Source organism: Cyprinodon tularosa, unplaced genomic scaffold (assembly GCF_016077235.1).
Source record: "Cyprinodon tularosa strain WSP-4 unplaced genomic scaffold, ASM1607723v1 ctg393, whole genome shotgun sequence".
Classification (NCBI taxonomy): Eukaryota; Metazoa; Chordata; class Actinopteri; order Cyprinodontiformes; family Cyprinodontidae; genus Cyprinodon; species Cyprinodon tularosa.
In genome coordinates, this window is record NW_024039111.1 from 189,917 (window position 1) to 331,356 (window position 141,440).

Below are 141,440 nucleotides of genomic sequence, written 5' to 3' on the forward strand. Positions count from 1 at the left end.
ACTAGTGGTTCCTAGAATTTCTAAAAGTAGAATGGGAGGCAGATCTTTTAGTTATCAGGCTCCTCTCCTGTGGAACCAACTACCAGTTTTAGTCCGTGAGGCAGACACCCTGTCTACTTTTAAGGCTAGGCTTAAAACTTTCATTTTTGATAAAGCTTATAATAGGGTGGCTCAGGTTATCCTGAGCTATCTCTATAGTTATGCTGCTATAGGCTTAGACTTTTGGAGGACATAGGGACCCCCATTTCATCATTCTGCTTCATTCTCTCTCTGTTCTCCTATTCTGCAGAATCTGTTAGTTCAATCTCTAACCTTCTGCTCTCTCTGCTTTTCCTCAGAGTAGCTTTGCCTCGTCTGTTCCTGTTTGGCTGTGACGTCATCCTGGAAAAAAACATCAGCTGTGCTGCTTCTATCAACACCCTTGTTAATAGATGTTGGAGATCGGCCTGTTTTCCAGTGTGGTCCTGTTTCTCTGACCGTGACTGAGTGGATGTGCTCTCTTCGTCCTCTGGCATGGGAGCTGCCTTGGAGCTCGTCTGCCTGGCTGTGTGTTTCCTGGACGGGGCCGCCTTTTACAGCTGCTTTTTGTATCTCTGCTTCTGTCTCCTTGAACCCCAGTCGGCCTCGGCAGATGGCCGCTCACACTGAGCCTGGTTCTGCTGGAGGTTTCTTCCTGTTAAAAGGGAGTTTTTCCTCTCCACTGTCGCTACAAGCATGCTTAGTGTGAGAGATTGTATTTGAGTCAATGAGTCAATGCAATCAACTGGTTTTCCTTAGATAGAAAACTTTGTATCAATTTGACTGTATGATCTGGTTGAACTGTAAAGTGCCTTGAGATGACATGTGTTGTGAATTTGGCGCTATATAAATAAACTGAATTGAATTGAATATTTTTGGACCCTGAAGTGACATGTAGATTTAATCCATATCTGTTTCTTGTGAACTAACATTTACCATATTAGATTATCAAACTCTGTTCTTGCCAGGTTCGGTTTTGCTTCTCTGTTGCATTTAATTAATTTCAAATTATGCGAAAACAGTAATAATCTGAACCAATTATTTGCGGACATATTAAAGATTAGATAAAATGAGAATGATCTATATTTAAAAGAAAGCGCCACCCCTCTTAAATCAATTAATAATTATTACTATATTTTTTTGTCTATTATTGCAACACATTCTCATTCCAAAAGCTTTGTTTGAAATCTAAATATATTTAACATGACTGCATGTCCAATATTAACGCATTAAATTGTGTGATGCTTTCCGGATTATTCAGGTCTGTTATGCTTCTAATCAATGGAGGTGCTGCTGCAGCAATCAGAGATAAACCTCAAAATGCGCACTGTTCTTAGAGCCTAAATGCCATGCGACGCGTTTAATTTACGATGGAAAATAATAATGATAAAATAATATATATTTTCATGTTTTGGCCCATCATTATGTACGTACAGGATCTGTTTGTGAGAGAGGGAAACTGGTAACTTTATAATACAAACTATATCTAAACTTACCAGATCACGGAATTTAGATATTTGATTATCTGTCCAGAAATCCACAAATTCAACCAAATTCAAAATTACTGCAGGATGCATCAGATTAAAAACTAAATTCATTTGCAGACCACAAGTTCTCCCTGCACTAGTGGGACATAATAAAATGACCGCATAGGTTACAAACAATGTGCCTAACTGATGCCAATCTGGAAATACATTTTCTACAGAAAATTCCCTTTTTGTTATTTTAAAGCGGCAAATATAATTATATTTGTATTTATATTTCGTCTCATTTAGTTTTTGTTTATCAGGCCATTATTATTACATTCTGCATCTGGTTGGTTAAAAATAAATATTTGAATAATTTGGAGAGTAATTATAAAGTAATCTTTTTTTTTTTTGAACAAAGATTACTTTCATTATCACAGTTTTTTAATAATAGAATGTATACATTTTATATAATTGAAAGAGAAGCGAAAACACTCAAATTCTTTAAAAACATGTTAATTTAAAAATGTAGGCCTATATATTTTTAAATAATCAACCATCGGATTTTCTTCTAGGATTGTGTGGAAAAACAGATATTTACAAAGAAAATCGCACAACTCTCTGAAATAAAGGCAGCAGCACATTGATGTTAAATGAAACCAATGAAACAGACAGCAGGACCTGTTTTATTTGATGCTGAATTAGAAGAAGATGCGTCCAAAGGCGACAGATCATACCATCTAGTGGCCACTAAATATAGGCTACCTCACCTTTTTTTCCATCTTGAGTTTTTCTCCCTGTAGCCTGTAGTTTTTCTCCCACTAAGACAATATCCAATATATATATTTTTGTATATTTCATTCCAGAGGGTGGGTCATTCCAAAGCAACCAGCGGATTTATTCTAAATAATCCTAATTATTATAATTGATTAAACATGTGGAATTGTGAGACATTGTCTCCAAGACAGCAGGATCCTTGGAGATAAAAGAAAAAAAAAATCTGTAACCACAAGATATGAAAACAGGACTAAAAGTGGTGGGAAACACAAATCCTGATCCATCTGGATATTTTCTCAAACCCTTGTTCCATCAGAAAGCTCTCATTCCGTCCAAGGCCAACATCACACCCATTTGGCCACAACCGGAGGTGTTTTTGTTTTTTTTTTTTTTTTTTTGTAGTTGTTTCTTTGTCCTTCTGCTTTTTTTTTCTAATCCAATATATATATTTTTTTCTTTTCTTAAAGCTTAATTCCCTGACCTGTGGGATTCGGCGTTAAACAAGAGGAGGAATAGTGAATAGTGAGCTGTGAGGCCATCCTGGTGATGCGCAGCAGAGCCGCTGCTGCTGAGAAGAAGAGCAGCAGGAAGAGGCAGGAAATGTAAGCAGCAGCTTTGGTTTCTTCTTCTTTCTTTTTTTTTCATCATAAAAGGTTTAAAACATTTGGTTTAGACTAATAGACTTTGACCAATCAAGGACTCCATGCTGCTCCCTCACACCTTTATTCCCATCACTCCTTTCCTTCAGCCTTTTTTGTCCAAAATATCAAATTAAGCCTAGACAAAATTATTAAAATATATATATGTATATATTAAAAAGCTGCTGTCATTTCAACTGCATTGGCAATGTTTTATTCGCAATGGATAATTTATGAATTATTTTCAAAAAGAAATGGTCCCATGTCACCCGTTTTTTTTAAACACTGCTAATTGATTTAATCCTCCACAGTAATTCTTTGTTATTGTTTTTTTAATATAACATATCTTTCCATGTTGAACACTAGTATAATTGATGAAAATAAATAAATAAGAGGAGCAGTTCTATATAGTTTAAGACACAAACCTTTTTTTTTTTCAAATAAATATGTTGAGTTGTACAGCTGTTCAGACAAATGTTATATTTTTCTTTAAATGCCTACAAAGAATATGAAATTCTCTTTTCCAAAAATGAAATTATATTGATATAATTTATGTATTGTGATGGAAATCTCCTGACACCAACTATAAGGACTGTACAACCCCCCCCCCCCCCCCCCCCCCCCCAAAAAAAAAAAAAAGAATACAAGAAAACGCATCACCACTATTAACTATTCCTCCTCTTGTTTAACACCGAATCCCACAGGTAAGGGAATTTAGCTTTAAGAAAAGAACTATATATATATATTGGATTAGAAAAAAAGCAGAAGGACAAAGAAACAACTACAAAAAAAAAAAAAATATATATATATATATATATATATATATATATATATATATATATATATATATATATATATATATATATATATATATATATATATATATTCTATAACTTAACTCCTGTATAATCTGTATCTCTTATAATTACTTTCTGTTTATATACAGCCTACCATTTATAGGCCAAGCATACATAGCCTCTCAGTGCAAATGTAAATAAATATCCTGTATTGTAGCCTACTTCAAAATAGACATGAACTACATTTCATTGCTTTGTACTTATGACAGCGTAACGACAATAAAGTTGAACTATATTATATTCTGTTCTAAAATTGACTCATCTAGAACATTTTTGGTGTTTAAACAATCAGGTTAAAACCTGCTTGCGTATCAAAATGTTTTTATTTATCCATGTAATTTACCTAATTTGATTATTTACTTGTTTCATTTGAATTCTGCAATGCACCTTTTAAAATCTTTAACAATCAAACCTTTTCAGAAATGCTTGTTGTCTGTTCCTCAGAGTTCTGACATTTCTGATGATGATGGTTGAATGATCGGTGTCTGCTGGCGCCCTCTGCTGGTAGGAAAAACATATAGGCTGTAAGGGGGGGGGGGGATTACTGGAAACACTAGACACTTATTTCATAAAGGCAAAGCTCTCCCTGCATCACGATATGTTTGATATTTTCAAATGTTTGGCTACTCACCTCCAAGTTACAGGCTGAGGTGAGATTCCCTTCCAGTTTCCAGTAAAGAAATAGACACTAATGGCAAATTAGGCCATTAGTTTTCCCTCTGCCACCCTGACTCCTGTTTTCTTGTCACTTCCGTTAACCTTAATCCCCTGAATTTAAAACAAAAAAAAGTCTCACCCCATGCTGCTGCACATCATTTACTCTGTAATGTCTCTGTTTCCTCTGCACGCTCTGTTTATGACAGGTTTTGATTTCCTCCCCCCGCCCCCTACTCCTATTAAAAAAAGAGACATGCCTTAAATGATACCCAAGCCTCTCTCTCTTCTTTTTGATGCCAAATTGTGATCAGATGGAGCAATATTAGAGAGGGCAGTGCCAGGAGTCATTTGCAGTAAATGCTCCCAAATGCCCTCTAGATTTTTCATCACATGTCTGATCGCTAACTTGATCAACTTCAGCACTGGAAACTAGGGGATTTCTGCCAACTTTAAGTGGAGTTTTAGTGACTAAAGCTAAAACCAAAGCCTGTTTTTTTTTTTTTTTTTTTTTTTATAATGATCCTCGCATGCAACATAGCTTTAAAAATGGCAAAGCACTTGAGACAGAACACTTAGCAGCAAATGGAACCAAGGCTCAAGCAGAGACTGATCCTCTGTCTCCTGGAGGCTTTTTAAAGCAGCCAAACAATGGCTACGGTGCTGCAGACACAAGAGCAGAAGTTCCTCACTGTTACAGTCCAATTAATGTGTGTAGATAGCACAGACATGATTTATAGATTATATTCAGCTCCACCCGTGCTGACAAATGATCTCCCATCAGCCTCTGGCATGTAACAGATCATGCATGAAGCTCAAGCAAATCATGAAAGGTTTCTGGGCTCTGAAGGGCCTTTGGCTGGCTTCTTAGGGCTCTTTCTCTTCTGCTCATGCTTAAGTAAAGATGTCCTTCAAATCCTTTTTACTGGGTTCAAATAACATGCAAAAAAATATCACTTTTGGGCACAGGAGTGGATGTGGATTAATGGATACTTCTGGGGTCATTTAGAAATTCTTGAGACATTATGACTTCTCTTCTTGAAGTGGGAGCTAGAGACTGCAGCTGCAGTTTTTGTTTCATGAATGCAAACACTGCATTTATCTTTCGCAGAAGCGTCCGGTGGACTTCATTCTCTACTCTGCTAGTTGAGGGACTGTGTTTGTGAAACTGATTGATCACCATCTCTGTGAAATGTATGAAAATAGTTGAAACACGTTCCGGCTGACCAACTGTCCAAAATAGAACCAAGATGGCTGAACTTTTTTTTATAATCATTTATCATTTATTGCAGCAGCTAATCGACTCTTTTTGTTTTCTGTCACTGCAGGGGTAAAAAAAATGACGAAGACAAAATCCTTCATTTCTGACAAACACTGCAGAGCCTGCCGAAGGATTTCTTTAGCTCTTTAACTTTAGTCAAGTTGCAACCATATACGATATAGTCTACCAAGAGAGTTTTACAACAGACTCTTACCTGGATTTAGGTTCTGACTTTGACTAGGACAGGTGGGGAGGTCCTAAGATGGCGGAGTGAGAGGTTGTGTTTTTGCAGGCTCTAAAATACAGTTATTATTTAGCCTTGATTTAACCCAAATTTTGTGCTCTAGCCCTTGCTTTTAAACGTTTTAGGTTTTTTATTCTTAGTTCAACCACTTTTTGAAGCCCTTTCAGCCTTCTTACTCCTTTTTTCCTTTTTTGCAATTCATCGATGGAAGTTAGCATGTCAGACCACGACTACAATCTATCGGCTCTTCAAGAGGCTTGTGACGAAGATATTATAGAAGAAATTGAATCGGTCGGGGCAACGTCTGATCCTTCTGTTAAAGAACAAAAGGTGAATTGGGATCACACACCTATAAAAAACAAAAACAAGAAAAAAATGAAGCTACAAGAGGCTGACGGTAAGGAGGACACAGCGAACGCCATTCTTCGTGCGATAGGAGAACTTAACACAAAGATGGACAATCAGACTGAAATTTTAAAAAGCATTGACAAACGCATAGTAGCTAATACTGTCGCCATTGAGGTTAATAAGAAAGCCATATCAGAGCTCCAAGCTACAGTTAACCTTCTCAAAAAAGAAAATGCAGTGCTGAGGATTTCCTGTGAAGACCAGGCTCGTTACAAGAGACGCTGGAACCTGAGGGTGACCGGACTGCCCGAGAAAGACGACGAGGATGTACGGGAAACCATCATTGGGATTCTCACTAGGATCATTCCTGTCTCCGTGGATCGGCTGCGTGATACAGTCGACACCGTTCACAGATTGGGGAAAAAAGCTGGCGCTGGTTCGCCCAACAACCGTCCCAGAGCCGTCATCATTCAGTTCAGGATGCGAACCATGCGGGATGAGGTCTGGAGGAAGTCCAAAGATGCTAAAGTTTGTAAAGAAATGCACATTAGTTTCAAGGAGGACTTTTCTAAGGAGGACAGAATTGCCCGGGCTAAACTGTGGCCCCTGGTTCAGGAAGCCAGGAGCCGAGGCAAACGTGCATACCTGAGGGAGGGTTTTGCCCTGATCGATAATCGAAGAGTGGACCCGGACTAATTACACCGCCATGTTTCTTTACTTTCACCGGTATGGTATCTTATGTTTGTATTTGTTTAAAGGGCTATTGCACTTTTCCATTTAGCTGTTATTGGCTATGTTATCTCTTTCCTGCTCATCGTTCCTGTGAGTAGTTTTTGCACAACTACTGTGTTTTTTGCATGTTATCCTTACTTTCACTTAATACTAGGGGTTTAAAAAATGTTGTCAAACGTAAGGCTATTTATCTTTATTGCAAAGAGCAAAAGGCAAACTGTTTTTTTCTGCAAGAAACTCATTCATCAAGTGAGGAAGCTAAATTCTGGAAACTTCAATGGGGGGATCAAATTTATTTTAGTCATGGTACGTCGCATTCAGCTGGGGTTGTGATTATGTTTTATAAATTCCCAGGTTCTTTGTTGGAACATATCAGTGATACAAATGGCCACTGGGTAATTGCAATAGTGGAGATTGATGGAAATAAGATCATTTTGGTGTGTGTATATGGATACAACAATAAAGCAATGAATAGTATATTTTTTACCGACCTCGGAGTGAAGATAAAACAATGGAAAATAAAATATTCCACTGATCAGGTTATCTTGGGAGGAGATTTTAATGTAGCTCCAGATGGATCCATTGATCGTCTGCCCTCTCGGGGACAACACCATATTTATGATGATATTTTTGTAAATTTAATCTCTAATACAAATTTGACAGACTGCTGGAGAATTAGAAATCCTAATATCAGACAATACTCCTGGTTCAACCCTTCGGGAAATGGCCAATGCTCCAGGCTAGATTACTGGTTAATCCCTCATAATCTGGTAAATAATATTTCAAGTTGTGAAATTTCAGCAGCTCCTTTAACAGATCATTGTTCAGTTACCTTGTTTCTCTCTCTGAATAAATCCAAACTACCTTCAAACGTAACTTGGAAGTTTAATAGTAATCTACTGAATAATAAAACCTTCTGTTCAGAAGTCCTGAAACTTATTGAAGATATTTCAGTAATGGATCTGTCGCCCTTAAATAAGTGGGAATGGTTTAAATTTAGTGTTAGGACAGCAGCAATAAAGGCAGGCAAAATTGCTTCTAAGCTGAGGAGACAGAAACATTCCCAACTTATAAGCAATATAAATTCTCTATGTTCAAAATCAGTTTTATCATCCGAAGAGCTGAGTCAGCTTGATAGTTTCAAATCTCAACTTGATGATGTTTTTTTAGATAAAGCAAAGGGGGCTTTCATTCGCTCTAGGGCTCGATGGATTGAAGACGGTGAAAAGAACTCATCATATTTTTTTAATCTTGAGAAGCAGAGACAGTCCAAAAAGAAGATTCAGAAACTAATTATTAATGGTAGCATCACTGAAGACCTGGATTTAATAAATGTAGCAATTAGAAATTTTTATAGTAATCTTTATTGCTCTAAGTATTCAGAATCCAATTGCCAATCTTTTTTTGATGAAATCCAGGAATCTGATGAAAAAATTAACCTTGAATTTAAAAACCTTATGGAAGATGACTTAGGAATCGAAGAGCTTGACGTAGCAATACAACAAATGGCAAAAGGGAAATCTCCAGGCCTTGATGGGTTAACCACTGAATTTTATACTTTCTTTTGGAAAGATTTACGAAAACTTTTATTTGAGGCCCTGCTGGAATGTATTTCAAACAATAATCTCTCTCCCACCATGAAACGAGGTCTGATTACTCTGATCCCCAAAGCTAAAAAAGACCCTTTATCTTTAAACAATTGGAGACCCATCACTCTTTTATGTACAGATTATAAACTTTTAGCTCTTGTTTATGCCAATCGCTTGAACAGTGGATTAGGAACAATTATTAATGAATGCCAATCAGCTTTTTTAAAAGGAAGAAATATCCATCATCACACTAGACTGATCTTTGATATGATTGATTATCGTAGCTTTATTGATGATGAGAGTTTTATTTTATTCCTGGATTTCTTCAAGGCTTTTGACTCACTGGAACACTGCTTTATAATAAAAACCTTAAAATATTTTGGCTTTGGGGAAAAATTTTGTAGTATAATTAGATTATTTTATACTGATATAAGTAGCTCTGTTTCCCTGGGAACGAGTTTGACCCCTAGTTTCTCTATGTCAAGGGGAATCAGGCAGGGCTGCCCAATTTCACCTAAATTATTTATATTAACAACTCAAATGCTAACCTTACTAATTATGAAAAATTCTAATTTACATGGGATCAAAATTTTTGATAAGGAGTTCAAGATTAGTCAATTTGCTGACGATACAACAATTTTCCTAAGAGATAAAACTATGGTAGATGTTGCACTAAAATCTATTTCAATGTTTTCTAGCGCATCTGGTTTGTCTCTCAATATTGATAAATGTGAACTTTTGCCGATCCATTCTAGCTCTGAGACGTCTGTTGCCTCCATTACAGTTAAGTCTGAGGTTAAATATCTGGGAATGCTGATTTCAAAGGACATTATTAGAAGAGAGGAGGAAAACATTTGTAGTTGCTTGGATGGTATGAAGAGATCCTTGAGTCATTGGTTAACTAGAGATCTGACTATTTTTGGACGAGTACTTTTGTCCAAAGCTGAAGGAGTGTCCAAATTAATTTACCCGTGCCATTCTGCTTTTATCTCTGGCAAGAATATTAAGAAAGCCAATTCAATAATCTTTCAATTTATCTGGAGAAACAAAACTCACTATTTAAGACGATCTGATCTTATTAAAGATTATGATAAAGGAGGAATTAGAGCATTAGATTTTGAGGCTTTGATTGGCTCATTTAGAATAAACTGGCTGAAGACCTATTTGTCTCATTCCAATTCAATGTGGTTTCATATTCCTAAATCTATATTTAATAAGCTTGTTGGCTTGGATTTTCTGCTTAAATGTGATTTTGAATTAACCAAGATTAATATTACACTGTCTAATTTTCACAGGCAAGTTTTACATTTTTGGAAAATGATATTTACCCACAACTTTACCCCACATGGATCTGTAGTGTGGAATAACAGGTCAATATTGATAAATAGAAAATCTATTTTTAAAACTGACTGGTATGAAAAAGGTATTTTATTTGTAACTGACTTAATGGATAGTAATGGTATGTTGTTAAATCATAGTGATTTCACTAACAAATTTGAACTGAACTGTTCTTGTAATGAATATTTAAAAGTATGTAGAGCTATCCCTGTAGCTCTGATCCATCTCATCCAAAACACCCTACGATACTCAAATGTCACTTCATCTTTACCCAAATTAAAAATTGGTGAATATAGTGTGACCGATTCAAAGTGCAACAATGTTCTGCTTGTGACTGCCTTCAAATCTAAATTATTTAATGATTACAATAATAATATCTTAATAAAAACAACCAATTTGTCTATAATTGAGAATGCGTTCTCCAAGTACGTAAAATGGCCAATTTCACCAAAAGTTAAAGAAACTCATTTCAAAATTTCTCACAATTTTTACCCAGTGGCTGAATTTTTGCACAAAAGATTTAAATTTGATTCAGCATGTTGTGCCTTTTGTGATGGTCCAGAAGAATCCCTTAATCATCTTTTTTTTTCCTGTCCCTTTTCTTTTAAACTTTGGAGCGACGTTAAAAATTGGTTATCCCTTAAAATTGATGACATTCCTGAGATAACCATCACCCACATTTTATATTATATTGATGGCCTTGATAGTAAAATATCTGACATGGTTAATATTATCTTTTTACTTGTGAAATATCACATACACTGCTGTAAATGGAGAGGTTCTACTCCTTGTTTTGATTTTTTTCTTAACCAATTTAAACTTTATTTCACCTCACTGAAACTTTTGAAATCTGTTTCTGCAAGAAAAGTAACTGCCAGTATCTCAAGTTTTCTTTTGTTTTAAATCCCTGCTCTATTATTATTCAATTGCCTTACTGTTTTATGTGCTTGTTTTTAGTCTTAGCCCCTTGTTTTTTTTGTTTTACTTTTTCTACCTATGTTGGATTGTTCTTGCACCTCATCGAGATTTTGTATACATTTTGTTCAATAAAAAAAAAAAAAAAAACTTTGACTAGGACATTCTTATACCAAAATATACTTTGATCTAAACAGCTATGGCTGTATCAGGTGTCTGCAACCTGTGGCTCCAGAACCAAAGGGGCTCTTATAACTCAAATACCCTGCAGTGTTAATAACTCCAAAAGCAGTTAAAGACATTCTTACTTTGATTTATTTTTGTTTCCATGCAATGTCTCAATCGAAATTCCATATAATATATGCAAATAATCCTCCTTTTGTCATTCTTTTTTCTAATACCTAGATCTACAGTTATAGAAACACAAAAAATAGACAATCCACGATTTGCTAAGCCAGCCTTTTCTTTTAATGAGAAGGTAGTCGCTGTATGTTTAACACCACGGTCCTGATGGAAGGTGAGCCTCAAATCCTTTGCAGCTTCTGACAGACAATAACCCTCCATGGTCCTGATTTTAGCTTCCTTCATCCTGCAGATTCCCACAGCTTGATGCTGCCACTACCATGTTTCACTGGATTGATGAGCAGAGTTCATTCTCTACAACCCCTTTGCTTGAATGGCTTCCAGTGGAATAACATTTTTCGTCTCTACAAAAGATTTAGCTCTTTTAAACATTTCAGAGATGTTCACCTTTGAAAGAAAGACCATTATGAGATTTTCCTTTTAAAGCCATGAATGAAAATAAAAAGGCGAATCTCCCAAAAGCTCTAAATGAAGTGCCTATGTGGCATGCTTTCTGTAAAATATAAAGCGAAGTAGTAAAACTTATTTTCACTACAGCTTAAAAAGAACAGATACTTTAAAAAGAACATTGCACCACAAGAGGAAAGAAAGAAAATAAGATATATTATTGAATTCTGCTGTGTGTTTATTGCAGCTTCAGATACAGAAATCCTAAAAATGGAAAACCGTATGAAACTCAATGTCCCTGTTCCTCCCTGCTGCCTGTCGCCGGCCATTTCTCAGGCTGCTGTATTAAACCTTTTTGACGTTAAACACCTGTTAACTTTTATGGTCTGTAAGAGGAGTGGTCTCATGTTAAAGCAAGGCATTTAGTGCCAGCCGGCTCAGCCAAATCCCCTGTGGAGGAAAGACCACTCCCAGAGCAGAGAAGCAGCGGCAGGAGGGAGCCCCCCGTTCCCCCTTCAGTCGCCTTCGGGGATCCCCCTACGCTTAAACCAGAAGTTAGCTCTATTTCAGTTGACAGCCGTGCGAAACCGCCAACTTTCCACAGCTCTGCTGCATAAACTATATGGTTACCACCTGCAGACCTCTGCAGGAGTAGCAGGAGCTTGGAGGCAGTTTTTCTTTCCCTTTTTGACATTTTATTCTATCCTTGCTTCCCTTTCTGAAGTTGATGTAAAAATGGAAAGAGCAACACTACCTGATAAAATGAAAGACAGAAAGAATATTGATAAGAGAAGCAGCTAAGAGGTCTATTGTGACTCTTCTACTGAGATCTCGGGTGAGATGACCTGCTGACAGGACCACTATTTATCACACTCTTTCCAGTAGAAGACTGTAGAGAAGGACATATAGTAGAAGAACAGTGAGAACATAGATATTGGTCATGAGACCAAAATCGAATATTTTGGAATATAGAAGCATAAAATGTCATAGAAGGCTGCATCAACTCTGAGTACATGGTCCCTATGGGGAAGCACGGAGGTGGAAGCATCATACTTTTCTTGGGAAGATGAAAAGATGGATGGAGAAAGATGCAGAACAGTTCTGGAGGGGAAAAAAGCACTTAAAGCTGCAAAAGAAGCAAAACTGGGATAGAGGCTGACCTTTCACCAGTTCAGCCTGCAGCCAGACATACAATTAATCTTCTTTATAAATATAATTGTGTGTAAATTACATCAGTTATAATGGTCAAAACCAGAATTCAGCAGAACATCTTTAATAAGAGAAAATTGATGTTCACAAAAAGAAGAGTAGAACATGTTAGTCTGTAGATGAACAAAGCTTTTAGACACATATATACCATTTAGTTGTACCTGCTGCAAAATGTGCTTCTAGAAATATTGACTCTGAGAGCCCAAGTACATTTGAATGCCACACATTTCAGATTTCACCATCCAAATGTAAAGAACTTTTTTTCCGATACGCAATAGATCAGTCTACTGCATAAAACCAGTAAAATATATTTTTATTCTTCATAATGTTTTATGAAGAATGTTTCTGCAAGGCACCAAATCTGTTTCACTAAACCAAATGAGTAGAAAATGATAAATTTGACGATTGCAAAGTAGTTCTAGTCAAAGAAAATGATTTGAATCCATGGATTTATGTCTTGGTCCTGGTTTGCTGGTTTTTATTTTCTCTTTTAAATCTTGTTCTAGCTGTGAGGTCCTTTTATAATCCACTTATAAAGATGGTGGCCTATAAATCTGTCTGTGCTGCCTAAATATAGGTGTAGAAAACTTTCTTTTGGCTACAACGACAAAGAAAAAAGAAAATCAATTAGGGACTACAATGTAAATAATGAGCACTAATGAAATGAGTGAGTGAAAGGTGCAGTGTTTGCATGCCAGGCCTTCTGGCTGACTAAAAGCTAATCCAAACCTTTTAATACTGTTTTCGTTCTGATATTTTAGAGCTTGGATTGCAGAATCAGGAAATACCTGGAAGAGGTAAACCTTTACGGACTAAAAAAGAAAAAGAAAAAAACTTAGCAGCCCACAGGAATGATTGGAAAAACCCTGACCAGCAAACTCTTTCAGTCTCCTCCTTCCTGGAGCCTGAAGGTTCAGGTGCAGCGATTAAAGGCTCCAAATGTGTTAATGATGGTTAAATATTTCAGTTTTCTCCTCCATTTGCAGGCAGGAATGTCCTCTCTCCTCCTCAGCTCTGAGGCGATTGGTTAAGGTCTTTGCTTATTTACACTCTGCACACAGCGCATCCATTTAGGGATATAGAAGACAGCATTTTTGACATGATGAGGGTAAATCAAAAAAAGATAAATCATCTACAGTTAGATCTTTTCACTGGGATAGTGATCAATAAAGTATTTATGAATTAAATAGGAAAGCCATCCAGAGGAATGGTTTGTTTTTGCTATGTATATATACAGGTGCTGGTCATAAAATTAGAATATCATGAAAAAGTAGATTGATTTCAGTAATTCCATTTAAAAAGTGAAACTTGTATATTATATTCATACATTACATACAAACTCATATATTTCAGATGTTTATTTTGTTTAATTTTGATGATTACAAATGACAACAAATGAAAATCTCAAATTCATCATATCAGAAAATTAGAATATTGTGAAAAGGTTCAAAATTGATGGCCCCTGGTGCCACACTCTAATCAGCTAATTAACTCAAACCACCTGCAAAAGCCTTTAAATGGTCTTTCAGTCTAGTTCTATAGGCTACACAATCATGGGGAAGACTGCTGACTTGACAGTTGTCCAAAAGACGACCATCGACACCTTGCACAAGGAGGGCAAGACACAAAAGGTCATCGCTAAAGAGGCTGGCTGTTCACAGAGCTCAGTGTCCAAGCACATTAATAGAGAGGCGAAGGGAAGGAAAAGATGTGGTCGAAAAAAGTGTACAAGCAAGAGAGATAACCGCACCCTGGAGAGGATTGTGAAACAAAACCCATTCAAAAATGTGGGGGAGATTCACAAAGAGTGGACTGCAGCTGGAGTGAGTGCTTCAAGAACCACCACACACAGACGTATGAAAGACATGGGTTTCTGCTGTCGCATTCCTTGTGTCAAGCCACTCTTGAACCACAGACAGCGTCAGAAGCGTCTTGCCTGGGCTAAAGAGAAACAGGACTGGACTGCTGGTGAGTGGTCCAAAGTCATGTTCTCTGATGAAAGTAAATTTTGCATTTCCTTTGGAAATCAAGGTCCCAGAGTCTGGAGGAAAAGAAGAGAGGCACTTCATCCACGTTGCTTGAAGTCCAGTGTAAAGTTTCCACAGTCAGTGATGGTTTGGGGTGCCATGTCATCTGCTGGTGTTGGTCCATTGTGTTTTCTGAGGTCCAGGGTCAACGCAGCCACATACCAGGAAGTTTTAGAGCACTTCATGCTTCCTGCAGCTGACCAACTTTTTGGAGATGCAGATTTCATTTTCCAACAGGACTTGGCACCTGCACACAGTGCCAAAGCTACCAGTACCTGGTTGAAGGACCATGGTATCCCTGTTCTTAATTGGCCAGCAAACTCTCCTGACCTTAACCCCATAGAAAATCTATGGGGTATTGTGAAGAAGAAGATGCAATACACCAGACCCAACAATTCAGAAGAGCTAAAAGCCACTATTAGAGCAACCTGGGCTATCATAACACCTGAGCAGTGCCACAGACTGATCGACTCCATGCCACGCCGCATTGCTGCAGTAATACAGGCCAAAGGAGGCCCAACTAAATACTGAGTGCTGTACATGCTCATACTTTTCATGTTCATACTTTTCAGTTGGCCAACATTTCTATAAATCCTTTGTTTTTATTGGCCTTCAGTAATATTCTAATTTTCAGATATGATGAATTTGAGATTTTCATTTGTTGTCATTTGTAATCATCAAAATTAAACAAAATAAACATCTGAAATATATGAGTTTGTATGTAATGTATGAATATGATATACAAGTTTCACTTTTTAAATGGAATTACTGAAATCAATCTACTTTTTCATGATATTCTAATTTTATGACCAGCACCTGTATATATATATATATGTATGTATGTATGTAAAGAAACAAGATGTGTAGAATGAATAATTCAATGCTTTATAAATGAGATTTCAAGTAAATGCCAGTGTTTCCCTAATTAATAAACTTCAGTATAAATCCACCTGTATTAGAAAAGCTTCAGGAGTTTGTTTCAGAAGCTCAGCGAGCAAAAAGCATCATAGAGGTAAAAGAAAATGCACAGCTCAGCAAAGAGCATACAAAACATCTCTTTAAAAATCTGACTTCTGTGAAAAAGCGTGCAGAGAAAAACTCTGTTTGTAGTTTTCCAGAAGTCATGCAGAAGATAAAGCAGATAATCTGGTCAAATGAGACTAGCTTGAACATGTTGGGTTACATAGAAAATGCTGCATATGTACAAAAGCTGACACTTCATATCATCACCTTGAACACTACACAGTTGCAATGAAATATCTTCGGCATCTTCAGCAGAGACACAGCAGCAGGTCATACTGGAAATATGTGGCAATCGTTGCTTTATTTTCAAAGAATCTTGAAGGACAAAGCTAGTAGAAAAACCTGCTGCCATGTTCAACCTCAATAAGGCTGAACAGAAACCTGCAGCACAGCTCCTGGTTTAGGAAGAATCTTAAAAACATTTGATCATTTTCCTCACAATATGCACAACTAACTGATGGTTTTTTCATTTATTTTTTCATTTATTAGAAAAACAAAACAAATTGTTTTTATTGGAGAAAAAAAAATACTGATGCAGAAAAAAGAACAGATCGATTACTGACTAATTTACATTTATGAAATGAATCCGTTTAGCAGGACTAACAAAATAAAAACAACCTAATGGCTTCCACTGAGAAATCAACCGATGTTAGAAATGCCCACAGGAAAACAGAGTTAAAACTCCTCTTTCATTAAAACTAGATTACAGTGGATATAAAGACAAAAAGGTGAAGCAAAATGGTAAAGTTTCATTCACAGAATGAATATTAGGAAATCAAAAGAACAACAAAGATTAACAGCCTTTACGAGTGTGTACTTAAGTAACAGAAGTCTGAGGCTGAGATGTGGCCCCTCTGCTGACTGACAGTGATTTCTGATTCTGCCTCTTTATCTCAAAGCTTGGCCTGGCTGCACATTAGGCCTCTGATTGGTCTGAAAAGCTCCGGTTCACTGGGAATTACTGGATAAAGCGCGGAATGATGAGTGTGATCCGAACCATATGGGCGCGGAGCAGCAGAGGGGATTCTGAGGGGTTCTTTACAGATCCCCTGGTTTACACTCAGCCATCAGAGCAGAGTGAATAATAATATCCAGAGCCGTTCAATACTGACGGTCAATGAAGCACCAACAGTTTCAAAATGCCAACTGACTGCTAACTCTGAATAAGTAGAGTAAAAACAACATTGGGGGGAGAGCGCCGTTCCACCGCTGTCAGAGGTCTCAGCGTTTGGCTCTCTTCGAAGGGGGCTCCTCTGATTTCTGTCCTCCCCGTGTTCGCACAGCAGGGGGGCTGGCCTCGCGTTTACGGCCCCCCTTGGCTGAAGCCTGGGCCCTCGTCCCGCTGCAGGAGGGAAACAAGGACCGAGTGTGGGTACATTTGGTAATTCAAGGCCTATTTGTGAGGTAGTTCCTCAGTAACTACTGCATACACACAAACTGAAGATACATTTTCCAAGATATCAATTTGTGAAACCGGGGTTTCAGATTGTAAGATTTCTGATAGAATAAAAAAAGAAATCTGCAAAAAAGGCATAAAATCACATGGTTAGGACGTATTTTACAACAAAAAAGCCGCTTTCACCAAGCATAACCACCAGAATTAAGATTTTTTGGTAACAAATAAAAATATAATTACTTTATCTAGTGCTGGGGTCTGAAAAAATAAGCTTTATTTTAGTTCCAATGACTTTTAAAAGAGGATAAAAAGTAAAAAAAATATATATAAACCAGAAGATAAAAAACAAAAAGACATTAAACCTGAACTTTAGAAATTATGTTTCTAAGCAGAACTGCAGTGACTTATAATCCAAAGAATATGTGACATAATGATTAGGATTAACCATTTTTAACATTTGGAAAACTCAAGGGGAACTATTTTGATTATTTTATGAAAATGGGCACTAATATATGAATAGTTTCTTACTTGAAAGCTTCAAAAAAAGAGGAAAAAAAGTATTAGTAACCAAGCAAAAATGAGGGTAATTTTAAAGCGATTAAAGCCGTTTTCCTTTAATTCAGGGGACAGATTTATCCTTTTCATTCTGGGAACTAATAACGTGACATTCCAGGAAAGCTTTTGAATAAAATGTTCTCTTTTACAGTGAAACGGCCTCCGGTTGCAGTCACTTTTGGTTGCCTTCTGCTGAAAGCTGCTTCAAGCTGCTGAACCTCAAAGAGACGGACTCACCGTGTGCCAGCTGTGGTCTCCTCTTTACCGCTCTGTCGACTTGCCCGGGTGGAGGGTTTACTTGGCTTGTTTCTGAGGAGCAGTAAAACTAAATTATTGCTTTAGTGCTAAATCTTCCCTGCTCTCATTAAATGTGATGAAACGGCGTCAATGGGTTCTTCAGTCTAAAGATGTTAAGACAGCGATCAGATGTTTATCACCACAGATGAACAGCTTTACTCTACTTCTTTTTAGCAGCTTTAAAAGAACTGACCTCGTGGATCCACAGTGGAGGCTGATGTTTAATCTGAAACTATCAGAAAGAATCTTAAAAACTACCTTTGAGCTTCGAGACGCGCTGCAGACCGAGTCGTTGCTCTGGTTGCAGCTTCCTTTCCCTCCTCTTCTTCACTGTTGCTTTCCTCTTCGTCTTCATCATTTTGCCCACTTTCCCTCTCATCTGGTTTACTCTCCTTTTTTACTGTTGAAGAATAATTGACAAAAAAAAAAACCCAGAAAGGTTCAAGACATACTTTTGCCAAAATACAACAGTATGGGACAAACGTGAGTCAAACATGTCAAACATTTTTTCACAAGTTCATTTTAAAGCATCTTCCAGATTATTTACCAACATAAAAGCTCAACTTCTAAAGGGCTAATCCGGCTTAGCAATTGTATTTTACATACTCAAAAAAAAAATGAAGAAGAGATTAATGCAACGTTCACACCGCACACACTTTGGGCAGCAAAAAAGCGCCTGCTGCTTCATTGTTGATGCTTGTCTACATTAAGGTCAGATAGACCGCAGGATCATCTTTGACGCTCATGAAGCTTTCAGTAAAGTGTGTCCAGATGCATCTGATGCTTCTGCTGCTTCTATGTTCAATGGCAGAGAGCGGCTTTGGTATATTTGCTGTGATAAGCTGGTAAAAAGAAGTTTTAATGTACTTTTAAGCGACAAAATTCACCTGAAAACATATTCTGTGCGGTCAGTTCATCAAGATTATGATCCTGCCTTAAAATATTATTTGCAGAGCCGCGCAGACCCCCACATACCGGTGGTGCGCTGTCGCTGGGAATCCCCAGCAGCAGCTGGGGGGTTTCCGCTACAGTTTGTGGCGGCTGGAAGTAGAGGTTAGCGTTTTTCAGGTACGTGGTACAAACTGCAGGCACCATGATAATAAAAGCAAACATATTTTGCCAACAGGATTCCACATTTGAAGTTAATTTAGGTGTTAATAAACAGTTTCAGAGGAGTGATCATCGCTTTCTGCATCAGTAGTGCTGTGTCTGTCTCCCTGCCAGCTCCCAGATCAGCTTCTCTGATTGGTTGATACGGCGCATCTCTAGCAGCTGCTGCTTGTGAAGCACGCAACGCACAGCAGATGCTCAGAAGCTCATGAGGCGCTGCTCAGATGCGCTGCAGGACATTTTGATGCGTGTCAATCATAGACTGCATGTAAACCATCTGCTTTTGCTGCTTCAGTCGTGTGTGGTCTGAACGTAGCATAAGACTTATTAATACTAACAACGTATAAAAGGATTTTTTTTTATTGGTTCAGTTAATAATACTGGATGATATTTGCTTTTACCTGAGTCGTCAGCTGCAGCAGCAGCAGCAGCAGCCGCAGCTGCAGTTGCAGCCTTCGGTGGTCGTCCCCTCCGAGCCGGTTTCTTAGGAGTTGCCTCTTGGTCCTGCTGCTCCTCAGACTAATAGGAGTTAAACCAACCAAAGCAAGAAGTCAAAACATTTAAAGAAAGTCCAAAACGCAGAATAGAAACAATGACAGAAGAATAATGAACATTGCAGATAGGAGGTTATTGATTAACAGGACGTTATTTCATTGGCAACATACGTTGTCTGGCTTTGTCTCACTGCCACTCTTTTCTTTCACTTCTTCTGAAGGGTTTGAAGAAGAGGTGCATCCTGAAAAAAATAGACCAACCAATTTATGTTGTTTTATAAGGCAACATCTGCACTTCACAAAGTAATGGAGATTATTTTATGCAGCAACATCTGTGATAATCTCCCATTTGCATCATGTCATTCCTATGAGGTGTGTTTCCTGACCACTGATTTTGTCTTCTTGTTCCTCACTTTGTTCTTGCTCATTCTCTGCCCCCCCCTGCTCAGCCCCGACTTCCTGCAGAGTTGAAAATGGGTGAAATTAAAAACACTACAGTAACAGTTTGGTCCAAAAAAAAGGGACTAAATTAGAAATCCTTCCACCTCTCCAGACTCCTCTGCTTCTTCTGATCTCTTCCTCTTCATCCCCGTCTGACCTGGAGTTTAAACATGAGCTGTTGTTAGAGATACATCCACATGAACACAGCTCCTCTCTTATAGACAGATTTCACTGCTGAAGATCGAATAAGCTTTGCAGAGATCGGATGATGACTTTTATGTTAATTCTTATATTGCAGAATCATAAAGTCTATTATTTCTTGATTTATTCATTTGTTTTTCATCAGGGACAAAACAATTAGCTGAACTTGCACTCAGAGTATTTGGAAAAATACTGAATGAAAATAATATTGAATGATAGAGTCTCTGACAGCGAGTCCATCATGCTCCACTGGGGGTCAATAGCTAGAACAGTTCCTAACAGCAACAAACTTTACATTTGAGTGAAATGAAGGTAAAATAGTCTTGGTAAATTAATGTAAAAACAAGCTATTGAAATAATAATTGCTTTGTATAGTTTTGCTTTTTCTAGTTTGAACTGAATCTAATAAATAATAATAATTAGAGATGTAATATATGTAATTGTCCATTGACATCAATCGTTTTATTCAAAGTAGAAGTTTTGTCTATTATGTTCTTAATCATCATTACATGGTAAACATTATGAACTGTTTGGCTCAGTTTCGCCTCAAAAGCTGAATGCCAAACCGCCCCCTAAGCACTAACCCTTAACTATTGAGTGTCACTTCCAATGAAGTCACTCTCAGCTGTGGAAGGCGCCTTGATTGAAGGTGTGGGAGTATAAATGAGAATGGTACGGCTTCTTCCCTCCAACGGAAAAGGAAAGCAGTTGTTGCTATGGTTACATAGTGACGCCCCATATGGGTGGCTTTAGTATAAATAACATTAAACATTTGCCCCTTTCTTAGAACAAATGTAAATGGTCAGATAAAACTATTTCAAAGAGGAACTTCCATTTTGGAATGAATTACCTTTTTTTTCTGTCAGTGCGATGAAGATGCAGCAAACCAGTGGAATTTACATTTAGGTTGCTGTAACACGTGCTGAAAAATTCCAGCGAGTCTGCACTGATGCAGATTCACTATTAAGGATTGAGCGGTCCACTCACCCTACCCACTAGGTGGCTTGGGATGGCACTTAATGTGGCAGACCCTCACTGGGAACGCGCAAACGGAGGGTTAGTGCTCAGGGGCCGGTTTGGAATTGGGCCATATATTTCATTAATCTTTCTCTTAAAGACTAAAGTGGTGTAAAATAAATAGAACCACAATAACAGGGGCAGCTTGTGTTAGTCAGCTGAGGAGACGACGCTCAGGGGTTAATGATGAGTATCTGAGGAACACGTCTGCTCTCGGCTTCCCTATATCTGGCACTGGATACTCATGAAAATATAGTATTTTATAAATCACGTAAATCCATACAATATTAAGGAATATTTTCCATAGTAAACTTTAGATCCATACTTTTGAGGACTCTTTGCCAGATAAACTGAGCCTAGTCCTTGTGTGATAGTACAACAAACTCACGTGTGTCTCTGCTCTCCTGGAAATCTGACTTCTCAGTGTCTTTATGTTCCTCTGCAGCAGGAGAAACCAGCTGAACTTCACTTTTACTCTGTTTGTTTTCCTGTGCTCCACTTTGCTGCTCAGGGCCCTGAAAAGACAAGTTGCAAATAAAAGCAATTTTTGAGGTTCAATATTCAGCAGATTTTGCACTATTATGCACTATAAAAGTATAAGCAGAGATGAATGCTTTTTAAAATATGTTGCAGCTATACACATAATATCCTGAACCAACCTCTTTGCCGTCTTCTTCTTCAAGTGTCTCAGTTTGACCAGAGCTGTCCTCGGCCACTGCCTCATGTTTCTTCTGAATATCTAAAGTTAGAATACAAAATCAGAGGAATCCATAGAAAGTAAAGCATTCACTCCTCTGCAACAACCTGCTAACAGCGTCTGTTTTATAGATTTAATATAAAGATAGAAAACCAATTTAATTTCAAAAGACAGAAAAGAAATCCCACTTTGTCTGTTTAAACATAGTAATGTCCTGCAGTATGTCACAACAAGCTATATTTAAAAAAACTTCATAACTGAATCATTGCATCCTCTCTCTTAATGGGGGGGGAAAATAAAGAATAATGCTGATAAGAGTGAGTGAGTTATTTCAAAAAATCTAATCTATTGGCGTTTCAGACCAAATCAATTCTGACTAAAATCATGTTTATTATCATTTTAATATTTCATCACTTTTTTTGGATGATCAAACATTAGGCACCCACCATCTTTTGCCCCTTTAGCTGCGCCTCCTGGGCGCCTTCCTCTACGGCCCGGAGTCTTCTCCGATCTCTCAGGTTCTTTCTGAGGATCCTGCTCTGTGCTTTTATGTGGCCGTCCCCTGCGAGGTGCTTTTAACTCTACCACCATCTGCTTCTCACTTTCCTGATGATTTTAGACAGCATGTAAACTTTAACCCCATCATGTCTAATTTAAAAGCTAGAACCTTATCAAGGTTAGCCTCACCTCTACAGACAGCAGCTCGCTCTTTTCATCCTTAGTATCATCTGATGTGCAAAAAAAAAAACACTTTATTAGGGCTCAGAAGGAGTGGTTCTGTTAGTTGGATGGATTCTATCTTCTTATTTGCAAACAATAAAACTGCCTTGATTATTTTATCACCTCTCAGATATCTTACAGTTTTTTTGCCACTTAAAGGTTTAAGATTATTAAAAACATTGTATGTAACCTGTAAATATAATAAGCAGTCTTACAATGACAGTTTACCTTACCACAGGGAGAGAAAACATAAAAATCAATATGCTTCTATGTCAAATATAATCAAATAAGAAAACATGGATGAAATGGAATGAACCAAATATTTAGGGAAGGCCTGATCAGGACTCATCACCTCTACATAAAAAAAACATTAACTTAGAACCTGTTAAACAACATGAAGTACATACAGTAAAATGGTAAAAGATCCGGTTGTTGTTTAAAAAAAACTGATGAACAGATACGCAAGTAACATCTGTGGCATCTTCGTTCTGTCATTTCTAAAGAGCCACAAATGGTGAAAGCTAGAATCTACTCCAGGCCTAAACCTCAGTGGCACCTCTGTTTCCAATCAACAACGAAAGATTCTACAAAGAGGAATGGGCCAAAATGTTTCCAAGGCAGAGCAGTTGTTGCTGCAACTAACGATTATTTTGCAAATGGATTAGTCTGTTGATTATTTTTTCGATTAATAATTGAACAGCAAAAGGTTCCTTAAAGAAGACTTTTTGCTAAACTGAACAAAGAGAAAATAAAGCTTTTCTAATTAAGGATTGCTGGATAGAGCATATTGACAGATGAAAAAGATTTTTATCTTAGAAGCACAATATCTACCCCCCTTTTTTTTTTTTTTTTTTTTACAATTTTGGTATAATTACTGCTCTGAGTGGGTTACTCTGTCAGCTAAAGGCCCATTTTAGAGTCTCTATACTCCAGTTAACCATAAATTGATTACTAAATTAGTTGACAATTATTTCAATAATCGATTAATCCGACTAATTGTTTAATAGTTGATGAATAACTGAACAACCAGACGACTTTCTAATATTTGGCCAGATTTGTCTTGGTATTTCCTTTACTACCCCAAATCATCATTTATAACCTGCATCTGGTATTTACTTATCTTTTTTGGACATTAAGTTACTTTGATCATATAAAACCTTTAAACAAGACAAAAAAAAAAAAAAAATCAGTGTACGTATAATAAGAAAGCCTACAATAATTTGGTTTCGATAAAAAATTATTTTCACTCCGACAATGTTTCAAATGCAGCCAAATAAAAAAATAAAGAAACTTAGATTCTTATCAATTAAACATGAAACTAAACGTACCGCTTTTTATTGAGAGCTTTCTTTTACGTCCTCTTCTCTTAACCACTTTCTCTTCCTGTGAAACAAATAGGGTTCAAGATGGAAGCTGAACTGAACTTTATAATATACCAAAATATAAAAACCAACCAACCTTTTCTGATACGTCTGAGCTCTTCTCATCATCCTGACTGTCTGTGCTCGAGACGTTAGCTGAAAGATTCAGACATGTAGCATTGAAGATCAGGAGCAAAACGATGGATATAAACATCAGAGAAATAAACGTACCGGTTTGTTTGGTTACTGTGATCTCTGGGCCGGCGTCTCCAGCCTGGGTTTGGTCGGACATGTTGGCTTCCATCTAAAACAAGATCAACCACAGGTCAACGGAGGAGAAACATGCTAGACTGATTGAAGCAAAGTTTGAAGGTTAACATCTTACCTTCTCTGGATCACCTTCCTCTGCTGTCTTACTCTGAGTTTCACCTGCGTATAACATGTTTTGATCAAATAAAGAGCAAAATATAGAAAACTGGAGTGATTCTTTCATGCGAAAAAATTTGCTTTTTAACATAATTAATTGATAAAACCTTACATTTCTCATCCTCTGTCTGGTTTTCACCACCTTCTCCTTTTACTGCCTAATATTTATAAGCAGACACATAGAGTTCAAATTTAAAAGAGATTTTAGACAGAATAAGCAGTTCACATTCGTCTCAGTGTAACATCATTCATTCCTGACCTCTGGGTTGCTCTCTCTGACTGCAGCGTTTGGCCCTGCAGAAATCAGTAAGGTTAAGATACCAGAAGAAGAGCTGGAGGCTGCATGTTAGCATCGATCTATTGGCTCTCACCAGATTCACTGAGAATTTCTGAAACGTGCTCAGAGGCTCCAGAAGCAGCTTCAGCTGTTCTCTCTCCTGTGCCGCTGGTGGTCTCCTCTGTTTCTGGTACAAAAAGTAACAAATCTGGTGAAAAAAAAAAAGGTTGAAACGGATGAGAATTACAGTCCATCTAAACAATAGGAACAGAATTTAAAATATATGTTTAAGAATTAACCATTGTCTTTGTCTGCTGGTGCTGATAAAGTTTCAGTAGTTTTAGATTCGTCCTTGGAAGAATCTGGACATTCAAAGATGGCTTCACCCTCCTGTAGAGAAACAAACAGATTTTAACTGATACCATTCAGCCAATGAATACAAAAGAGGACAAAAGCATTCATATCCTTCATAAGGGTTAGATGAGAAACTGTTTGACTCTTTGATTACCTCCAGAGGAGCCTTGTCTGCATTGTTTGTCTCACAAGCATCCATCTTGGATTCAGAGCTTTCCGGTTCATCCTGGAGCTGTGATGCAGATGAGCAGGTTTCCATGGGACTGATTTCAGCGTCTGGTGCTGCTTGGACGTGAGAGGCGGGCTGGTTTCCCTCAGCAGCAGCCAGCGGAGCCTCAGTTACAGGAAGCTGACTCTGGTCCTCAGCTAAAGCAGCAGTTTGCTGCGATGGTTTGCTTTCAGTGGCTGTAAGCTCACCTGAAGCTGCTGCTTGCATGAAGCAAAGCTGGTTTTCCTCTTCGGATGCAGCGGTTTGTTGAGGTAAAGCTGATGAAACCTCAGTCAGTTCAGTTTGAGGAGCGTCCTCCATTAAAGAGGGAGGCTCTACCTCTTCAGCTGCAGGTTGTAAAGATAAAACACCTGAGGCTTCAGGTGCTTCAACCAGAGCCAGCTGCTCCTGGTCCTCAGCTGCAGCAGTGGTTTGCAGAGATGCAGCTGGTTTGGTTTCTGGGGCTGTAAGCTCACCTGAAGCTGCTTGCATGAAGGAAAGCTGACTTTCCTCTTCGGATGCAGCGGTTCGTTGAGGTGAAGCTGATGAAACCTCAGTTGCAATCTGTTCAGTTTGAGGTTCTTCCTCCTTTAAAGAGGGAGGCTGTACCTCTTCAGTTGCAGGTTGTAAAGATAAAACACCTGGGGCCTCAGTTGCATCAACCTGTGCCGGTTGCTCCTGGTCCTTCGCTTCAGCAGCATTTTCCTGAGTTGGTTCGGTTTCACTGGCTGTAGGCTCACCTGAAGCTGCTGCTTGCATGAAGGAAATCTGATTTTCCTCTTCAGATGCAGTGGTTTGTGGAGGTGAACCTGCGGAAGCCTCGGCTGTGACGGGTTCAACCTGAGGTCCCGCCTTCCCTGGAGAGGGATGCTTTACCTCTTCAGCTGCAGTTTGTGGAGATGCAGGAGTTATAGCTTCAGTGTCGGTGAGCTCGATTCCAGGTGCTGCATCCACTGGGGGGAGCACTTTCTCCTCCTTCTCTGCAGCTGTTTGTGGAGATGCAGAACCTTCAGCTGCTGCCTCCACCAGATGAAGAGGCCTTTCCTCCTGAGCTCCAGATGTTTGCTGGAATGTTTCCAGACTAGTTTCAGGGACGGTAAGCTCGATTTGAAGGGAGGCTTCCACTGTAGTGGAGTGTTCCGAAGCAGCCGGTGAAGCTTCAGTGACCATTGGCCCTGATAGAGATGCTGTCTCTGTGGTATCCATGGACTGTGGGTCTTCCCTCAGGCCGTGGGTGCATACGCTGGAGGAAACTGTACTATCGGGATCCATGGAGAGCAAGGTCAGGGCGGCTTCCTTCATCTTCATGTCGGCGTCCTGAAGCTCCATCTCCGGAGTCACTTCCTCTTTAGGACTCTCAGATGAGAGTCTGGCCTCGGCCGACGCGCAGACGTCCATCAGCGTCATCAGGGCGTTGGCCTCGGTGCGTACTCCTGGGTTTTCTGGAGGCTGTGACTCCGCCTCTCCCTCAGATGGCTCGGGGGTGATGTCGCTTAAAGCATCGCAGGTGTCGTCTGAGAAAGACGTGGTGGCGGTAGGGGGATCAGACTCTGTGTTTGCCTCTTGGAGAGGAGCTTGTTTCTTTGGAGGCTCGTCTGACCTGGAGGGTTTGACCAAAGTTTCCGCTCTGTCATCTTTCTGGGGTTTATCTTCTTGTCTCTCAATCTTCTTTTCAGGGACTTTATCTTTCTTCTCCAGCTTTTTCTTTGACATTTTAAGCTCTGACTTTTCAAGTGCAGCATCTTCAGACGCTTTCTTCTGTTCTTTTTGGCTTCCATCTTTTTTCTTCCCTTTCACTGCTTCAGGTTTACAGATCAAAGCGCTTCGGACATCAGGACTCTGAGGTTTCTTTTCCATCTTCACCGATGATGCAGCCTTTGCCTCCTCTTTGGGTTTTGCGTTTGGTTTTTCGGCACTCTTGTCTTTATCTGCAGGCTTTACCTTTTTGGAATCTTTTTCAGTTTCAGGGTTAGACTTGTGCGTCCTCTGGCCATCGGTTCTTCTCCGCTCTTTCTCACCATCCGTTTTAGATTTGGGTTTATCTCCGGGTCTGTCCTCAGAGTGACTCTTTGACCTTTTCAACACGTCCTTACTGTGTTTCTCTTTCTTCTTGGTGCTTTCAGAGTTGGGCTCCTTATCGGAGCGATCCTCTGAGGATCCCGCAGAATCTGGGCGATTCAGCTGCTTTAGATCGCTTTTCATTAAAGATTTATCTCCTTTAGCCTTTTCCTTTTCTTTGCTCTTATCTTTTTCCTTTATTTTGTCCTTCTCCATAGATCCTCCTTTTATTTTCTTCGGATCTTTAGACCCTCCTTCATCAGTGCTGTCCTCTGTAACCTTTCCTTCTTTAGCAATCCCAGATATTTTCTTCTCACTTTTAACCTTAACCTTCTTCTCAGTCTTTTCTTCAGAGGGAACTTTTGCACCACCGTCCCTCTGCAGAGGTTCTTCCACAAGATGTTCAGGTTTCTTCTCGTGCTTTTGTTTGAGCTTGGAGCGTTCGTCAGACTGGCTGCGCTCCTTCTCCTTGCGTTCTTTTCGGGGCAGACGGTCAAACTTCCCAAAGGAGCGCTGTTTGAGAGCCTCCTGGGAGCCTTGTTCCAGATCGAGGATGAACGAGTGTGTCCGGCTTTTCTCAGACAGCTTCTTAGTTTCACTGGACACCTCAGACACGCTGCCGCTTGTGCGCCCAGGCCTGTCGTCTGCGGAGGCAGATTCAGACAGATTTCTCACTAGTTTAGCTTGCAGGGCTTTTGAAGTCGATTGTTTCACCTCCTGTTGAAAAAGAAATGGAACAAAATAAAGGTTGGTTCCGTAAAAGTCAACCCACTCCATGCTAAATGTTTTCTTTCTCTCACCGATTTCTTGGATATCTCTCCTGTCTCTCCTTTCTTCTTAATAAACACATCTCCCTCTTTTCTGGAAGAGAGTTGAAACATTTAAAGCTTACATCTCCTGAAACATCTAAAGCTGTCTCTTTGTTAGAAGTAGCAGTTAAATGGTGCAGCTGCTGATGTCACACCTTGAGTCTAGTTTCCGCTTCCTGTTGAGCGCCATTTTCTTCTCCAGAACTTTCCTTTCTTTCCGGGCTTCTTTGGCTTTGGGGCTCTCCAGCCCGGCAGCGTCAGAACCTTTCGTTTTTCTTTTGTCTGGTAAAGAAAATGAGGCATAGCAAATGATGCGGTCCATTTAAAGTGCAGCAAAAATAAAAATCACAGGGGTGTGGTAAGCCCTCAAATTTGCCCCAATGAGTAAAGCTCAGTGGGACTGGAAGGGGAACTTCTGTAAACAGCCCTGCCTCCATAGGATTCAGATCTGGACTTTGACTAGGCCATTTAAACACTTTGATTTAGCTGTGTTTGCCTTTTCCACTTATAGTGTTGCTTTAATTGTTGTATAATTTCTTTCACAGGAAGAAAACACCAAACAGGACTGCTTCTGCTGCGCTGCCAGGGTTACCTCAGACATATTGGGTATTTTTCTAATGAACAGTCAGAGTAGGTAGATAACTAGATCTTGGAGTATTTGCAGTTTATTTATCCATCCATCCATCAATTTCCCGTCAAGCTTATCCCAAGAGGGGTTGCGAGAGGTGCTGGTGCCTATCTCCAGCTGTCTATGGGCCAGAGGCAGGGTACACCCTGGACAGGTCGCCAGTCCATCGCAGGGCAACACAGAGACAAACAGGATAAACAACCATTCGCACACAAACTAACACCTAAGGACACTTTAGAGAAGCCAATTAACCTAACAATCATGTTTTTGGACTGTGGGAGGAAGCCGGAGTACCCGGAGAGAACAATTGACAGTTTATGCTGACTAAAAAAACTTCTTCTTAAAACCATCTGTCTTCATAACTATAGATTACTTTATGTTTGGCTATCAGATAGGGTGTCATTAAAACAATGTGGCTGTTTAACAACTGTAAATATAACTAGATTATTCCAGAATAAAACAGAGTGGGATGAGTTTAATGTGATGATGTTTAATGTTCAATAGGGATTCAGTTTTGGTCACCCCTTTTATGCAGCATGTCACCACAAAGAGAAGTAATCCCACCTTGCTCTTCCGCCTGCGCTGCTTTCTGTTTGCGCTTCTCCTCCAGCCGCTCTCTGTTCTGCTGTCTCTTTAGCAGCCGGTCCTCTTTGTCTTTAGCCTGATAAATCAGATTCAGGTTTATATTCTGTACATCCAGCAGTTATTTTTCATCATCTTTAAAACTTTAACCATCGACATAAAAAGAAGTTCTATTCATTGAAAATAGATTTTAGTCTTTGCTGAATGTGAACATCGTTTCACTCACAGCAGATCTACGACGCTCCTCCACAGTGACCTCGTCATCTGAGTCGCTATAGTAACGGGAGTAGAGGAATGGTTTGTGGACATACGCCTTACGCCGAGGTTTTCGCTCCTTGTCTTCACCGTCTGTCTCATCTGCGGTTGGTTTCCACTCAGCTTTCTCACCTTGATCTGCAGACGAGTAAACATGGTGGATATCAGCTCCAAACCATTCCAGCAGGAGAAACAAAGCAGCAGCAGCAACAAAAACTGAAGGTAGAGACCGTCTGCTGGAAGCTCGCCCTCCTCAGAAGAATCCGAGGGCTCCTCATCCTCGTCACTTTCCTCTTCGAAAGACGACAGGTCGCTGGTGTGGACGGAGCTCACTGTGATGTCACTCAGGCCTTCCAGGTCCGAGTCCTCCAGAGAATATTCTGTAAAATACATAAACACAAAAGTTTAAAATCATTCTAATCTATAAAACACTGCAACCCTGCTTCTAGCTGTCTATATGTCCAAGAGTGAAATACTGGTGCCTGGGAATAAATGCTCCATCTAAGGCTTTCCCCACACTAAAAGGACATATAGTTCCTCCATTGAGTCATGGGTTTACCTTAGAGTTTCCTCCTAGTGTGTCCCACTAACAAAACCTCTAAAGAAACTAAAGCAATTCAACTGACTCTTGTTGATAAGAAGGAGCAGTGGTTGATTTTTGGCTCAAATCTTATTTTACCACAACAGACCAGGTCAGCTTTAGTGTATTTGAATGAAGACCCAAATGTCAACACCTGCTAATCCAACCATTACCTAAGAACAAGACACCAAGATACTCGAGGCAGAAATTGTTTTAACATTTTAAACAGCTTCAAAAACCTATGAATAAATTATATGAAGCGGCAAAAAAAGGTAGGAAGTTAACTAGATAGGTAGATAAAGGAAACCAATATAACTAACCAATAAATAAATAAACAGAAATATAAGAGATGAACTTTTCATCTGATTCAGAAAGAATGCTTTAAATAGAGAGATGCGAGTTAGGAACAAGAATTAAGTTTAGCCATAGACTAGATTTCTTTTATGACTTTATTATATTTTAGATTAACCTGTAGTAAAAGTTCTGCCATCATGTAAAGGTGAATTTTCTGACTATAAAAGCGAAGAACAGCTCACCCTCCTTTATCCTCTCTCTGGCCTTCTGCTTGGCCGGGCTTGTAGATTTTACCGCCTCATCTTCTGATTTGTCCTCAGACGCCTTTCCGCCCAGTTTGCTTGCAGGTTTTTCCTTCTTTTCCTCCGTTTTTTCCAGAGCTCCTGATTCCTCCTCCTCAACTTTTACCTCCTCTTTTAGTGGCTCCTTCTCCACCTCCATCTGCTCCTCCAGGTTTTCTGTCTTTACTTCTGCTGCTTGGACTTCAGCTGCATTTGAATCTTCCAGACGCGTTCCTTCTAGGTTACTGTCACCATCCTGGATGATCTCCATGTCGCTCTCACTCTCCTCCACCAGCTCCATGGGCTCATCCCCAGCCTGAGTTTTGCCGGCCTTTTCAGAAGCTGAACTGGTCCGGACACTTGCCTCCATATTGAGAGAACTGATGGTCTCCAGAATGGACATGGCATTGCTGCCAGTGGCAGGAGTTGGAGCTGATGATGAAGCTGTGGAGATAGCAACAGGTGAGGAAGATGATTTGTGAACTTTGGCGTGGGGAATTATTATTTAACCTAGGCAGATTAGTACTACAGCGTGACCACCTCATGATTGGGAGGAAAAAGAGCAGAAATATAGATAAGAAAACACGGAAAAGGTTGAGCACCTTGTTCAGGAATGTTGCTCTCTGTCTTGATCTCCGCTGGTGTCAGAGGAGCCATCGGCTCTTCAGAGCAGCTGCCTGGTGACAGAAATTCACGGACCACCCTCTCCACCTGCGGCCTGAAGATGTGATTGACTTTGGGGTCCACCACCTGGGCTACAATCCTATCCACCCCCTGCTCCAGCATACCGGATCTGGGAGAGAAACAAAAAGGAAAAATACAACAATAAATAAAGAACTACAAACAAAAGCAGATGGAACCAGATATTTATGTTTTTTTTTTACTTTTACTCTCTAGGATTTAATCTGAAATAAACTTTTCTTATATGCTTCTTGTTGGATTTATTGGCGGTTGGCAACAAACATTTAGTAGCATTACTGCCACTTACGGCTATGGAGTGTGGTTCGTGATGGACTACTAATAAACATATATATCATATCTAAGAGGAAAAAAAAACACGACATACTTCTACATAACTTTGTATTCTACCCGTCTATATCATAAACACATTCATCCTCTCTACAATCAAATTCTATAAAATAAGTTTTCTTTAAAAATCTAATAATTATTTGCATATGTTTACCCTCCAACTTCTTCCTCAAAATATCTAATAAATGAATCTTTTCCTTAAAACATTCAAACTCTCTCCTCATATATATTGTCTCGTTTTCATATTTATGACATTCCAGTATAACATGATCTATAGTTTCATATTTTCCACAGTAATCACATTTGCCAGTAGTATGCTTTTGAATTTTTAAAAGTGTATAATTAAGTCCTGTATGCCCAAATCCTCACCTTGTTATCACTCTCTCCTCCTTTATTTCATCTTCCATTTCTTCTTTTTCCTATCTTTTGAATTTTATAAAACCATCTTTCTGTTTTTTCTTCATCCCACCTTTTTTCCCATTTTTCCATCAAGTTTTTTTAATAATACTCTTTCCCTCCGATTTACTTGTCTTAACTGTAAAACTAATAGGATTTTGAATGCCCTCTTTGCCATTTTATCTGCCCTCTCGTTTCATTCTACTCCAATATGTGGTGGAACCCACACAAATACAACAATCAAACCCATATTTTTTTATTCTGAATAATGTATAAAATATTTCTAATAGAATGTCCATCCTACTATCTGACTTTTAAACTTAATAATAACTTTTTTTCCGTTTTTTCCTTATATTAGATCAAGAAACACAGACCTTCTTGTCCTTAAGGTGCATGTGTCCAATGTAAATATATTGCCAGTGTAGAACTCAATTTATACTGAGACTAGCTTAAATACCTTCACATAATATCCATTTTTACTTCATTATTCTGCATATTAGCCTTTTGTTCTATGGTTGGTTTGTTTGATTTAATACTCACAGCTTTTATCTTTACTTAATGGTAAAGTGTACCATGTAACATGCAGTTTATTTTGCAGATAAACAGCATGACATTTGGATGTTTATTGGTGAATTTCTGATATCTTGGCTGATTTTTTAACAATGAAAGAAGCACAGACTGAAAAAAATAAGCTTAAAACAAGAAACCTTCAGACTGATTTAGTCAGAGAGCCAGGGGGAAAAGAAACAACACATGAAGTAGAAAAATCAAATAAAGACTCACTGCAGGACGAGCTGTCGGATGTTGTTTCTCAGCTGGTTTTTGTTCAGATGAGGGCTCCATGTGTGATTAGAGAGGTGGTTGGACACAAAGTTGTCCACTCTTTGTTTCAGATTCAAGTAAGCAGGCTGCAAGACATCAACAGAGTGTTTAACAAATATCTGCAGAAAATCAAACTCTCCTACATGTGATGTGACATTTGCAGCTGCCCTGTTGTAACAGGTGAGCTGATAACGTATAGGGGTTGCTAGGTAACAGAGAGATGCTTATTTCTACAAGCAAAGATGTTTAAAGACATTTTTGTTTTGTTTTTTTAAACAAGCAATGTGAAAGGTGAGTTTTGTGTAGATTTTTGAGCTTGCGTTTCTTCTCTACAACAAATTTAATCAAATTAAACGGTGGCCTTTTGAAACCAACCTTATGAAAAATAAAATACTCGCCAATATAAACTAGCAGCACATCCAGAAAACAAATTAGGGTTAGAAAACACAGATCAGAAGTGCTATTTGAACTACAGACTTTGCATGATTTGGATCGTTACCTTTGTATCAACATCTGCCAGACAGTCCCTCCTGAACTGGTCGAAGAGCCCCTGTGTTTTTAAATGACTGACGATCATTGAGACCAGCTGTGGGTCCCCCGGAGGCAAACCAGCCATGTTTCACTCGCACTTCGCTTTTTTTAATTACTTAAAGAGGAAATAAACTAATAACTCATCAGGAGTTGTCCTACTTTAAAAGCACAAGCTATCTGTTTGGGGATATGACGTTCGTCAAAGCAAAAGCGCTTTGAAGGTAACCCGGAAGTACTTTGACCCGTTAGTTGGTCCCGTCAAAATAAGAGTAACAGGTTACGTTAATGTATGTTAATATTAAATAGGTATAATAAACATATACATTCAAAATTATGTCGCTGTTGAGGAAAATCACGCGTTTGATATTAAGAATAATTATTAATGTTGATAGCAATAGCCTTCTCCAGTGACGGTGGCAGGATTCTTGTCTTTATTCATTTAATTTCAACAACGCCCTAAAGGAGCGGAAACTTCTGAACAAAGTATGTATGCAGTCGTTTCAGAAGAATTTCAAAATCCATTCAGAGTACTACGCAACCGAGATGACGCTAAACTGATGCAAAACTCTGAGCACACGTTTTAAAAAGGTTTGATGTTTCGCTTCCCGAGTAGAGTTAACATTACTTGTCAAAGCTGCAAACGACCAAATAAATAATGTTGAGTACAGAACAAACTTTCGCCTCAGTTCCAAAGAATGATACAAATGTCAGACAAAAGTTATGGCAGCGGTGGGATTCGAACCCACGCCCCCGAAGAGACTGGAGCCTTAATCCAGCGCCTTAGACCGCTCGGCCACGCTACCGTGTATGCGCTTGAAGGAACGAAAAAAGGATCTTATAGGTGGTGTATATCTATACATATATATATATGGGACGTATACAGGAAGGAGGAACTCTATTGTGCTTTTTAATGCTCTTAGAAATAATTTTAATGCCACCAGTACTTATTACTCTTTTATATATATATATATTTATATATATATAAATAAAAGTAAACACGGCCAAATCCTTTGTAATCATCATGTTTACCATCGACAGGCTGTAGCCATGTCCCGAATTTCTCGTTTTCCAGCCACTTATGTTAAAATTTGCATTTTCCCATTCTCTAGCTTTTTCTGTACCTGGAGCTTCTGTTCTGAACATACCGCTTTACGATCAAGGAGCAGTTCCATGCAAACACGTGGAGCCAGCTAAATCAGATATATTTGACACTTTTTTTTAATAAAGCATTTTAAATGCCATGATAATCACATTTAATGAGCTTTATTTTCAAATAAGGCCTTAAGTAAAAAAATTATTGAATGATATTTAATGACCTGCAGAAACCCTGATATCTATATCTATCAATATATATATACCCATTTACAAACACACATGCATCGGTGTGAAATCGTACAGCTGTTTCTGAATTCAAAGTTCAAAACACTACAAAAAATTTATTTTTTTGCCTTTATTTTGATTTGAATCAAAAAATCCCAACAGTATATATAAAACAATACAAACTCTCAGTATTTATTAGGAATAAAATGTAAAAATGCCTTTCATACCAAACTACAAAACATCAACTAAACAGGACAGTCACAAGGCAGTCGGTTCAGGGACAGGTGGGAGGAAGGAGTCTGTGAGAGTTGGCCCGCACCCACGGGTGGTCAATAACTTTCTGAAGAGACAGCCGGTCGGTGGGGTTGTGGCGGAGGAGCTTTGAGATCAGGTCCCGTGCACCTTCAGAGACCACTTTGGGAAAGCTCAGATCCACCTGAGAAAAAATAAATAAATCCATTTAGTGTATAATACCAAGGAGGACACTTAAATCTTAATAAATATTCCCTTCAACTGTATCATCTCCACAAAAATATATTTTAGTAGGTGCAAGTTATATAAACAACTTGTTTCACATTTTAATCGATCCATTCACATACATGTCAGGCCTGCAGCTAATTTTATTGAGTTTTTTGATCAAAGAAACCACATCATATTTAAAATGGTTTTAAATCCTTATGTAACACCATCATTTTAAAGACTGAAATGAAGACATAACATCTCATAAAATGTAACATGCTTTCCCCAAGTGAGTGAGGTTTTTTTCACAATAAAACTTAGATAATCAGATAAATGTTCTCAAATCGTTCAGCGCAGAACTGCTCTATCCAGCTCAGAGTATGCATTACACATCCACAGACAGACACAAACCTTCATAATCCTTTTGTAGGTTTCTGTGTGACTGGCTGTTTCAAACGGTGGGTTACCAACTAAGCACTCATAGCACAGGACTCCGATGCACCACAAGTCCACTTTCTCGCTGTGGGTATTTCCCTCAATCATCTCAGGAGGAAGGTAGTCCAATGTCCCGCACATGGTGCGACGTCTGGAAGGATTAAAAAGAGGTGACTTACGTTAAGAAGCTGCATAACCCAACACAGGAGTTCTGAAAAACCTGGGTTTCTTACCTCAGAGAAGGGGCATGGACCGACCATCCAAAGTCCGCTATTTTAAGCTCTCCGCGAAAGCCGAGAAGTAGATTCTCTGGCTTGATGTCCCGGTGAATCACTTTCTTCTCATGGCAATACATAAGAGCATCGGCTATTTCTTCCATGTACTAGACGGTTACAAAAATAATAAAGGCATTTGTTAGCAACACTGAAAGTATAGAAGCAATTCAAGATGATCTCTCCTGGTTTTCTAAGCTTAGTTTAAATGAAATCTTACTGTTGCTGTCCGCTCATCGTCAAAGCGTCCATACTTCTGCAGCTCTTTGTACATTTCTCCACGGGGAGCATATTCAAGCACCAGGAAAACTCTGGTGCGATCATGGAAATAGTTGTAGAAACGCAGGATGTTTGGGTGTCTAAAAGGTGAAAGAAATAATTGACAAAATATAAAGATTGAAAATGTGTCAAAATGATGAGAATTGTTGCAGTTTTTTCCATCTATAATGATATAATCACACAGTCCAAATATCAAAACAAAATCCAGTAACTGTAGTAGAGATGATGGCTAAAAAGTTTAACTAACTTGAGATGTGCTTGAATTTCGATTTCTCTTCGTAGTTGATGCTCCACACCTTCCTTTTCCATCTGGGACTTAAACAACACTTTCAGCGCCACAATAGCTTGCAGTTTCTTCACCCGTGCGAGGTAGACATTGCCAAACTTGCCCTTCCCGAGGGGCCGACCAATGTCAAAGTCTTGAATGGTGATTTTCCTGATGTAAACAAAACAAACACTTTTAACATCATGGAAACTATGAAGAGGTAGAGGAGAGAGCAGTTTTTAAATGCCCTTACTTTGGCAGAGAAGCAGAAGATGAGCTTACACACTCTCTTCCAGGACCTTAAAACAATAAAAAAAAAGAAAAATCATAATAGTAATTGATGGACATTTTTTAAAACTCTGTTTTGTGCAAACAAGGTGAGATTTACCTGAAACCAAAGTTTTCATTGCATCTGATCTCGGCTTTACCACAAGACGCTGCGCTCCACCGTGCATACTTGGGGTTTCAAACTGATAATCAGAGCAGAGATATAAAAAATAAAAAAATCTGAAAATACAAGAAATGTTGACAGTTCTAGTTATGTACCTATATCTACACACTGATTCGCTTTTGGATACATTTGTTTCTACTGATGGTTAACAGCAACTAAATTAGATTTTTCAAGTAAAGGGTGAGCATTTATAAAGGTTAACTACAGTAAATGTTGAGCTTTACTTTTTAATGTAGAAATACCACTCACCTGTCTTTGGGGAGCCCTGGGCTCATAATTTTCCTTATTCTGTAAGAACAAAACAACACCAAATAAGATTCTATGGACACAAATCCTTGAAAAATAACCTTGAAAGAATATTTGACTCCTGAATAAAAGCCTACACAGCTGACGTTAGTTATTTTAGGCTTTTTCTCTCCAAAAAAGGGCTAAACCTAAACCTGGCATCACATTCACCGTGTAGCCTTGTAAAGAAATAGCATTTTTAAACAGTTAGCAACGTTCACTTGAGCCTAAAAAATATCTTTAACTAAGGAGTTAGTCTTACGGGTCTTATGGTTGACGTTAATGTTATTTATAAAGACCGCTCTGCAATTATTCGCTGCTGTGACCGAAAACAGATCAAATAAAATGTCACTAACGTCGTAATAACATTGTTTGTTTGTTTGTTTGTTTGAACACAGGAAGCTAACGTTAGCTAAGACTAACATCAAAAATATATTTTGAAACGCTGTTCCAAACCAGAAAACGTGACTATTTGGATTACATTTTCGACATAAAATAAACATTACCTGCATTTTTGCTAGATATACAGCTTTTAGCTCCACAGCGCAGGGAATCCAGTCTTTCTTTAAAGCTTCCCTCGCCGCCAACGTTTTCAAATCGCCAGTTTCCGCGAACGGGATTGGTCTTCTTCTTCTTCTTCTTCGGTTTATCGGCATTCAGAAAACAGCTATGTGTTGCATTACTGCCGCCAGCTGGTGGTGAATTTTTGAACCACCGGTTAATAATATGAAATATCTAAAATATAAAAATTAGTTAAAAACAAACATAAGATGTTTTTCTATTTTAATTTGGGCAGTTAGCCATTACGAAATGAAAGCAGTCGCGCTGCCGCATATAAAGTCATTTTTGGAACAGCTTAGAACCGCTGATTAATTAGTAGAATATAACAGATGAATGCATATAAAACAATGGCTAACCTCAAACTGAAATGTATTTGGATTTTAATGATAAATGGACAGAGGAGAGGACAGACATTTTTTATCTTTTCTCTTTTTCGTTTTATTTTTATGTCAAATTATTTTTTCCAATAAAATGTCAGGGGAGTACAGAATGATCTAAAAATAATAATAATAATAAATATATATTTTTACTTTAGTCAAGGGAAATATGCATATTTTCTTTTTGTGCAGGAAACACATGCTGGAAAAATACTGTTAAACTAAATCTTTCTGCAGTAATACATCAGCAGGGGTCGCTGTTCTCAAGGGAAATATCAGAAGACAGACCACAAATGATAATGGTCAATGGCTTTTTTATTGTTGACTAATAATCTGGAGGTCATTTTTCTAAAATTTATACAACAAATGAAAAAAAAAAATCTTATTACAAACTATAGAATGCAAAGTATATATGTAATTATCAAGTTCACCCCAGCCATAGTTATATATGGAGAAGAGATTTTAATACTGAAATGAATGACAGGTATGATGGGTATCCTCAAAAGGATGAAATTAATGGAATCACACAGGATGTAAGTGATTGATATTTGGACATATAATCACCCAAATACCAAGATCTACCCATGGAGCAATAGGGACTTTCTTTACAATTGATTTTTCTTTTATCACTACAAACATGTTTCAAATAGGTGAAAACAGAAATTATGCAAACAGTATTTACTGAGCTCTAGCTATTAAAATAAACTTTGTTACCAAAAGGTCAAGAGATAAACATGTATAAATGAAAATGTACTTAATGATGTCAACTTTTAAAACAAACTCAACCAATATAGAGAGACCTGGGAATTAATAACATTTTAAATCTGAAAATTTGTAACTAGATTGAGAAAGCAACTCTCTTTTCAAACAATGTCAATTACTGAATATGTTTATTTAAAAAAGGACAAACAAGAACACCTCGAAATAATACAGAACTTAGTAGATTAAATGTATGAAGAAAGGGAAAAGATGCTTTTATAAGATGAAGAAGAAAATGACTTGAGCACAGTGAAAAAATTGTTTGTCTTTCATTTAGAAAAAAAAGAAGACTATGAAATAAAATTTCACAGGTAGACAAACTTTAAATAAATAATGTATCTAAAAATAAAATCAATGAAGAATATGTAGCCAGTTTCTACGGGAAATAATATTCCAGGGATAATCTTGATAAAACAAATAAATTAAAAACATTTTCCTTAATATAAAATCAAATTCAAAAACAATTGATGTAAGATTTAAAAATCAATGTGACCAAACATTCTGATTTAATGATATCTATCTATTCATTTAAGACAATAAACCCCAATGGCAATGATGGTCTATGAATGAATTGGATAAACACTTTGAAGAGCCAGCTCTATAAAAAGGCTCTCTGCCATCTGCTTTTAAACAAAAACTCATCAAACAATTTCTAAAACTAAAAAAAGATAAATTAAATATTGAATAGTGATGCTGAAATATTTGCCTACATCTTATGAAAAGGTAAGAGAGAAGAAGAGAGTCAGAAACTACTAATGAACAGTCAAGACTGTATTATAAATAATGTAAGATTGAATCTGGATAAGCTGGATTATAATGTTTATATTATTGAGGGCAGTTTTGTCTTATTTGTTAATTTTTGCAAAGCATTAGATACAGTTAGTCTCCAATTCACGACCAAAACAAAGCAAACATTTGGATATGGAAAACGGTTCATCGGTATATTTATTTATAACAGCTGTAGCCGTTCTATAAAACTGCCATATGGAATGTTGCTCATATTTTTTTTAGAGGAAAAAACAAAGCTGCAGAATCAGTCCATATGTTTCTTTTCTGCTTGCAGTACAAATGATGGCCACTGAAATTAAAATGACACATTTTTAAGGTACTGAAACTTTGAACAAAGAATCTAAAAGATCACAGTTAGCTGATGATATGGTGATTTTCCTCATTTATCAGACTGGTATAAATTAATTAGACTTTTCAGACAAGTTTGGTTTAAGAATGAATTTAAGCAAGTCCATTCTGCCGGCAATTAAAAATCCCCCAAAAATTCCAAAATACTTGGTATCTGAGAAAAAAAAAAACTGCTGGGAGTGAATGAGAATCAAACTGATACCTTTCTAATCTAACCCTACAATATTCTGTGGGTGGCTTATGTGCCTTCTCTCAATTCATGCTCCAGTTTTATTAGCCAAGGCTATTTGAAGTCCAACCTATATTTTGTTATCAATAAACATTCTGAAAAAGATCTGTAAAAAAAACACAAAAGCTGGACCACGTTCATACATTTCATCAAGAACAACATAGTGCATTTAAAAGAACGTGTGACAATTAATATTTATAAAAATTAACTAGATATCCTAAAAAGGAAAATATTTGCCAAACCAAAATATTAAATCAACAAAAAAGGGGGACTGGAATTTTTGCTAAAATTTAACTAAATATTAGAGAAAAAAAACATGAACTTATAAGACTTCAATAAACAAGCAGACACGGCTTCCCACCAACCATGGAACAATAAATAGATCAAATATTAAAATAAAAAACTACTTTTTAAAAAGTTGCGTCATTTTTGATACAGACTAATCAAGTTATCTGTCAGCATTACAAATATATACTTATAAGACTGTATTGCTTTTTAAAAGCTTTAAATGCATCAATTTGAGGTCAAGTTTGTGAAGCAACCAGGAGGTATTTTTTACACTCAAATAAGTCGACATCAAAATAAGTTCATTTTTTCTTAAAATAGGTGTTTGTTCTTGAACTGAGGGGGTAAGTGAGAAGCTTTGTCAATGGAGCAAGAGGATTTACATTTAAAATAAGAAAAAGGAATTGCATTGTCTTATTTCAAGTGCATTCTATTTAATTATCTTATTTAAGATTAAAAAAACTTATTATAAAAAGGTTATTTGCAAATGGAATGAAAACATTCCATTTGCAAATAACCTTATTTACCTGCTCAAATTAAGGGTAAATACACCTAATTTAAGAAAAGTTGCCTTATTTCTAGATAATTTTTTGCAGTTTAATAACCAAATGCAGCAGACTATACATATGGCATGGAATAAAAAAACATGTGGAAACAAATATATCAGTAATTTAATTCCATCCAGAAAATGAGGAATAGCAGCCTCACACTGGAATGCCTTATAGAAGTGAAAATGGGGAGCGTATGGGTGTAAAAACCAGTTTGTGTAAAAACACAATGTTGCCAAGATTCACAAATCAGCCTGTAAATATTGATTTATTTAAAAAATTGCTGATATAATTTTGTATGAATCTGTGCTCCCAGATTTGTTTTTTTATGTTTCTCTCTTGTATTCATTTCATTTGGGCTTTAAAAACAATTAAAGTTTGATTTGTGGCTAATTTTTACAATTTATGTACATATACAAACTTTATTTTTAGAAAGTAAATATAAAAAAAAAGATCTGACTATTCTTTAGCTAATTTCATCAACATGATCCCAATGACTAAGTTCTTAGTAGTGGCTGAAAATTCCTTTATATACAGAACAGCCTAGTTTAGATGTTTTAATGTTTGGATTGATGCATTAGATTTTTGTGACACTTCATAGTTTCAGGTAATCTGACAAAAAAGTCAGAGTAATAACATCCCTGATATAACCTTTTCTTTTGTAAAATAAAAACACCCTTCTTCTTCTTAAGTCACAAATGAACCCCGATTAACACATTAGGACACAGACACACACACAGGACTCAACTGTAGATTTATTGTCAGGCTTTGGAATTCCTGTCAACAAAAGTGAGAAAACATGAAAACAGATGTTAACATCAGGATTAGATGTACTCCTGAAGGTGAAATATGAACAGAGAACAACATTCAATACATCTCCAGCAGTATGAGGTCCCAAAAGCACTGATTTCAAAAGTCAAAACCAAAAACGCATAAGAAGGAGCCCTTCAAACAAACATAGTGGTGGCAATATGATGGCCTGGGCCCTTAGTGCATCGGAAAATTGATTGATGTAAAAAGGATTTCTGCTTTCCACCATAATATTCATTCATGATCCCTCACAAAGTATTTGTTTCATGATCTGAAATGTTTCAGAGAGACAAAACAATAGAATAAATCTGCAAACAGACTAATACTGGTTCTTGGCGCGGTACATAAAGTTAAAATTTAACCTTTGAAAGGAGTCTCCATCAAAGTAAAGCTTTGCAACACCTAATCGAACACTTTTAAATAGACAGAAAGATGCATGATTCTGAATTTAATAAAGACTACGTCACCATTACATGATTTATGCTAAACCCCAACGTCATTTAGATTCATAAGACATATGGTCTGTGATTCTAGTTGGTAATAAAACAGACATTGTTGTCTTTTTTCTTTTCATGAGCTTTAAAACTCATATCAGTTAAGGTTCAGAGAAAAAATACATACATGTGAAAATGCTATGCTTTGCATTTTTAACACAACAGCCATGAGAAAATATATGACTGTGTTGGAAAGCAGTTAGGCAACAGGAAACAGGTGGACTGTTTCTTCAAGCTTCTTCAGAATTTAAACACCTGCATGTCTGTTGAAAGCCAACCAGTCAATGCTCTGCTTTCTCTCTTGCATAAACATCTCCTTTATTTTTATTTTTATTCCCTCATGAGAAAAACCATATTTCTTCATGCATGTTAATCTTGAACTGACTGGGTGGGGATCTGCTAAGATTAAAAATATACAATATTTATTCTTTTAGGTTTTTCTTACTGGAGGAGCTAACATGCAACGCACCGCTCTGTAGAGTTTTAGCAAAGGGATCAAGTAAGCATTGGAAACTTGCAGATCCTTTAAAATGTCTAACTATAAAAAAAAATCTAATCTAAATTTTCTTTTTAAATCATTTCATTTTTTTCCCATTTTTCTCTATAGAGTTGTGTGCAAATGTTAGAAAAGTGTTTGCAGTATCTGAGGAAAGTTGCTCATATGACAAAATGAATAACTGCTAGGATATTATACTAATTAAACTAAAGAAACATATAAAGGACATACTTAATAATCAAAATAAATGCTCTAGTTTTTTTTCTTTGTATCATATTGAGGAATTAAAAGAAGTGTTTTGTCTTGTAAGACAAAACTTTCTGGTGAGAAGCTGTGGGAATGAATGCTAAGCAGAATCAGTCTGCATTCATCTGAACAGAGCAGTTGGTAAAAACCAGCGAGCAGGACGGCAACAAGACGGCCAGTGAGCGGCGTAGACCTGGGAAGGGATCGGCCCCGTCAAGCGTCCTGTTCTCATCATTACTCTCTCCACCAGGACCTTCCTCCTCATTCTGCTGCTCCTCCCCCCCTTCCTGCCCCTGTCCTTCTTCTGCAGGGGGACTCTGCCGAGGTTGAAAGATGACATCTAAAAACTCCAGCTGGCGGAGGCCGCGGAGCATCCTGCAGCTCCGTACGATCTGCAGCTCGCTGAGCGTGCAGGCCCACAGGTGCAGACATTTCAGGTCCTTCAGACGGCTGGCACACAGCAACCCCGTTGCCACCTCCTTCCCACCGAGACTCAGCTCCTCCAGACCGAGCCACCCAGCCCCCAGTCCCAGGGAAGCCATCTGTAACTGATAGCCCTGCCTTGCTGTAATCCCTATTTCGAGATATTTTAGTCTTGAAAGTCCTTCTGGGCCTGAGAGCCCTTCTTTTGCTGCACAGCTCCTGAGTCCGTTTGCTGTGACGCGAAAGGTGTCACGTAACTCCAGACGACTGAGCCTCTCCCATGATGCTAGATTCTGCAGATGCTGATCTGTAAAGGAAGGGACGTTGTTGAGGACCAACCGCTCGACCCCGATCCCTAAAGGTGAAGCTAGTCCTTTTCCTTTCTGAGCGCCTCCCTGCTGTTTAGCCCCAACACTAGATGTGGCTTTGGCTTGTTCGTGGGGCCTGGGAGGTGAAGCAGGCAGAGTCTGGTTAAAAAAGCTACGAGGCAGCTCACAGCCACGCAGCTCCAGCACCCGCAAAGTTCGGGGCAGGACCTGGCAGCCTGGTAAGCTCCTAAGGTCAGCATGCAAAAGACAGAGTTTACTGAGGCGGGGACATTTGGTGGACAAAGCTTTAAGCCAAGACTCGGAGAGAAAAGTGCCTCCTCGAGCAGAGAGCAGCAAACCACGCAGGCGGAGACACCTCAGTCCGCAGCCAAAGTACTGACGCAGAAGAACCCAAAGGATCCGGGACGTCACCTAGAACACGTTGGACGGCCAATGAAGAGACGTGTGAGATGTGGAATAAAAAATGAAAAAAAGTTTCTATTAACAATTCAGGTGCTAAGAATGAAGGAAAGCACAGAAGGATGATAATACTTTTAAAAAGCAGAGAATCATGCAAAAATATTTTTAAAATGTTTTACACACGGAGTTGGAATAAAAAATATGTATGCTATGCTAAAGATTCCCGGTGTTTGGTCAGGTTAAGTTTAAATGGTGTTGAAAAAGTAAATGAGATCAAGTTTGTGGGAGAGACTATAAATCACAAACTTTGTTTAAAGCGTGTGAAGCGTAATTATCCAGATCAATTACTGTGCTTTATACAGTAAAGTGTTTTTCATATAGGAATAGTTTGCATATATTGTATTGTGTTTTACCTTACCTGTCATACTGAGCTGAAATTTGGGTAGATACTGAAAAAAACTAACATTGACCAAATAATCAAGCTTCAGAAAAGATATATTAGAATAATACATAATGTTGGATATTATGAAACAGCTAATGAATTATTTGTAGATTTGCTTTTTTGAATAGTGAAAATAGTCTTATATCCTCATCAAGCATGTTTTAATTTATCTATATCAGAGAAAAAAAAAGCATAGTACAAAACTCAGACTACACCTTTAAGATGTTTATTTGGGAAAAGTTTTCAAATCCTTTTAACCATTTCCTTTAACATTTATGCACTTCTTTTGTGTTTCTGAAGCTTTTTTATATAAAATCCCAAAGTAAAATATAATGAAGCTTGTGGCTGTATGTGAAAACACTATAGGGGTTTAAAAACTTTTGCAAGAGAGAAAAATGTCAGTCTTACTCCTTTCCATCCAGTCAAATCAACTGTTCTCCACAGTCTTTGGTCTTTAATCAGGCGTTTCCATCTTTTGCAAACTCTAGAAACACAGTAAGAAAAGGTGAATGACTGAATGTAGAGTAAAGGGCTTTGGTCAAGTCTCCTGACTTAAATAAAAGCAACATAAGTACAGATCATTTACCATAAGAAAACATTTGCAATATAAACAACTCTCATCTGAGGGAGTTACAACAAAGAAAATTGTTTCAAAAGCAAAACACCTCCTTACCTTCCAGCTCTGACGAGCTCTCTGACACTCAAGTATGAGAGTACGTCTATTAAAATGTTCTCTGGGAAGTAATCCAGATTACAACTTTCATATTCATCCATTTTGTAAATAAAAGTCCAAACACGGAATTATATGTTGACGCACACGACGTTGCGCCTAAATCAACGATCCCCGGGAAACAGCTGCCCGTCCACACTGAAGGACCTAACCAGGCGGAACAAACGCGACTAGGAAATTATTTTTCACTAGAAGTGTCGCGACTGAGTGTATTCAGTCTTTCCCTTTATGACACTGGAACATTTATAGTAACAATGGAGCTTTAAACCATGTTTAGAGACGCTGGCAGAGGAAGTGTTGCCACCTATCGTTCATTTAGCGAAACGCTTCTTGCGCATGCGCGCTTCACCGGTGTTGTGCCAAAAAAGGTACTCCGACTGTAATCATGTGCACCGGCGTCTCTGTGGATGTTACATGTAAATAAAATATAAGAAATACTCTTTCACATTTCTATCAGCACGAAAAACACAATTGTATAAACATTTACTAATTGTTACATATTTAAAGTGACGCTGGTACTATTGCTGGGATAGGCAACAGTCGGAAAGTACCTAAACATGTTTCTTAATATCATAAGCTTTATTTAAGTATAAAGAATGTAGAAATGAGTTAAATGACGTAATTATTAGGCACATAGTAGGACTAAAAAATACGAGCCACTTTGCCCTGAGGTAAACCAAGCTAAAACACAGAAAAACAGGAAACAGAACGCATTGAAATTATCTTCCAATGACAGCGTTGCATTTTTCGACACAACACCGGACAAGATGGCGACCAGCAATGGTGGAGGAATGGAAGTGGATGGAACAGGCAAGTAATAATAATATATCCGAGCACCTAAGCCTCTCACCTACATGAATGAAAATGTGTACGGCATCATGTGTTGTAGATTTTGATTGTAAATAATCTTACTGGAGATATTAATGTGTTTTAAGGCTGCCCACATTATAACCGGGTTAACGTTCATATCTTAGCCTCCTGTTATTTGGTTGCAGTCGCTTCTATGTTCTGTTCTAATTATGAGCCTCGGTTAAGCCTTACGTCATTTAATACATTTATGTAAATCAGCAAATACGTAACAATATAAGTTTTATATATATCACTACCATATCTCCGCATTTATTGAGTGTATAGTTCTTGTCCTTAGCAAACCTTTTTGTTTTAACTTCCACCATTTACTCTGAATATTTCACTTTCCTAGTTGCTAGTATCTAACCCCTGGGATATTTAGCTTGATATATTGTTTTTAAAAGGCAAATACAATAAAACGTAGAGTAGGATCACCACGTTTCCTTGTAACAAACTCATTATTCAACATTACACTTGTTTATTTAGGATGGTTTGGCAGCTAAACATGGTGATTGTTCTGCCACCACATGCTTGCTCAGGAGGAGGGTTTACTTTAAAGTTAGTGTCTTAATATGATTACCTGAACTTTTATAGATTTAAATCTCATTTATATTAATGAATCAATTAATCTACCAATCACTTAGTCTTTATGGATAGAAAACTTCTGAGTCACAAAAACAAGATAAACATATTAAGGTCTGAAGGATTAAGGAGAAGAAGATTGTTGATGGCACACGAGATAGTAAATTTACAATTGAAAATATGTAAAAAGAAACGAAGACTCTAAAATTGTTCAAGTTTTAAACCTAAATCATGAAAAAAAATGAGCGATTGTTCGAGTTAATGAATGTTTCCAACAACCAATGTTAACCTTTATTAATCATAGCATCAAAATTAACTAAATATTCTAAATGTCTCTATTTAAAGTTGATATGAAGCCTGTGTAATTGTGTAATAAAACTGTATGTATTACTAGCTTTAGCCAAAGTTCAATTTAACCTTGTATTGCCATCCTGTCCATCCAAATTGAGTTTAGCTGTTTTTATGGTTTATCGACCGTCATTTCAGCCTAGACACAATGAATAACTATCAAAACCTGTTAAACAGTTCTGTTAAATTGTTGTGCTTATAGCTAGGATCCTATTGAAGGGTTTTTAACTAAATATTTAGTTGGTCTGATCTGGTTTTATGTCTCTCTGGGTATTAAACTGATGCGTTTGCCTCTTAATGTGTCTTATTTATATTTGCCTTTAACTAGCTCCATAGAGATAAACTTTACTTCTGTTTTTTTTTTTTTTTTTATGAAGTTTTACATTTTTAATGGAAAAACACAACATAAATAAATGGCCTAATCTGGTACTTAGAACTTCACTGATACTTTCTCCTTATTTCTTGTTTTATGCTGTTTTGTTGAAACAATTATTTTTTTTTTTTTTTGCTTTGATACGTCTAAATAGGTTTACATTTCATACAGTATGATGTTACAGCTCACCTTCTTTGTGTTTTTTTTTTTTTTTTTATGCATCAGCAGCCAGCCCCAGTGTTATGGCCTCGGGGGTCACTGGGAGCGTCTCTGTGGCCTTACACCCTTTGGTTATCCTCAACATATCAGACCACTGGATCCGCATCCGCTCACAAGAAGGCCGGCCGATGCAGGGTACGTGGTCGGAAAAAGAGTCGGTTTAAAGCTGCATCGTTCTGGAGATGAAATGAACTGTTTGTTCTGCCTCCTCAGTGATCGGAGCGCTTATCGGGAAACAGGAGGGTAGAAACATCGAGGTGATGAACTCCTTTGAGCTAATGTCTCACACCATAGACGATAAAGTGCACATCGACAAGGAGTACTACTACACTAAGGAGGAACAATGTAAGAAGTGATTTTATTACTAAAGCGGGATGTTTGAGAGCTTCAGAGTAGCTTTTATGTATTTAATAAGACATTTAAGGAGCCAATAGCTGAAAAACGGAGCAAAACTCTGTAGGGAAGGCTCATGTCTTCTGAGGATTTTCTTTGGTTGATTACTGTGAGCGATTCCAGCATCAACATTTTTCCATACCTGTCAACTTTCTATCTGCAAATTAATGGAACAAGATAAATATAAATTGGATTAGCGAAAGGTTGTTAGACATAATGATATAGAAGTAGACAATAAAAATACATCCGTTCGAAAGGGGCTCAGAAACAACAAAGTCAGTTTTGGGTGTGGCTTCACAAAGCCCTGCTCTCAGACCTGAAGGAAATGTGTAATAGGGCTGCAACTAATGATCAATTAGCTAATCGATTAAATCTGTCACTTATTTTTTCAATAATCAGATAGCAAAAGGTTCCTTAAAGAAGATTTTTGTACAGAATTTAAACCAGGTGAAAGTAAAACATTTGCACTGTTGTAGTTCTGGATAGAGCATACTGACATTTTTTATTTTAATGTTAAATGCAAATGTTTATATATATTTTCATTTTACAATTTTGGTATAATCACTGCTCTAAGTAGGTTGTTCTGTCAGCTAAACTCTATACTCCATTTTAATGATTGATTTCTAAATTTGTAGACGACTATTTCAATAATCGATTAATCCGATCAATAGTTTCAGCCTTAGTGTTTAAATATTATCAAAACAACCTGAAGCCCGCAGACACCAGCTCTGTCAGGAGAATCGGACCAAAGTCCATACAAACATCTAACTGTTAAACCCATTTAATCAGAAAAAGGGACGAATTATTTGCTCCCTTTCCGAACATTTTGCCAATTTAGCCCGTTTAAATGTTAGAGAGTACGAAAAAGTCTGTTTATAAATATCTGTTTGATTGGATGTAAAAAATGTCACCTTTAGAGCAGTCACATTCAGATAGATGATTTAAAAGATAAAATGTCGGTAGCAGTGAGAGTTTTTAGGCGTGAACAAAATATTTTCTCTTTAATAGTGAAAAGTATTTGATCCTCCTGGATGTCTCTCAGTTAAACAGGTCTTTAAAGATATGGAGTTCTTGGGTTGGTACACCACAGGCGGTCCTCCCGACCCGTCAGATATACACATCCATAAACAGGTTTGTAAATGCTCCAATGCCTCAATTAAAGAATAATCAGTGATCAGAGAATCTGATTGGACTGCTTCCATCTGCTGCTATTCATTAATGAATATCTAAATCAGGAACACGTTTGTTTTCTTTTGCACCAGGTGTGTGAGATCATTGAGAGCCCCCTCTTCCTCAAACTGAACCCAATGACCAAACACACCGACGTAAGTTCATCTGCCTTTAAAAGTCAGAATCAGCTGTAAGGTGATGCAGTTTCATTTTGATTCAGCTCCTGCTGTGATCTTCTCTCCTCCAGCTTCCTGTTAGTGTTTATGAATCAGTGATAGACATCATAAGTGGAGAGGTGAGATTGTAACGCAGCCTCAGATGGTTTATTTCCCTTCTGCAAAAACCTGGTAACTTATTAAGTTTTTCATCAGGCCACCATGTTGTTTGCTGAGCTGACTTACACCTTAGCCACAGAGGAAGCAGAGAGGATCGGTGTCGACCATGTGGCTCGAATGACAGCCACCGGAACTGGAGAAAACTCCACTGGTAATTCTGTTTTCTGTTAAAAGTTATTTTTTCTTTTTAAACAAAAGCAGTTGAATGCAAAATAGAACTGTGAATATTTGGTTACATCTGATCTGTGGTGACCTGCAGTCTGGTTACCTTTTTAAATAAGTAGCAGAGGAAGTAACGCTAATCTTTTTTTTTTTCCTACAGCACAGAATATATGAACCATTATCTTTCATCATGTCATATGTTCTGACACTGAATGGTCTGTGTTTCTTCTGTTAGTGGCTGAACACCTTATCGCCCAGCACAGCGCTATAAAGATGCTCCACAGCCGAGTAAAGATCATTTTAGAGTACGTCAAAGCCGTCGAAGCAGGTAAACAAGCTTATTTATAAGGGAACAGGGAGGAAAATATGTAGAAATCAATGTTTGAAGGAGCTGCAATTATTTCATATCCTTTTTGTTTCTAACACGCCTCCATAATAACGAGTTCCACTTTGAGAAGATCTCAACTCTTTATCATATTTGATACATGAGGTTTTGAGAGCTCTGCATCATCAGTGGGACATTTTTGATCTGACTACACAATCAGACACATGTCATGAAGAGACAATGAAAAAAATCTGATAAAAAAATAACTTGTATATCAAAATTGATGCAAATATATCATCATTTTTTTTTTATTTCCTTTGTCAGTAAGTAAAATTTTATAAAAATTCAAAAAAATAAATATTTTCGAATTTTTTGAAAAGGAGACTTTTGTCAATTATTTCACGGTCTAGGCTTTAGAGGGTTAAAAGCATCCCTGAATCTCTGTTTTTTTTTCTCTGTGTCACAGGAGAGGTGCCGTTCAACCATGAGATCCTGCGAGAAGCAAACGCCCTTTGCCACAGACTGCCAGTCCTTAGCACCATTAAATTCAAAACCGACTTCTATGATGTGAGTTAATCGTTTATTTTCATTTTCAGTTTAAATTTGGAACAAAGATGCTCCTTTAGTGTTTACCTGATGCACACATGAACATGTCTAAACGATAAGAGACCAGAGATGCCCTCATTTCTCTGCTGTTGTTTATCAACGCTATTTTTAACCACCAGCGGTGCTTGTGAACGCTCCTCACGCTAATCTATAGATACCTGTAATCGGAGCAGAGTTAAAGTTTTAAGAGGAAGATTTATTAAGACCAGCTGGTTATTTTAAAATGCCAACATTTTAAAGAACTGAGTCAGGATTGGGGTTTAAAGATTGGTCTGGAAATAACAGCCGTTCATCACAGTTACCTGCATAAACTTTGAAACCGTGTAAAAATTAGAGACCGTCAGAGCGATTGTGATGCTAGAATGACATTTCACCATTAGTGAAGAATTTTCATTGTCATTACACTGTCACAAGAGTAACGAAATGAGCTCTCTGCATTTAACCAATCCACCTGGGGAGCAGTGTGGGGTTAAGGGTCTTGCTCAGGGAGCCAGAGTGGGAGTCTGTGGGAGTGGGGCTCGAACTCAGAACTTCAGGATTCCAAGCTCTATGCCCTAACTACTAGGCCGCCACTCCCCTAAAGCTTTGTTCCTCCTCTCCAGTAGGAAACTTATTCTGGGTTAGCGGCGGATTTTGGGGCTCTGAACTACAAATTCCCTCAGTAGAAACATAATAAAACGGTGGGAAATAATGTAAAATCTGTGTAGATATCTCTTATTTTGGTAAATATTTCTATCCGCAACAAATATCACAAATACATCATCTTTCAAAAGCAATGTGTGCATCATTTACAGTACCGTTGAAAAGTTTGGGGTCACATTGAAATGTCCTTATTTTTGAAGGAAAAGCACTGGATTTTCTAATTTCTTGCATCACAGATTTTTAAATAGGAGTCATTGATGTCAGGTCAGAACATCATCTTTATCTTTACCTTTGTTTTAAAATAGGAAAAAAAGTGTTAAGGGACCAAAGTCTGAGCTCCATCCACCACACTGCAACTCATGAACATTTTGTCTTACCTATAAAAAAAAATGTTTTTACTGGACTATAATATGCAGGTTTTCCTCTATCTCTATTTAAAGATATCCATGGAGATAAATAATCCGATCACCATACTTCCTATATTACTGCCAAAAAGGAAACTGGTTTCTAAATTTAATTATTACATTTTATATATAAAGAAGAAAATACAGATAAATATTATTACAGATTATAACTATAATTCCAGTGAATTCTATTATTTTATCAGCAGTCTGAATAATGAATACTCAGTGTGAGGTCTAGTTTTTATAAAATAATAATTTTCAGTTGCCAAAGTAAGTCAGTAAAAACAACATTGAGACACAAAGGGTCATTATATCATTAGATATGTTAAAGATATCTTAGTGAAGGGCTAAATGAACATTTATGTCAGAAATATGTTAATGGTTTGTATAGAAAGTTTCTAGCTTAATATAACAACATTTAAGGTGTTATGTAACAGTAGGAACTCATCAGAGCCCACTTAGTGTTTTATGTAAAGAAATATGAGCATATAGTTCAGATGAGCATATTCTTTTGCCATTTCCCTCTTTCTAAAACTGTTTTCTACTGAACCTCTGTGTTTCCTGCAGCAATGTAACGATGTGGGCCTCATGGCCTACTTAGGCACCATCACCAAGACCTGCAACAGTATGAACCAGTTCATCAACAAGTTCAACGTTCTGTACGACAGGCAGGGCATCGGCCGGAGGATGAGAGGACTCTTCTTTTGAGCTGACGAAGCGATGGGGGAGGGGGGCTAACGCACTATTTTTTGTTCTCTGTTTGTGATCTGATCAGATAAAAAAAGAAAAAAAAAAGAAAAGATTTCATTTCAGTTTATCTTCAACCACAACCCTTTCTAAGGAGCATTCGGCCACACGAATCAGTTTAAAGCCTCTCTGGTCTCCTGGCAGCAGAGATCACTGAGCACGGACGTTACTTTACCCACTTTGTTTTATTGTTTCATGTTTCTGTAAGTAATAAATGCTTTTTTTTCATGGAATTTTTTGTGTCGTCTCTTGTTTTTTTTTTAACAGGAACTAATTATAGTTATTATAAAGACCGTTGAGAGAGCTGCAGGTTTATTATCAGGGTAAACCTTTACAGTCAGCTGGTGTATTTCTGAAGTAGCGTTCCTGCTGTGTGACCGCCTGCAGAGGTCTGAGGCAGACAGGTATACGTGGCAGAACAGGAAGCCTTGTAGAGCTGCAGAGTTTGGTAGATAACCTGAGTAAGCGTTTGTTTGGGTATTAAATGCACAGCAGAAACCAACATAATGACCCCCCCCTCCTGTGTTGGTCGTTTACAAGGTTTGTTTTTAGCTGCCATGTGGCTCTGGGAGGAGCAAACCTTTTCTCTGCATTATCTTGCACCTTTTTAAAAGTCCTAATACAACCCATTAACTGAATAAAACAACGTTTCTCTCTTTTTATTGCCTCATTACTCAAACATTGGCTGAAAACTGCTCTTTTTTTTTTACATTGTGAAGATAAATACAGTAAGTAAGTTTTTATCACAGCAACTCAATTCTCTTTTTGCACATTTCTTCGACATTAGATGAAGGTTTCAGTCAAAGTTCATGGAAGGCACTTGAATGACCCCTCATTTGTTCTCCTCAGTGGGCTCGTCGGCAGCATCATCAGGCTGTGGGTACTGGAAGCGGGCCGGGTCGTACAGGTCGTCCCTGGGGTCGTAGGAGTGGGGGTGGTAGTAAGGGTACGGGTAGAAGCCGTGTTTCTTCTCTTTGGACGAAGGAGGTGCCGGTTCTTCTACGTGTTCCTCCTCTGCTTCTTCCTCTTCGGTTGGGGGAGGTGGTGGTGGTGGGGGACCCATAATCTTCCCCTTGATGGGTCTTGGAGGATTGTCAATAAGGCAGTCGGGGTCCCAGTAGGGGTCACAGTCGTACTCCATACCCTTGAAGACGCGGATGGGTGCCGGAGGGGGAGACTTCTTGACCAGAACCGGTGGAGGCATGGGAGCCTTCTTTGGATGAGGATGCTTATGGACCATCAGAGGGGGCGGTGGGGCTTTCTGGGGGGTACAGTGAGGATGATAACGAGGGTCACATAGCACCGGAACAGCCCCGGAAGGCAGGTAGACGATGTGTGGCTTGCAGAGGGGGTCCTTGCTGTTGCACAAGAAAAGAACGTCCGCCTGAGAAATGGCTGGAGGGTGAGGAAGAGAAGGAGGGGTTTCTGGTTGATCCGTGGGCTTTGGGATTCCTTTCATTGGAGGAGGAGGAGGTGGAGGAGCATACTTGCACCTTTTATCTGTGACTGGGTCGCACATGATCATTGGTACGCCCAGTTTGCTCTGGAAATAAGAAGCGTTGGGGCCGTATGTATGCTCCAGGTACCTCATCTGCTGGTAGAGCATCCGGAGCTTGTCGATCTCATAGAGCTGTGAGGAGAGAGAGAAAATCACTGCTGTGTTCCCCGTTCTACATACAACCTACCTACACTTACAGAAAACTTTAAACTACTCAAGAAATATACAGACCAAAAACATGACCTACATCTAATCTAAGCTGTTAATTTAATCTGTGAAAACAGATTTAAGTCAATAAAGTAGCCTCTCACCCCCTCAGTGTGTCCGATGCTGCTGTAGTATCTGTAGTACGCTTGGAAGTCTGGGTTTCCTCTGTACCACCTGGGGTCCGCATTACGCCTTGGCCTCGAGTGAGACAGGAAGTCGTTGGCTTTCTCAGAGTGAATGCTCACATCGCTCAAAGGCACCATCCCTGTTAGAAAAATATATAAAAACCACCATTAAAAAAAAAAAAAAAAAGAGTAAAAAGCTGCTTTATGATATTAGAATCTTTTTTTTTTTTTACCTTCCTGTTTGATGGCCCCCAGCAAAGATTTGGAATCTATCAGGCCTACAAAAGGAATTAGATTTATCTGTGATAAATGGTTTCCAACCAAAACTACAAAGAGAAGAGAAGAATAACAGACCTGAGAGAAAAAGAAGACAGCATAGTGGCCCCAGCGAGCCATGTGAAGAAATCATGTTGAACCTGCAAAAAAAAAAAAAATTATAAGGGGAAAAAAATTATTGATGAACATGCAAATTACACAGACATTTTTAATCCAATGGTCCAGATATTGTATTATTTGTATTTAACATAAAAAACCTTAATTGATACCAAACCTTAGAAAAACAGATTAAATACTATTTTTATTTTCATTAAACTTTATTTAATCAGGAAAAAAAATCCCATTAAGATTAAAAACCTCTTTTTCAAGGGAGTCCTGGCCAAGAGCCAGTAAAGTTACATACAGAACTGAAATGAATTAAATTAAATACATAAAGAAGCACATCAAGTAAAACAATGACAGACAATTGAAGGCGTTCCAAATTCTTTCATTTTCAACTTAAAAGCATATAAGGATAAAATCTCAGTCAACTTCCAGTCTGTAAAAAAAAATCCACACAAGGAGCTGGGTATACGAAGGCTGTCTTTCCTAGATCTGTGCAGGATAAAGAAACAGTGAGCAACAGCTTATTGTTGGAGATCAGGGCATAAGAGACTATGCTTTTCTATATAATGGATTTTTTCTAATTAATATTACTAAAAAAGATTCCTTATGGAGCAGCTTTATGAATAAAACCAAAAACATGAACATGTTTCACTTACCAGGCAAGGTCGCCGTCTTCACTGAACCAGCAGAACCCACTGAGCTAAATATCTAACCCCTCTGTCATCCATTCTGTAACTTTATCCTCTGTCCAATTAGATTTCCCCTGACTTTCAAACCAAAATCCTTTCTCCTCCTCTTTTTCTTCATTCTAGATATCGTTTAAAGTGAAGCCCTGCGGCACCAATTAGGAATAAAAAGCCTCTGGACCAAAGCCATAAAGAACAAGACTTCAAATGGAAACTCCCCATTAGGTCTGGAAGGAAATCATCACCTGCTGGGAGCAGCTACATACAATCATAGTGAAAATGCTGTCTACTGAAAGTGTGCCTCAGCAGAAAAAAAAAAACTGTAAAAAAGAAGCACAGATCAAAACCATAAACATATATTTATAGGATTTCCAGGTTTTCCAAACATGGTTGGTTCTTAAAAGTAGTTATTTTAGCTTTAAGAACACCTGTTTTTCTAGCTGTTGTGGGACAAGATGGCTATCAAAACAGCTGCATTTCCCACTTTTGTCCCTGCATGTTCTATGATACATTTAAAGTACTAATTATACAGCGTTCCTGTACATAGCTATCATTCCAAGCATAAAAACTGACTTTTTTTTTGCACAGTTTTCACACCATGAACAAAAGACACATACCCATGCAGAAACTGGGTAAATAATTTGAATAGTACAACATAGACTCAGATTAAGTGGTGGAGCCAGCAATCTAAAGAAAGAAGTGGCTGAAAATGGATAGGCGTCACAAGTTCAAAGTCAATCTATATCATACAATGAACAAGCATGTTGAACTTTCCAAATGAAGTTGAGTGCATATTTTTAATGCCTTTGGTAAGAAATATACATACTAAGCTAAAGCGAGTGAAATAAGTGTTAAACACGGCACCATTTTTTTCTGCTGTAGAGGTGCTATTGACAGGACATTTTCACCAGGTGTCTGCAATAATACATGCAACCAACACATACAAAGAAATCAAAACAAAGATGTCCAGAAATTAAGTTGTGTAATAAAGTGAAATGGCACGGGGAAAAAGTTTTGAACACGTGAAGATAAGAAGGTGCTAAAAGGCATGGAAACCAAGACACCAGCTGAAATCTCAATAATTAAAAAGCAATTATGCGCCTTGTAAGAGCAAATTTCTATTCGCTGTATCAGTCCCAATTGATGGCCTATATGATGTCTCTGGTATCAGAAACATCTCATGATAGATAAAAGAAAAGAGTTTTATCAAGTCCATTGCAACCATATTGCTGCAAATAATGGCATTGGTTACAGAATGATTTCTTAACTTCTGAATGTAAGCACTTTTGTGGCCATAATTCTAAAGAGGAAAGAACATCATTCACCATAAACCCACCATGACCAGGTGCTTCTCACAAGATATCTGACAGAGTGGTAAAAAAAACTAATCAGATGAGGTTTCCAAAAGCCAAATATCACCTTTGGAGAGCTTCAGAAATACCGGGAATTAGCAGGTACAATAGTTTCAAAGAAAACAGTAAGTACGACTCCTTTGCTGAACAAAAAGCATGTTTAAGCTTGTTTTAAGTTTGCTGCACAAAATTTGTGAAATGCTGGAAGAATGCTCTTTGGATGCCTTAATGGACATGATGTTTGGAGGTCAAATGGCACTGCACATCAGCCCAAATACAGAGAAGCTTGGAGGTAAAAACATCATGGCGTGGGGCTGTTTTTCAGCATAGGGTATAGGCAAGCTTCAAATAATTGAAGGATGGATGAATGGATAAATGCACAGAGACATTCTTGATAAAAAATCTGCTGCCATCTTGCAGGATGATGAACATGAAACGTGGGTGGACATTTTGGCAAGACAATGACCCCAAACACACATCCAAGGATACTCCTAATTGGTTTCAGAGAAAGAAAATAAAGCTTCTAGAATGCCAATCGCCTGACTTGAATCCAATAGAAAATCTATGGAAAGAACTCAAGATCTGAGTTCATAGAAGCCCATGAAACCTTCAAGATTTGATGACTGTGTGGAAGAATGGGCCAAAAATCACACCTGAGCAATGTAAGTGACTAATTTCTCCATACAGGAGGCATCTTGAAACTGTCATTGCTTACTTTGTTTAAAGAAAGAAATACATTTCAGTAAGTGTGTTTAATACTTTTTCCTTTTCATGTCACTTTACTACATATAACTTAATTTCTGGACATCTATGGTTTGATTTCTTTTGTGTGGATTGTTACAAACACCTGGTGAAAATGTTGTCAATAGCACCTCCAGAAATATATTTACTGAGGAAAAAGGTAGTGTTTTCAATGCTTATTTAACCTGCTGGATCTCTAGTTATGCTGCAATAGACATGGGGTCCACTTTACATCATTGTGCTCCATTCCACTTCTGTTCTCCCATTCCTCAGTATTTCTTAGTTAAACGTGATGCACTCCGGTTTTTCCTCATCATAGTAGCTTCATCTGTTCTGTTCCTGTTACACCATCCTGAACAGAAGTATCAGCTGGACTGCTGCCATCATATTTATAGGTGAGAGTAGAGCCATGTTTATCAGTGCTCATTCCTGATTCTCTCCTAGATGCAGCTTTTACTCAGACTGACAGGATGTGCCCTCTTTCATCCCTTTGACACAATAATTGGTTCAGAGGTTATCCACTTAAGTTTCATTTAAGTTCGTATGCATAATCTAATGAAAAGAATTTTAAAAGTGTTTTAAGTAAAATGTTAAACAACATGCAGCAGGTTAAACAGACTCAAACACTGAGTAACTAATATTTAGAAACAGGATAAAGGGTGTAAAGACAGCATATTTAACTAAGGCATGAAAATAAATGTTAAGTAAACCATGCATCTTTTTTTTTCTTTCCCAAATTCCACCTCAGATTTGTGTTTTGTGTGGGTTCACCACACAAAAAAAGCTGACTTTTCATACAAAAAAGAAAAGAAAATAGCAGACAAGGCTGAGAGTAATTGCTACTTTCAGCACCATGAGTAAGCCCCGCCGGCTGCTGCAGCTGAAAACTACCAGGTGTTGAATTTTTTTCCCTTCAAACTTTCAATGTGCATAAAAAAGTCAAACTGAATACCAGTGGTTCATACAGAAGCATTTATTATATCTCCTAAAATACAAGGCGAAACAATAACTTCACTCACCTGATTTGCATTAGAGTGAACATTAATGTACAAAAATTCTTAATATGAACTAGATGCTTTCAACTGCAGATTCTACTATGTTCTGACTTACATATTTACAGGCAGTTTAATAGAGAGCAGGTTTCCTGAACATATAAAGCAATGGGTCCCAAAGAGCAGAGAAACACTCAGGCATGAAAGTAAAAGGAAGTCCTTGTTATGCCCGACTTAAGTTACAAAAAGGAGAGGGAGGAACCACAGCTGATCCTGGTGGAAGGCGGATCCAGGATGGTTCAGACGAAGGTGATCCTGGTACGGGCCTGGTTGATCTGCCACACGTTCAGCTCCTCGTACTCCTCCAGCGCCTCCTGGAACTGGGCAGGAGTGAACCCGCGGGAGACGCAGCGCTGCTCTGCTTCGGCCATGCGGACCACGCCACCTGATCCCCCGCGGCCCGCTGCTCCCTCTGTGGCGAGCTCACGCACCAGAGAGAAGATTACGTCTGCTGGGCGCTGGGTCCTAAAAGAGGAGTTTAGATGTTAGTTTTATCCCAGAATCATAAAGCAACCCATCTTAATACGTTTATAAAACATCAACAAAGACAACCAGGAGCTTAAATGCTTTTAAAAGATAAAAAATATGGAAGTTCTTTAGACTAGGAGATGGTAAACAAGGAGCTTTGAGGCTCTGTAAGGATACGAAGCACAGCAGAGCACATTACTGGTTTATTACAGCTTAATATTAATTTTAGTTGAGCTTTTGTTACAATTCTACATTTTTTCTAGATAAAAGGACAATTACCCCTCAGTTTACTAAAAATGTATTGCTTAAAATGTAGCTAGTGGCACAGCGAATATTAAATGTAAAATTAAATGTAATAATTCCAGAGAATTCAAACAATTGGTATAAATTTGCATCCACGATCAGAGAAAACTATAAAGTACCTATGATTTATAGATTCTAAAAGTTTCCCCTTTTCCGCCCAACAGAAATACAAAACATTTTTTTTTCTATTTTGAAAGAGCTCAGAGTGCAGAACAAGCATGACGGAGTGTGAACACGTTGCTCGTTTCCATGAACAGAGCTCCATATAAACCCAGAAAGGTTTTATAGCTTCCTCCAACACAAACTGTGATGAAAACACCAGAAGACCATAAAAGCAGACTCTGAGCCAGCACACATCCCACATGGAGCCAACTGATCCCAGTCATTAGGATCCAACACCAACCTGGCAGTGCTGGACTTGTCAGCTTGGAGGGAATCCTTGGACATCTCCATCAGCCTCATCGCCTCGTTCACGTCTTCTTTCTCCACTGTGTCCATCATCCGAAGTCGGGTCTGAGGAGGTGGGGTGCAAGTGATTTAGAGAGGGATGCAAATGAAGCAACTTCAAAGCGTTCATCTGGATCCATGTCTGTGTGGGCTGCGCTGTGCCGGCACTGTCAGACCGAGACAAGTGCAATGCCCTCTGGGATGGCCGGCAATTGCCCAAGTCTCCGCCTCTCAAAACCAGCTAGTCTCTCCACAAGTGGTGAGCAGAAACCACAAAAATAAAGGTCTGACGTCTCCGTGACTGCGCTGGCCATGGTCAGTTTTGCATGGGTTTGCACAGCTGCTCTGATTGAACACAGGCTGACTGCCCACCCAGCAAAGCTGGCCAGAACCAGACCAGAGGATTCTGAAGGAATAAAACATCAGAGCTGTTCACCAAAACCAAAAATGTTAGGAACACAGCTATTCTGTTGGCAGCAGAGTGCCACCTTGTGGGCAACTGCATGCAGTACAGCAACCACCTGTTTGCCTGAAGTGCTGGTTTTGCAGTAGATTGATGAACGCTACCTGCACAAACAGCACTTTTGACAACCAGAGGCAGACCGCTGCAGGATGGGCTGGAAAACATCACAACCGTTACACTTAACTTTTACAAACACTTTTTTCTTCTAGTTTTGTAGGAACTAACCAGTTTAAATAAACATAATCCAACAATTATGTAATTACTGTCTAATTCAGCAATGTATCATTTCTAAATAACTTTTGGAATCAGGATAAACTTCAATCTATAACATAAATGTAGACCAGGGACACAAATCTAATCAATTTCAGGTCTACTTGACTCATCTTTGGTTTTCTGCTGCCAGTGGAAACTGTCACTGGGCATGCTTGCTTAGCCGTTTCATTCCTAGACAGAGCCACCTGTGGAAGTAGTTTACTGTTACCATTTCTAACAAAAAGTAATTATAGATCAGGTCCCCTATGTTCGGTTTGTGTGTCTGCTTCCGTCTCCTTGAACTCCAACTGGCTTCAGCAGATGGCCACTAACATTGAGCCTGATTCTGCTGAAGGGTTCCTCCAGTTAAAAGGGAGTTTTTCCTCTCCACCTCCTCCAGATGCATGTTCAGTTTGAGGGATTCCTGGAGAATCAATGGCAAAAAGCAAGCAAATATCTACTGTGGATGGTTTTCCTTATGTTTTAGCCATATACGCTGTCATAGTGGGTATTCAGGGAGATCTGAGGAGTTTGTCCAGTGTGAGAAAGAAGTGCTCACACTGCAGTAGACCAGGTTATCATCACTACCTGCACTGTAAGCACTTTATCGCACACATGACCAAAAACTTGAAAAATCCGCAGAACCAAATTATGTTGCATGAAATTATTTTTGCAAGACAATGTCCAACAAGTGCGATCGCAATCCTCACCAGCGCAGTGGCGAGGCGTAGGATGGAGAGCAGGGTACGAGCAGAGGTGAAGGTGGTGTCTTTGCTGACTCGGGCCTCTTTCCTCATCTCTACATAAGCAGCAGTGATGTAATCGGCCAGTGACTCCGGTACGACGGGCTGGCGCTTCTTACACAGAGCGATGTAACGCCTGAAGTGAACAAATTAAGTCACATTTTTAGCTAATGTTACCTACATATGGAAGGTGACCTTGCTGCAGGAAATACCTCATTAGTTTCATGTCGATGGGGGTGAAGTGAGTGGGCGGCTGGCGGGAGTGCTGGTGAACGTAGGTGATGTGCTGCGCCAGACGCAGGTCGGCGTCTGCGTCCGGTTTGTCCTGGATGAGCCAGAGCAAATCGAAACGTGACAGCAGGGCGGCCGGCAGCTGAATGTTCTGCTCGATGCTCTTCCGCGGGTTGTAGCGGCCGTAGGCGGGATTGGCAGCGGCCAGGATAGAGCAGCGAGCGTTGAGGGAGGTCATGATGCCGGCCTGTAAAGAGCAGCATTAGAAACTCGACAGACGTACATTTCTGGATTATTCCCCTGGTGGATGTCTGGTGGGGAGCCGTACCTTAGCGATGGAAATGGTCTGCTGCTCCATGACCTCATGGATGGCTGTACGGTCAGCATCGGCCATCTTGTCAAATTCGTCAATGCAGCAGACGCCCAGGTCGGCCAGCACCAAGGCGCCGCCCTCTAAAGTCATTTCTCCGGTCAGAGGGTCTTTCATTACTGCAGCAGTGAGACCGACGCCGGACGACCCCCGACCCGTGGTATACTGACCTGAAACCAGAACAGAGAGCAGGAAATGAAACACTGAAAAGACTGAAGGGAGAATTTACCGATGACAAATGTCCATCATCCTGTTAAAACTGCTTTAAAGAAAATTCAAGTTGCCCCTCCCCTACATACTGCTAGTCAGCTGGCTGAAAGAGCTACACAGAGAAAGACTTTTCAAAAAATCTAATGCTGTAAAGAACCAAATCCTAATAAAGACTGATTTGTTTGAAATGTGTGTAATGAGTTATGTTTCTGATAGTTCTGCTCATTAGTGGTCAAAGATTGACTTGGAAAAGCAGCAAAAACCACAAGTTAATATTTCACTGCATGCCTTAATGGGAAGTGGAGATAAAATATTAAACAGGAGATGGGACTCACTTCTTGGAGCCAGGCGGTCGATGTAGGACAACAGCTGGGACTTGGCAACGCCTGGATCTCCCATCAAGCAGATATTTATGTTGCCTTCAGGGACAGAGCGAAACACAGGAAAAGTGACGCTGTTATTTCAACTCTGTATGAGGGTAATTATGTTAAGAGGAAAAACCAAAAAAAAACCCTGAAACTTTTTAAATGTATTCTTGTTTTATTTCATGAAAATCATCAGATAGTTCAGTTTCTGCTCACCTCTGATTTTCATGCCTTTTGGTGCTTGTTGCACTCCCCCGACCAGAAGGAGGAGCAGTGCCTTCTTCACGTCCTCGTGCCCATAGATCTCTGGTGCGATCGAGCCAGCTAGCTTATCATAAAATCCTTCATCTGAAGCCAAACACAGGAGCTTTAGCTTTAGGGAAGACATGTTGCACTGCCGCCGTAAAACCCAACGCAGATCCTGACCTGTGATACTGCGAAGCTCCTCTTCAGTCAGCTCCTCATTATCAAGCTCATCATCCTCCGTTTTGTTCATGAGTGTGATGCTATGAGCCTCAAGGTAGGTTTCTGACAAAAGTCCCTAAAAAAGGATTTTTTAAATTCGTAAAAAAAAAAAAAAAAAAAAAAGGAAACTTTTAGACCATGGAGAACAAAGTGCTGTAATGATGGTTTAAAGCAGGAGCTTACCTGCACAGCTTGACTGAATCCTGTACGCAGCAGAGGCAGGAAGATCCCAGTGATGGCTACATGGTCCCCAGGCTGAGCAAGGCGTGTGTTTTCACCACGAGCGTACACCGTCATGCTTCTGGGAATGTTTCCAACAGGCACCTGGTCACTCTGTAGAACAAAACACAGCGAATGAGCGGAAGGTGTTGAGAAACACCTGTTCTCCATCTAGAGACGGACCTCATATTCCTGAGGTCTAAATTACACAATATTACACTCCATTATTAAAAACCTGATTATTTTAACCAGAAAATGCAGCATCCTAGTTCAGGTTACCTGGTTCCAGCAGAAATGGCAATAGTCAAAGATAAAGAGACAAAGAAATGCAAAAGATAGATTTGATACCTTATTGATTATTGCTAATAAAATTTGAGATATAATACAGAAAAGGACTATTTATAGATAAGCTGTATTCACGGACGGATAAAAGCTGCACCTCGTTTACTTAAAGTTTAATGCGTGACTTAAAATGTCTTATTAGAGAAAAGAGTATCTATAAATACTGCTGAAATTTCACTGCATGCACTATTGGAGTACCACAGGGCTCTGCGATCGGTTCCTAACAGTTTTTGCTTTTAATAACACTACCGACCCCCTTTCAGAGACATAGGCAGGTATCGGGTATTACATGCCAACAAATAACTCATTCCAGAGGGGTGGACCCGCTCGTCTGGTTCAAAACAAAGTGTTTTTGGTCCACTCCATAAAGCCTTGAATGCAACATTATTTCTGACACTTTGAATTGAAAAACCTTCCTGGATGGGAAGCGAAACTTCTTCAAACATGGAAACTAAGTCCAGTGGATTGTTTAACCTTTTTTGGAATACTAGTAGTTTAATTAGAGCAGCAGTAGGAGAAGGAGAAGCTAAAAAAAACAACAACAAAAAACTAGTAATGTTCAAGTGTAAAAAACTTGATTCAAAAATTGATACATAACAAAACAAAATACGTTCTACAAAAGAGAAATACAAAACTAAAATGTAAAAGGTTAGGGAACCACAAACTTAACAAGTATAGATATATACCCAACTGATTTAGTAGACATTAACCAGTACTGCATGAAGCACTCAAAGAAATAACTCATTACTGTTAATTTCAGTTTATTTACATATGTTCAAAAAAACTTAGATATAGAGTTACAGGAAGCCAATCTAACTATAATAGCTTACATGCTCCTGGATTCGCAGCTCCTGAAACTTGACAAATTTGGAGCCTCTGGTCTGCAGGTAAAGCCGTCCTCCAGACTTGTTGGTGACGCACTCTTGGCTGGGGCACATGATGAGAGGCATGAAGGAGGGAGACTGGATCTGATGAACACAGAGCAGCTCTTAGATCTATTGTCCATGTTGCTCCTACATGTGGGCGGTAGGAGTCTTACCGGTTGGTATGTCTCAGCCCCACACTGGTCACAGGTGTACGTAGCCACAGCCATCATTGGTTTCACCTCGGTGGCTCGGGTCACGATTCCTCGAACTGCGACCAGGTGGCCGATGCTGTCGGCGCGGATGTCGCGCACTACCTTCGGCTTAGAAGTGCTGGGAGCCTTAAAGTAGAGTTCGCTGTAGATGGAGGAGAAAATAAAGATTATAGATCATCAGCATCAGTTCTGCATAAAAAAAACAATCAAAAATGTTTCAACTCACAATCTCCTCATGAGTTCAGGTGGGTACTGGTTACGGGGGTTCCTGGTGTCAGCAGGGTCACGCCCCCTCTGCTCCATCATCAACCTGTGCTCTATATACACATCCAGAGAGTCTTTGGCCACCACCTAAAAGAGAAAAAAAAACACATTAGCACAACTAGCTTGATGTAAAATTCTTTGTTATGCATGGCTTTTATTTTTTAACTGCTTACATCTCGTTCTTTGTATTCTGGCAGCAGCTCATGGACAGCGTCAGCAAACAGGTCCGTGTAACGCTTGGTGTTCTCACACACACTCTCCACCAGCTCAGGGTCTTCCTCTGCCACATCGTCCAGCTCAATAAAGAGAGAGACCTGCTCCCGGTGAGCCAAAGCCACCTGAGCAGACCAGCAATTAGACTCGTCCAAAAACACAAACACCATCTAGACTGGTTGGCGCTTCCAACAGAGACACTACCATTCATCCACTGTGATGTTCTGTCTCACATTAGATTGAGTTAAATGTCTTGTGCTCTAACAAAATTACAAAGATTAATAATATGACTTATTAAAAACAATTTGTATTTATGGGATTAAGGTGACAGAAAAAAGAAATACTATAAGTATACTATACTCTTAAGAGAATATCACCTAAAACAAGATTTCATTTATTTTATTTTTTTTTATGGACCAACACTAGATTCTCCAATCCTTTTAGGATTTCTTACAAACCACCACAATATCTCATATCTTTATAAATGTAGTAAAATAATTATTTAATTAAACAGTCAAAATCCTTGCTGTTTATGCTACAATTCAGAAAGAATCCCCTTCCCACTATTAAATATTTATCAAATTCAAGAAGCAAAATCAAAGTACACAATGGATATGGTATGGATAAAATAAAAAAGGAAAAGCTGCAATGATGAATTTAATTACTGGAACACAGATACAAAACTTAAAATGAAACCCGTTTCACTTTTACTTTTTAACAAATACCACATTTTATTAAATATACTCACCAGCTGTGCTCCATATTTAAACACTTTCTTCCCATTGTCATCCTCTGTGTAAAACTCTTGCAAAAACCTTTTGCATTTATCTGCAAAACACAGAAAAAGATCCACTTCAGTAAAAAAAAAAAAAAAACAGCAAACAAAACTAGACATTTTACCTTATTGTATCTAACTCACAGAAGAGAAGCAATTTGTGTTTAAAGCAGCAGAAATACCTAAAACCCAACAACAGCAGAGGGCCTTCATGCTGAGAGCTCATTTGTTGTCCTGCACCCCCCACCCCCCCCCCACCCCTTTGTTGAGTAACATGGCATCCTGTATTCTCGATGAGTCACTATTGCTACAGTAAAGCACAAACCGCCGCTGCTGCACATTATGAAGCATATTACAGCTGGAGCGGACCTCCTATCAGAGTTTTAGAGCGAAATAAGCAGCAGCTGCAGCGCTGATCGCTCCGGGCTGAGAAGGTAAATACAACAACAGGCGCGCGCTCCACTACCCGTTTTCTCTTAAGGAAATATCCCCTCACTTCTCCAAAGAGCTGCAACTAAAAACAATCCCCACTTCCGCGTTGAGGTGAAGGAAACAGCTACTTGAACGGCTCTTTAAATACTCTACTTACTTTTGACGCCGCGGTAGAAAACGGCCAGCGCTTCTGGTTAATTTCCATGTTCAAGGATGTTATTGTAAACAAAGCAGCACATGGCTTCTCTGCCCCGTCACTGTGGTATCCCTCCGCGATCCTTCCGCGCATAAAAGCAGAACCGGTTGTTGTTTTCAGAGCTCAGCCATCTTCTGCTGGAGCAGAGAGCGATCCACGCACAGAGGAGGATACGCTCACGTTTAATAATGCAGGTTTCTAACAGCTGGATGGATGAGACTTTAGGTTTCTACAGGTTGATGCTGCTGCTTTGTTCGGAGGAGGAGCCGGGTCTGCTTCAATCCAGGCACCGTGTCCGAATTTAAGGAGAAATTAGGCTTCTAATTGAAATTATGGCTTAATCTGAGTATTTAGTAGGCTGAAGTCAAAGTGTTAGCCCGTTTTTAGTTTTATCTCTTTCGCAATCAGCTGTAGTTTAAAAAGGGAAAAAAATCATTATTTTTATTTGCCCTAAACTAAATTATTCTGCACTGGTTACAGATTCCGATAACAGGTTGAACTAAAAATAAAAACTTTCAAGTCTATAAATGTTTGTAAAGAATGACCTGGTTACAAATAATTCAATCACTTCTTGATTTTGGCATGCCATTTGACACAATAGGAATTCTTGTATATAAAAAAGAAGACAAAGTAGAATAATGGATTCAGATTTGACTTACTAGAAATTGATTATTTTTGAGCAGGGCTCCATTTAGGAGTCTAAACTTGGATTAAAACTATTTATCAGATTAATATTAGTGATTTAATTATCAAACAGAGTCCAGGTAGAGCTTTAGATTTACTTTTAGGAACATGGTTAACATTTCAATCAAAATGTGCAATAGGTTCAAAACATTTACTAAAAATATCTGTAGCTGCAGCTCTGTCTAAATAAAAAAGGAACTTGAAAGAATGTCTGGTTTAATATTTTGTCCTTTTATTCACAAAAATCTTTTCGTGGGAGTGTTTGGCCTAGTGGGTTAGAGCAGTGCGCTTTTGCTTTTAGAAGGTTGCAAGTACCCAGTGGGATCCCCACAGCCTGCACTCTGGGTCCCTGAGCAAGACCCGTAACCCCACACTGCTCCCCAGGTGCCGCACAATGGCAGCCCACCGCTCCCCAAGGGGCTGGGTTAAATGCAGAGAGTGAATTTCCCCATTGTTGGACAATAAAGGAATTTACATTATTTTACATTTACAAAAGTCACAAAACATGGCTTCATTTGATTTCGAAAGCAATATCAAATAAATCCTGGAAATGGTCAGTCAAAACTAATACTGGACTAATAGAATATTTCTTTTTTTTGGCTAAAGTGATAATCCACACTAATTACAACACAGACAGAAAATAGCCTGTCCTTTGGTTAAGCTAATTTCATCGCTCATCTATTCGCTGGTCATTGCGCAGCTTCTGACTGTAGCAGCTTCAGCCCCTCTGAAGCACAAAGGCTTGAAAAAAAAAAGAACACACACGGATGGAACATCAACTTCCAGCCACCTAAGAGAAATTTCACAGGCATCTTAAAAACTGCTCTTATTTGATTTTCTATAATGAATTGTAATATATATATATATATATATATATATAAATAAATAAATAATCAGAACTCTTATTTTGGTCTGATAGTAAAATCTCACAATTTAAAGAAGTGGTCAGTCAACAAAACAAATCTCTTCCAATAGACACCGGTGTAGATTAGAAAGTCTTAGATTAGATGAGCTTTATTGATCATGCAGATGCAGATAAATATAAAGATTGGAGTAATTCCAGTGAATCTGTCTCCATTAGTCATGGAAAAAAAAAACAACTAACCCAGCTACCACCTTATCAAATTTATGTAAATTGTTAAGAAAAATCACCACCATATTTCTCCCTAAATAACTGGAGAAAATGCTTCTACAATAGATAAAATCATCACCTAACAGCACAGGGCAATGCACTTACTTAAGAACATTTAAACTAGAGCTTTATTTGGCTCCACATCATTTGTGTAGGGAAAAAAGTGACAGTTTGAACATAGATGTTTACTGATAAATAAAACCTGAAAGCCCTTTAAAGTTTCACCGGAAGCATCGAATCGGAAGCCAACTTCAGTCCAGTCATCTGAGCCTGTAGCAAACAGTGTCTGTTTTGACTAATAACACTAAATAACGTATAAATGCCTATAGAAGACCGTTTCCTATGCTGAACTCAACCCAGTATTGTGATACAGAAACATTTTCCGGATCAAATAGTTGAACTCTGCTGCTGATCCTAATAACACCGCCAGCAGCGCAGCGCTAAATACAAAATGGCTCATCGACCAGCAGCAGTGGATCCTGCTGGTCGAGACGTTGGTCGTTTGGTGCATGGCGCGTGTTTTGAAGCTGCTCTGCTTGTGGAGAAATGTCCTGGGCCGTGAGTAGTGAGGAAACAGGAAGCGATTCTTGTGGGATGGAAGAGGGAAATAGTGACAATGAAGGTTGGAAGATAGCAGCATCAAAAAATGAGAAAAAGCGGAAAAAACAGAGATCAGTTAAAGGGGAATCTAGTTCAGAACAATCCAGTGATGATCAATCCATACATTCCACAGCAAAACAAAATGAATTCAAAGTCATATTCAAAGTCGTTAATCAGGCAGACTCTTTTACAAACTGGAATCCGGTTCACTTAACAAAAACCATCAATAAACTTGTTGGAGAAGTCAGAGGTGCCAGAATTCTGTACAGTGGAGACCTGCTAATTAACTGCAGAGACAGCGCCCAGCAAGGCAAAGCAATACGAATTAACAAAATTGACGGGATAAGAGTTCAGTGCAGCCTAATGGAGAACAAAAAGATCAGCAGGGGAGTCATTGGAGGAGTTCCTCTGAAAATTTCTGAAAAAGAGATTCTGGAAAACATAAGCGGTGCAAAAGTAAAAGAAGTAAAACGGTTAAAAACAACAAGAAACGGAAAAAGATCTGACAGTTTATCTGTACTAATTAAATTCGAGGAAGAGCAATTACCAGGCAAAGTATTCATTGGTTACATCAGTTACAATGTCAAAATCTACAATCCACCACCATTGAGATGTTTCAAATGTCAAAAATTCGGACACATTGCAGCAGTTTGTAAAGGGAAACAGAGGTGTGGAAGGTGTGCAGGAGAACATGAATATGGTAAATGTGGAAAAGAAGCTAAAATAAAATGCTGTAATTGTGGTGGAGAACATACTGCTGCTTATCGCGGCTGTGAAGCAAGCAAAAGGTCTGAAGAAATAAAAAAAATGAAATTTGAGCTTGGAATAACTTATGCTGAAGCTGCAAAAAGGATCCCATCTCAGTCAGAAAAACCCAAACCTACAGTTCAACACACGGCAAATTTCAAACCTCTAGAGAAATCTCCAAAAATTGATGAAGACTCACTAATTGTTAAAAAGACAAATTTTGTTCTTTTCATGGTGGAAGTGATTAATTGTACTGCTCAGACGACAAAAAAAAAAACAGGAAAAATCAAAATAATAGTGAAGGCTGCAGAAAAATATCTGGATGTTAAAGATATGAACTGGGAGATGGTTGGAAGCATGATGGAAAGACCAATGGGACCATCAGAAACTGGCAGAGTTACGATGACCTAGAGTAAATTAAAATTATACGGGCAAATGTAATTTAGTATAATTTAGTATTATGTGGGTTTAAGTTACACAGGTATTTTTTTATTTATTTATTTTTTTTTTATTGGGGGGGGTGAATCGTTTCCTGTTTCCTTGCTTTACTCCATATCAGTTGGTGGCGGTAATGCACATTTCACAAGTTTGCCAACCGCCATAAAATCTCATAAGAAGAAGAAGAAGACCAGCAGCAGTTAGCTCACTGGTTAGCCACGCAAGAGGACACATCCAGGCGTGTTGATCCACACTACCGAGTTATGGAGCCTTAAATACAGGAAAATGATTAGAAGAGTGAAATATTCAGCATAAACAGGCAATCTGCTGCGTTTAAAGCCATGTTGGTCAGCCTTTGTAAAGTTATCGACTGTTTGATTTGCACACATTGCAGATGTTCCATAGTAATACACTTAAATAAAACTAGTGTTTGTGCTATGGAAGGTTTAAGTGGTCTAGGCCAGAAGAGATGCTGCGGTAAAGGGAGGTTCCGGTGTAACATGTGGCTGCTGAGTGGCGCCTGCTCCTTTGTTTAAGGATCCATCCGGGTCACAGAGCAGTCAGCGCCTCACACACAGCTGCTCCACTAACAGCAGGGCTGATCACACTCAGAAAAGTTAAAAAAAAACTCCCCTTAAGGTCATTTTAATTACTTACATTCGTATATATATATATATATATATATATATATTAATGAAATCTACAAAAATCTCTCAAAAAAGCGCATATTATCACAGGATCCCACTGGTTACTCATCTAAACAGACGTAGACTCGACTATTTAATACAATCATTTTATTTTTATAACCCTCTCACCAAAAAGAGGACTATTTTTAACGGGTATTCACTATGAGCAACCTGTTGCTGCCATGTTGTTTGTAGATCACATTTACCTTTCTCTGCCGCATAATCCTTACGAGCCATGTCTGTAGAGTTGAGCGTCAAAGGAAGGGAGTCTTGAAAAACTTTCAGCTGCAGCCGAAGCAAAGCGTTTTGTGAACGGTTTTTGACTACTTTTTTAAAAGCGAAGCTGTGGATTCATTCACATGCAGCCAGCACTTCTCCTGGTCGCGCTGCAAGAACTGGCGCCACTCTGACATCCTCAGCGACCAATCGCGTTGCGTCTTTCGGCGGAGGGGGGCGGGCTGTGAGAGTGGCGCGAAAGTTGGAGGAGGTAGGATGTCACGTGACCACAGGAACAGGCGCGAAATGTGATATTAGGATTTTATACGCCGCTACATGCTTCCAATGGGAGAACACTGGGGAAGTTTATTGTTGAAAACTTGGTTTTGCTTTGGTAAACCTAAGTTTAAAAGATCAAAACTATATGTATATATATATATATATATATATATATATATATATATATATATATATATATATATATATATATATATATATATATATATATATAATCATTTTCCAATATAGTAAAACAATAAACTTTTTTTTCCAATACATTTCATTTACACTTCAAATACACCCCCCATAAAAAACAAAAAACATTTGATATGAATTTTCATACTTAGCTGGATAAATATAACCTATATTTAAAAAGGGTAACATTTTTAATATTTTAATTTATTTCACCTTTATTTAACCAGGAAAAAAAATCCCATTGAGATTAAAAACCTCTCTTTCAAACGAGTCCTGGCCAAGAGGCAGCAAAGTTAGATAATAAACAAAGATACATTAAATTAAATTACAGGTACATAAAAAAAAACATATTAAGTAAAACAATTAGATCATTGTCAACTTCCAGTTTCTTTGTAAAAATATTCCACGCACAGGGAGCTGCGTAGCTATAGGCTTTCTTCCCTAGTTCTGTGCGGGCAAAAGAAACAGTGAGCAAAAGCTGATTGTTGGATCTCAGGGCATAAGAAGTCATGCTTTTCTGTGTAAAGTACAAATGTAAGAGGGCAGTAATCCAAGAAGGGCCTTAATAAAAGTATACCAATGACACTGCCTTTTAGTAGAGAGGGAAGCCATCCCACCTGAGAGTACAGGTCACAGTGATGTGTCATGGCTCTACAGCAGTGATTTGTTTTGAATGTAAAATGTTATTGTGGAAGGTTTGGAAATAAATTTGCATCATTAGAAAAGTTCATTTAGTGGTAATTTAGGGCAGAAGTGTTGAAAACTTTCACCTACTGACCCATGAAATGGTACAAGAGTCAACTCATGACCCCTCATATGGATTACTTTTACTAACTTGCCATCAAAATCAATTAAAGACGGATATAAAATGTTACAATCAGACTCAAAAACCACAGTAGTTGGTTTTTATCAGTTTTTATTCATGCTTTCATTACTATAATTTCTTAACATTGATGTTTACTTTAATTTCTGTAGTGGGTCTCAAGGCCCCATACCGGCTGCCCTAGGCCCTGACTTTGGGAATCGGTGGTTTAGAGGACATTAAGCATAAGTCTCCAAACATGCTTATTTTATTCAACAAACAAAAGTGTACAACAAAGTGATAACAAAAGCAGACCCAGAACCTGAATCAAAACATGAAAAAATGCTTAATGTACTGTTATAGAGACAGTGTTGGAACTAAACTCAATGTAGCTTTAACTTTGCCACATTTATCAAAAACGCATTGTGTAATCAAAGTCACTAACTTCAACAGACCTGATGAGCACATTTAGAAAAACCTGCAGCTTTAATTATTCATTTACAGAAAAACAACTGCTTAAAGCTCAACAACCGGTGCTGCTATGATCTGAAACGGATCTCAGTAAAAGAGCTCATCCAGGATGCTGATTGGGGTGTGACGGGTTGATGGCTGTAGGGAAAAAGAAAAAAAACCTAATTTAATTTTTCAGGCAAACAATATTCCACACAGTCTTTGCACACAGGAAGCTTCAGTTACAGGATCTGAACCCAGGAGTGTAAATATGTTAGCTGGTGAAGAAACTGGCCTATATAAGGCTAAGAGCAGGTTTAGCCTTTGTGCAGCGCTGTGCTAAAGAGCTAACACATAACTTCTGCCTTCAATAATATTGCTGATCACTCCATCTACCCCTCCCAGGCATCAGTTCATATTAAGTGCTTTTCATTGCAGAAAGCATTGCACTGCCTTTACACAGCGACTTGAGAAGATTTTCTATTTCTTTTGGTCTCTAAGCAACTAGAGTGAAAATGTAAGGTTGATGCTCTTCTCTCCATCTCTAAATCCTACTCCAGCAGTACATTTCAAGGATTAGAAGCAGATGCAGACCCTTCTGTACTTGAATTGAAACTTAATAAACTTAGATACATATAATAAAAGGTTAAGACATGTTTCAGACAGAAAGTCTTACTTCTTTACAATAACATTGATGCATATATCTTGTTTTTACCAGTGCATATTCAGATTCATGGTCACTTTCGTAATCTTCTATCTCTGGCTCGTCTTCTCCTGAACCGTTGCTTTCGGCTCTTTCCAGAATGTCGTCTTCAATCAGAGAAAGCCTGGTCACCAATAGGAGAGTCAGAATGTTTTCATGCTCCTGAACAGAAGAGGAACTGATAAAAAGAAGGAGATCTGCCTTACAATGAGAGGCGAGAGTCCAGACTGGCTTGCTTTGAACTAGTCTGCATGGAAGGAGCTTTCCCACGTTTGGTCTGCTTTACTTTCCGCATGTGTGATCTGAAACAGACAGCACCAACAGTTTCATTTTGCATCCCAATTTCTATATCGCTTAGGGCTTACTTTCTTTTAGTGTTGGCTTTCCTTTCGCCTGTTATCATTCCTATTAAATTAGAGCGGAAAGCAGACTGCCCTGCATGACATTTATTAAAAACAAATTGCAGCTTTTGGCAGACTTCCCGCTATAACCAGCAGCAGTCCAAAACAGGCACGGTGAAGGCTGAAGATATGGGGATGATAAAATCAAATTCACCCAGAGGAGAAGTCATCCTCAGACTCCAGCTCAGGCAGGCCACTCGCACTGTCTGACGCTGTGGCTATGGGCTGTTTGCTGGTCTGCTTCAGGACAGTGGAGGTGAGGGCTGGAGTGTGAAGGTGGCTCGGACTACTGCTGCTCTCTGACGGCGAACCTTTAGCAGACACTGAGACAGGGCAAGACAGACGGAAAATATACAGCAGTATTTTATTGATTCTTTATTAAAGATGATTCCAATAATATTCTTGGATCTTTCTGATTAGGAAAGAATATTTATAGAGCACATTTCAGTGGCAAGTTAATTCAAAGTGTTGTATATGAGAAAATAAAAAGATAAGTATATTGAAACTGCATAAATGAAAAACAAATAATAAAAGGACATATATTTCAAATGCCAAAAGAAAGAGCTCAGTGTCACCCTGAGCTGTGGTCCTCCTCTGTTTGGCTGCAGAGGTGACAACGGAGGAAATGGCTTCTCCTTTCTCTTCTGGCTCTTTGTGCTTGAAAGAGTGTGGCTCGAAAGACCTGCAATACATTCTGACTGGTGGCCAGGAGAGGGCAGCACTGGGACACTCAGATTTCAAAATAGCAGATCTGGAAGAGAATCAAAGAGCAGCAGGATTCAGGAACAAAGACCAGGGGAACATGTGTTCATTTTCCATTTTTAACATGTTCTTTATGTATTTTCTAAGTTTTTTTTTTTCAAATATATAGTTTAACAATTCTAGCAGAATCTACAGATGTTCTATTTTTTGAAAAAGAGATAAAATCTAAAAAAAATCAGATTTTGTCAAAAGCAGTATTTCTTGGTAAATAGTTAAATCTGAATCTGACTTGTTGGAAGCATTTCTAGAACACTGCTATTAGAGAGTAAAATGAAATGTTTTTATGTGGTGCAGCAGTTATTGTGTATCTAAAAACCTTAATTTGATAAATCACTTTGGGAATGTTCTGATCTCTATAATCCAAGTAAAAGAAAAAAATCGAACAAGTTGAGTAAGGCTTCTGAAAAGGTTTCCTCTTTGTTGAAACGCTTTGTCGCAGAGAAACATCTGAGGAGTTACAGGATTAAAGGAGAGACAAAACGCTCCAGCAAAGCAGAACTCATCCAGAAGGCTAAGTGAACTTGTTTGGGTCTCCTTTGGGATGCTTCTTCAAAGTTGTGATGGGATGAGGTTGCTGTTTCATCAGCATGTTAAAAGAGAGCTGTAGAAGGTGATACTCATCAGATCCTTCACTCCTAAATGGTCTAAATTTATGTTAGAGCATGGAGCCATAGAGACTAAACAAATTTGAGCTGATCTTTTCGGTTCTCACAGCTGGGCACGGTCCTGAGGAAGCAACTTGAAGCTGAATTCGCTGAGGATTTCTAAGAACGGCACGTTTGGATGCTCCTCGTCTCCATCCTTTGCTGCACGAAATGCAAAACGGATCCCGTCCCTGACAGCAGATAAAACACAAGAAAGATTACTGCTTCAACCAAAAGGCAACAGCATAAAGGTTGCTGGTCAGCAAACAGCCCCAAGATTCATTTCCAGCCAAAAACGGTCATAAAAATAAGCTTTAAAGAGTTGAAGGAGAAAAGCAGGAGAACATAGAGCATGTGTGTTAGAGAAGTGTATTACTAACAGGTGCAGGGCCACCAGTTGTTCGCGGATGCGATGGAGACCGACGCCAAAGCTCAAGGCAAGCCTTCTGGCCAACTCTCTGATCTCGGTGATATCCTGCTGGTCATGGTCCTCCGTAAGCATCTCAGAGAACAGCTAAACACACAGAGGCAGGACTTACCAGGACAGTATACCTGCATTGCATGAAATAAACATGCATGTCATCCTGGTTTCAAGGTTGGATGCAGAAACTTAAAATATAAGAGGGTTGAATTTTAATAATAAAGCCAGAAGAGGCAGCAAAGGTGAAGCTTTTAAAGAGAGCTTAAACTGGGAGTTTTATGGTAGCAGATAACATTAAGCAGAACTGTACCCACAATGCATTGTGATCACCCTGATTTTAATGATCTGGGTTCCTTGCTCAGTGTTGCAGAGATACGGCTGTGCAACTTCTGTGAAATAATTTTATTTAGAAATAAATATTATATTAACAGCCAAATGAAGTTTTAGTATATATAAAAAGTACCAAAAAATATTTTCTATTTATTTGTTTCTCAAAAACACTGAACACACTTTGATTTGTAAACAATGGGACAAGATATGAAAGCTTTGTTTTTAGACATAAAGCTTATACCTCTTCCTTTTTTTTTTTTTTAACAGGCCCCTTAAGGACACCTATAAACTGCACGGGATTGTTGGTGGTTCATGGAATAAGGCTGAATATATTCTCAGAGATGTGATGTCAACTTGAAATGTTACAGAGAGAGTTTGCTTGAATGCTCATTTGGGCAAATTTTTGAAAACGTTTACATTTCTTTTTTTTTTTTTAAATATTAATGATAAATCATACTAATAACAGTTTTTTTCTATGTCATAATTTAGTGTTTTGAGAGTCTTTAAGCTTATTTAAAGTTGTTGATATTCTCACTGTTAGATAGTACGGTAAATGGCAATGCCAATTATTGCCTTATTCAAATGTCTGGTTGCTTCAGGAAAAAATGTTTCATGAATTTAAAGTTTGATTCAAGTGTTACCGCACATAAAATGCAATGGTAAAAAACAGTATACTAAGAACAACGATGACCAACAACGCTGTATCCTCATCCAAAAGGAGTTAATCCTGCAAAGTCAATGAATGGATGTAATCAGTTGGGTTTCCTTAGAACCAGTCTGTTTATGAGTTGGTTGATCCGTTTCAGTAAACTGCCTTAAAATGACATGTGTTAAAAAGATGCTACATAAAAAAACTGATTTTGTCCTAAGTTGACTAAAACTCTAACTTATTTTGTGAAAAGGGAACCCGTGCTGATCTTGAATCTTTTCTAAATAGTGGTATTTTGTGGAGCCATATTTATTTGAATCATAGAAATTTAGAGCAGTTTTGAGAAATTTGAACGACTGGACTTTGTTTTCCAAGTTTGAAGACATTTCACCTTCCAAACAGGAAGCTTTTAAAATTCAAAATGTTTAGATTATTGTGGAGTTCTAAGCTTTATAGAGTAGCCCAATAAATCCTTGTTATAGCCTAGAAAGTTGTGGCTTTGAAGTTACAATAATTTTTCTTAGTTTGATTTGAAAAGTGTTCACAATATAGCCTCTCCTATCTGTTGTTGCCTGTTAATTCAGTTTATTTCAGTTATTGTTTAGAAGTGTATGTAATTCCTTCACAGAATAAATTTATGAGTTCAATATATCCTTAATTTTATGACAAATTTTGCCCCCATACATATGTGTGCAGGTGCCTGCTGCCACCCCATGCCGAACAGGAGGACGTCAGCCCGTGAAAACTCCTGCAGCTTTCAATGTTAAACCTCAGGAGGGAATTATGACAGTGAAATGTGGAGCAGACCTGTTGCAGGGTCAGGCAGACAATCCTGGCGCACTTAATGGGGTTGATCAGCTTGCTTTTACTCAGCGTTTCCTTTATGATGTCACCAAAGTCTTTAAAGAACTGTAAGAAACCAGACAGGATAGAATATCGATGCTTGTTTAATTGTAAGTGTCTGATAACGGAAATAGTCCCCACTCTTCACGTCATGAGTCCTTTTTTTAGCTACAGCTCTCAATGACTAATCTGCTGCACCTCTTGTTCCAAAACAAATTTCCTCACCTTCCTCCGCTTTCCACACATCCTCTCCATTAGTACTAATCCGAAATAACTTTTCTAAATCTAGCTAATTCATCCAAGAATGAATCAGGAAGACAGAGACTCCACAGCTAGTCTACTGTATCTAGGCACACATCTAAAAGTTACAGCTCAAACATCACTCCACCTTGCTGTAGTGCTTGAAGATATTGGTGGCAGCACTGAGGTCCAGGACGCCATAGAGCACCAGCTTACAGTAGCCAGCAAGTTGTTTACGTTTCTTTTGAAGAAGAACCACATTCTGTTCCAATTCAGCATCTAAAATAAGAGCGGAAATGTTAAAACACAATCAGAAAGTATGACGCTGCTTCAGCTTTTGATGCAGAATCAAACAGATAGAAAAAACATGCAACAATCTTCATGAAGTAGGAGGAAATAGTCTCAGAAAAAGAGATGTAAAAGTACATGCAACAGAATGAATGTGTTCCTTATTTCATGAACTAACAAAAGTCGCAACCAGTGAAGCTCCTTAAATAATGACAGGTCATCCTGTAGCATGGATTCCTATAAAATACCATCAAGGTTGACGTTTTCTGTGTCGTCGAAGACATGATCCAGGAGAAAAGAAGCCAGCTCAGTCCGCAGAGAATCGGATGGCAGGTGGACCAGCGTCTGGAGGGCAGGCTCACTGCGGACAGAGCCCGCGCTGTACAGCAGCAGCAGGTCACAAAGCAGCTCAAACGCCTGTTAATGGAGGAAAATCAAGGTGCACAACATTCAGTGCTCGTTTGTAAACCAGAAAACTTAAATTAAGGGATTTTAGATTCATAATATTTTAATATTTTTATGCTTAAACGATTTTCTGATTATATTAGAAGGCGAAATGAGGCTTAATAGGGAGTTTAAATGCCTGCATCAGATAATTTTTGAACAATTGGAACTGAGAACAGAGCTGCCAAACTTTAATGTTTTACCAAAGCCAGGACTAAATATTTTTATAGACATTATATATTGATGTTGGAGCCCATTTTCTACATTTAATTCCACACAATGCAAACAAAGTTCGCACTTAATATCTGTACACGCTGAACTCATGAGGATGGAGAACACAATGATCCTGAATTTTTTTTTACCTGATCTCTTATCTCTATCTGGTCCCAAGACAAACAACTCTGACAGATTCTGCAAAACGAATGCACCTCCTTCTTCAGAAGCTTCAATTCAGCCTGGAAGATAAATTTAGAGATTAAAGTCTAACAATGGAAAGCAAGACTGAAATAAAATGACTGTAAGAACGTAAAACATTAGAAATCGCTTCTTTATTCAGCATTAATTTAAATTAAATCAAAGTACAAAAAAATGATTTTTTGAAATAGAAACAAGTACCTCTGCTGGGTTGGAGTTGACTGCATTCACTTTTGCCCACATTAGGTGAAATCCTGCGAACTTCAGAGCTGCTGCCATGAGCTGAAAAAGAACAGAAATAATTTAAAATTTAAGTTTTGTCTGTTGTTCTAGCTACTCCTTGAGGCACACCTTAAGCGTAAACACGAAACCTTCCCTTGATAGAAAGTTATCTCAAATGTAGCACAGGCATAATAGAGGGTTAGCTACTTCTAGTAAAATTAAATGACACTTTAGCTATGAAAAATACTCCACAGCTGGTTGCTCCCTTTCTAAATGCTTTTTTAAGATGTTTGTCTCCATTAAATGTTTCAGGACATCAAATATAAATACTAGTCAGAGACAAACACAAGTGGGAGCATTTCCAAAAACTTGCAACTAGACTTTTTCCCAGCACAGTGGAGGACCCTTTGACTTTTTAAGAATTGTAGTAATTGAACTACAATCATTTATTTTCCAGCATAAACAGCCACATCATGTCACAGTAAGTTTCAGGTATGGACTTTGACTAGGACAATTGAAGTTCTTCCTCTTGTGTTTCTCTGCCATTTATGAGCTGGACTTGTTTTGGATCTTTGTTCTGCTGCAAAACCCAAATTTTTTTTCTTCAGTTTGAAGACACAAAAAAATGTTTTCTGGAAAAATAAGATGAGCCTCGACATTCTTTGTGCACAGCAGTGGTTTTCTCCTATACAGCCCAGTTTAGCCCTGTCTCTTCGTTATGGTGGAGGCATGAAGTCTGACCTTAAGAGGGAAATGAGGCCTGCAGTTCTTTGGACATTGAGGGGTCTTTTGTGACCTCTCCGTTGAGTCGTCACTGCACTCTTGGGGTAGTTTTGGTCAACCTATAACGTTCTCCACTGTTCTATGTGTTCTCCATTTGTAGATAATACCTCCCACTGTGATTCACTGAAGGCCCTAAGTGTTAAGAATGGCTTCTAACCCTTCACAGGTATGATAAACCACCATTAATAAGTGCATTTCATGTTTCAGTTCCTGCGTCTCTTACTAACATCTACGTCTGTTTGATGCACCAAAACACTTAAAGGTGACAAATATCCAAAACATACAGGTGCTGGTCATAAAATTAGAATATCATGAAAAAGTAGATTGATTTCAGTAATTCCATTTAAAAAGTGAAACTTGTATATTATATTCATACATTACATACAAACTCATATATTTCAGATGTTTATTTTGTTTAATTTTGATGATTACAAATGACAACAAATGAAAATCTCAAATTCATCATATCAGAAAATTAGAATATTGTGAAAAGGTTCAAAATTGATGGCCCCTGGTGCCACACTCTAATCAGCTAATTAACTCAAACCCCCTGCAAAAGCCTTTAAATGGTCTTTCAGTCTAGTTCTATAGGCTACACAATCATGGGGAAGACTGCTGACTTGACAGTTGTCCAAAAGACGACCATCGACACCTTGCACAAGGAGGGCAAGACACAAAAGGTCATCGCTAAAGAGGCTGGCTGTTCACAGAGCTCAGTGTCCAAGCACATTAATAGAGAGGCGAAGGGAAGGAAAAGATGTGGTCGAAAAAAGTGTACAAGCAAGAGAGATAACCGCACCCTGGAGAGGATTGTGAAACAAAACCCATTCAAAAATGTGGGGGAGATTCACAAAGAGTGGACTGCAGCTGGAGTGAGTGCTTCAAGAACCACCACACACAGACGTATGAAAGACATGGGTTTCTGCTGTCGCATTCCTTGTGTCAAGCCACTCTTGAACCACAGACAGCGTCAGAAGCGGCTAAAGAGAAACAGGACTGGACTGCTGGTGAGTGGTCCAAAGTCATGTTCTCTGATGAAAGTAAATTTTGCATTTCCTTTGGAAATCAAGGTCCCAGAGTCTGGAGGAAAAGAAGAGAGGCACTTCATCCACGTTGCTTGAAGTCCAGTGTAAAGTTTCCACAGTCAGTGATGGTTTGGGGTGCCATGTCATCTGCTGGTGTTGGTCCATTGTGTTTTCTGAGGTCCAGGGTCAACGCAGCCACATACCAGGAAGTTTTAGAGCACTTCATGCTTCCTGCAGCTGACCAACTTTTTGGAGATGCAGATTTCATTTTCCAACAGGACTTGGCACCTGCACACAGTGCCAAAGCTACCAGTACCTGGTTGAAGGACCATGGTATCCCTGTTCTTAATTGGCTAGCAAACTCTCCTGACCTTAACCCCATAGAAAATCTATGGGGTATTGTGAAGAAGAAGATGCAATACACCAGACCCAACAATTCAGAAGAGCTAAAAGCCACTATTAGAGCAACCTGGGCTATCATAACACCTGAGCAGTGCCACAGACTGATCGACTCCATGCCACGCCGCATTGCTGCAGTAATACAGGCCAAAGGAGGCCCAACTAAATACTGAGTGCTGTACATGCTCATACTTTTCATGTTCATACTTTTCAGTTGGCCAACATTTCTATAAATCCTTTGTTTTTATTGGTCTTCAGTAATATTCTAATTTTCTGATATGATGAATTTGAGATTTTCATTTGTTGTCATTTGTAATCATCAAAATTAAACAAAATAAACATCTGAAATATATGAGTTTGTATGTAATGTATGAATATAATATACAAGTTTCACTTTTTAAATGGAATTACTGAAATCAATCTACTTTTTCATGATATTCTAATTTTATGACCAGCACCTGTAAAAACACAGGAAGGACATTTTAGGTGCCTGCCCCTCCTTCCCATCAGATAAAATCCTGATCAAACTGAGTTTAAGCCTTAAACAAAACAAAAATATTTCAACAAACCTCAGTGTCAAAGTCCAAGGCTTCTATCCCGCTCTTCAGCAAATCAAGACAGGAACCCAGCAGTTTCCATCCAGTTGGATCTTTTCCACTGAAAAAACCCCACAAAGATTAGAGTAAAATGCTTCCCTGCAATGAAAGGCAGAGTCATTACAAAGCCTCTTTTTCTATGAACTAACCTGCTCAAGGCAGCCATCCTTTTCAAGGCCGTGGCTGAATTGTAAACGCCTTGCCTATCTGCTGTACCCTGATTAACAAAACACACCAAATGAAATGCTGATAGAGGAAATAGGAGCTATTCAGCTCTGCTAAATGCTGCTTTTCTTTGTGATATGACCTTTTAAATACATTTGCCCCTTCAGGCTCCTAGTGAATCATAGATGTTAAAAGCATTTTAGGAAAAGCTGTAAGTCCTGTCCTACAGGCTTTATAGAGACTTTCAAACCTGCAGCAGGTCACTTAGGTAAGTGTTGAAGCATTCAGTCAGGTCATCCAACAGCTGGCTAAATACCAGGCATGCACGGGAGGAGAAGGTGTAGCACTCTGAGGACAGAGTGCTGGCCAGCTTGGCACAGGCCTGCAGCACGGCAGCATCTGTATGCTTTTTCATGATTCTACAAATCTGGGAAAGCAGCAGGTCCAAATGCTAGGAAAAACACAGGATACAAAAAGGAAGAATCAACAAAATCATTAATGATGAAAAAGTTTATGGGATGATTTTGCATTCAGACCCCTTTCCGAAAGAGAATCTGTGGCAAAGCTTCAAAACCTGATGTCAACAGACACTCTCCACCCAATCTGACTGAACAAAGATGGACAAAGCTGGGAGAAACGTGCCCCCAAAAAGTGGAGGAGTCACACTGTGTGAAAAAACTGAAATTAACAAAATGTTTTCATTTAATTGATCAACTATGCAATAATCCAGTGAAAGCAGATCTATCATATAACCCATTAGAAATGCAGACCTGTTTGCAGCTCTAACATCAGATTAGTTTAACTTTACTGAATGTCAGAAAGTCAAGGCAATACAATTCAGTGTATCCTACCAGAAATGATTAAGCAGTGATATTATTTAAATATTTCCAGATCCTTCCATATGTTTTTATGGAGATAAGTCTATGTTTGACTAAACTATACTGATATCTGTCACCTCTCACCTTTTCGAGCCCCTGGGTGCTGCTGTACATGTCCAGATCGAAGTAGAGAGGAGCTCTGAGGAGAAGGGCAACCATCTCTGCATCAGCTGAGTACTACAGGTTAACAGAAGCACAAGTTTCACATTGAAAAGCTGCTTTAAAGTGTCCTATGAACTAAAACATGATAAATGAGTCGAGTGTTGCACCTTGGAAAGCAGCTGTGGTAGTATAGGGATAAAGTGTGTGGTAATGCGACCCCTGTCTATTTCCTGAATCCTCTTTTCCTTCATGCTCAGGTTCTAATACGCATCAGTGGTTCAGAGAGAGAGAGAAAAAAAACTGTTTAATTCTGGTTAAAAGGAGAAACTGTCATGATGGAGTTGTTTGCAGCAGATCCAGGAGTGTCAGCAGGCAGGCTTTTTATTAACTGAGGCTTGGTTTGGCAAATAAAACAATATATTTACAAACAAACAAGGAACAGAAAATAAAACAAAGCACTAACTATGATGAACCAGATGGAAACAATAATGCTGATCAGGTAACTGAAGGAGAGAACGTGATAATTATACATTTCTGGACTGTATAGATAATGGCTATTAAAGTCAGAGCTACACTCTGCTTTCAGTCATTCACCCACTGATGGTGGGGAGCTACAGTATGGCCACAGCTGCTCTGGGCCACACTGAAAAAAGCAAACCATGAAAAAAAAAACATTCAATTTTGCACTGCTTCAATTTCCTTCCTCTCTAACCTCAGCTATCCCATAGAACCACTTCAAACAGCTACAGCTGAGTGTATTGGCACCTTTTTGCCCTGACTTCTCCCGACTGGTCGAGTTGCCTCCGCTGCTTGTCTGATGGCACACATCATGATCTCTAGGAGCACGCCCTCCTCCTCATACATCAGACCTGGCAACACCAGAGCAGAAACACTAAGCAGACAGGGCAACAACAAAAAAAGTCCTCCAAGAACAGATATCTTCATTAGCACTACTAAAACATGTAAGATCAAAGCAGCAGAGCTGAAATGGCCTTAAATTAAAGCTCATGAAGTTCATAGTGATACTCTGTCATCTCACCAGAATCCTGCAGCAGTAAAGCTGTCATCACGTCCCAGTCTCTCAGCTCAGCTCCAGCTGCAGTCCACAGACTGTCCACCAGGTAGGCGCCATGCTCATGAAACTGTAGCACCAAACATGTCTTATGTTAAACAGACTGACCACATGCTAAACAAATGCGAGGTCTAAGGTAGAGCACAGGTTTTATGCTGTAGTTTGCTTTGATGAACAGATTTTGAAACAAAACTGTACTTTATTTGAAAACTAATCTTAATGATAAAAACAAATATTGAAAAATGGGATGTATTATGGAAAAAAGGGGAATTAACCTAAGGGGCTAAATCAAGAGGACAGAAAGAGAAAATGACTACCTCACTCTGGAGGTAGAAGGCAATGAATATTTGAAAAAAGGCAGCATGGCGGATTTTCTCCTCCTCCTGGCTATCAGCAGCGATCAAATCTTTCAGCCTGTCAAATTATAAGATAACAAGAATTACAGTCAGAAGGTGTTGAAATGAATGACTGCTTGTCCAACAAAAACATACTTGCTGTAGAGGAAGGCACCGGCTGCAGACGCCACGGCTTGGTTTGATGCGTAAACCAGCGGATAGATGAAGCCGCATTCCTCCTCATTCAAGACGTCCTCTGTGTTCCTGCAAGCATCAAGTCAAACAAAGACACAGTGTAATTCTAATCATTATTCCACAATGTGTTAAAGTTATTTTTACCTTTTTAAATGTCAGTCATATCAGTTTCTTTTTCATAACACAAATAAAATGGTTTTACACTCAGTCCCTTTTACTCTAAAGCCCATAAATAAAAACCAGTGCAGCCAAGAAGCCATCAGATGTAACAGTTAATAAACAGATCTTAGAGGTGTTCTAAAGAATTAAGTAAACAAACAGAATAATAAAGACAAAGACAGAGCGGGGATAAAGATGTTGATGCTGGATTAGATCATAAAACAGCATCACATGCTTTGAAACATGTGGAAAAGCTTTGATGAATCCATGACATGTTAGTCCACATAAACTGACCTGCCAAGCAAAGGGATCATTAATGCGAGCAGCAGCCTGTTCTTTAGTTAAAAAAAAACAAGGCTCTTTTCAAAAACCCTTCCTGCCTTCAGCTAAGTTTACTGAATGGGTGGTTCCAAGTCGGCCTTTGAGTAGGAAGATTGACTTAGGATGAGATTAAATCAGGGCTGGAGCGATATGGCATAAACATCTAATCTGATTAATAGATTATGTTCTTGCCTAAGTTTCATAATAAAATTGAAAAATAACAAAAAACTAGCTTTGATTTGAACCATCCCCTCTAGGAGGTTATGTTAATTCATAGGGCAACAAAAATCAAGCTGTGAAACAAACATATTTGTAAAATAATCGAAAATATAACAGACTACATGTTAGTAGCTAGTGCAGGGGTCGGCAACCCACAGCTCCACTGTTCCGGCTTTGGATTTAAACATAAATCTATTATTTTTTTTTGTTTTATTTTTTCCTTTGGTGTTAACAGTATGGTATAAAGTGCATAATCTAAAGAAAGAAACAACTAAAATGCAGGTAAACAAGGTTTAATCATATTTTGCCAGACTACTCTGAGCATGTCTGTTGATATCAGACAAGGAGTTAAATGGAGAAAATTTACAAAGCATAAAATTGTCTCAGAAAAATCCTAGACAGGATGTGTATTAGCATTCTTTAGTGATTTAAGGATAGAAATAAGTAATTTTAGTACCATAATTATATTATTTATGGCAGCCTGGATGAATATCTGCTTGCACATGCTCAAATGAGCTGATGGTACAGATCATGCTTCCAGTACGGATCGGGAAGTGACAGAGTGTGTGCTGTTATACCAGGCTTGTAGAAGACTAGTATGATTTTGCGTCTCCAGACAGACTTGTTTTTTGGTCCAATATGGCTCTTTGAACAGTTTGGGGTTGCCAACCCCTGCCCTAGTGTTACCACACAGTGAGCCAGTTTATCAGTTATGAGGAGACATCTAAGAAGGTGGTGCTGGCTACATTTTTCAGAAAAAAATGATTTTAAAGCTGCGGTTATAAAAGTGAGAATGATTAAGGAGTATAAATAATTTGTCAAAACACTGCTTACAAAATAACTGCTGTCACTGCTTAAAGGTGTTTATGTTATATATACAGAAATAATCTAACACATCTTGATAAATGATCAGAAATATTTGTTTTTTCCTAGAGATTAGTATTTATCTATCAGTCTTATAAACACCAAAGATGATTGTTTGCTGTTAAAGCAACTTTGTTGGACAAACATTATAAAAAAAAAAGTCATGTAAGAAGGTAGGGTGACCTCCAGCAGATATTATCATTTACCCAAAACAATATGGGCAGGAAAAGAAAAATTGTCAAAATGTTACTAAAACTATTTTATGTAACCGGCTGCTTCAAATGTTTAATTTGTCACAACCAGCTGATCTTTAAAGAATCAAAAGAATAATAGCTCTAAACAATTAAAATTGAGGAACATTATCTGTATTTTTCCCTACTAAAAATATTCCCAACAAAGAAACCATCAGAAACAGAGAAAGCCCTCACTGTTGGATCATCAGCAACAGATTGACCGCTTCCACCGCCACGTCTGGGTCTTTGTCCAACACCATGCTGAGCATCCTTTCCTAAACACACACAGAGATTCAGTGAAGCACAGCTACACACACCATGCTGCCAGCAGCCAAACAAACCAATAAATGATATGCATAGATGTGAGTGCACACACACACACACACGCATGTAAGTGTTAGTTGCTGATTAGGATGTCAGCAATCGCACAGAAAAAGGACCATTTATCTGCAGCAGCACATGTGGCTTCAGAGAGCTTTCATGTGTTTGAGAAGGGCTTATTATCTATCAGTAATTGGCGGCAATTAACACAACCAGGCACAGGCCCAAACAAAGGATGGGACCAGAAACATAAAAAAAAGTGTTGCAAGGACAAAAAAAGGGGAAAAAAATGCATTAATATACAGGGAGGAGACACAACCATTGGGTGGAGAAGCACAGTCAGGAAACAAAGTGGAAACAAAACAAAAAGCACAAACAATAGATGGGAGACAGATGTTGAGGGAAGACAGAAAAGAGAGAGACTGGGGAAAAAAACAGAGGCAGAAAGCAGACATTAAATGAGGCGTGGGTCCAATCCAGAGGGATGCCTCACTTTAAATCTGCTGGTGAAAAGCTCCAGGCGGCCAATGAACTCCTTCTCCTGGTACAGACTCTGCAGGGCACGCACACACTGCAGACGCACTTGACTTTGCTGCAGGAAGACAAAAAAAAAAAAAGTATGGTAACGTGTTTTTCTTCAGCCTGCATTCACCCACACACACACACACCCACCCTCCTTTTTGTGTGCAAGATTCCTGTAAAACTATGAAGGACCAACTCTGCCATATTTAAAAATAAATACAGAAATAAATAAATGCTCAATAAATGTATAAGCATACAATTAATTGCCAACAAAAAAGTGAGACATAAATGTATATAACTCTTAATTAGCTTCTTTATTTATTTGCCTTTGTAATATTTACCTTATTTATTTTTCTGTCCTTTATAATCTTCAACTTTATTTTTTAATTACTTATATTTTTAAGTATTTATTTATGTGCATGTTATAATATTTTTGTCTGTTTTATTCTTCCTTTGTATTTTTTTACCTTAGTTATTTCTTCGCCGCTGTTTATTTCTCTCTGCCCTTTTTACATTTCTCTATGCATTTATGCCTCATTATGCAAATGAGGAGGGGGTGTGTCCTAGAGAGTCAACTTCTGCTCATTGGTTGGCTTGGCGGTCCATCTCCTTAACTCTCAGAGCTCAGAGTACTAAGTTAAATGTTCTCTTTTCTGTTGCTGTTGTTCAATAAAAGTACGTTTTAAGATAATTTGAGGCGAGAACCTTATACTTTTAAGCATCACCATATGGCCCATTCACAGATTTAATGCGTAATTTAAAAGAAAATGTGACGAACTTGAGAGGACCGCGGCAACCAGCGGAGCTCCGAAGCTGACGGCAGCCAGGTCTATAGCCAGGCTATGATGGCGATTTTTTGTTGTATTTGGCAAAGTTTGGCAAAGTCCCTACTCAAGTTCTAATGACTTCAGACTCGACATCAGACTCTCCTCCTGTAGATTCGACCGATGTAGTAAAATGCTAACCAACACGCTTCACACACGGTTATGCCGAGAGAGGGCCGCTGCAGATGGGCTGTGGTTAGACCTGGCTGCCGTCAGCTTCGGAGCTTTGCTGGTTGCCACGGTCCTCTCAAGTTCGTCACATTTTCTTTTAAATTACGCATTAAATCTGTGAATGGGCCATATAGTGATGCTTAAAAGTATAATGTTCTCGCCTCAAATTATCTTAAAACGTACTTTTATTGAACAACAGCAACAGAAAAGAGAACATTTAACTTAGTACTCTGAGCTCTGAGAGTTAAGAAGATGGACCGCCAAGCCAACCAATGAGCAGAAGTTGACTCTCTAGGACACACCCCCTCCTCATTTGCATAATGAGACAGAAATGCATAGAGAAATGTAAAAAGGGCAGAGAGAAATGTAAAAAGGGCAGAGAGAAATAAACAGCGGCGAAGAAATAACTAAGGTAAAAAAATACAAAGGAAGAATAAAACAGACAAAAATATTATAACATGCACATAAATAAATACTTAAAAATATAAGTAATTAAAAAATAAAGTTGAAGATTATAAAGGACAGAAAAATAAATAAGGTAAATATTACAAAGGCAAATAAATAAAGAAGCTAATTAAGAGTTATATACATTTATGTCTCACTTTTTTGTTGGCAATTAATTGTATGCTTATACATTTATTGAGCATTTATTTATTTCTGTATTTATTTTTAAATATGGCAGAGTTGGTCCTTCATATAAAACGGGCTAAAAAAAGGAAATCAGATGAATAAATGAAATCCTGTCACAGAAAACTCAAAGCAAGTATAAGGATGACTTGAGATAAGTGAAAACTGCTGAAATCTGCAGCTGCTCTCTAAAGTCTCTTCCCCACTGAAAAACCGTATTTAAGTGAGTTTTTTCAAACATGGGTTGACCCACTAACAATCTAACTCCTAGCCGGCAAGCTGCGTAGCCTCTGTCCCGTGTCTGGTGACACCATCAGGCTGTGTTAGCGTTGATGATGCCACCAATGTTACAGAAATCATGAAGGTAAACAACGGAGAGCAGCATGTAAGGAAGCCAGGGCCTAGTCAGTTTCTGCTTTATTGTTTCGCTCTTTTATTGGTCCGAAACCCTCGTACCAACACCGTGTCATGATTATCGAATGTAGACAGAGTTGTTTCGGCTTGTTGGATCAGACATGGCTGCCGTGATGTGTTGACATCCGTACGTTGTGTTCAGTGGTGTAATTTAGCAGGTGAACTCAGCTATAATTTCACGCCAATCAGATCCGAGGCGATTTTTACAATTTTTAAATCGTTGAGCTAGGTCGACGTGTGTCAGTGAGCTGTTCCCACTGCCGCTAAAAGTCGATTGTTCCCAGGGTTAAACTGGTTTTTCGGGAAGTGAGAAAGGGGTATACGTGAGACCCAGAGAACAACTGGTCCTGATGTAAAGAGGAAAAGAAGGCTATCACCCTCCCCCTCTGTCATCTGTGCTTACCCTGTCATGTAAGGTCCATCCCAGGTATTTCAAGAATTCATCTTTCAGGAAGTTCTCAGGGTCAGTTTTCAGCCAAAGTCCCAACTCCACAATACATGCTGCACGGATGTCTGGCAGTTGGTCGCGGTAGCGGTGCACGAAAACGCCACGGAAAGTGGCGTTCATCATGAAGGAAAGCTCCTCTTTGTTTTCTTGCAGCTACATCAAACACATAAGACAAGTTTGTCCATCTATTCCGTCTCTATTAGAAAAAAGTTTTTCAACATTTCACACTATTCACAGAATGTTAGCAGGAAATGAACTGTCTCAGGTCTAAATAGTGCATTTGAGATAGTGGACAATAATTCAGCATATGTCACAATATATTTTCATTTGAGTTTTAAACACAGTTGTGATATTTCAATGCCTTCCAGTGTAAGATTACATAATTAATCAATATTTGGTTTTATGTGTTTCGTTTTTTTTTTAAAGCAAATATTTCTAAATGTTATTTTGGATGAGTTTCAAAAGCATGACAAGATAATTATCATAAGGTTTGTGTACAACTCTGTTAGGAGTTCTTTCAGTCTTTCTGGGGGTTTTATTTAGTTCATATCGACATTGAAATGATATCAAATTGACTGAAACTAAAAAAAATATATTGTGTTATATATAAGCTTTGGCCATATTGTCCTGCCCCATCCTAATCATGTCTGCGCCTACATGCACATTATTTAAACCTGTCTGAATTGTTCCACGGGGAAAAAAGTGACTTAAGTGACATGATCATATTAAAGAAACTACCTTTTTATCTTTAAGACATGTCCTTCAAAGTCGGAGTTTTATTGTGATCTTAATTTATCCCATTTTACCCAAGTAAAAATAGCTCAATAAGTAGAATAGAAAATTCCTTTATTATCCCACAGTGGGGATGACAAGCTCTTTATTAAATGGTAAGCAGTGGATGTCTGCTTTTATCTTTTATTCCTCTCTAGACTAATATTTTGTATTTAAGGAGCAAATATTTGCTTTTAGCACTTCTCCCATGCCTATTAATGTGAATATGAGGAACAAGCTGTAGATGCTTGGATCAACCTTTAGGACTTTTGCAGACTTCCTTTAGCCTCCTACTGTCTGATGGTCGGCATGCATGGATGCTCATACATGGACATGTTGGTAGTGAAAGGGCTGATTTTAAATTCCTTGGGCCTCTTTAAAGTTTAACTCACCTAAAAACCCATTTTTCTTTCTTTTCCAAATGACCAGTATATTTTGGGGCGCTATCATTATGTTACTTAGTATTTTTTTTTTCTTTTACATTTTTTGTAATAGGGCTGCTCTGAATGGTTAAACAGTGATTATTGCAGTTTAATTCTGCTCTTTGTTCAAACAGTACACTGCAAAAATATAAATTTAGGTAACTCAATTTTTCTTAAAATAAGTGGATTTTTTCTTGAATTGAGAAGCTAAGTGAGACACTTTGCCAATGGAATGAAACATGCTCTCCCTCTCTCTCTCTGGCCCATAATGCACTGCTCCTGGAATGGAATGAAACGTGCACTTTTACAATTTACATTGAAATGAGAAAAAACAATTGCAATCTCTTTGATTTATCTTATTTTAAGTTTTTATCAGTAATTTTATTAGTAAAAATTCTCATTCCATTTGCAGATCATATTATTTTCCTACATTTTCATTCATTTTTCGAACGTTTTTGCTGTGGACATGCTTATATATGCCTAAGTTACAGGTATGGCATCTGTTAAAGTCCTGTATTATGATGTTATAAAACCAACTCACTCAGCAAAATGCCTCAGTAGTGAGGCAAGTGGTCATCCTCCACCTCAGCAGCACTGAGTACTGGTCAAAATGTACTCAACTTGTTCAGAATTTTTATTCCATAAAGATTAAAAAGGTTATTCTGTCTGATCTAACCAGTATTACTTGAGCTAATCTCATTGTTTTAGAACAACAAACAAGCTGTGTTTTAGATGTGTGACTTGACTGCAGCAGTGCAATATCTTACTATCCTGGTTCGTCTATGCTTCACCTTTTTGATGCTGCCCTTCAGCTCCTCCAGTCTGTCAGAAGCTTGCACATGAGGCTTCTTGCTTTGCTCTGTGTCAAATTGCCGCTGGGTGGTCTGCAGCTGAGCTGATACTTGCACAGCTACATCCACCAACCCTGTCATCAGCTTAATGGCTACAACAGAACCGACAAAAAGAAAAGGCTGACACAACAATATGCAAATGCCTTGGACTTTCTCACATTTTGAAAAGCACAAACCTTTATTTATTTACCTGGATTTATTTATGCGATGGAAAAAATACAAATCACAAGGGGGAGATAATCTTTTTAAAATTCTGTTTTTAACAAGTTAAATGTGTGTTGGTATCCAGCTCACTGACTCAATGCTTTGAAAACCAACCTTTACTTCAATCAATGCTGAAATTGTTTGGTGGATTTTGAGGAGAGCATCTGGACACAAACATCCAAGTCTTGTCAAGAGTTCTCAGTTAGATTTAGTTCTGAAGTTATGAGTTATTTCAACACATGAATACAGTTTGATCTAATCTACTGTGTTGGTCTGCTCTTTAAAGTCGTAGGGAAGTCATGTTTAAATGTCAAATCATTTTGGCTTAAACATGTATATACATCTTTATCAGACAATGTCAAATATTTTAGAAAATTTCTATTTAAAAAAAAATCCTGTCTTAAAATCTGTGGGGGGTTTTTCGTTATCTTATGCAGGCCACTTAGTTATACGTCAGCTTGTACACATAAATTCGGCCAATCATACATCAACGGTCATCTGTCAATCAAATTTTTTCAGTCATAGCATCTTAATTCACATGTCGCAGCTAATAAACGCAATGGTTGAAATAACAAATAAGAATCATTTCTTATCCCATTGAGTTCCATCCCAGTGTTCACAGGTATGGACGTCTGTGTCTTCGGCAGGCGTAGAGCTAACAGAACTGGCAGCGTTGCGAGGCAAGGGCTTAAACATGTACCGCTGTAAGCCTTCTACACCAAAACAAGATTTGTGGCAAATCTTCAACAAAATTTCTTACATGTATTTTCCGTAAACATGGCTGTATTCTTGTGACTTCTATACAAGGGTCAGATTATTAGCATGACTAATAATTAGTCCTGTCAACGGATTCTCACATGTTGTTCTCTTTAGCTCATCCAGAGGTACTATGAGTTTCTTTGCTGCTTTTTGAATCATTATCTTTTTACTTCAGTCATTTACATCCAGTTGTGTCCTGTTTTCCCTATTTCTAAAGAAGGCTTGATAAGGGATCTATAAGATGCTCAATCCTTGGAATACTATTATGTGCCCGAATCTGTTTTAATCTATTCCAAAAATGAATCTCTGAGCCTTCTGCTGAGTTCCTTGGTGTTCATGATGTTTGGCAACTGATTTTCTCTGCAAAGAACAAACAGGAAGACTCCATAAATTGGGACATTTCTAAACGTTCCTTTAGTTAGACTAAAGGAACATTTAGAGGAATCAATTTAAGGGACTGTACACATGTGGGCTAAATCCTATCTAACTTTACTTCTCTCTAATGTTCTACTTTATTTTGATATTACACTAAATATATATTACTAAGTTGTAGTTTTATTACAAAAGTGAAAACTTTTACGAGGATTTAATACCTAAGAATCAGGAAATGGAAACCTTCCCCCTGCTCTTAGAGAATGACGCAGTGATCAGTGCTTACCCAGTAAGGTACTGGTGTGTCTGAAGGCTCTGACCTGGGAGTCAGACAGGCCGGTGAGCAGAGCCAGAAGGGAGGGGAAGAGAAATTCGTCGTAAACCAGACTGTTGCGACATAGTCGCACCAGAACCCGGACAAACTCGCACAAACCGGCTTTGAAACGCTTCAGCTGAGGACCAGGAGTGGTCAGAGGGTAATTTGCAGAATCCTGAACAAAAAGGAGAATAAACAAAAATCTCTTTTTAATTCTACATTCATGTTTTGTTTAGTAACACTGAGCCAGTGGGTTGTTCTGCTAATGACAAAAACAGCGATGATGAACTAACTGCTGTGCTAATTTATCATCATTAGATTGTAATTAGCCTTTTTTGATCAAGCTGTGCGCCATCTTTCAGATCACAATCTCATGAGACAAAGAGATATTAAACCTCTGAAACTAACCCCAGGGTTAAGAAAACGGAGAAGACAGATGGAAAAAATGTGACTGTAGAGATTTACCCCAAACCAGATTAGAAATTGCCCTTTACTTTCCTTCTTACCTCACTGAACTCCTGTGTTAGAGCACAGATGATTTCAGCGTTCTGCATGCTTTCAAACATCTCTCTGCTCACCACACCTGAGCACAAAGATCCACATTAAAACCTAAACCTAGTAAAGGGCCAAGAAACCGATTTGAGAACATCTGCAAGCCCCTGCTTTCATTTTTTTTCTTTTTCTTTTTTAAGATTAATGCTGTCAGCAACACAGATCAATACAACAGATGATATCTCTCACTCCCCCCACACACACGAACATCACTCTCCCTTCCTGTTTAACCTCTGACCTTTGCATCCACAGGACTGAACAATAAAGTTGATGAGCACCAGCAAGCCTGCCTCTTGGCTCTGTTTGTAGCTGCTCAACCACTCCTCCACCACAGTCTTAAAACAGAAAGACAACAGCCAATGAGACGAACGATCAGATAGAATCAGAGTGGAGAAAAAACAATGATAGGAGAATTAACGCTTCTGTTTTTTTTTTGTGTGTTTTTTTATGGCACCTTTTTCTTGACTAAAAACGAATTTACGGATATGGAAAAAAATATTTGACTCCCCTTTGTGTTTCATGTGACTAAAAAAAAACTTGAAGTGCCTAAAAGCGCAGTTATAGGCAGAACAATGCCATAGCTATGAATGCACAAACTAAAGTGATTTCTGTAATCAAGAAAAAGTGGAAATGTGTAGAAATGAACTCTTAAAATTAAAATCTATCACCTTATCATTACATTTGTCCAAACCAATTGCCCGTTAGCAGACAGTAGCAGAACAATAGTTGAGATGAATGGTGTTTTCAATCAATTACTGTGTGTCCAATGAGATTTACTCTTCCTCTTTGCCTATCAAATGCTAATCTCAGAGACCACCTCTTCAGCTGCTGTTTGCTTCTTTATAACATTATGCTCACCACCATGGCGGTCTTTCCAGAGCACACGGCATCATAGATATCCTTTGCACTGATCCCCTGCCTCTCCTCACTCTCTCGCGTCACATGTCTAGAGGAGGGCTTTCTGGGCGTCCCCTGAGAGAGGGAAAGCTGCTGCTGGGAGGGGTCAGGAGGACTCGAGATGTGGCTGCTGCTGGGACTCGGTGTCCCCCTCAGTGCAGCATTACGCCTGGGTCTTTTTGTTGGCTTTGGATGAAAGAGAATTATTTAAAAGCATATTGTGGACTGGTAGGAGATGTGAATAAAAAAAAAGGTTTTATTATAGGCTTCTGTAATAGGTTTCAGTTGTTGACTTATTATAACAATTTAAAATGACAGCTACATTGAGGTAAATTGGAAATACCAAAACATGGACAGAATCAAAGAATCCAAGTAAATTTTTCAAATAAAAAAAGCAAAAATTCTATTAGTTTTCCTTTTTATCCTGCTTTCAAAAAGTACAAAACACTGATTTTAAGGCAGATATGTTTTAGTTAGACTTAGCTTTAATGAGTGAAACAGTGAAAAAGTAATGAGTTTGATCGATAGAGAGACAAAGACTTTGGTAAGAAGGACATACAAATGAATAACAGATGGATTGATGGGCAGAAAAAAAATGAAATACAAACATATATATTTTAAAATTAATACCTCAATTTTAGGGCAGCAACTAACAATTATTTTGCAAATCGATTAATCTGTCGATTATTTTTTTAATTAATCGATTAACAATCAGATAGCCAAAGGTTCCTTAAAGAAGATTTTTTTTACCAAGTTAAAAAATTTTTTACCGGTAATCTTAAATACAAAATGCTTATAGATTTTTTTTCATAATCTTGGTATAATTACTGCTCTAAGTGGGTCATTCTGTCAGCTAAAATCATGTTTTAGAGTCTCTAGACTCCAGTTAACAAATAATCAATAACAAAATTAGTTGACAATTATTTCACTAATTGATTAATCCCAATTAATCGGATTAATTGTTTCAGCCCACCTACATTTTATTCCAAACTTGGTATGAACCATTAAAAACAACTGCCTTCATAAAACAGATGACATAAACAATGAATTAAAATAAAAAGAAAAGTACCTGAGGCCCAGTTAGTGGCAGTTTACTTCGCTTTGAGACATTTGTCTTGGGATTATAGATACTCCCATAATCTGAAGAAAGATCCAAGTCTTCCAGACTAACAATAAAACAAATCAGGATTAGGACAAAGCTTGACAATAATTAACTATAATTACTAATCGTATCACTAGTACTAAACCGTGTAATCCTGATAATAGACAAAGTATTTATATTACATGACTTTATGACGACTATTCTTAGTAAACTTCTTAAGTGCAAATTTAAATTACAGGCCTGGGGATTTTTACCTGTCATAGACTGAGCTTTCAGTTTCCATCATAGCTGAAAAAGAACATTCTGGATTAAAACGAGTGGTTAGCTTATTTTTTCCCATCATTAATAACTTAAACTTGGGTTATCAGTAAATTAAACTTCTAAATTATTTTTAAAAAGACACGTAATTGCTAACTACTACATGTAAGAGTACTAAAAACTCACAAATACTTACGAAAAAACTTTTATTTAACTCAAACGTATTTTCTTCTTGCAACGATGCTAGCAGGGAGATACCCGCGAACAAATTCTCGAGGCTGATTGGTTAGCACTTCATGCTGAATCCTGATTGGCCTGTCTCAAAACTTGCTCCGTGATTATTGGTTAAAAGAATGCCAGTTAGAACTATGCGCTTTGCTACCAGGTAGTGTGTTTTAAACAGTTCCACAATGCCAATGCTTAAGAACAATATATTCTAAGCATTTATTAAATGGGCTTTCTGTTTGATGATTGGTTGTGTTTGAAGATTTTTTTAACACCTGTATTTTCCTTCCATTGTGCTATGCTCAAATGAAGCAGACAGCTTCCGGTTTGAATTTCAAAATAAATCACTATTTTCGAAGCTAACGGGATTCTACAATTAGAACAGTTAGCGAACATGAAACCAGGTTTACTGAGTTATTATATATTGTTGAATTCCTACTTGGTAATGCTCTGTGCTATATGGGTGAAATGGCTGCATAATTACAGATCTGTTGTGCTTTGTAAAAGAGGCAGATTTTTGCAAGCTTCATATTGAAATGGTTTATGATCCCTTCCTTGTATACTAAATTATGTATTTCTTCCTAGAAAGCTTGTGTGTATTTTATTGAGATGTTATGTTGTATGCAAATCCAAGCATTACATAATTGTTAAGTGGAGGGGAATGACTTGATTTTGTCATATTTTTGCATATGAAAATGTAAAATAATAATAATTTCAAAATAACTTTATAAACACTGAAGAAAAAAAAAACAGCAATGTGAGAACAAAGATGCACCAGGTGATAATTGACAATAACTAGCGGAGAATTTAGAAAACACTATTCCCAGTTTCTAACATCTCACTGAGAGCATGGTTTGATCCATCATTCACAGATTGAGGAGACAAAGAAAAACTGCAAGTCTACCAACCCTCCTGTCGAGTGAGGTATGTATTTAGCAGACAGCTATCAAAAACACTGCGACTTGAGGAACTGCAAAGATCCACACCTCATGTGGAAAAGATTGCTGACGGAGATAACTGTTGTAATTTATATATATATATATATATATATATATATATAAATATATATATATAAATCAGCTAATATGTTGTTGTTTTTAACATAAGGCTAATTTTTACTAAATTAGAATACAGCAGAAAAGCTCAACATTTGTCATTTTAGAAATTGACATATGGATTATTTACACAGAATGGAACGTTTCAAAGCTTTGTTTCTTGTAGTATGTATAAATACAATTTTAGATGTGCAAAGAAGTAACTTACCTCAAAATACCATGTATCATTCTACTTTCAATTTTAGACTACGCTGTTCTAGATGGCCAACAAGGGCGAGTGTCCCTGGAGAATTAGCCCTGGCCCTTTACATGGCCCCTAGAACAGCCCTTGTGCCAGATGTTTAATGAGATAAAAAAAAAAAATTACAGTGTAGTTTCAAATTGAAAGTAGAATCTTCCTATGAGACATGCTGGCACACAAACCATAACTGATTGGCTGCTGTATAGTTTCTGATCAACAAAAAACTTGACCAATGTTTACCCTAACTTGACTCATTTTTGGAGCTTGAATCTGAAAAAAAAATGAATAATAAAAAAAAAAATAATTATATATATATATTATATTACAGTGGAGAAGAGATTTCACAGCTCTGTTGTGGGGTTACAAGGATCCAGAGACAACCAGGATCTATGTCACATGACTTTAACCTACTAATCCTATTGGTGCAGAATTTTTTGGGTTAGCTCTAGTAATGTAATCAAAGGTAAATAATATATTTTGGACCACTTAAGAACAGGCGCGCTGGAAGCTGTTTCAAGCGAGGGGGGCTGATGGCTGGGTTGGAAAACACATGACGTCATTATGTTGAGGGCTGTGGCTGACGTTTTTAACATATAACGAATATTGTAGGCCTACATTTGTCGCCAAAAACTGCCATTTAAAATGCATCGGAACAAAGCATGAACATTTTAAACTTTATTTCTTCTCTTTTAATCATTCAAAACAGACAACAGCTCCCAATCAACAGGATCAGGAATACTTGAATAAAACATGGCCTAAATATAGCCTAAACTGAGCATTGAACGTCTTGAAAGTCCATTCGACTACGGATATGGGGAATGATTTCATATCTGAAACAAAAAACACACACACAAAAAAAAAAAATTAACTAATTTCATATTTTGTCACTAAATAGCTTAATACAGACATAAAATTTAGTGATATGCAGCCTTATTCTAGCGTAGACTTCTTCAGCCTCAGGACTTAGATGAATAGGCACATAAATAATGCTAAATGCGGCAGTATAGGGGAATTAAAACCATTTCTTACCTCGAAATAGTCAGAAATACGTTTCTGCTGCCTATTGCTAGCCATGCCTAAACGAATGTGAGGTGGCGGAAGCTTCCGGGGGAGTAGCCTAGTTTTTTATGAAATATTAAAATAATGAATCATTAGTTTATATCTTATACACAGCCCATCATTTTAATCCCATATCAAACACAGTCTTTAAACAAATAAATACATAAATAATTTCATGTTTTTAAGTACAATATTATGTTACTCCACAGCCCCAACCATGGGGGGCTGATGCTATGACGAGGGAGGCTGCAGCCCCCGCAGCCCCCCCCTTCCCGTGCCACTGCTTAAGAATTAAAAAAAAACATTTGCACACTTTTTTCCAGTAAATTAATGCTTTTATTTTTCAGCACTAGATATTCTATGGCTGGGTTATTAACTTTTTATTTTTGATTAATTAGATTCAGAGGCGTAACCAGAAAATCTTTATAAGGGTGGCTAGGCAATAACCAGTGTACACTGAGGGGTGGCAGAAAGGGGATAGGCACCAGAACCTCATGGTCAATCTACACTGTTTCAACAGAAAAATGAACGAGCAAAACATCCGTTTTCTAAATAAAGACAAACTATACTTTCATACAGCCTTTGCTAACAAATAGACCCGTATATTTAAACACCCGTAATTTCTAGATAAAAGGTATAGTGGATAAAACTTTCAATTTTGAGTTCTGGGGCGTAAATCTTTTCCATTGCCATACTTGTGTCAATAAACATTCTGCATAAAATTTATATTTACAAGCACTAATATCTGCATAAATTGATTATTTGATAAGTTTTTATTAAAATAGTTATTTATCTATGATTTCACTGAAGACTCCTAGATGACTTGCGGAGACACATATTTTTCTCTTTACCCCAATTTGGTTCTGTAAGGAGCATGAATTCTGTATTTATCATCTTTGATGCTAGTATATAGATGTGTATAATTAACCATAAAACATTTTTAATGCTGTGAATATTCCAATTGAGAGTATTACTGCTGCCACCGTCTGTATTAGAGGAAAAAAATGGTAGGGTGGCAACAGGGGTGGCCAATGATTGGCTAAGCGTGGCCATGGCCAACCCTGGCCCCCAATCTAGCTCCGACCCTGATTAGTCTAGGATCGCCCCTGCCCCGATAGCAGGCGCTGTAACGCCTGAAGCCAGCCGGATTTATTTTGAAGGGAATCCCTTTTCCGGTTTCACCGTGTTTAAACTCCGTGGGTTTGACAGCGATGGCGCGTCATAGGGGATGGTTAAGCAGAGCAGGGAGATCCTCATTCATTCTGTGTTTACGCACAGCGGCGGGTATCCCAGGGAGGAAAATAAAGGAGGACACCATGGAAACACAAGACATGTAGAAAAAAAAAGAAAACCAGACCGGATGTTAATTAGAAACACAATGAAAACTGTGTTAGATTAGTTATTTGGGATCTTTTACACTTTTGCTTGCATCTATCTGGGTCCGTCCTTCATTTTCCCCCCCATCACCGGTCCATCCATCGGGTGCTTCTTTTTACTTGGAGCCTCGCTATGAGGAGGATGGACACCCGGGTGTTGGTTTGGCTCTGCGCCGTCGCTGCGCTGTCGGAGAACCGGAGTCCTGCGGCTACAGCGGGGAGAAGCTGCGCTGACAGCCGGCAGGTGTACTCAGAGAAGGGCTACAGCACCAGCACCGCTCCTGTCACTCAGATCTCCGGTAAGTCCCACTAGTATAAGGATGCATCTAGTTTGCCTTTAAATAAATACAACTATTAGATTCCATATATATAGAAAAAGAGAGAGAGAGAGATCCCTAAACCTAATAAATTAACCCAAGTTGTAAGGAAGTATGACAATATTTTGGTTCTAAACTCACAGAGATAAAGAGCATCAGAGGATCATGATGAGTTTCCCTCAAGAGATAAAGCAACGCTGTTTAAAACAACTTCTACCCGCCCCCTCCTCCCTAATGCTGGTTTGAATGGGATGATTAAGGGGATGAGCAAATTGCCAACACCGGTGCAACAAAGAACCTCGCCCCTAATTAGTCTTTGCTCTGGCCCACTGCATGCAGGCTCTGTTCACTGCTCATAATCCACATGGAGTGATATATGTCTAATGTGGATCACAGGAAATCAGCTATGGACATTGCATTAAGTAGTTAAAGAGATACAAGGGGATTATTTTTAGATTTGAATAAAAACATGATGGGGGTCTGCATTTTAAAAATATATGCATCTAAATCACTGCTTTGATTTACTCCCACGCAGACATTAAAGTGCTTCTATGATTAATTAAGGGTAAAAAAAAATGTTTGCTTGCAGGGTATTTATTTCATGGCAAATGAACTTGGTGTGTGAGGCAACTGCTGAATTGATTGATTTTTGTGTGCTGGGCTATCACCGCCTGAGCCTTTGCTGGCTGTCCCGTGGCCCAGGGGAGCAGATGGCTGGGAGAGAGAGAGGCAGTTTAGAAATGGAAATACAGGAATGAGAATGGGCTGAAGGGAAGACACACAGAGAACAAAAGAGAGGGAGAGGAATGCCCTACAGGGAGGAGTTGGAAAAGACACTTTCCAATGCATTAACCACCAAATATTCGTATCAACCAAAGATTTAAAGCTTCCCCAGGCTTTGATCACTGTGCTTTGTCCTCGCCTCCTCCTGGTTTGTTCTTGCTTTCACACCTGAAGAAAGACAAGCAGGCCTCAGCTGACAAAGAGAGAAAATTGACTTTGAATAATTCATGCAGATAAATTGCAATTTCCTTCCCCAGTGTTATCTTTAATTAGATTCTCCTATTAAATGAACCTATACATTTATAGTAGAGTTTAGTTTTCCCCCCAAAAACGCCCTCCCAAAACCAGCCAGGTCATTATATATAATGCATTTCTACTTTAGTATAATGACCTGGCTGGTTGTAAAGTTAAAACATATAATTCTCTAATAGTGTGATAATGTTATGGTTTATCCTGATGTCTTTGGTACAGGTGAGCACCTACGACTTTGTCCTCAGGATTATACCTGCTGCTCTACTCAGATGGAGGAGACGCTGTCCCTGCAGAGCGAGAGGGACTTTCTGAAAGCCATCGAAGACATCAGCCAGTTCCTCTTGACCACCTTTACTCAGAGACACCGTCGGTTTGATGGTGAGAGGATAATATAACATTATTTAATTTAATATAATACAATAAATGTTTCTTTTATGATAGATTGAAGGAAAACTATTGTCCCAGTGTTTTTTTGTTTTTGGGACTTCTTTGGAAACAAATGGTCAGGAGCTATTCTTCTATTCAATTATTTAAAAATATCTCTGTTATCAAATACAATTAATACTCCAATGATTGCATAGATACACATTTGTTATCCTGTTAATTATTCTATTAGAAATGTGCATAAAATAAGAAATTATAATAATAATTGAACTTTATTGATCTTACATCCAAAAAAATGTACCTCTGCATTTAACCCAATCCAAACTTGCATTTCTTTCATTTTTTCATCACCATTATATTACCAATCCCAAGGTTTTGTGTTTTGTATCAGCATAAACCAGGAAAAATTAAAATTAACTTTGATTGTTTTATTTCTATTTGCGTCATACCATCATAGACTACAATACCAGCAAAACAGTAATAGAGCAAACACTAGTGTGATGTATATTGACATTTAAAGTTGTATACATTGAGATTTTTTTTTTTGCTTTTGCATATTTTGGTTATTAGAGTTAAAAAGAAAAAAAAAAAGAAATTAGCAGGTTAGATATACGGTAAATAAAAAGTGAGCATCTACCACTTCATTTTGAAAAGGAAAGACCAGCTTGTTTGTCCAACATTTTCATGGGTAGGGCTACAGAGAAGCGTTAATCTTATCTGTTGTTGCAGTTCTTGCGTGGTTTGTCGTCCGAACCAGGAGTCAGTTGTGGCAGAAGGCCAATCACACCAGGCCCTGTTCTACTGGAGTCTTTTTCCTCTTTAAAGGAGGACTCCTCTCCACTGTTGCTACATGCTTGCATTGGATAAAGGATTATTGACAAAGCAATAGTTAAAACTAACATTTGGCCTACCTTACTTGAAAAACTGCACTGTGATTAACTGAATTTGACTGTGTTGTGTTAAGTGTGAAGCTGAGTTTGTCTAAATAACTTGGGTGTATTTGTTGAAATCTGATGTATTTAATTATATATTTATTTGTATCTTTGACGGGTTGTACAGTCCTTTAAGAACATATTTTTTAAATTCCCTTTAATTACTTTATATATATGGAGATCGGTCTAGATCGGAGCAGAGGGGAGTATGTGGAATTTAGGGTTTAATTCATCCCCACGTGGGAGCTTTATGATTGGTGGCAAACCATCCCCTGTTTAAGAAAATGCATTTGTGTATCGAGGCACGTCAAGGGAGTCTCAAAAATCCACACACAAATGCAAAGAAGTTTAAAGATCACTGATACTTTGTATTTAATTTATGATTGTTTATGGACCAGAAATACCTTTGTCCTTTGTGTGTGTGGATTTTTATTTTGTGCTTTTGTGAATCATGCTATGCATGTGTGGATCTTGTCCTGTGCATGTATGAATCACATATGTGTATTTGTGAATATTGAGACCGATCTAGCTCCATATATATATATACAATAAAGGTTATCTAGAAAACCCTTTCCATGAAAACCTAACTGGATTTTAAAATTCATTTAAAGAACAAACAGATCCCTATTAAATCACTACATGTGAGCTATATACCTATCAGGACTCTAATCAGCACAGTTTGGGTTCTGACCATCTCTTATTACATCTAATAAAAATCCTTTTTTTCCACCCCCATTGCAGTTTTTCTCTTGTAAATGGAAAATTCTTTTTAGTGAACCGCAATGACCTCACCAGGACACGTGTTAACCAGCCAACTTCCTTCTGAAAACTCCCAACCACGTCCTATAAACCGACCCTCATGAGTGAAATTTGTTAATTATCCCCTTTAGACATCTGGAAACAGCTCTAATGAGTTCCTACATTAAGGAGAATGTAGCCATGGATTCATATTTCAATGCGGCAGGTTTCTGCTCACCAGCTGAATTTACACTTCTCCTCCTACCTGACATCGACTGCTATCACCTTTTTTTTTTTTTTTTTAAACCTTCATACTTTTATATAATGTCTGATGAGTCATATCAAGAAGCTCAAGAAGTGGGAGACTGGATATGAGTCTTGAAGGCAGGTTTTTAATAGAGTACGCTCTGTTATTTACTGCAGTGCAGGATCTGATGTCCCTGTAAGCTGATAATCCTGTGGCAGAGAGAGGGTGTGATAGACCGCCTACACAGAAACATAACTATAATGTAGTATAATAAAAGGGAAATGAGAGTTTCATCATATTTAATCCTCCTTTGTCTGTGCAGAGTTCTTCAGAGAGCTTATAGACCTTTCTGAGAAGTCTATGAACCAGATGTTTACCAAGACCTATGGCCGGCTCTTCACCCAGAACACACACATCTTCCAGGAGCTGTTCCTGGAGCTTCGGAGATATTATTCCGGTTGGTTTGATCACCCTCAGTCTGATATATTCACAACATCCTGGGAAATTATCTTAAAAACACAAAACAAACAGACATGCTAAAGATAGCAGGAGCAATATTCAGAGAAATAATTCTGATGCTTTATTAAATCTTCAGACTCAGTAAGCAGCAGTAAAGAACCAGGTTTTTCAAATATTTTTGAGGAGTGCTGGTATGCCAAGTGGAATGGGGAGGAAAAGAAAGGGAGGAAAATTGGATTCCCACAGATGCCAGACTGTTTCTAATTCTGGGCCGTATCGCTCTGTTTTGGCACGACAGCCGTTAGCTGGCGAGTCCGTCTGCAGGCTGTCGCTTGCTTAGTCAACCTGTCTGTGTTTGCCAAGCAGCGTGTTTGGCTCATTTGAGGCTCCCGACTGCAGATTGTACAGCCACAGCCGCAGACTCATTCTGTGAGGATACCGACGAGTGTCCCAAGCAGACCGCATGTCATGCCATATTATAGTCTGTATACAAAAACAACAAATATTTACAATGATTTAATATTTCTCATATAATGAGCTCTGTCTAAATTATATTTTGCATGGTTTTGCACAAGAACAACATTTTGTTAAGTCTTTTTAAATGCATTAGAATTAATTCAGTTTGTCATTAACGTCTTAATTCAGTCACTATTTGCTGGCAGTGGATTAATGTGACTCCTCAACGAAGTTATATAACTTATTCTCAAAGTTGTTTAATGTGTAGTTCATCAGAAAAGAGAATAGGTAACTACAAAGGTATAACCTTTTAATAGACAGACTGGAGAAGAAAAGCAAAAGTACGAATAAGAAAAGCCAAACATTTAATAAAATATTCCCTAGTTTGTGAATTTTTAATCTGATATTTTCCATTATTTATTTGTTTTTGTTACCCTTTGTATCCTCAGGGGGTAGCGTGAGTCTGACAGAGGTCTTCTCAGACTTCTGGTCCGGAGTGGTGGAGCGAGTCTTCTCACTGGTCAACCCCCAGTATCAGTTCAGCGACGATTACCTGGAATGTGTCAGCAAACACGCTGAGCAGCTGCAGCCCTTTGGAGACGTGCCTCGCAAACTTCGAGTGCAGGTGTGTGTACAAAGTAACTATAAAGCCCAAAATATCAGAACTGTAAAATAAAAAAAAGTAAATATTGGGCACTTATTTGTTTGATTTGATGATATTTTGTTTGCTTTCAGGTGTCCAGAGCTTTCATAGCTGCCAGAACTTTATCTCAGGGCCTGGCTTTTGGACGGGATTTTGTGAATACTGCCACAAAGGTCAGTGGTTCCGTTTTTAATCCCAGATTATTTTTCCCCGGTAAATGCGGTGGCAGTTTATTATGTAATCTCAATCATAGCATCGAGAAAAACATTTATTTCTAACTATACCTCCTTCTGAAAGGGCTTCGTCCTTCAGTGTTACAATTAAAGAGATTGGCTTTCTAAAGAAAAAAAAAAACAATTTAGTCTTTTTTTTTCTATTTGTATTTAAAATTCTAGAAGAAGTGATCATTATTCCTTGTCAATGAAAAAGGAAAGTAAGCACTACAGTTATAAAGGGATATTAAACTCTAAGAACAATGACGTTTTAGTCACTCATTATGATTGTGATGGTTAACAAGAAACCACTGATCTAGACAAACAATAATTTGTAAAATATAGAGGAAATCCAATATGTAATACAGAAAAAAAATCTAGTGATAAAATCAGAATTAAAGGTAAATAACTGCAGAAAACGAACTTACATCCCCAGCTGTTGCTGTCTGACTGAAAACTGATTTATATTAAAGTTTGTTTCTGAGGCGAGTCTCCCTTTGGAGGCGTCAATCAGCTCATTGTGTTTAGTTTGCTCTGTTGATCCAGTTTGTTTTGTCGGTCTTTGCCCTGCTCCGTGTTCCAGTTGACAGCAGATTCAGAGTGTGTGCGGGGCCTCATGCGTCAGTGGTACTGCCCCCTGTGCAGAGGATTGCCTTTTCTGCGGCCTTGCCACTCACTGTGCCTCAACGTGATGAAGGGCTGCTTGGCCAATCAGGCTGAGCTGGAGGCAGAGTGGAACAATTTCATAGGTGGGTATACGCCGTACATGTGTTTTTTTCCCCAAATGTATTTTTGAAGAGGATTTCAAGGATCCAGGGTTATTCTACATTTTTTGTATATGACACACTTTGCTCTGTAAGCATTAAAATTAGTTTTGAGGGTATTTTGTTCTATATTCTTCTCTGCTAATCACCTCCAGCGCATTTGGGTTGAATGCACATGCACATTAGTCTCCCAGTGGAAAATAATTCCCATAACACGGTGGTCTCACCACTATGCTACACAGTAGCGATGCTATTAGCTATATTTTGTGCATAGCTTTTTTTCTGAAGACATGTAGGTTGGAATTAAGATAGAATATTTGTTTTAGTTTAGTCAGAGCACATAACTCTGTTCTGCTTGTGTTAGAACATGTTAACAGGCTGCTCTCTTGCATCGATCTGATTGGTGGAAGGCACCGACCTCTTGGATGGTTCTTCTATCACCACAAGGATCATTCAGAGCTTCCTCTCAGTGAATGCTGAGTTGAGGTCACCTCTCTTATTAAGGTCCTTCTCCTTAGAATAGCCTCAGTTTTGCGAATCGAACATTTCTAGGGAAGGTCTTGAGTCCAGAATGTGTTGCATCCCCAATAGAGACCACAACGTTTTTTTGGGATGATAAACGCTGGCATGTGGTTTTCTGTATCCAGATTTGGGCCTCCACACATCCAGTGTTGGCGGTCTGCAGACATTTCCTTTGACCTTTTGCTTGGTTTCCATTCTGGTGTAAAAGGCCAACCATGACATCTACTATTGATTAGTTCACCACAGTCATGTTCAGTCAAATAACCTGACTACAGATGGAGATTGGAGAAACCACAGTCCAAGTTTTGATATTATACTAAATGGTGTGAATATTCATGTAAACTGTCATAAAACGGGACAGATGGACCCAGTATTCAATGTGAGACAGTCAGTAGGAAAGTTCAAAACATTTATTAGTATAAAAACGTACAACTAACTGACACTAAAGTGGAGCTGCGACTCTCGGCTGCTGCAGGAGGGGGGCGGGGCACCGCCCAATCTCAGACACTCTGGTGGGAGAAACACAGGTAAGTGACCACGATCATCTGACAGAAGATGATCTCAGTGAGTCACTTACCTGGTTCAACAGTTCAGTCTATCTCCCTGGAAAGGGGCGCAATCCGGCCGCTGGACTGAAGGCAGATGCGGCATGCGTCACTGAGTGTCCCCGGTGCAGCAGCCCCAGAGAACTTACAGGAAGCTGATCCTGGACAGGGATTCAGAACAGACAGAACAGGCAGGATCCAGACATTCTAGAGCTCCCAGGCAGGTTTGGAGTCCAGAAGTGTGACCAGGTGGACAAGCACACGTGCAAAAAGGATCAGGTGCAGATGAGCATGCTCAGTGGAAAAGGGTAGCCAAGACAGGACGTGGAACCAGAACTTGATGCAGGACCTTTAAACTGGTCTCCACCTTGGAGCCAGGCTTACTGGGATAAAAACTGAACCTCCCCGCGTATAGAGCCAAAAACCCATAGGACTCAGCAGGGGAGGAGCAGTGGACAATCAGGAGACGAGAAGGACACAAAACCCCCTTTCCACTGGCTGCCAGGATCCAGGACAGGAACCTTAGAATAAACAGAACTGAGAAGACTGAACAGAAAACAACATCTAATGATCTGGCCATGATAGCTGGAACTGAGCCAAATATAAGGGAAACTGGCAGGTGGATGGGATGAGTGATGATTAGGAGCTGGAAAGAGTGAAGCAGGTGAAAGGCATGAGTAATTAAGGCCAGCTACAGCAGATCATGACAAAACATGTTTATTTTATCCATCTCCATCCACCCATCTTCTCCCGCCTAATCTGTCAGGTTGCAATGAAGCTGCTGCTTATCTCCAGCAGTCCATTGCCCGAAAGGCAGGGTACACTTTTACTTTTTATAAATTTGCAAAACATTTTTTTTTCACTTCAACATTTTCAAAATACAAACTACAGTTTAATTAGTCAAAGTAAGGATATGAGATGGTAAAGAGCCAGAGGGCGGGTACCCCAGAGTGATTATAATAGAACATATGTCAGCTGTATTTTATTAAAAAATGGCATCCAAAGCCTACAACTTCATTTGATATAAATTTTTAAGTGTGCATTTCTTTTGAAACTTTTTTTTAACAGAAGATATCGTTTGATTACCATTTAGAAGTTGATTTAAAACCTCTTTTAAATGAATTTCAGTGTGCTGGGATTGATGGCTGATTGCAGTCGATGTCTAGTATCTTCTCGATTAGAACACGCATCTTCAGAGGTTTAGCTCTCCAATAATAACTCTGCTCTGCTTACAAAGTTTTTCAATTACTATACCACTGCAAATGCTGGCAAATTTACTTGGACGTGATGAATTCATGTGAGCATTCAGGCCTCGTCTGGCTGTTCGCTGAACTCTGACCTCAGCTGTATTTTAGGTTTCTAGGTGAGGCAGATTATGGATTTCAGCTTAAGCTTTCACAACTTAGTGTCCCTACAATGGAAACTGTCAGCAGTCAAATTACTTCCAGCAGCTTTCCGATTCATTAACATAATTATAGTGGACAGACCAAAAGCTAGAAGTCTTTTATTTTGCCCTTGACACTCATTTATTTCCCCTTTCTCTTCACCCTAATAAATTCCTCCATTAATCATTCATGCCTCTCTGCTCAGCTGATCTGTCCTGCTGCGTTTCCCTTTCACTTTCATCATAGCTATATATGAGCCCTCATCCTTGATTCGTATTAAAAACCACTCCAATTCATTTTAGGTATTCCATATCATTGCTCTCAACCTTGTTTTTTATCCTCCTCTTTATATGATTGCAGTTTGACCAAAAAACCTCCTAAAGCTATATGATTTTACTGGAACACCCCACTGTTGAGTCATTGGGAACTTCCCTCTCTCTCTCTTCCAGATGCTCTCTATCTGGTCTCTGAGAAGCTGGAGGGGCCGTTTAACTTTGAGCTTGCAGCTGATTCTATTTCTGTAAAAGTGTCGGAGGCCATCATGCACATGCAGGAGAACAGTGTGAGCATCTCCAGCAAGGTAAGGAGAAACAGACCTGACAGATGATTGCATGAATAGATGCATTAACATAGAACTGTGGTGAGCAAGTGTTACGCCTTCCTTACCCCCCAACAAATTAATTATAATTAATATAAAGTAAGCAACAAATTGAAATTTACCAGTACATTTTTATTTGTAAACTGCTTTCTATATCTAAAAAGATGTGCAAGTACAGTACTGGCCTGGCAAACACCAGATGTCATTTAAACCAGTGTTTGCCAACCTTTTTGCCTTGTGTTCCCCTTTGGGAATTTTGTATTATCATGAGTACCACTCCCGGTCAAAAGTAATTATGGTTGTCCAAAGGTGGAATGTGCAATAACTGAAATAAAAACAATTTTACTTAATCTTTTAATTTGAGCATTTAATTTTTACAATTTTATTTTTTCCATCTAAAAAAACAGAACAAAACACATAAATATGTTGCCTGGAATTCAGTAAGGAATCTAAATAAATGCAAAATAAAATGATATTATAAACCTGTACTGTGCTCCTCTGAGTAACTCCCTTATAATCACATTTAAACTTGATGAATTGGGAAAAAAAAAACACTGACTTAATTAGTTTTACTTTGTTTTCATCAAGACACCTGAGCTGCTTTAATATGCTCCGATAGCTCAGTTTGAAAAACAGCAGATACCAGGCTGTTCTCTGCATCCAGTTTGTTCCTCTGCTTGGTTTAGATGTGTGTCAAAGCTGCAGGGGAACTCAAAGAATAACTTACTTTTTGGTTGATAAAAGCTTGTTTAATTTTCTATTCAATGCAAAACAGATTCCAACCCTATTTTATTTTAATACTTGTGAAATAAAATATTTTCATGTACCCCTTGGAATGCGTCCGCGTATCCCTGTTTGGGAAACATTGATTTTGACGTTTTGTTTTTACCGGTAGGCTAAATCTGGTCCGTCATAAGCTTATTTAGTCGAAAAAATAGTTGTTGAAAATTGGACTGTGTTTGTTTGTTCTGATTTTGTCCCACTTTAGTCCAATAAAGTTTTCAACGTCTTTCCAACCTCAATCTGAAAATAACAGCTTTTCACCTTTTACTTTTCAACCTAATGTAGACGTGATTAGGATGTAAATAATGTCGTCTTTTCAATGTCTTTTAACTAATTTTTGCTCAGTGGGAAATCTCCAGGTGAAATCTCCAGCTGTCTCCACTTTGGGCAGCAATCTTGTTCTTTGTTTTTTTGTTTTTAGAAAGAAAAAAAAAAACTTGGAGCAATGAAAATAGGGCTAAATACTTCTCACCCACAGAGCAAAGACTGGTCGAAAACATGACTGACGTCCAAATTACGTGTAAATTTGGTTGAAAAGTGAAAAGCGGTAATTTCCAGATCAGCTCTATTATTGGACTAAAGTGGGGCTAAATCAGACCAACCAAACAAAGCCCAAGTTTCTACAACTATTTTTGGACTAAATAAAGACTATGAAGGACAGACAAGATTTAGCCTAAAACCCAACATCTAAATGACGTCCGGTGTTTGGGGGAAGAGTTTCTGTGTCCTCAAAACTTATTGGGTTTGGATCCCAAATGAAGTTTAATGCAATGATTATTGCTCTCTGCTAATTTCAAAATGGAGTCTATGATCAACCCGTTTGAACAGAAAAATACAGCCTCAGCCTCATTTCTGGTTCAGATTCGGCAGAAGGCAACAATATTTTAAGATATGTCAATATCCTCTCCTTCCTTGCATAAATTATGTCACCTAATAATTTTGCTAGGTTTAAAGTAACAGCTGTTGTTATGCATATTAATATAAAATTATGTTTGCTTAAATGCCAAGACATGACTGAAACTTCAGGGTCTTCTTTATTTTCAAAAAAGATCAACGTTTTTTTTTTCTCTTATTTGTTGTATGTGGGTGAACTTCAAGGACTGATGTTGCATTTTGATTAAATGATACTTTGGGAAAGTCAGAGCCCACACAGTTTTTCAAATTTTCAACCAGTAAAAAGCTTCCCCTCAGCAGGAGTTGGGTTGCCTTCTCTGCTGGTGTGTAATGTAAATGAATGTAAGTAAAAAGCTTGAGTTAAGGGACTGTGTTAGCCTGAGCAACCAAGCAATGCATTGTAAAGGCCTAAATATAGGAATTGTATTACATGGCCTTGCAGAAGAAGGAAATAAAAAAAACTCATTGTATGTGCATGTATTCTGATCATTTCATTATTTCTTTAAGGTGTTCCAAGGTTGTGGAAATCCCCGACCAGCTCCAGCACGGAACAAGCGTTCACCCAATGAGTCAGGGGGCAACAGGAAGCCCTTCCGCACCTACACCCCCGAGGAGAAACCAACCACAGCTGCAGGCACCAACTTGGACCGGCTGGTGGGTGGGAAAAAAAGGAATGAAGCAGAGACTAAACTATTGCTATATTCAAGCAGCAGATCTAACCAATATACACTGGATTTAGCCAATATGCTCAGAATGCAAAAAACCTGTTGGGTTGGAGCAAAAACCTGTTGTTGTTTATGTTTATTTAGCATTATTTAGTCACACTTATGTTGGGTTATGAAACAAGGAAATCAGAAACAGCAGCTTCACTTTATGCACCTTGAACTTTTTCATATTTTTTAACATTAAAACCACAAATTTGACAGGATTTAATGGCCGTCACCAAAACACAAAAAAATGGCACTTAGTATTAGTGTACACAAACAAAAGAAAAATTTAGTTTGCAATATTTTCTACATATAAACATATCATTGCTGTGTTCAGATTTTTAGGTCTTTCAAGTCTAATATATCCCAATTAAACCCTTGTATCAAATCAGACTGACTGACAGCATATAAGTCAGTTTGGTAAGGCTCAATACTCTCTGGTGTAAAACAGGCTGGGCCAATCACAGCAAAGGAGGCGGGCTCATAATGCAACTGCGCTTATCTGTAGCCATAATAGTCAAAATTGCAGCCACAATGGGACAATGTCTCACCTATGCCCTTTATTACGTCCTTAAAGAGCCGTTTATGTCATTGAAAATTCATCAACAGGTTAGTGGAAGAACTTCTTTTTATTTTTAAAGATGCATCACATCCATAGTGGTCCGATTGGTTCCAAACTGTTGAAAGCATTTGGCAAGATGTGAAATGCCTTCACTTCTCACGTAGTTAGTCCACCTGTGTGTAATTTAATCTCAGTATAGCTTCATGCCTTAATTGTCTCTTTGAAAAATTAATGAGCAAATAGAATGATAAAAAAAAACATTATTAATCCTTATTATACACAAATGTTTTTTTTTTTCTTTCTCATAAACACCCCATGAAGTGGATTATAGTTCATGGTTGTATAGACACCTAAAGTTCAATGTAAATGTAATGTACTGCACATTTGTTCATAAGTAAAACTACAATAATCAACGCTTTATCTAGAAAAAAAAGGATATTATATTAGTAATAAATACAAATAGTACATTTAAAAAAAGGGAAAATAAGATAAATGTGTTTCTTTGGAAACATACTGATCCTCAGAACAGAAGGGCTCAAACAAAAAGATGTACAAGAGGAGGACCAGGACTGAAGTGTTAGTATATTGAATAGAGCTCCAAGAACGCCTGTGTGGTCTAATCAGAAACAGTGCCAGGTCTGCTTTTCACATTGCCCACCATCAGTACCTAACATGGTTTGTCCAGCCAGCTGAACAAAGAATGATGCTTCAAAAACGAGTCTGAATCATTCCCAGTTTCCTCCCACCTCCACAAAGGTTACTGAGCTGAAGGAGCGACTGAGGCCCATGCGAGGCTTCTGGGTGTCTCTCCCACACACCATCTGCAACGATGAGAGGATGGCGGCCGACGTCACTAATGAGGACCGCTGCTGGAACGGGCAGACCCGGGGGAGGTGAGCCAGATCAGAGGAAAGCGACTGGAGGTGATGAAGGTGGGGTGGTCAGGGAGGCTTTCAGAAATAGGCAAAGGAGAAGAGAGAAGAGCGAGGGAATATCGGCGCAGAGGTGGAGAGGTGCAACAGATGGAAGAGAATGTACAGGTGCTGGTCATAAAATTAGAATATCATGAAAAAGTAGATTGATTTCAGTAATTCCATTTAAAAAGTGAAACTTGTATATTATATTCATACATTACATACAAACTCATATATTTCAGATGTTTATTTTGTTTAATTTTGATGATTACAAATGACAACAAATGAAAATCTCAAATTCATCATATCAGAAAATTAGAATATTGTGAAAAGGTTCAAAATTGATGGCCCCTGGTGCCACACTCTAATCAGCTAATTAACTCAAACCACCTGCAAAAGCCTTTAAATGGTCTTTCAGTCTAGTTCTATAGGCTACACAATCATGGGGAAGACTGCTGACTTGACAGTTGTCCAAAAGACGACCATCGACACCTTGCACAAGGAGGGCAAGACACAAAAGGTCATCGCTAAAGAGGCTGGCTGTTCACAGAGCTCAGTGTCCAAGCACATTAATAGAGAGGCGAAGGGAAGGAAAAGATGTGGTCGAAAAAAGTGTACAAGCAAGAGAGATAACCGCACCCTGGAGAGGATTGTGAAACAAAACCCCTTCAAAAATGTGGGGGAGATTCACAAAGAGTGGACTGCAGCTGGAGTGAGTGCTTCAAGAACCACCACACACAGACGTATGAAAGACATGGGTTTCTGCTGTCGCATTCCTTGTGTCAAGCCACTCTTGAACCACAGACAGCGTCAGAAGCGTCTTGCCTGGGCTAAAGAGAAACAGGACTGGACTGCTGGTGAGTGGTCCAAAGTCATGTTCTCTGATGAAAGTAAATTTTGCATTTCCTTTGGAAATCAAGGTCCCAGAGTCTGGAGGAAAAGAAGAGAGGCACTTCATCCACGTTGCTTGAAGTCCAGTGTAAAGTTTCCACAGTCAGTGATGGTTTGGGGTGCCATGTCATCTGCTGGTGTTGGTCCATTGTGTTTTCTGAGGTCCAGGGTCAACGCAGCCACATACCAGGAAGTTTTAGAGCACTTCATGCTTCCTGCAGCTGACCAACTTTTTGGAGATGCAGATTTCATTTTCCAACAGGACTTGGCACCTGCACACAGTGCCAAAGCTACCAGTACCTGGTTGAAGGACCATGGTATCCCTGTTCTTAATTGGCCAGCAAACTCTCCTGACCTTAACCCCATAGAAAATCTATGGGGTATTGTGAAGAAGAAGATGCAATACACCAGACCCAACAATTCAGAAGAGCTAAAAGCCACTATTAGAGCAACCTGGGCTATCATAACACCTGAGCAGTGCCACAGACTGATCGACTCCATGCCACGCCGCATTGCTGCAGTAATACAGGCCAAAGGAGGCCCAACTAAATACTGAGTGCTGTACATGCTCATACTTTTCATGTTCATACTTTTCAGTTGGCCAACATTTCTATAAATCCTTTGTTTTTATTGGTCTTCAGTAATATTCTAATTTTCTGATATGATGAATTTGAGATTTTCATTTGTTGTCATTTGTAATCATCAAAATTAAACAAAATAAACATCTGAAATATATGAGTTTGTATGTAATGTATGAATATAATATACAAGTTTCACTTTTTAAATGGAATTACTGAAATCAATCTACTTTTTCATGATATTCTAATTTTATGACCAGCACCTGTATTTTATTTAGCCTGCACCAGTCACCCACATGCTCTCTGCAGGCAGCCTGGTTTTATGCCCACAGATTCAGCCTAGGTAGCAGGTTTGACTTTATAAGACATTTAGTTCAGTTTCTGAGAAGAAGAAAGAAGAAAATACCGTCTGTATTCATACAGCTTCATTTAGCAACAAAGAGAGTAAGAATACATCAAAATTAGCCCCTTTAATCAGAACCTGGACAAGCAGCCAGATCACCTGGTGTTGCTTTTTATTCAAGCATGAGAAAACCTAGCTTTTATATTTACTTATTTATGTTCTTACTTCTGTTTATGCTTCTTTGTTCAGCCAAATGTTTCAGATGACCCTAAAAATTTACATGCCAAACAACAGCTCCATTTATGCTACCTTTTTGAAACCGTGCCAAGATTGGGCCGAGCACGGTATCATAACCAAACCAAATCACATTTATAACCAAACTACCTGAATGTTACGGGCGCCGCCATGTTGATTTGCTTGTTGTCCTCTAGAGAGCAGTAGTACCATAGATCGTCACCTAGAGGCGAGGAACCGTGATAGCGTGATGTGTAAGGGGTCTCAAGGAACCGAGGTCCGCACGGTTAACTGATCCAAGCTCAGTCCGAACTTGTCAGAGCAGTGGTCTCAGTTCTCTCTCTCTCTCTTTTTTTTTTTTTAGTTCACATGTCGTCAATCTTATGAGTTTTTTGCAAATGTTTGCATTTTTCGAACATCCCGGTCTGTCAGCTGCCTGTTTGTTGGTATTTGATTAGATTTTTCTAAACAGCTGTTAGACTACTGCATATATCTGCCCTGAGCTTTAATGAAGATCCAAGAAATGTTGTTTTCAGTAAACAATACTCCAGTCCCCCCTTTTCTACAGATCTGAATATTATGAGAAAGTATTTTCATCTCAGGCTGCCGGAGATGGATTTTTTCAATTATGTGCAACACATGAGCATAATGTAAATGGCCTGATCCTGATGTAAGTGTATTTCATGCCACCCTGTATGAGCACTGACGAAGATTCACTCACCTCAGCATACCAAATGCTGGATGATGTGGCTGGGAAGTGGGACTTATTTTTCCAATTAAGTTAGTTATTTATTTGTCTGCTTTGCAGAACATATGGATTAATTATTGAGCATTAAACTGGTCTGAGTCTCTCTCCAAACATGAGCTTTATTGGGATCCAAACAATACAAAAATGCACCTAACATTTCACTAAACTGACATTTTAAGTTGCTTAATGATGTGGCATTCAGATGGCTCAGTGGTTTTCTTCCACCAAAACCATTCTTTGCTTAAAAGAATAAAATAAAACCACATAACAGTCCCTTTTTATCACCAGTGGTAGTCTAAACTGGAACTGCTTTGATGTAAAATTCTCCAAGAGTGGAGTTTAGTGCATTTAGTTTTAATAGCTGACAAAAGGCAAGGCGATGGTGCTACCCACTGCATCACTGAGCAGCCAGTCACAGTTATCAAACTTTTAAATTTTCTTTCATTTATAATGGCAGTCCTTCAGCTGACTAAAGAGCTTTGAGATGTATATGATTCTTTGTGTCCAGGTACCTCCCGGATGTTACCGGCGACGGGCTCACCAGCCAAATAAACAACCCAGAGGTGGAAGTGGACATTTCCCGTCCAGATGTGAAGACCAAACAGCTGATCATGGATCTGAGGGTCATGACCAACAAACTGAAGCATGCTGAACGCGGACAGGACATGAACTTCATAGACAGTGGGTTCAGTTATAAACTACCTTGCAGCATTCAGCATTTTAATCACACTGCAGCTCAAACATTGAGTGCACTACATTGGAAGTTTGTGTATCAGATCAACAGGTTTGAACATATAGAAACCATATAGATCTGTGCCTTTCAATTTAGTAATATGCTGCTGGAAGGCAGTATTTAATGATTTTACAGCTTCTAACAGATACGTCTGTATTTAGTTCCATCCATCTTCTCATTAACAGCGCTGCCATGTCAATTTTTTTTTCTTTTTTAGAATAATGCTGTTTTTCCAGGATAATGTGCTGCTCTAGTTTTTTTTAAACATGCTGCTTTTTGTGCATTGAACAGAAAGTTCAGTCCTTTCTACTTTCACATTTGATGTGACCTTGAATTTTCCTCAGTAAAATTAATAGAACCAGAGGCTTTCTTCTCACTTTATAAAAATCCAAACTTGCAGAGCTCATAATCGTTTTCTTGCATCACATTCTTTATTTTTAAACAAAATTAAAAGCATGTTTCCTTTTCCTTGCGCTTCCAAGTTGTGCACATTTTTAATCTGTCATCTAAAATCTAAAGTAATAATTTCATGATTCAGGTTGTAACATCAAATAGTATTTATGTTGCTTAATTAATGCAAGGGGTACTGTTGTTAATAAAATCAAGTCTGTATGCATTCTGGTACATATCAATATCCAGAATTACTAAGAAATGGTTTGTTTTATTGATAAAACATGATTGCATGTTTTTATTTCCTTGTTTTAGGTGAGGATGGCAGTGGCTCAGGGGGTGGAGATCAGGGTGAGAGGTACAGTGATGATTGGCCGGGTTATGGCCCATACTCTCCTCCATACAGCAAACCTCCACATAACCCCGTCTCCAACCCGGCCAAGCCTCCACGAGGCCGCGAGAAAAACGGGTCCAAGTGGAGCAGAAACAATGGCCACGGCCGCGTGCGATCCTCTGCCAAGCTGCACACCTCCGGCCTTCTTCCCTTGTTGTCCTCTCAGTTTGTGATCTATGTCGCCCTCTTGTGGAGATAGCTGGCTGTTACAATCTGGTGGTTTTATAGAGAGGTGTTTGCTATGCTGCCGTTTTAAGCACATTCTGAAGAATTACTAAAGCCATTCCATTTGGGTACACCAGTAAAAAAAAAAGAACAAAACCAGGCTAAATTAGCAATAATTTAAACCGCACAAAATAAATAAAAAAGGAAATATTTCCCCCCAATCAACAAAGGTAAACTTTCCCCAATTTTGAGGCAAAGAGAAAAAAGTTAAACTATGTTTCAAGTGCCATTTGTGAGATTTTGACCTGTTGGAGTTTGATGCTGAATTGTGTATTTTTTACTGAAAGTCAAAATATTTTTTTTATTGTTTCATGTCAAGTGAATTAGCACCTTTTTTTTTTGCGTGTTTGAGACAGTGGATAGTCACGTCTGTGATGTAGAGATTAGGGATGTCATTAATTAACTGTGTTTTGGCAAAAAGATGAGTCAAACTAAGGACATCTATCTGCTGCTTTTCTTCCTTAGTTTGACATTGAGCTTACTAATTTTTTTGGTGTGTCTGACAGATGGCTTTAATGAACTTGTTCAACTAGATAGTACAAATAAACACAAACACATCACCTTGAAAACCAAACAATGGACTGATTTTGAATGTAAAGTGTTAAACCTGCTTTTTATTTAATTGTAAAATATTGTTTATATCTGAGTTTAAAAGCAATGTTTGTGTTTTTAGTTTTTGTAAAACATGTTTGTCTAATTTTTGTGGGGAAAAAAAAAAGAAAAGTCAACATGAATTGAGCTTTCATGGTCTTAGAATATAGTTACCATAATAATTTTGGTTTAATCTGACCCAAATGAAGGGGAGTGTTTTTGTGGGAGTTTTTCTGACTTTTCAAACTATCTACTGTTTTCAGGTTTGATCTCTAAGGGTCATTTTAATGCAACCCTTTTCTATTTTCTTCTTAAAGCATATGATGATCACAATATAGAACCATCACTCTACTGTAACTTTCAGTTACCTAAATAAAAACTAAAAGCAGTGTGTTAAAGAGATCAAGCCTAAATGACATTTAGAAATACAGACTTTGACACTATTAATAAAAACTCTTAACTTATTGAAACATATTTTTTTTTTATCTTGATGTATTGCTTTGGTATCAAAGGAAGCATTACATGTAATGGATGTAAATGTTAATTTGCTGAAGATTTTCTTAGCAGGGGTCAGGTATTTCGTAAAAAATGTGTATGAACAGTTTTTCTAAATGATGAACAGGATTTTAATTTGGTGGAAAGAAATTGTATGTTTTATTTTGAGGTAAAGCCAATCATTAGCCGTTAATTTAAGTAAACATTTGGTTGGACTTTTTGAGAGAGTATGGAGCGACTGAACATTTAAATGAATGTATAAATGCTGCAAATAGACACTTCTGTTACAGAACAGGAAAATCACATTTTTGTATCCTCTCCCAGCAAATTAGAAGTAAATGTCAGCTTGGAGTAAAGCCTTCCAGATAAAGCAGTGGGCATTTCGCCACACGCTGTTCCATTAAACATGTGGATAAATGCGTTTTAATGATGTGCTTTTGATGATAAGCAGCCAGGTAACTGAGCGGCAGCTTTCTTTGTATGTGTTAAACTTCGGGAAAGTCCTTCATTGTTTCTCAGATAACTTCTGCAACAATTCCTGTCAAGGTGAAAGTGCAACACAAATTTCATGTTGTGGTTTGTTTTGTTTTGTTATCAACCTGGTGATATTTTCAGCTTCAATAAAAGCCTGAAGGAAAAAGTTTTCTGTTTTTTATTCCATAAAAATAGCTGAAGGAACAGCTGAGTTTTAATATTCTTGATACATCAAGAGTCAATACAATGCTTACGTTAAGGTTTCACATTTTTTTATTTGTGTTGCATACTAAAGGATGCAAAAGAAGAGCAGAAATCAGAAAACAATTATAACATTATCCATTATCATCTAACTTTTGAGACATTTACTTTAACCTTGGAGAGGAGCCAACTCTGCTTTCAGATCTTGAACATGCGACTGCTTTTTATGGGCAAGGCTGTGGATGCAGTCCCGCTACAAAAAAGAAGACAAAATGATCACAGTTTTTATATTGGAGGAAAAAAAATGAATATGCAAAAATATTGAAATTACATTTTTGCCCATTCTACAATAAGCTAATCATGCAGTATTTTAACAACACACAAGTTACTTAGTTTTACAGAAAAATGTGTCTTTATATCAAACAAATGTTGCCAATCAATCAATTTTCACAAGTTTTGGTGGCTAGTTGTTTTTGTCCTCGTCTAGAGTTTTATTTGGTACATTTTTAGGAACACAAACAGTGTATTTATGGTGGTGCTGATTTTTAAACTTAAAAAAAAAAATATGGGTGATTAAAAAAATAATAATATAATTGCCCTTTCCCATTAGCCCCTTGTGTAGACACGCCAACTTTGTTTTATTTTTCAATTATGTGCACAGGCCAGACAAAATCATTGATAAAGGAAAGGAAAGGCTGAGGGTCTGCACTTTGGTCACCCTTGGTCACTTTGGTCACCTCCTAAATTGAAAACCTGCTTTTATCTATACTGATGACAATCAAAAGTTCATTAAATACGTCTATATTTAAATAACTTTTCATAAAATTACAATATGCTGCCCAAAATTTAGTGAATAGCTGGTTTTATTATTATAATAACTGGTAGTTTTGCATAGTGGTTACTCTAAGTAAGTTTTAGCATAGGCATTTGAAAAAAAAAAAACTTTCAATGGTTGAAAGGCATTTTAGTAAATGAACAGTACTGAATTGGTGAAATTAACAATGAAACAATTAAAACACGCAAAAAAGGTTTAAATAGATTTTCTAAAACTAGTGGTCACAAATTCGCTTCATTTCTTTATTTTTTTATCAGCTCTTACCTTCCATAATAAGTAGCCAATAAAAACCAAACACAGCAGCAGGGACAGGATGGTCAGAAGGATGATCCACCAGGCAACTTTGGTCAAGATTTCAACTTTTCTCACAGGGAACACTGTCAGCTTTACCTGAAGATAACATTAAAATAATGTCACTAATGCTTTTGTAATTAGTTTTTTTATTGTAAAAAGTAATGTTGCACCGATGCCATTTTTTGGACCCGACACTGATACGTGAGCTGCATACTACTAGGATGTAAAATAATTGCCATCAAGCTGCTGCCCACCTTTGTGAAGCAGGAAAAAAAAGACTAATACAAAATGAATCGAGTAGAACTTTTTCTTTCTCTACCTGGAATAGGGGACAATAGTTGAATAAACTTTTGGGTCTCAAATGGTATCAGTGCCTAATTGTTTGTACTTGCCAATACTGATACCACCATTTTAGTCCTGGATCGGGGCCCTGCCCAATACTGGTATTGGTGCAACACTAGTAAAAAGTCATCTGATGGGAATTTATCTAAATTGCCTTGATGTGAAACACATGCTTACCCGAGTAAATGTTTTTTTTGGTTTCAGTCCAATATTCTCGAAGGATCTACTTAGGCTTAGATACGCTTCCACAACAATACTGATGTAATTAAAGGAGCTGTAATCCTAAAGAAGGAGAGGGAAAACAAGACTAAGCAAACAGTACTGATGAACAAATTGAACCAATAACAAAAATAAAACAAGGCATTAATTTGAATTGTTCACACACTAAATCTCATATTTTTTACCTGTGACCTATGGAATAGAATCTAATCCATAACTAAATACTACAACGGGTGGACATAGTGAAAAACCTCATTACCTGTTTTAAAAGCATAACTGGAAAGTGTTCATGCATATAGCTAAAAGGTTAGTTTAAAAACTGTTAAATTAGCAGATCCCCACCTAACAGAAAGCTTACAGTGTTGTTTTCATGCTTCTTAAAAATAACTTATACAAGCATATATTGTTCTGTATAACATGGTTTGGTTAAAGTTGTTAAATAAAAGAACCTCAGCCATAGTTGCATTCCAAAGGCGAGAGTGAAGGACGATACGTGCAGTAGTGTCTAGACTTAGCAGGGGGCAGTGGATCTGAACACATCTCAGCCCATCTGAGCATGACTGAAACAAACAGAGGTGTTCCTTATTTTTGGGAAAATAGCAGTGATTAATTTCGTTATTATACTTAACAGCTGAAGAACAGATATCTTTTCTCACCAAAGTTTTATATTTTCTTCTTAATGGAAGAAATGAAAGCCCATCAGTTGACAAAGCATCAAGTTCTGCTTCACGTCTTTGCCTTGGTGGAGCATCCCAACCCTTATTAGCAAACATAAAAAGATTTTACATTCAGTATGTCCTTGGATTTAACTTAAAGTATGAAAAATTATTTTATTTTTTACCTTTACTGGTTTGAGTGGATTGATCTCATCAGCACTGCTACAAGGGACAGCATGAACTCCCTCACTGCTTATGTGAACTAAGTACAGCAGCCATTTTCCCACCGAGTTCTCCTTTGGCCAATTAATGTTGAGGGATGCATTTGCAAAAGAATTTAGTGGCCTGCCTAGGTTTGTAATCTGCTAAAAACAGGGTGTAGTTAGAACATGAGTAGCAAAGCAGATCATTGGAATTGCATACAGATGTTAACACACCCTGAATTCATACTGAACTGATGGGCCAATTTCCTCTATTGACTTGATGCCACTTTCCCCCTTCACAATATCACTGAGTGAGACTTGGGATGGGCTTAGTTGCCTGATGTGGAAAAGATAACAGCCTGATTTTCTCCACGAATCAATTTATTTCTATTTGTATTGTTTTTTATTAGAAAACACAAACGCAATAAACAGCTGCTTAGTGGACTCACCCATAAACTTGCAGCTCCAGCTCAAAAACCACTTTGGCCAATGCCTCGACCGGCGGTATCGTCTGTATGCTTGTTCTGCGCCATAGAAATGACAAAATTATTCTATTGATTACCAAAGAACAGCATAGGGCTCTGAAGTCCACCCGTTAAACCAACATACGTTTTAAGTTGCAGGGTGACATTGACCATATTCGTATTCAGTGTGATACCAGATGTTGTTAGCATGATGTGAAAGGTAACCTGAATGGCAAATATGAGAGGAATAGAAAAATGTTTTTAGGAAATGTTGACAGCTATGAGGGGAACCAAGCAATGCCTCTCACCTCAGCGTCTCTTTGGAGAGGATTTCCAAGATGGCAGTCTATCAGTGTTCCGTTGTCATTGGCTGTACAGCTGATGTCTTCCTAAACATGGAAACAATAGGTTATGACATAAATATATATGAACATGCTGAAAAAATGTTAGATATTCCTGATACAGACATTCACCCGATTGCAAAAGTATTTACACCTCTTTGGCATCTCATATTTTGTCACATTTTAAAGAAAAACCCTTAATTCTAGCATATTTAAACAGAGGTGTATTGCAGCAGGAAGAGCTAGGGTTTAAATGTAAACATGAATGGATTTAGCTTTTCCATGACATGCATGGGAGGGTTCGCTCTATGTTTACTCTTGCTTCCTCCCGTACTCCAAACATATTAAGTCAGCTGGTTATAATTGTCTTTTTGAATAAGAATGGTAAATGGCCTGTACTTATATAGCACTTCTTCAAGTCAGGAGACTTGACCAAAGCGACACTTTACACTACATTCAGTCATTCACCTATTCACGCACACACTAAGACACTGATGGTGGCTACATTGTAGCCACAGCTGCCCTGGGGCTCACTGACAAAAGCGGGGCCGTCATACACTGGCACCACCAGGCCCTCTGACCACCATCAGTTGACAATGCAGGTGAAGTGTCTTGCCCAAGGACACACTACACTGGCTTGAACCTTCAATCCTTCTATTTCAGGGCAAACTCCTACACCCTACGCCACTGTCGCCCCAAAAAAAGTGTGATACTGTGTGGCTCTCAGTTTTTCTATGACAGGCGGGAAACTTGTTCAGCCTGTACCCCTTCCCTCACGTAGTGACTACTGGAGAAGCTCCCTAGAGGCTCCCAGTGACCCTGCAAGGACAGGCGGGTAGAACCAATGATTTCATAGAAATGAAAAACCCAGAGGATTCAACAGTCTTTAGAAGTCATCATTGTAAATCCAACTGTACTGTAAAGGCCTCCGATGTTTGTTAGAACACATCTGTAGACAGAGCAGATGTTTGGGATGAAGTTATGATGACTTTTCACAGCTTTGGGTTATAAAAGAACAACCCAGGCTTTGAATATCTCACAAACTGCTGTTTAATGAACCATCCAAAAATAGAATAGGTCGGTCATAAATGGAAACTTCACAAGGAAAGACCATCTACCCAAACTCACAGGGCGGGTGAGGAGGGCATAAAGCAGAGAAGCAGCCAAGACGCTCAAAAAAAGCTTAGTTGAAAGAAACCCACGAGGTCTTCAGTTTGCAGTTCTCCAAAAACTCCAACAAATGGGAAACAAGACGTGAGAATTTTCAGCTTAGTGATCGTCATGAAAAACGCCATGTGTGACGGAAAACCAACCCTACCACAATATAACATGGCAAGGGTGGTATCTTATCATGAAAATGCTTTTTTTCCCCTGCAGTTTCAAGGAAGCTAGTAGGAGTTAATGATGAGACAGATAAAAGTTACAGAATAGTCACCCTCGACTGAGGAAAAAAACACTTCCAAGTATGAGCCTCTCTGTTGTTCTATTACTCTGATCTCTATTCACTGCATTGCTGATACACTGAAAAAAACTGAAGTCCCCTGCCGCCATTTTAGGACTCCACACTTTCACAAAGTTGCGGCATAAAATGCCTGTAATGTAATGCCATTACCATAACAACGTAATCAATAGATGTATATTACAAGTACATCATCAATTTAGCACTTTTGTCGCATCATCAGATGGTGTGTGTAATATTCTTAACATCTGACCACAGTATTACTATGTGCCAATAACAGATACATTTTGTTGTGATGTATTTTTATGACATGTTATATTACCTGATCTATAGAATAAATTGACTTCATACTGCATAGACAATGTGATGTGTCCATTTTTTAAACCATAAATGACAGTACTGAGGATATGAGACAGCAAATGTGTGCGAAAGTAATGACTTTATTTTAGTTTTAAAAATCTTAAGCCCCCCTGAAAATGAGAATATCATTGTTGTTCGATGCTGTAGCGCACGTATTGTTTGCATTCTGACTGGTCTAGCTAGAGAGTACCAATATGGCGGCTGGTGACTTCACTCCATACTGCCAACGGCCTATCAGCAATCCACTGAATAAACAGAGATCAGTGGTCTGTCAATAAAATCAGTACATTACATTGAAGTTTGTGGTTTTAAAGTGACATAATGTGAAAAAGGTTTAGGGTAATGAATAATGTGGGCAGTATTGTGTTTGATAAACAGTTTGTTTTAGAAGAAAACCAACAGAGAAACCTTTTTATTCCCAGTGTTGTTAGTTTATACTCACCTCTCCTCCACTGGACAAAACCGATGAATAGCGCACCGTATCTGGGAGCATAATGACGGAGTGACACTGATGTGCATCATCCCCATCTCTGTTTGTCACAGTAATCTCCAAAGCAATTTCTTCACCCGAAGGAGTGATGACAGCGACACCATCATCTCTGGAAGGACAGTATAAGTTTAGTCTTCCTCACCTTCAGAGAGGTGAGCTTTTATGTTCTTTCAACCTCTGTGTTTCGTTAGTGGGGATATTTCTGATTACCCAACAAGTGATTGGAAAATATTTTGGTCATTTTGTGTCTTTCTTGAGCAGAACTTGTAGTTTAACTCTAGATTGCTCTGGCAGAGGTTGTCACTGCCACAACCCTGATTTATTAGAGTAATCTGTGGAAAAAAAAGGAAAACAGCAAGCAGAAATTACCTCTTTATTTTAACCATCATTCTTCTAAAGGCTTTTTACTACTGTACAGCTGTATCCTTAAACAGCTTTACCTCAGCCACAGCAGTGCTTTGGCCGTAGATGTTCAGGACAGGATCCATGTTGGACTGATCTGAACTCCCTGAGGTTGTTTCAGTAGATTTCCACAGAGACAAGGTCACAGAGACCGGGATGCTTCGCAGTTTGTCCTTAATGTCTCTCTAAAACAGAAAAGCTTTCTTATAGTTTTCTGTTGAGAGTTTTAGGCAGAGCTCCTTAATGCAATCTAAAATTTACTGAAACAGAACCAGAAGATGGAGCTGTATGCGAGTACAGATTTGTTTTTGTTGTCTCGGCAGCTCCAGGTTTCTTTGGGCAGAACCTTTGAGGATAACTCTGGGTCTGGAACTCTTCTGACCATAGTCAGCTTTGAAAGTGTAGTTGAGCACTGTGAAATAACAATAAAAGCATTTATTAGATAAGTCAGTATTACTCTTTTAAATCAAAATAAAACTATAGTGATTAAAGAGTATATTCTATTTTTACACAAAGTGAACAGCTATTTGGAGTCAAATAGCAACTTGTTTAAATCCAGAGTTGCAAACAAACAATCAATAGGGCCACTCACTCAGTTTTGGGTTAAAAGACGCTGGATATGATGTGTAAGAAAAGCATGAATGACCTGAAAAAGAACTTTAAGTTTGTGCAAATATGTACAGGATTAAAAGTCAATCTGAATACACCTGGAGACATTAAATGCATTTTTCTCATTTTATATCAATTTCTTACCATGTTCGTTTATCGCAGCCTTCCTTCATTATGTCTATTTGACTTGGTGTTATGTTAAGAGAGGGGATGAAACTGACCACCGGCTTAGCTCTGTGACGGGGGAAGATAATTTTAAATAAACAACTGGCATCATCAACAAGTATTTTCCTCTTTATAGGTTTCTTGTCTTTTTAGCTTTTTGTCACAAACATTCAGATCATTGAAAACATTTTAGACAAAACAACCTTAAATTAAAACATTTGCATTTTAAGAATCACTTAAACAGAGCTCTCTGATAAATTAAAGCATAATGAAGAATTACATCTAAAAAAGCAACATATTATTGCTTGGTCCAATTAAAAAAAAACAGAAACAGACGAAAATCAGATCTTTGAGAGGATCATGTTGGCACATCTAAGACTCTGGGATTTCAGAGCAGCACATTTAGAGCCAGTTTAAAGCAAAAAAAAAAAAAACTGAAGAATGGAAACTGGCAAAGTTCTCAGGTTAAAACTGCATAGCAAAAACACAATGGTCCCTTTTACATCGTTTGATAGTTCTAAAAACCTTTGGGGAAAATATTCGCCTAACAGATGAAACAACATGGGGCGTCTAGGGATAATCCTGCACAGCATTTCAGCAAAAGGACACAATAAGAACTGTCACACATTTCTCAGTCACATCTGGCCATCAGTTCAGGACCTGATATTTAAACATACTTGCTTATGATGTCGCTTAATGATCCAAAACAAAACAGGAAGTCAATTTCTGAAAATGGCTCTAAGTTGTTCAAATTCTTGATGTATATATAGTGTAGGTTCTGAGGCGTGGCAGTAGGTAGACTGTTTATGGTTAAAAAAACCTCCAATGTATTTGAATTTAAGCAAATCCACAAAATAAAAATGGACAAAAAAACACAAGCACTTGACAGCAGTTCTTGCTGCAAAACTTGCTTCAAGCAGTTTAAGTTATAGTTACTTTTTGACACGGAGCCAATTTGTTTTGAATAGCTTTTCTCTCAGTAAAAGGATTATGAATTTCTTTATTTGTATTCATATGTTCACTCAGATAATGACTCTGATAAAGAGATCAGTTTGACATAAGAAAAGTCTAAATATAAAAGAAGTATAGTAAGTACATTTTCATAGCTTCAGACTGAATGTAGAGTTATAGGCAAGATAGATGAAAAGAAGAAAATGAATAAGAACAAACAAAAACATGCTAAGGAAGGTTTGGAATATCAAAAGAACACAAGGGTTGCAATAAGACATAAAATATATGATATGGTGATATAAATATATATATTTATGTGTGTGTGTGCTTATCAATAGACAGTGTAATAATCATTTAAAGTTTCATCTTGAGTATTCTTAATTTTTACCTGAAAACAAAAACATGGTCTGACAGGGAGCCTACAGCCAGATCAGGGTAATCATTGTTATCCATGTCCAGGTTACCGCTTAGTGAATATCCAAAAAGACTTACTGTCTTCAAACCTGGTGAAAGTACCTGGAGAAAAGAACTAAGCTCAATGTTGGGATATTTTAGATTTAGATAACGATCTAATTAAACATACCTGTGCCGTTTTTTTGTTGATACCACTAGGTGATCCATAGTACAGATACACTCGACCAGAGTTATCATATGGTGCCCCAACTGCAATATCTGTCAGAAAATATGAAAGATTAACTTAATTTTCACCTCAGTGGTGAATAAATATGAGGCTTTGAGGTACCCAATGTCTATTGTTAATCGGCAAACTTTATTACATATCAGTATTCTTATATTCAGGATCAAAAGATAAAACATCTTGACCTCCATAACCATCGCGGTTAATGTCGCCGATATTTTCCACTGCAAGTCCAAACATGGAGTCTGCGTTGCCATGAAGTTGGATGGGAACAATTTTCTCCCAGTTTTTTCCTTCAGTATTAATAAAGATGAAAACTGCTCCTCCAATTTTACCGTCTTTCACAAAGAACTCTGGTGCTCCAACAGCAAGATCATCCCAGCTGCTCAAACAAACATAAACAACAGGTGTTATACTTCAATTACTGTATGTCTCATGTTTTTAGTTCAGACCCCAACTAAATACTATTGTAAGGACAGTATAAGCAAAGAAACTGAGGCTCCAACAGCACTAAAAACAGAATGTAGTCGATCAAATTTACAGAAGGTGTGAATTGGATGGCTATAGTAAGACTTCAAAAAAGAAATTGATCTAAATACAATAAAAACTCATCCATACATTTTTAAAACCAAACAAAAACATTACATTTTATGTTACAACAAACAATCAAACTAAAAAATGATGAAAAAAATAATAATAGAGAAAAATCAACCAATCTCAGTCTTGAAACCACTCACATGTGGGATGGGGAATCCCCTAGATTAGTTTAAAGTAAATGTCCTGTACTTATATAGTGTTTTTTTAAGTAAGGTTACTTCATCAAAGTGCTTTACTCTACATTCAGTCATTCACCCATTCACACACACTGATGGTGGCAGGCTGCACTGTAGCTGCTCTGGGGCTCAGTGACGGGAGTGAGGCTGCCACACTGGTGCCACTGGGCCCTCTGACCTCCATCAGCAGGCAATGCGGCTGAAGTTACCTTCAGTTGTAGGGCAAACTCTTTCACCCGACACCACTGCCGACACCACTGTCACCTCAGATTTAAAGTCTCAAATTTACCCGTCATTATTAAGATCCAGCACTGCCACATCATAACCAAAGGAGGAGGCCAAACCAGGCCCTGACAGAACCAGCTCCACAGACAGATTTCTCTTGGCCAAAGGGTCTGTCTTCATGAACGCCACCTGGCCGCTGTAACCCCCTCTGGGAGCTCCTGATACGATTGTCAGCTCCCCCTGTTTGAGGAGGGTCATTCCAGAGTCTACAGAAAACCCTGGGAGCAGAAAGGAAGGCCGTTTGGCTGAAATTTTACACCAAATTTTAACCTGAAAGTAAATATGAGTCTTCATGAATTCATCAGAAAAGTCAGAAAAAATTGACGATGTATATAACTGACCAAGGTAGCTGGTTCTCCGGAGAGGAATCAGTTTATGGTTAAACTGGTCAATATCACCAGTTTCACATGGCCTTTCACTGTCAAAGTCCAAGTCATCCAAATGCTCCATTCGTACAATACCTTCGAAACATTTCAAACAATTATTAAATCTTATCACACATTTCTTTGAAACTATTAACAAATTGTAATGGGTACAAAGAAAAAGAAAATAGAAATACTTCTGATTAAAGTCAATGCTGCATCTATATTCTATATTCTAATCTTGCATTAGTGAAATTAAATATAAATGGGTCTATTACTATAAACTATATGTGGAAAAATATAAATGATGTAAAAAGCATAATTCTATTCATTCAAAATATAAATATATGTTTCAAAGCTGAAGTCCACTTCAGGTGGCATACATGTAGCACTTCAGCCTACTACAGTATTTTTCATATACCTTTCCACTGGTAAGCCCCTGGCGCTCCAATTAGCAATGAAGTGTTATCCTTTGCAAAAGCTGCTCCATGACCCTGTTGGCAGTATGCAAACCAGTCCTGGTTCTTTTGCCGTCTGCTCAGGTGTTCAAGATCACAAACTACCCTCCTCCAACTCCTCTCTTTTGCCCCAACTTGCAGGTCATCTCCTAGAAGGTAGCACTGACCAGTCAGCACATTGGGGGAGTATTGGCTTGAACTCCCCTCCTGATATCGGTGAGCACAAACCTGGAAAGAGATGATACCAGTTTAAAACCTGCTTATTGCTTTTTACATTTATTTAATCACCAAAATGGCAGCAGTTCACCTAAGTTTCCTTGAAAAGTATAGATACTTTTAGATTATACACTTAATGTAGTTTAACAAAACGTAAAAAACTTGACAAAATGTTTAGATAAAGGTAAAACAACATAAACTAAAAGACCTGACACAGCATAAACTGAGTGTGCTTGATGCATCGAGGGGAAAGTAGGATCAAGAGTGATACCAAAAACACATACACACATACACAAAAAAAACTAAAACTGATCCTAAATTAACCTGATACTATCACAAACATTTAAGATTTTCTTACCAATACATTTCTTCCATGACCTTGGCTTGTGACTTTAATTCCCATCCACTGGTTGTTTACGTATTTACTATCAAGAAACTCTACAAAAAACATTGATGTAGTTAATTCAATTGCAATCAAAATGGATAAAAAAAAACACTTTTCACTTAAATTAAGGTTCTCATGATATAATGAAAAATGGCTGCTTTCAGATTTTTTTTACAGTAAATTAAATCTTTTGAATTCTATATTCTAAATATTGCATCTCAATATTATAATACCACAAAAAAGCAAAAATAGTGAAATAAATTTCAAATTTGGAAAACTGGATTAGTAGTTTGATCCATTTGCTGAAAGCAAAAGTCCAGTCAGTAAGGAATAACCAATGGGTCTTTATTTATACCCAAAACTAATATGTTTGCAGTGATTTAATGAATTTAGCGTTAATCAGTAAAAAAATAAAAACAATATTTTTCGGTGCGATCACCTCCGGGAACGGCCATTTTTGCCCACATATAGTAACACCTCACTACTGACATCTTCCGGCAGTGATGTCACGGTGTACTAAGCCTAGCCCCATTCCAAGTGCTTACCGGTACTTTTTTTGCATCAATGGGAGCTACTAGACACATCTGCAATCAACAACAATTATTTAAGATTTCGAGAGGGCTATAGTTAAACTGACAATGCCCACGTGCATGGCAGTTAAAAGTTGTAATACATCAAGTAAAAGTGAAAAAAAAAAACAGTTATTTCAACTTTCCAATTCATGATCCACCACAGGTTCGTCGTCGGATTACCAACTTGAAGAGGGAGGATTTGCCATCAAACTTCTGGCCAGAGAAAAAACACGTCATTAATCGTACTGTTTGCTTCACATAGTGCACTGGTCATCACCATCATGGATAATAGCGCATTGTGACAAACACCAGATGGAACTTACTCAACTGCCGATACCACACTGTGATGTTGCAAACCAATAGGTGGCAGTAGTGTTCTTTGACAAACATGGATGTATCCATAAAGTTAATTCCAATGAAATTACTCTTAATTAAAAACATTGATCATTTATTGAAAAGTATGTCATGATTTCGTATTTAAAGTACATTCAGAAGTTTGTATTCTGAATGTGACCGGTCTTTTCCCTTAAAGGTTGCATCTCATCTTAAATGCTCACTCACCTCATCCCTGAGGAACAGCAGCATCGTGTCATGTGGGATTGTAGAGAAATTCTTAGATAAATTTGCTGCAAAGTCAGTGACTTCATGGGCTTCAATAGATAAGTTTTTTTTACCACCTGGCATTGTAAACTGTATTTTAATGCATCCCATAACAATAACTTTAAATATATGTCCACAGCGTAGACATATATTTAAAGTATATTTAAAGCCTTATATTAGATTAACAGAACATGACTATCATTTTATTTGCATTTCCTATAAATTCATTATGATTTTATGTATGTATCTTAGTATGAATCTGAACTTTTTGTCCTTGACATTGTCTCAAGATAATAATTCTTGTATTATTCTAGGATTAGGTAAACATTAATAGATTTGTCCATCCTAGCAGCCTAAAATAAGCCTAAGATAGGAAAATGTTTGACTCATGATGTCAGAGGACATGAGAAATAGGTTGTGTCTCATTAAAATGTTTAAGTAAATATGTAGTTACAACTGTATGAGAAATAAAGCATTTTATTATAAAACTGACCTATTAAGTAAGACACACCTTATTCCTCTTAACAATTGACTCTAGTTTGGACTTCTACAATATGGGATTTTTTTTGTTACTTTGGGTTCATTAAAAGAGCTGTTCTATTTTTTGTAGAGAAATCCTAAATCAAAGTGTGAATAAAAAAAAAAGTGAAACTAAAAAAAGAACTGTATTCATATAAACTTTAAAACAAATTCAAGCAGAGATGACTCGAAGAAATCATAAAAAAAGAAAGAAAACAAACTAACCTTCACTGTTAAACTCGATTGGCTGACAGCGTTCAGATGTTGAATCCAGATCACAACTGTAAACAACTCCTGTAACATTTACTTGATTCTGATGTTTTGCCCGTGGAGCTCCAACAAGTAATCTAAAAAAAAAAGCAAAGCGATAAGGTACATATCTGAAACAACAACATAAATAAGCGTTACTCACAGATTTCTTCTGGAAGGGCTTTGCTGCTGATGGAAAGCAACAGAAAATCCAAACAAAGTGCCTGGATCTCCTTGTTTTAGCAATATATTCTGGGTGTCCAGGTTAAAAGCTGCAACATTAAAGATCTTCCAAAATATCCACAGGGACACAATATACCAACTTGTTGCCATGATCCTGTGGTCTGAATTCACTTATTTCTCACACTGAGCTGTCAGAGAGTGGCAGTGAATCATAAACCTTCATAAAAGGGATAGGCCAGCTGTTAATTGGCTTACACAGCAAATAGTAAAAGAAGGTGTGGTGGCTTGAGAAGTATCTTTACTGTAACAAGGTTGTCTGGCCTCTGAGCTTATAGCCTTCGTTAATATTAACCCATCTGTGCAATTTAAACTTGAGACGCACTCAGAGGTCAGATGCTTGTTTGATTGTGCTCCACAGATTAACAAGGCCTTGTAAAACTAAAATCTAATAACAACTCACTATTGTTAAAAAACAGTGAAAGTTTTTATGAACTTGTTAAAACTGTATGCACACAACATCATGAATGTATCATGTCCAAAAATCAGAAAAATGGATCCTCTGGTACCTCCTAGTGTTTGTATAAAGATAAATACTGTAAGAATGTGCAGCTAATGCAATGATTCATCAATAAAGTCTCATTGATGTCAGACATTATTTAAAGTAATAGGATATGCTGTAGAACTTTAATACATGTATTATCCACCCCAGTAGGGGTGGTAAATATGTTATTCAGTCAGATAATATTCAGACTGTCATATTGTTTATGAACACACGCCCTACTGGCTGTGTGTTAGAACAGTAAATGATTAAACAGATAATTCTTCACATATACGAAATAAATTCAAACTCAACTAAACTAAACTACTATGTACCAAGAAGAAGAAAGAACGTGTTTGGAAACCATAATGTTGTAATGATATCACATTTTGGCATGGATTTTATGTTTGAGAATTATCTCCAGAATTTTTGGAAAGTAATCAAATTAGCCTTTAACTAATTTACATCAATTGGAATGTTTTAAACAAGCAATTCACAAAGCAAATCCTAGAGGTGAATAAAATCTTATTTTGCCAAATAATATTTTATTAAATGATTTGGTTAATCAGGAAACAAAAACCTTTAGGTAACTGATTCTTAGTCTTTGATCAAGCTAGAGGTGAGCAGACATTAGGATGCCCATAAATTTACTTTTGGTCATAATTTGTAATGAGCATATGAGAAAACCAATGTATGTTAGCGTTAGATCAGTGTTTAAACCCCTAGTGAAATAAAGCTTGTTTTAGCTTTGTTTTTTAACTCGAACACGTTGCTGCAGCATAGTGTACCATGCGATCCATCTTTTTAGCTTTGTCTTTACTCAACAGTGAACTTATAAAATGATCAAAACCGTCAAAAGACATATTGTTCAACTGGCAAATCTGTCCCTAATGTTGCCAGATCTGCAAACTTCCCTTAAGCCCTTCCCTCCTTTCCTGCAGCACTTAGCAGCTTAACAACAGCCTCACAGCAGAGTGAAGGGGAAGGGCTGGGAGCCTCCAAAGGTCTTCATTTGGAGGCTCCAGTCAGCATCTAAAGCTTCTGAAACTCAGAGATAGATATTGCAAATGGCCTGTTTAGCAGCAGTTCAGTTCTAAAAATGTCAGCCATCACAACTTAACCTTTGTCAGTCTGGAGACCTTGGGCCTATCTTTCCATGAAGGTTTTCTCTCCGAATGTGAACCCCTGGGAGCTTTACGGAAATAGAAAGAGAGCCGGTGTGGTGTGGTGCTTTTGTCAAGGCACACTTCTGAGGAGTGTCTTTTGGAGTGAGTTTTTGCTTTAATAGGAGAGCAGCACTGTGGGGCAAAACTGCCCCCTCTAGTCCAGTGAATATGTTAAAATGAAACATGGACATTCGTCCTCAACGTCCACAACTATAATCATGGTTTAAGGCCCAACAGATATTTCATCACAACTGGGTTTTAACTTCAATGCCAAGGCAAGCAGGAAACCATTTCTCTTTTCCAGCTCAACAAATAAATTTTTCCTGAGGATTATTTTGGTCATCCTTTTAGGATACCACCTGCATGACTATCACACAGAGGCTTTTGCACCTCCTACCTCAGTTTTGACCTTATTATAGAGAAGAACTACTGAAACAATTTTAACAAAATCCGTTGTGTCCGCAGTAAATCAGGCTAAAGGACCTAAACATGCCTCCGTTAGCCTCAAATACCACAACTGAGGAATATGTCACCATGACTAAAGTGGGTGACCTAGGGGGACAACAGATTTTTTTCAAGACTTTACTTGCAGAACAGGAGACAGCTTTTAAAAGTTGAGTCCAGATCACCATGAATGTATCTAATAAATGGGTTGATGGACTCTCACTGCATGTCTATGATCTCAAGATTAGCTTGGAAATGACTAAAATGGCTTTGACGCTCTAAGAAAATCAGACTTAAACTACTTAAACAGCTGAAGCAAGATTAGAACTGTTAGGGAGGAAATCAGTAAAAGTCTGATCTCTGTTTCTGAAGAAGCCAGATATCAAGAGAGACAAGAAGGAAAGCATCTTTTTGTGGAAAGCATCTTCAGTGACAAGCTGAAGTTAAATCATTAAAATTTAACTGAAAGGGGCACAAATAACCTGAGACCCAGAGACATCTTTGGAGAAACCTCGGCCCATTGTCATCAGATTTTTACTGAAATGTTTTGTAACTAGGTAAAACCAACAATTCGAAGACTCCTGGATTATCATCCATGAATGAAATCATCAAATAGTAACCACTGTTTACAAGACTCCCCAATATGAACCATGATAATGGGGCAGCATAATGTCAACAGTAAGGTTTTGTGAATATCTAGGAACTCTAATGCTCCATAATGCTTAATAGAAAGGGAGATTTAAGAGTTCTCATAGATGCTGCAGACGTTGTTCCTGTTCTTTGAAGTGTCGGTTTATTTTCTTTATTTTTTCTTTTAAGCTGTCTCTTGCTTGATCTTATTGTAATCTTTAGATTAAGACTAAGTTTTTTAACTTCCTGTTAAAAGGGAGTTTTTCCTCTCTACTGTCGCTACAAGCATGCTTAGTGTGAGGGATTGCATTGGAGTCAATGAGTTGATGCAATCAACTGGTTTTTCTTAGGTAGGAAACTTTGAATCAATTTGACTGCATGATCTGGTAAACTGTAAAGTGTCTTGAGATGACACGTGTTGTGAAATGGCGCTAAATAAATAAACTGAACTGAACTGAATTAAGTCTAAGTCTCTTCTTTAGATATTGTTTTGTTTCAGGTCAAGATGAGTCACCACTTCCATGTCTCGTAACCCCATTCTGCTATGCAAGGCCATAACACATTATTTTAAAAGGACCCCAGGAAGAGTAGCTGTCCAAATAAATAAATAATAAACACCCAAGAAACACATTTTCTGTTTTGTAAACATTTTAGTTTTTTCTCATTCGGGATAAAAAAAACATAAATTTTTTTTAAGCACTGAATTCCTTAACTCACCATTTGGCCTTAGCCTGTATATGTGCAATTGGGTCTACCCTCTCTACTTCGTTAGCCCTAACAGGCCCCTTTTTGCCAATGCTTTATAACACAGGGAATCCTTTGTTTGGAGCAAAATGAGCAAATTGATACAAATGCTTCTGCTGATCATGAATATGATGTTGTGTTGCAGTCCTTTTAGTTTTTATTTTATTTATCATAAATGGACACTGGTTTGTTTTAAGTATCATGTTTATATGTTGATTTTTTTTTTTTTTTTACTTCTGATGACATATCAGGACAGTGGAGTCATAAAACCTCAAGATTGGTTATGGAGGGTATGTGTCTCCAAATTTGCATTTCACTATCATGTTTTTTTAAGGTTATATGACTTTAGTGCAGATGTAAATAAAACCCCAAAGTTGCTTTATTTTCACCTCCACATTACTCGTGTTAAGTAGTATATACAGTCTAGAAATATCCCTATTCAATGTTTTTTGTGTTATTATGATGGACCAATAATGGCTACTTTTAAAACCCTGATCAATGTAAAGCAAGATGTTGAAAAGTTTGTTTAAACATTGTTTATTATATATTGAAGGAGGCTGTGCAATAATGGTATTCTGTTAAAAGTTGTAAAACTACCTTTCATCCTAAGGTTTGGAAAAGTAAAAAAAACTTAAATGCTCCCATAAATATTGCACAAATACAGTTTACTGAAATTTAAGTGAAAATTTCAGTTGGCTAAAAAAAAAAAAAAAAAAAAAAAAAACAAGAACCACCAAAAGGGGGCGCCAAAGCATTTCCTGATAAACAACTCAGCAGCTTGTATTAACAGGGTGTCTGCCATAATGCATCAGCAATTACTGAAGAGATGAAATCACACAAAAATGAATAACGTCAACCAACAGGGGGCACTGATGGACTTTGAAACGCCAGAGAAGCGTCTTGGGCCTATAGGGCTCCCTCCAAAATCTAAAGCAACAGCAACTGCTTAAGATGAAACAACTTCAGGTTGATGAAAAAAGAAATAAACTCTACCATCAGGGGGAACAGAAGACCTTTTGAACAGAAATCCAGCACCTTGGGCCTACAGGGCAGCTTATAATACAGCAGAGACCACAGTAGACAGTTTCAATGCAGAGATGCATCTTCTAGAAAGAAACATAAAAATTATTAACACAATTGTTCAGGCATAAGTCTTTAAAAACAACTAAAGAAATTACTATTTTATGGCTATGTTTGACACTATTAACATAAACCAACATTTTAAGTTTGAAGTAAAATAAAAAAATTAAAAAAAGATTTGAAACCTACTTGAGATGTCTTAAGATGTAAAACCCTTGCATTATTTGTTTTAAAATACTTTTATTGAACTAGAAAAAAAATTACTCAGCTAATGAAATGTAAAGTTTATCTGAAAAGATGCCATTCTATAGTCATTACACATACACCTGCTTGATCCCCCAAACGATTCCAAATAAATAATTAAATTAAATAAATAATTAAATAATTTAATTAAACTAAATTATTAAACTAAATTATTAAATTAAATTAAATAAATAAATTAACGCAAATAAAAACTCCAAATCGTTTTCACATTGTTAAATTTTAAAATAAACTGATGGAAAATTAGCTTATTTTCACACAGCTCAGATAACAGCAGTGTGACAAACAAAAAAACCTAACGGAAAATTAAGCAGCCGTGTGGTTGTGTGGTCAGCATGAGGTGTGAATTCACATCAGGCCTTCGGCTAAGGTTTCGGGACTCTGGGGTGAACAGATATAGCTTTTATCAGCACTTTTTTTTTTTCTAGTTCCAGAATGTACGAAAATAAACATGCCGTGCTACAACATTTGTACACTGGATGTTTCCATTGCGGTAAATTCGGCTAGGTCTGTTCTTCAGCCGTAAAGGGTGTTGCTTAGTCATTATGTTGAGCCACATGTTTAAAATAGAGCAAAGGACTGTTTCAATCTCAATAATGCCGCCCAGACTTTGTGCAGACATTCACAGCAAAGTTGGACATGTGAAAAGACTACCAAGGAGGTTTGACATTTTCTGTACCTTGGTATGGGTACATGGTTGCACCTTGGCCGATTCAAGCAAGTAAACAGGTGCATCAATGTTGACAGTCCCACAACCATGAATTTTAGGTCGGTTAACCCTTTAAAGCCCGATTAAAGAATAAAACAAAACAGAAAATTACTTTTTTTTTGTTTGAAGTCCTTATTTGGCCTTTTAATAAAATATGTAAAAAGAAAAAACAGAAATACATTATTGATATTAATAATTTATTACTATGCGATAAGTCAAGATTATTTTTTGTGTAGTCTTCTGCCCTCTGTTATCAGGTATATCTGATTGTGTACAATAGGATTTTGAGCAAAGTTTTTACCACTAAATTATGCAAAAGGTGTCAGACGCAAAACATTTCAGAAACCTTATGTATCAAATATGATACATTTGGCATTACAAGGTTAAGAGCAAAAAACATCTATGTTTAAAGAGAAGCATGAACAAAGAAAATGTGAAAATTCAACAGATGGGCATCTCAAATAAAAGACCTCACTGATGCAACAATACTGCACGGGAGGAAAAGGCTGTTATTATTTTTATTTCTGCGCAAATAACCTTCCTATTACAGTCCCTCAAGATACTTTTCTGGTTTAGATTAAATATCCTCTTGCTGGAGAATATTTGCTGACCATCAAATTATGCAGACAGTAGATAAGGGAGTGGTTTTCAAGAAAAAAAATCTTTTAGAACACCTTGAGCCCACCTTATCTATCCATCTTACCCACTTCGATCACACAGACCTCAACCTTATCACAGCATTAACAAAACTGACTTTCTTTAACAATAAACTGAGAAAATGTACCCAAACTGTTTAACTGTGAGGGTTGAGCTGATCATTTAGCTCACTGATCTTCACAGAAAAAAAGCCCTTTCGCTGGAAGGCGGACCATAGTGTAAATTGTTTAGACTAAATTTAGTTTGACGAAAGGTCTTCTGCACTTCCGCCACATATCCTGTTAACGCACGGAACTTTGCACCTTCTGAGTAAACACGCTGTGCGGTCTGCCAGACACACAGAAATGGCCAACCACAGCCTACATTTTGTTGCTTAGCCGCCATGTGTGGCTTTGCCTCTAGCTTCACAGGTATTGAAGTGCAAGCCTTTGTTTCTTGCAAACTTGTTTTTCAGTTAGTACACCACAAGATGCAGAAATGTTTTTTTTTTGTTTTGGGGTCATGGTGACAGAGGAAATATGAACAAAACTAAAAGCTGACTTTTACAAATTCTGAACTAAGAAATGCTTTTAAAAACCATTTCATGATCCCTTTCAGAAGGATTTTTTTTTATTAAGGAACTTAATGACCTTCCTGACAAAAAAGAATATTTAGTTAGCATTCATTATGCATCTTTCCCACCTACAATCGTGCAATTGCCTGCATAATCTCATTGTAGCTGACCTCTTCTTCATCCTCTTTTTCAATGATAAGTGAGTGTGCATTGCAGTAGTTAAAACTTTCTTAAACATTCAGTTTTTTATGCTGCTATTTGAGTCTGTTATAATGGAAACTTGCGGGTGATGGTGCTGCCAACCAACATTCACTCTCAGAAAGGCTCCAGTGATCTAAATCTAGACATAGTCAAAAGATATGTGACCTTTTGCTGTCTACAGCTTCATTACACTGCCCTATTCAATATAAAGGAGACATTAGCCTACGTAAGCTTTTACTGAAAATATCTTTAAAATAGAATTTTTATTTCACCTTTTATGACAACATTATCATTGGATGAGCAGACTGACACCTTTGTAGTTCAGGACCAATGCATCTACAGTATAAGCCTTAAGCCAATTCCCCTCAAGGAAATTTGGGTTGGAAGATCCCGTGCTGTTTGGTGGACGTGACGTCAAGCTTGTCCGTGTTAAATGGGTCCAACCAAGCAAACAATCGAATTTATATTCAAGATGCATTTTGTGGATACTCAGAAGCGAGCAACATCCAGCTCAACCAAGACAGAAATGGCCACTCCCCGTAAAGTGAAAAAACTTTAAAAAAGTATGCACACCAGCTATGAGAATGAGCAGAAGAGAGCTGCAGTTCTTTCTTTCGGCCACAAGCGGCAGTATAACTGAAAACTCCGTATGGCCTCTTTAATATTGTTCCTTTGTTATAAACATTTCTTGACAAAACTAATGAAAGCTAATTGCATGCTTATTCATCTGCACCATATATCTAAACATCATGCCGAACCATCACCTTAGTCTGTACTTTGTATAGAATAACATTTAGCAAAAACAACTTTGATAAGATCATACACTAAAACAGTTGTGGGTCTACAAGGGAAAATGTTGGTAGGATGTTTATAGATCTTTTGGGATCTTTGAAGGCCAATTACTACCTCAGGTCCTTTACTGTGACATTACAATAACCCTTGATAGTTTTTGTGGGTTTGATTGCCATCCTGCTAAGAATGGGTGGCAACTGTAAGGGAAATTCCCTCGGGATGGGATGTGATGTTTTTTTCAGAGACAGTTGATGATTTTTAACCAACACCCTAATTAACAACATAACTCTTTGTAGTGAAAGCAGTTACTGTTTCACCACCTTTATAGAATGCATGCTTCAAATTAATATAAATAATGGGATTAGCTTATTTTTTCATCTGATACTTTTGTTATACCAATATTGTTAGCAGTATATGTATTGCACTTGGCTCAACAATTTGATTTATCTTTATGTACCAAATGTTATCAGGAGTATATTTTATGAATGAGCAAAGTTGTTTTTTTGGATCTTGAGGTTCTCTGAGAATTACTCGCATTGCACAGTCTATACATGTGTTGTTAAAGTATTATGCAAGAGATCTCAGATTTAGAGTTAAGAAGATTACATGTTTGCTCTGAAGTGGCAAGGCTGAATGTCTTACCTCCTTAGATCATCCTTTTTTTCAAAGCAGAGCTTGTCAACCTGCTTTACTTTCAGCACACCGTTTGATCAACCCAGCATGCTGGTAATTTTGAAGATCTGTTGTGTACTGGGGTTTAGATCACCTAGATATGTGACATGCTGAGGGG

At 38.1% G+C, this 141,440-nt stretch overlaps 10 protein-coding genes and 1 non-coding gene across 13 annotated transcripts; 2 read left to right on the forward strand and 9 right to left on the reverse strand.

The window, feature by feature from the left end:
• Positions 1-16,331: 16,331 nt before the first annotated feature.
• LOC119791507 (biorientation of chromosomes in cell division protein 1-like 1) lies at positions 16,332-24,717 on the reverse strand. Its single transcript, XM_038297651.1, has 16 exons — positions 24,674-24,717; positions 24,521-24,564; positions 24,367-24,439; positions 24,233-24,291; positions 24,103-24,157; positions 22,742-22,782; positions 22,501-22,660; positions 22,017-22,096; positions 21,746-21,872; positions 20,244-20,296; positions 20,085-20,157; positions 19,870-19,940; positions 19,606-19,723; positions 18,353-18,494; positions 18,035-18,106; positions 16,332-17,188 (listed from the first exon to the last, which is right to left on the reverse strand). Exons 3-16 carry the CDS (start codon positions 24,437-24,439, stop codon positions 17,068-17,070), a joined length of 1,245 nt encoding a protein of 414 aa, XP_038153579.1. The 5' UTR covers positions 24,521-24,564; positions 24,674-24,717; the 3' UTR covers positions 16,332-17,067.
• Positions 24,718-24,741: 24 nt separating this feature from the next.
• bod1l1 (biorientation of chromosomes in cell division 1-like 1) lies at positions 24,742-33,880 on the reverse strand. Its single transcript, XM_038297652.1, has 13 exons — positions 33,634-33,880; positions 33,096-33,220; positions 31,490-31,680; positions 30,849-31,331; positions 29,963-30,112; positions 29,704-29,870; positions 29,460-29,556; positions 28,423-28,549; positions 28,259-28,319; positions 25,347-28,175; positions 25,138-25,228; positions 24,933-25,046; positions 24,742-24,855 (listed from the first exon to the last, which is right to left on the reverse strand). The coding sequence occupies exons 1-13, from the start codon at positions 33,748-33,750 to the stop codon at positions 24,806-24,808; spliced, it is 4,602 nt and encodes a 1,533-aa protein (XP_038153580.1). The 5' UTR covers positions 33,751-33,880; the 3' UTR covers positions 24,742-24,805.
• A 506-nt stretch (positions 33,881-34,386) lies between these two features.
• trnal-aag lies at positions 34,387-34,468 on the reverse strand. Its single transcript has one exon. It is a non-coding gene; the product is annotated as a tRNA-Leu (tRNA).
• Positions 34,469-35,104: 636 nt separating this feature from the next.
• aurkb (aurora kinase B) lies at positions 35,105-38,065 on the reverse strand. Its single transcript, XM_038297627.1, has 9 exons — positions 37,938-38,065; positions 37,396-37,434; positions 37,084-37,165; positions 36,949-36,994; positions 36,678-36,866; positions 36,372-36,510; positions 36,113-36,261; positions 35,856-36,030; positions 35,105-35,421 (listed from the first exon to the last, which is right to left on the reverse strand). The coding sequence occupies exons 1-9, from the start codon at positions 37,941-37,943 to the stop codon at positions 35,260-35,262; spliced, it is 987 nt and encodes a 328-aa protein (XP_038153555.1). The 5' UTR covers positions 37,944-38,065; the 3' UTR covers positions 35,105-35,259.
• A 5,157-nt stretch (positions 38,066-43,222) lies between these two features.
• On the reverse strand, positions 43,223-46,020 carry LOC119791491 (F-box/LRR-repeat protein 12-like). The gene is made up of 3 exons (XM_038297625.1): positions 45,640-46,020; positions 45,375-45,450; positions 43,223-44,536 (listed from the first exon to the last, which is right to left on the reverse strand). Exons 1-3 carry the CDS (start codon positions 45,738-45,740, stop codon positions 43,484-43,486), a joined length of 1,230 nt encoding a protein of 409 aa, XP_038153553.1. The 5' UTR covers positions 45,741-46,020; the 3' UTR covers positions 43,223-43,483.
• A 357-nt stretch (positions 46,021-46,377) lies between these two features.
• On the forward strand, positions 46,378-53,084 carry cops6 (COP9 signalosome subunit 6). Of its 2 annotated transcripts, none has more exons than XM_038297657.1 (10): positions 46,378-46,506; positions 48,077-48,202; positions 48,281-48,412; positions 49,503-49,591; positions 49,723-49,785; positions 49,878-49,925; positions 50,002-50,116; positions 50,363-50,455; positions 50,919-51,019; positions 52,672-53,084. In XM_038297657.1, exons 1-10 carry the CDS (start codon positions 46,464-46,466, stop codon positions 52,810-52,812), a joined length of 951 nt encoding a protein of 316 aa, XP_038153585.1. In that variant the 5' UTR covers positions 46,378-46,463; the 3' UTR covers positions 52,813-53,084. The 2 variants fall into 2 exon arrangements, with proteins under 2 accessions (XP_038153585.1, XP_038153584.1); XM_038297656.1 differs by having other exon boundaries at positions 46,413-46,506; positions 48,074-48,202.
• A 396-nt stretch (positions 53,085-53,480) lies between these two features.
• Positions 53,481-55,737, reverse strand: LOC119791512 (formin-like protein 20). The gene is made up of 5 exons (XM_038297655.1): positions 55,719-55,737; positions 55,036-55,097; positions 54,915-54,959; positions 54,661-54,821; positions 53,481-54,481 (listed from the first exon to the last, which is right to left on the reverse strand). The coding sequence occupies exons 2-5, from the start codon at positions 55,088-55,090 to the stop codon at positions 53,684-53,686; spliced, it is 1,059 nt and encodes a 352-aa protein (XP_038153583.1). The 5' UTR covers positions 55,091-55,097; positions 55,719-55,737; the 3' UTR covers positions 53,481-53,683.
• A 3,273-nt stretch (positions 55,738-59,010) lies between these two features.
• mcm7 (minichromosome maintenance complex component 7) lies at positions 59,011-71,253 on the reverse strand. Of its 2 annotated transcripts, none has more exons than XM_038297658.1 (15): positions 71,223-71,253; positions 66,075-66,154; positions 65,287-65,451; positions 65,076-65,200; positions 64,811-64,991; positions 64,602-64,739; positions 63,394-63,543; positions 63,172-63,286; positions 62,962-63,093; positions 62,716-62,799; positions 62,129-62,340; positions 61,782-62,047; positions 61,537-61,705; positions 60,068-60,177; positions 59,011-59,358 (listed from the first exon to the last, which is right to left on the reverse strand). In XM_038297658.1, exons 1-15 carry the CDS (start codon positions 71,251-71,253, stop codon positions 59,133-59,135), a joined length of 2,184 nt encoding a protein of 727 aa, XP_038153586.1. In that variant the 3' UTR covers positions 59,011-59,132. The 2 variants fall into 2 exon arrangements, with proteins under 2 accessions (XP_038153586.1, XP_038153587.1); XM_038297659.1 differs by lacking the exon at positions 71,223-71,253 and adding an exon at positions 66,691-66,827 and having other exon boundaries at positions 59,133-59,358.
• An 834-nt stretch (positions 71,254-72,087) lies between these two features.
• On the reverse strand, positions 72,088-96,526 carry LOC119791500 (cohesin subunit SA-3). The gene is made up of 31 exons (XM_038297643.1): positions 96,493-96,526; positions 96,206-96,302; positions 95,098-95,322; positions 94,478-94,574; positions 94,194-94,270; positions 93,658-93,862; positions 91,977-92,128; positions 89,948-90,145; positions 87,480-87,578; positions 86,861-86,940; positions 84,831-84,938; positions 84,657-84,753; positions 84,307-84,409; positions 84,033-84,136; positions 83,435-83,527; positions 83,250-83,342; positions 82,538-82,738; positions 82,272-82,339; positions 82,096-82,183; positions 79,299-79,379; positions 79,046-79,138; positions 78,488-78,656; positions 78,100-78,230; positions 77,676-77,777; positions 75,849-75,982; positions 75,537-75,659; positions 74,638-74,813; positions 74,217-74,373; positions 73,868-73,963; positions 73,674-73,785; positions 72,088-73,117 (listed from the first exon to the last, which is right to left on the reverse strand). Exons 1-31 carry the CDS (start codon positions 96,522-96,524, stop codon positions 73,067-73,069), a joined length of 3,642 nt encoding a protein of 1,213 aa, XP_038153571.1. The 5' UTR covers positions 96,525-96,526; the 3' UTR covers positions 72,088-73,066.
• A 3,807-nt stretch (positions 96,527-100,333) lies between these two features.
• On the forward strand, positions 100,334-118,654 carry gpc2 (glypican 2). The gene is made up of 11 exons (XM_038297653.1): positions 100,334-100,751; positions 102,024-102,182; positions 104,428-104,562; positions 105,470-105,645; positions 105,756-105,836; positions 106,459-106,624; positions 109,541-109,671; positions 111,874-112,020; positions 113,392-113,528; positions 116,852-117,024; positions 117,782-118,654. The coding sequence occupies exons 1-11, from the start codon at positions 100,586-100,588 to the stop codon at positions 118,057-118,059; spliced, it is 1,749 nt and encodes a 582-aa protein (XP_038153581.1). The 5' UTR covers positions 100,334-100,585; the 3' UTR covers positions 118,060-118,654.
• A 1,246-nt stretch (positions 118,655-119,900) lies between these two features.
• Positions 119,901-133,064, reverse strand: LOC119791511 (integrin alpha-6-like). Its single transcript, XM_038297654.1, has 25 exons — positions 132,856-133,064; positions 132,669-132,790; positions 130,726-130,805; positions 130,115-130,379; positions 129,673-129,792; positions 129,336-129,549; positions 128,459-128,655; positions 128,220-128,308; positions 128,025-128,152; positions 126,665-126,754; positions 126,504-126,568; positions 126,184-126,323; positions 125,950-126,096; positions 125,720-125,841; positions 125,462-125,618; positions 123,168-123,248; positions 123,005-123,084; positions 122,845-122,919; positions 122,630-122,732; positions 122,378-122,554; positions 122,193-122,294; positions 121,986-122,096; positions 121,495-121,599; positions 120,946-121,071; positions 119,901-120,099 (listed from the first exon to the last, which is right to left on the reverse strand). The coding sequence occupies exons 1-25, from the start codon at positions 133,023-133,025 to the stop codon at positions 120,016-120,018; spliced, it is 3,150 nt and encodes a 1,049-aa protein (XP_038153582.1). The 5' UTR covers positions 133,026-133,064; the 3' UTR covers positions 119,901-120,015.
• Positions 133,065-141,440: the final 8,376 nt, after the last annotated feature.

Excerpts from the sequence above, each read along its gene's own strand:
- mcm7 (XM_038297658.1), bottom strand. The coding sequence starts at position 71,253 with ATGGCTCGTAAGGATTATGCGGCAGAGAAAG. Across the intron at positions 62,341-62,715 it reads CGACCGCCTGGCTCCAAGAA|GTCAGTATACCACGGGTCGG; the intron begins GTGAGTCCCATC and ends TTCTGGTTTCAG. Across the intron at positions 59,359-60,067 it reads GACAAGTCCAGCACTGCCAG|GACCCAGCGCCCAGCAGACG; the intron begins GTTGGTGTTGGA and ends CTCCTCTTTTAG.
- LOC119791500 (XM_038297643.1), bottom strand. The coding sequence starts at position 96,524 with ATGATGGAAACTGAAAGCTCAGTCTATGACAG. Across the intron at positions 90,146-91,976 it reads TGAAGGGCAGCATCAAAAAG|CTGCAAGAAAACAAAGAGGA; the intron begins GTGAAGCATAGA and ends TGTTTGATGTAG. Across the intron at positions 83,343-83,434 it reads TACCACAGCTGCTTTCCAAG|TACTCAGCTGATGCAGAGAT; the intron begins GTGCAACACTCG and ends GTTAACCTGTAG.
- LOC119791491 (XM_038297625.1), bottom strand. The coding sequence starts at position 45,740 with ATGGATGAATATGAAAGTTGTAATCTGGATTACTTCCCAGAGAACATT. Across the intron at positions 45,451-45,639 it reads GAGCTCGTCAGAGCTGGAAG|AGTTTGCAAAAGATGGAAAC; the intron begins GTAAGGAGGTGT and ends CTGTGTTTCTAG. Across the intron at positions 44,537-45,374 it reads ATTTGACTGGATGGAAAGGA|GTGACGTCCCGGATCCTTTG; the intron begins GTAAGACTGACA and ends AACGTGTTCTAG.
- LOC119791512 (XM_038297655.1), bottom strand. The coding sequence starts at position 55,090 with ATGATTTCTTCACATGGCTCGCTGGGGCCACTATGCTGTCTTCTTTTT. Across the intron at positions 54,822-54,914 it reads GGGGGCCATCAAACAGGAAG|GGATGGTGCCTTTGAGCGAT; the intron begins GTAAAAAAAAAA and ends TTTTTCTAACAG. Across the intron at positions 54,482-54,660 it reads GCATCGGACACACTGAGGGG|CTCTATGAGATCGACAAGCT; the intron begins GTGAGAGGCTAC and ends CTCTCCTCACAG.
- bod1l1 (XM_038297652.1), bottom strand. The coding sequence starts at position 33,750 with ATGGCTGGTTTGCCTCCGGGGGACCCACAGCTGGTCTCAATGATCGTC. Across the intron at positions 30,113-30,848 it reads CAGAGAGAGGATAAAGGAGG|AATATTCTCTGGAGGACTCG; the intron begins GTGAGCTGTTCT and ends TGTATTTTACAG. Across the intron at positions 28,320-28,422 it reads AAGCGGAAACTAGACTCAAG|AAAAGAGGGAGATGTGTTTA; the intron begins GTGTGACATCAG and ends ACTCTCTTCCAG.
- cops6 (XM_038297656.1), top strand. The coding sequence starts at position 46,464 with ATGGCGACCAGCAATGGTGGAGGAATGGAAGTGGATGGAACAG. Across the intron at positions 46,507-48,073 it reads AATGGAAGTGGATGGAACAG|CAGCCAGCCCCAGTGTTATG; the intron begins GCAAGTAATAAT and ends TTTATGCATCAG. Across the intron at positions 48,203-48,280 it reads AGAAGGCCGGCCGATGCAGG|TGATCGGAGCGCTTATCGGG; the intron begins GTACGTGGTCGG and ends CTGCCTCCTCAG.
- LOC119791507 (XM_038297651.1), bottom strand. The coding sequence starts at position 24,439 with ATGGAAGCCAACATGTCCGACCAAACCCAGGCTGGAGACGCCGGCCCA. Across the intron at positions 19,941-20,084 it reads ACAAGAAGACAAAATCAGTG|GATGCACCTCTTCTTCAAAC; the intron begins GTCAGGAAACAC and ends TATTTTTTTCAG. Across the intron at positions 18,495-19,605 it reads TGCTGCAGCTGACGACTCAG|TAAAAAAGGAGAGTAAACCA; the intron begins GTAAAAGCAAAT and ends ATTCTTCAACAG.
- gpc2 (XM_038297653.1), top strand. The coding sequence starts at position 100,586 with ATGAGGAGGATGGACACCCGGGTGTTGGTTTGGCTCTGCGCCGTCGCT. Across the intron at positions 109,672-111,873 it reads GTGTGAGCATCTCCAGCAAG|GTGTTCCAAGGTTGTGGAAA; the intron begins GTAAGGAGAAAC and ends TATTTCTTTAAG. Across the intron at positions 112,021-113,391 it reads GCACCAACTTGGACCGGCTG|GTTACTGAGCTGAAGGAGCG; the intron begins GTGGGTGGGAAA and ends ACCTCCACAAAG.
- aurkb (XM_038297627.1), bottom strand. Across the intron at positions 37,166-37,395 it reads CCAGGGCTCCCCAAAGACAG|TTTGAAACCCCAAGTATGCA; the intron begins GTGAGTGGTATT and ends TCTGATTATCAG. Across the intron at positions 36,995-37,083 it reads AATGAAAACTTTGGTTTCAG|GTCCTGGAAGAGAGTGTGTA; the intron begins GTAAATCTCACC and ends TATTGTTTTAAG.
- LOC119791511 (XM_038297654.1), bottom strand. The coding sequence starts at position 133,025 with ATGGCAACAAGTTGGTATATTGTGTCCCTGTGGATATTTTGGAAGATC. Across the intron at positions 130,806-132,668 it reads AATCGAGTTTAACAGTGAAG|AGTTTCTTGATAGTAAATAC; the intron begins GTTAGTTTGTTT and ends TGTTTTTTGTAG. Across the intron at positions 121,072-121,494 it reads CAAAAAAAACATTTACTCGG|GTAAAGCTGACAGTGTTCCC; the intron begins GTAAGCATGTGT and ends TGTTATCTTCAG.